This window comes from the organism of the source record quoted next, unplaced genomic scaffold (assembly GCF_019419815.1).
Source record: "Pyrus x bretschneideri cultivar Hongxiangsu unplaced genomic scaffold, Pyrus_bretschneideri_v1 Contig3, whole genome shotgun sequence".
Taxonomy (NCBI): domain Eukaryota; kingdom Viridiplantae; phylum Streptophyta; class Magnoliopsida; order Rosales; family Rosaceae; genus Pyrus; species Pyrus x bretschneideri.
Genome location: NW_025999612.1, coordinates 10,606,670 through 10,707,880, shown reverse-complemented (window position 1 = coordinate 10,707,880; position 101,211 = coordinate 10,606,670). Strand labels below are relative to the sequence as shown.

At 38.7% G+C, this 101,211-nt stretch overlaps 18 protein-coding genes, 1 non-coding gene and 1 pseudogene across 27 annotated transcripts; 13 read left to right on the top strand and 7 right to left on the bottom strand.

Annotated features, from left to right (window-relative positions):
- Window positions 1-1,960: 1,960 nt before the first annotated feature.
- LOC103958746 lies at window positions 1,961-4,400 on the top strand. The gene is made up of 6 exons (XM_009371056.3): window positions 1,961-2,119; window positions 2,204-2,303; window positions 2,857-3,205; window positions 3,344-3,818; window positions 3,903-3,958; window positions 4,065-4,400. The coding sequence occupies exons 1-6, from the start codon at window positions 2,083-2,085 to the stop codon at window positions 4,104-4,106; spliced, it is 1,059 nt and encodes a 352-aa protein (XP_009369331.2). The 5' UTR covers window positions 1,961-2,082; the 3' UTR covers window positions 4,107-4,400.
- Window positions 4,401-4,543: 143 nt separating this feature from the next.
- On the bottom strand, window positions 4,544-5,785 carry LOC103958818 (F-box protein SKIP23). Its single transcript, XM_009371139.2, is given in 2 exon segments — window positions 4,544-5,666; window positions 5,668-5,785. Coding segments are annotated over 2 exon segments (1,029 nt in total). The 5' UTR covers window positions 5,734-5,785; the 3' UTR covers window positions 4,544-4,703.
- Window positions 5,786-6,565: 780 nt separating this feature from the next.
- LOC103958747 (ubiquitin-conjugating enzyme E2 2) lies at window positions 6,566-8,933 on the bottom strand. Its single transcript, XM_009371057.3, has 6 exons — window positions 8,775-8,933; window positions 8,034-8,175; window positions 7,866-7,891; window positions 7,433-7,522; window positions 7,240-7,328; window positions 6,566-6,994 (listed from the first exon to the last, which is right to left on the bottom strand). The coding sequence occupies exons 2-6, from the start codon at window positions 8,156-8,158 to the stop codon at window positions 6,929-6,931; spliced, it is 396 nt and encodes a 131-aa protein (XP_009369332.2). The 5' UTR covers window positions 8,159-8,175; window positions 8,775-8,933; the 3' UTR covers window positions 6,566-6,928.
- A 2,031-nt stretch (window positions 8,934-10,964) lies between these two features.
- Window positions 10,965-14,847, bottom strand: LOC103958748 (WRKY transcription factor 72B). The gene is given in 7 exon segments (XM_009371059.3): window positions 10,965-12,097; window positions 12,100-12,231; window positions 12,347-12,460; window positions 12,571-13,137; window positions 13,264-13,347; window positions 14,090-14,170; window positions 14,588-14,847. Coding segments are annotated over 7 exon segments (2,058 nt in total). The 5' UTR covers window positions 14,717-14,847; the 3' UTR covers window positions 10,965-11,146.
- Window positions 14,848-23,468: 8,621 nt separating this feature from the next.
- Window positions 23,469-28,474, top strand: LOC103958753 (probable aldehyde dehydrogenase). The gene is made up of 16 exons (XM_009371070.3): window positions 23,469-23,759; window positions 24,422-24,501; window positions 24,766-24,869; window positions 24,962-25,029; window positions 25,215-25,272; window positions 25,377-25,490; window positions 25,702-25,785; window positions 25,902-26,006; window positions 26,147-26,260; window positions 26,419-26,550; window positions 26,647-26,736; window positions 26,851-26,940; window positions 27,015-27,224; window positions 27,619-27,729; window positions 28,023-28,102; window positions 28,185-28,474. The coding sequence occupies exons 1-16, from the start codon at window positions 23,674-23,676 to the stop codon at window positions 28,321-28,323; spliced, it is 1,665 nt and encodes a 554-aa protein (XP_009369345.2). The 5' UTR covers window positions 23,469-23,673; the 3' UTR covers window positions 28,324-28,474.
- Window positions 28,475-29,559: 1,085 nt separating this feature from the next.
- On the top strand, window positions 29,560-30,726 carry LOC125479716. The gene has a single exon (XM_048589440.1). The coding sequence runs from the start codon at window positions 29,560-29,562 to the stop codon at window positions 30,724-30,726; it is 1,167 nt and encodes a 388-aa protein (XP_048445397.1).
- A 127-nt stretch (window positions 30,727-30,853) lies between these two features.
- On the bottom strand, window positions 30,854-33,549 carry LOC103958751 (tRNase Z TRZ1). Its single transcript, XM_009371065.3, has 8 exons — window positions 33,291-33,549; window positions 32,338-32,500; window positions 32,177-32,247; window positions 31,963-32,058; window positions 31,727-31,840; window positions 31,557-31,625; window positions 31,362-31,436; window positions 30,854-31,286 (listed from the first exon to the last, which is right to left on the bottom strand). The coding sequence occupies exons 1-8, from the start codon at window positions 33,522-33,524 to the stop codon at window positions 31,212-31,214; spliced, it is 897 nt and encodes a 298-aa protein (XP_009369340.2). The 5' UTR covers window positions 33,525-33,549; the 3' UTR covers window positions 30,854-31,211.
- Window positions 33,550-35,076: 1,527 nt separating this feature from the next.
- On the top strand, window positions 35,077-41,506 carry LOC103958750 (YLP motif-containing protein 1). Of its 3 annotated transcripts, XM_009371063.3 has the most exons (13): window positions 35,077-36,005; window positions 36,126-36,303; window positions 36,602-36,714; window positions 36,835-36,936; window positions 37,503-37,572; window positions 38,140-38,195; window positions 38,967-39,017; window positions 39,127-39,231; window positions 39,638-39,682; window positions 40,166-40,271; window positions 40,358-40,563; window positions 40,764-40,850; window positions 41,159-41,506. In XM_009371063.3, exons 1-13 carry the CDS (start codon window positions 35,142-35,144, stop codon window positions 41,324-41,326), a joined length of 2,151 nt encoding a protein of 716 aa, XP_009369338.2. In that variant the 5' UTR covers window positions 35,077-35,141; the 3' UTR covers window positions 41,327-41,506. The 3 variants fall into 3 exon arrangements, with proteins under 3 accessions (XP_009369338.2, XP_048445348.1, XP_009369339.2); XM_048589391.1 differs by lacking the exon at window positions 36,126-36,303 and having other exon boundaries at window positions 35,077-35,964; XM_009371064.3 differs by lacking the exons at window positions 37,503-37,572; window positions 38,140-38,195.
- A 1,947-nt stretch (window positions 41,507-43,453) lies between these two features.
- On the top strand, window positions 43,454-47,773 carry LOC103958749 (isochorismate synthase 2, chloroplastic). The gene is made up of 15 exons (XM_009371061.3): window positions 43,454-43,647; window positions 43,850-44,038; window positions 44,475-44,719; window positions 45,037-45,154; window positions 45,256-45,372; window positions 45,467-45,610; window positions 45,787-45,861; window positions 45,956-46,024; window positions 46,129-46,247; window positions 46,428-46,485; window positions 46,620-46,730; window positions 46,861-46,945; window positions 47,090-47,187; window positions 47,282-47,374; window positions 47,478-47,773. The coding sequence occupies exons 1-15, from the start codon at window positions 43,534-43,536 to the stop codon at window positions 47,523-47,525; spliced, it is 1,683 nt and encodes a 560-aa protein (XP_009369336.2). The 5' UTR covers window positions 43,454-43,533; the 3' UTR covers window positions 47,526-47,773.
- A 433-nt stretch (window positions 47,774-48,206) lies between these two features.
- LOC103958754 (pectate lyase-like) lies at window positions 48,207-50,520 on the bottom strand. Its single transcript, XM_009371071.3, has 4 exons — window positions 50,049-50,520; window positions 49,255-49,909; window positions 48,917-49,159; window positions 48,207-48,835 (listed from the first exon to the last, which is right to left on the bottom strand). Exons 1-4 carry the CDS (start codon window positions 50,255-50,257, stop codon window positions 48,617-48,619), a joined length of 1,326 nt encoding a protein of 441 aa, XP_009369346.2. The 5' UTR covers window positions 50,258-50,520; the 3' UTR covers window positions 48,207-48,616.
- An 893-nt stretch (window positions 50,521-51,413) lies between these two features.
- Window positions 51,414-52,878, top strand: LOC103958755 (inactive protein RESTRICTED TEV MOVEMENT 2-like). Of its 2 annotated transcripts, XM_048589962.1 has the most exons (3): window positions 51,414-51,664; window positions 51,808-51,942; window positions 52,135-52,878. In XM_048589962.1, the coding sequence occupies exons 2-3, from the start codon at window positions 51,822-51,824 to the stop codon at window positions 52,707-52,709; spliced, it is 696 nt and encodes a 231-aa protein (XP_048445919.1). In that variant the 5' UTR covers window positions 51,414-51,664; window positions 51,808-51,821; the 3' UTR covers window positions 52,710-52,878. The 2 variants fall into 2 exon arrangements, with proteins under 2 accessions (XP_048445919.1, XP_009369347.2); XM_009371072.3 differs by lacking the exon at window positions 51,414-51,664 and having other exon boundaries at window positions 51,671-51,942; window positions 52,135-52,875.
- A 5,692-nt stretch (window positions 52,879-58,570) lies between these two features.
- On the top strand, window positions 58,571-62,392 carry LOC103958756 (protein QUIRKY). Its single transcript, XM_018650265.2, has one exon. The coding sequence runs from the start codon at window positions 58,712-58,714 to the stop codon at window positions 61,955-61,957; it is 3,246 nt and encodes a 1,081-aa protein (XP_018505781.2). The 5' UTR covers window positions 58,571-58,711; the 3' UTR covers window positions 61,958-62,392.
- A 2,526-nt stretch (window positions 62,393-64,918) lies between these two features.
- Window positions 64,919-65,616, top strand: LOC103958819 (annotated as a pseudogene).
- A 78-nt stretch (window positions 65,617-65,694) lies between these two features.
- On the bottom strand, window positions 65,695-68,978 carry LOC103958757 (hypersensitive-induced response protein-like protein 1). 6 transcript variants are annotated; one of them, XM_048589992.1, is made up of 7 exons: window positions 68,796-68,978; window positions 67,556-67,604; window positions 67,081-67,279; window positions 66,766-66,886; window positions 66,553-66,644; window positions 66,370-66,466; window positions 65,695-66,259 (listed from the first exon to the last, which is right to left on the bottom strand). In XM_048589992.1, the coding sequence occupies exons 3-7, from the start codon at window positions 67,267-67,269 to the stop codon at window positions 65,904-65,906; spliced, it is 855 nt and encodes a 284-aa protein (XP_048445949.1). In that variant the 5' UTR covers window positions 67,270-67,279; window positions 67,556-67,604; window positions 68,796-68,978; the 3' UTR covers window positions 65,695-65,903. The 6 variants fall into 6 exon arrangements, with proteins under 6 accessions (XP_048445949.1, XP_009369351.1, XP_009369350.1 ...); XM_009371076.3 differs by lacking the exon at window positions 67,556-67,604 and having other exon boundaries at window positions 67,081-67,288; XM_009371075.3 differs by lacking the exon at window positions 67,556-67,604 and having other exon boundaries at window positions 68,796-68,977.
- Window positions 68,979-70,222: 1,244 nt separating this feature from the next.
- Window positions 70,223-71,164, top strand: LOC103958759. The gene is made up of 2 exons (XM_048589644.1): window positions 70,223-70,452; window positions 70,603-71,164. Exons 1-2 carry the CDS (start codon window positions 70,291-70,293, stop codon window positions 71,044-71,046), a joined length of 606 nt encoding a protein of 201 aa, XP_048445601.1. The 5' UTR covers window positions 70,223-70,290; the 3' UTR covers window positions 71,047-71,164.
- Window positions 71,165-71,747: 583 nt separating this feature from the next.
- On the top strand, window positions 71,748-73,608 carry LOC103958820. Its single transcript, XM_048589438.1, has 3 exons — window positions 71,748-72,395; window positions 72,446-72,713; window positions 72,803-73,608. The coding sequence occupies exons 1-3, from the start codon at window positions 71,748-71,750 to the stop codon at window positions 73,606-73,608; spliced, it is 1,722 nt and encodes a 573-aa protein (XP_048445395.1).
- A 2,057-nt stretch (window positions 73,609-75,665) lies between these two features.
- Window positions 75,666-77,495, top strand: LOC103958821. The gene has a single exon (XM_009371141.2). It carries the CDS (start codon window positions 75,666-75,668, stop codon window positions 77,493-77,495), a length of 1,830 nt encoding a protein of 609 aa, XP_009369416.2.
- Window positions 77,496-78,337: 842 nt separating this feature from the next.
- On the top strand, window positions 78,338-80,110 carry LOC103958822. The gene has a single exon (XM_009371142.3). The coding sequence runs from the start codon at window positions 78,338-78,340 to the stop codon at window positions 80,108-80,110; it is 1,773 nt and encodes a 590-aa protein (XP_009369417.3).
- An 8,317-nt stretch (window positions 80,111-88,427) lies between these two features.
- On the top strand, window positions 88,428-90,720 carry LOC103958760 (homeobox-leucine zipper protein HAT5). The gene is made up of 3 exons (XM_009371078.3): window positions 88,428-88,958; window positions 89,541-89,935; window positions 90,030-90,720. The coding sequence occupies exons 1-3, from the start codon at window positions 88,823-88,825 to the stop codon at window positions 90,471-90,473; spliced, it is 975 nt and encodes a 324-aa protein (XP_009369353.2). The 5' UTR covers window positions 88,428-88,822; the 3' UTR covers window positions 90,474-90,720.
- Window positions 90,721-95,458: 4,738 nt separating this feature from the next.
- Window positions 95,459-98,096, bottom strand: LOC103958761. The gene is made up of 5 exons (XR_007260255.1): window positions 97,596-98,096; window positions 97,376-97,508; window positions 96,096-96,243; window positions 95,899-96,005; window positions 95,459-95,807 (listed from the first exon to the last, which is right to left on the bottom strand). It is a non-coding gene; the product is annotated as an uncharacterized LOC103958761 (transcript).
- Window positions 98,097-101,211: the final 3,115 nt, after the last annotated feature.

The following is a 101,211-nucleotide window of genomic DNA, read 5'->3' as shown; positions in this document are numbered from 1 at the left end:
TCGGTTATGTTCATCAAACTTGGTCTGCCCTTTGTTGGCAAGGCAACACCCCTTTCGTTGTGGTCACCAACAACGAGAAAATGAAAGTAAAAACTATAAAAATAGGAAAAATGATACCAAAAATCACTTTCACTTCCTATTATTTTCTCCTATCTTGTGTTGTACTTCTTTGTTGTACCAAGAAGAAATCTCAATTTGAAACATTCTTAAGATAAGTGGTTTCCGCACGTCAATTTTTTCAAATGTGTTCGTTCTTAATAGAGGTGTACTGAATAAGGAAAGAGCATATACAAATTATTTTCTTTGTTTATTATACAATTAAAAACATTTGCACGAACATTAACTCACACGAAACAATACGACATTAAAAGGTTTGGGCCAATTTGTAAACAAGTTGGGTCATATCGGATCACCTGTTAAGAACCTGATAAGATATCTTTTGCCAAATCTAGACATCACACATGAAAATTTCTAACATGACATGTTAAGCCAACACGAAACGACATAATTTGTTAACTAATCGGATTATTGTCGGATCACCTATTAAGAATCCGTTAAAATAACGAAAATAACACAAAAACGATACGAACATGATAAACACGACTTGTTTGCTCAGTTACACACTTAAAAAAAAAATACATTGAACTGTAGTATGAGAGAAATCATTTACATCTTTTTTTTTCTTTTTTTTCTATTTTTTTTGGGAAACATCATTTACATCTCATTGGTTTGTTGGAATGATAAAATACTTCGTGGCCTTGGGGTTGGTACTATTTACAATCTCATATTTCAACATACATGTGTAGGACATGTCATCTAACAACCGTACCATCAATTGAATGCTAACCTACTACAACGGTAAAGGTAAATGCCCTACCAAATCAAGTACAGTTCGGACCAACTTGTCAATCCAACCAACAAACATCATTAGTAATTACACTACACTACTAATGGCTTATTTAGAAGTACCTTTAAAATATCTAAAGCGTTTTTGGTAAAAAAAAATGTTTTTAGAATTAATTTTTAGTAAAAATGTAAGAATTTTAGAAAAACACTTGGAGTGCTTCCTGCAAAAAGCATATAACCGGTGCTTCTTGCAAAAAGTACTTCAAGTGCTTTTGAAACCCAAAAACATATTTTCTTAAAAATGTTTTCAGTCATTTTAAACGCACTTCCAAATAAACCTTAAGACAATTTGGCATGAGATAATATTTTGGAAACTAGAATTTCATATTCTTATCTGACGAAATTAATCACGAATAATGCGACACATGTTCTACTGTATTAAATTTCACAACACCTGAGTTCTACGGAGAGAGATTTTAGTGCGAGCTACGGGACATGTGCGTCATTACATCCATTTCGTGTTTGGCCCAATGGGCCGGAGAAGCTCGCCCATCATTGCTAACCAAGCCCATTAAAAACAAAGTCCGACCCAAAAGACAAAAGAAAACAACATTTTCTTCTTTTTTTTTTTTTTTTTTTTTTTTTTTTTTGACCGGGAGACAAAAGGAAAAAGCTGAAAAAACGACCTCCGTCTATCTCGTCAAAATTCTTAACCGCAAAAGCGGTTTCAACGGCTCAGGATTTGAAATTCAAAATTCGAACTTTTATCTTCTAAAAATATAATATCCGCGGGCCCCATGAGGCGCCAGCCGTTTAATTCATCATCGTAGACGTTAGCCATCCACGTGTTGACATCCGTTCCTAATCCCCTCCGCTCCATCGCAGCGTAACAAAATCTTCGAACATTGGGGAAAACAAAAGTCCCGCTGACTAAAATCTAGTGCTACCATAGAGGGTTTGACACGTGGAGAACGTTGGGGAGAGGAGCGCATCAGAACGCGAGTAGGCGAGATTCTGTCATCGAGGGGCGTGTGGCGGAATTTGAGTTTTGCGGTGTGGGGGTATTCCTACAGCTTTGCCGCCCAAACAATAACTCAAAAAAAAAAAAAAAAAAAAAAAAAAAGGAAAAAAGAAAAAGAGGGAAATTGAATATAAAAGCCAGTTTCTGAGACGTTGTTGCTTACAGAAGTGAAGGAAAAAAGAAGAAGAATTTAAGAATTCAATCGATTCGATCGGATGGAGGAACCCCAATCTGCTCAATCTGCCCAATCTGGTAAATTCATAATCTTTGTGGGTTTGTTTGGGAATTTTGTGAATTTTTTTTGTGAAATTTGGGTGTGGATTTCGGTTGTTTCAGGGAAGCTTCTTCGGTATGCGCTCCGTTCGGGGTCTAAAACGAAGGAGGAGAAACTGCCGGCTGCGGCCGTTGAACCCTCTAACAATTCTGCCACCAAGAGGTATGGTTTGATGATGGTGATGTGATAGGGCTGATGTTTTATATGATTTCACTTGCAATTAGAATCTGGTGATTGGAATGGTATCGATTACATGTTTCGAAGAGGCAGTAGGAAAAGCCATTTAATTTATCAGATTCGGGGTGAAAATTTAAACTTTGGGGAAATTGTAGGCATGTAAGATGTCCCAATTAACATAAATTGAACAATTTGATGGTGTATTAGCAAATGTTAATTGCTTTAGGGGAAAGATCGAACTTTTGTTGTGGAGAATTGTTGATACTGCTCGAGCAATGCTGAGTTTGTTCTGTGTTTTGCAATCTTTGGCAATCTATAACGGCTAAATTGCTGATGTGTTTTGTCACTTAAGAATAGAGTTACGAGTTGCGTTTTTTCAGGTTTTGGGGATTACACAAATGTTAAGCTACAGATTAGTCCCAATTCCCTTATGATTTTTCACCATGGTTGTTTATTCTATGCATAAGCAGAGTGGTTTTGAGCTTTGATGTGATTCGATAATTGGTTGAGGTTTATGTGGGATGTTTCTTTGTTTTAGGGGAAGGCCTGCATCAAATATGAGTAAAAGTGTGGGGGTTCTTGATCTCTCTGGCAAGGACAAGCCTGCCAAGCCGGCCAGAAGGCTCTCTGTTCCTTCCAAGCCGCCCACTACTCCAGCTCCGAAACTTGGTGGCAACATCACTCCAATTTCTGAGGCTAGATCAAGGAAGTCTGTGAGAAGTGAATCCCCTGCTTCTTCTGATGTCTCTAGACCGACAAGCCGGAAGAAGTTCAATGTTCTGGCCTCACCATCTTACTGGCTGCAGCAAATTAAGCTTTCTGAGGCTGCTGCCAAGCACTCGATTTCACTTGGGTTTTTCAAACTAGCCTTGGAGGCTGGATGTGAGGTACAACTTGTGTGTCCCATTATTTTCATTTCCCATTTCACACCTTTTGGGTTGAACATTTGACTGCTTATCCACTCTAAATTTTATGTGGTAGCGAGATTAACTGAATATGTTATCATTTTCTTCTAATTTTGTCAGTCTCTTCAACTGCGCCATGAGCTAAAATCTTACGTTGATCGCTACGAGCTTAGTGACCTTGAAGACCCTCTGAAGGAATTACTGGATAGCAAAACTGTTGTAATAAATGAGCAGGCTCAGGTTTCTGAAACCTGTTCTCAGGTGCTCGACGAGGGGAATCGATCTTCTGATGATGATGCCAAGAGCTGCTCTTCTACAATGGGAAGTGGGAAACTGAAACCCAAGTCATTGAACACTGAAGCTGCTCAAGTTTCTCCGGTGAAGGCCACAGCCAAGAAGGAGATTGCCCCGAAAAGCACTACTGCAGCCAGGACTAGGGCATCTTCAGCAAAGAGTTCTTCGAATTCAGGACCTATATGTGACAATGGTGCTCGCGTATCTACTGTTAAGAAACCCCAGAAGCCGAGTGTGCAAGATTCTAACAAAGTAAAGGACAGGAGGAAGAAGCAGGGGAATCAAACTGCTTGTGAACAAGGTTAGTCAGTCGAGTGTGTCCTATGCGTAATCATCTTTCCTTTACCTCTGTTGTGCATTATTTAATTGTTCAACGTTGCCGCAGACTCAGTTAACCCTACTCGTGCAGAAGAAGCACTTCAGGAGAACAAAGAAAATCAGGTGATTGTTTGTTACACTACGGTTTCGCATACTTAGTTAGCCTTGTTTGTTAAACTGCAATTTAATCTTGACTAACACTGACAGTATCTTAATCTGTCTGCTGTAGGATGCTCCCTCGACGGAAGCTATCAATGTGACTGAAGCGTAAACATACAGAAAACGCCGATGTCATCTCTTGTTCTTGTTGGGTTTGTCTTCATTTTATTCTCTGTGGGGATTTCCTGTGTAAAGGTTTCAGAGGCTCGAAGTTTTTCGGTGTACAAGTTAAACAATAGTATTCGTCTGCCGTTGGATTAAAACCGGGCTTCGTTTGGTTATTGTGATACAGTTTGCTGGTGATGTCTTGTGCTGAACCAAAGTATTTGTTGGTCAAGTCTGTACTATTTTGTGGCATAATCTTAATACTTTTTTAGGTTAGGCATTAGTTTGTGATTTCTGTTCATCCGAAGTACCTGTGATTTATGTTACAATTTATGTCATGGATTGAATTGCTAATGAGAACGTCACGATTCAAAAGAAAATAAGAAGCGATTTTAAGAAAATTAAATTGAAGTACAGAAGAAATAAAGTAAAGAAAAGCAAATGTTGTTACAAAATCGCGTCTTGATCTTCGATTACTATTTGAATCAACGTGGAATCATCCATAAAACAGAACATGAAAATTACATCAATCCCTTGAATTGTTGCTCTAAACAACATTCGTAATTGTACATTAAAGAGAAAAACATCCAAAGAAATACATGTTTCAAGCCATGTTAGGCATAAACTAGACCGGACGAGGCCAAACGTGCATGAATCCACTCAAATCACATCCGAGCGCCTCAAATTTTCCTTCTTCCATGCTAAAGATTCCGGAATCGGGGCCAACCATCAAGCTATCTTCCATGTCCAAACTATCGTCAGTGAAGTAGATGCAGTTAGGTTTTATCAGGCCCTTGAAATCTTGAGCTTTAATGGCAGTAGTGTGGTTATGCCCCACAAAAATCGTCCACTCCCCTAAGCCGTTGATGGCTTCCCATTCGCTTTCGAACTGTTCATACCTGTAAGCCTCAAAGTCATAAGTCTCATGGCCGTAACGAGGGTTGTCCTGCACAAACCTTATCAGCATCACGAGCTCTCCGCCAATGCCGACAAGATAAACTTTGCCACCTTTGAAGGTAAAAGGGGGAGCGATTTCATCAACGCTCGGCGAAAACCCGCCATCATCATCGAGATCGCATAAAACGAGCTTTCCAATCTCAGTAGTGGCAAGCAACTCCTCCCCATTAAACAAAATAATGTCTTCATAGTTATTCCCTGCATCGTGTAGCATTGTCCACGTCTTTTCCCTCGCTTTGTAACATATGAGCCTTCGCTTCTCTCCGAAAATCGCCAACACTTTGTAATCTAACGGACAGCGAGAAGGATCTGAGGATAGCACAGCTTTGTGAAGAACACGTGAAGGGTCTTGATCATAAAACGGAGAGGAGGAGAGCTCTGGGAGAGCGATTTGGGCGCGGTTGAGAGGGTTGAGGAGGGTGACCAACGACGTAGTTTCGTCGTGCAAGATTAGCCAACCGGGTGACAAGCCACATACAGTCTTTTCGAAAGCCTCGGGCAGTTCGAGACAGTGGACTTGGTGCGTGTAAAGGCTGAAGAAACACTTCAGGTGTTGGTTTTCGTACGCTTCAACGCCGTCACAAGCGTTGTGGTGGTGGTGGTGGTGACAGGTGGTGGTGAAGCATGAGCCATGGGAAGTAAAGAGGGAGAGGGTTGTGGGAAAGGTCGACCAACATGTTGGGTAGTGAATGAAGGTAATGGAAGTTCTGAATGATGATCGATCGAGCCTGAAGCCCTTATTTTTATGTAGTACTAGTTAGTGACCGCTCTATTAAGTTTTTGAGTACTTGTTTGGGAAGTTTACTAAGTAAACAGTAAAACTTAGGGCTTAAGTTTGGAAAGTCCGAAATATATTTTCTTTGTAATATTAAACTTAAGATAAAATACTTCAAACTCAATACTGTAGGAAGAAAAAAAGGGTCTTACATTCTTTGTAATGAGAGAACAACATGAAAAATACAACTGATAATCGACTTAGAGTAATTGGGTAGAAGAGATTTTTTAATAAAGCAAAAAATCCGACGTCAGATGTTAAAAGATATAACTTATATGAAATGGTTCAATGTCCTAACTGGATTGAAGCCTTGTGTATAAAATTCCACACTTATTGATTGCATGAGTGATTAAGTGGGGCGTTATTACCACTAAATGCTACAGTTTAGTGGTATTCCTCTTCACTTGTAAGTGAGAGGTTTTAGATTCGATTATCGCTATAGGCAAATTTGAATCACATTTTTGCTAGCCCATTATGAGGCTAAGTCCACACTCTTTCCTTAGTGTAGATAATATTGTTTGTTTATAAAGATTAAAAAAGAAAATAAGAAGTGAGGCGGTATCAATGCTATTAGAGGTGGACTGCAGCCCATGCCTTTGAAACTTTAACATTTTCTTCCAGTCTAGCCATTCATCTAAAAGTTTGAATCCCCTTCAAGAAGTTTAGATCAGTAGAATATTGCTTACACTATATTTTACATCCTTTAGGTTTAGAGTGATTTCCAACGTCGACAATGAAATTCAATTTTCTTGCATCTCACCATAGATTTTGATAAATACTGAACCAAGTTCATAACAAACCAATGCAAATTGATACACAACACTATTTTACATGAGCTTTACCAATGTCAACTGGCAAGACATATTCTTAAAAAAGACAAAGCAAATCCTAAGCGTCGTAATTCGGGATGAAAACCTTGAAAATACAGGATAAATGCTGATAAGTTTGCACAATGATTCTCACAGCAGCCATGCTACTCATAAGACCCCTTCGGACAAATTCGGGCAGTCCTACAAGCTCCCCCCTGACGGGGTTAGTCTGCTGTCCAACTCTGTTCCACAATTTCCCTCACTCTTCGGTTGTACTCACGCTTGTTCTCAGCTAAACATGCGAGCAGCTTCTGAATTTGCAGGAGAGTTTGGGTTGGGATCACATAGTAGTGACTGCAATAAACAAATACAAACAGTTAGGATCTTCTCAACGTATAAACCCGTGTTTACATGTGTAGGGTACTACTATAACCTTCTTCCTGAGACACTAAGGTGCAGAAACAAAATATTAACATCCAAAAGACGATCTCTTAAGCTATATATATGCTTCTTTTCACATGATTACCTGGTTACCTGCTTTGTAGATTCATAAATATAACCAAGGAAATAACAATGCTACACACACAATCAAACCATACCTGGATGGACGTGAGTATAGCTGCCACGTCATATATAGGACTCCACTGATTCTGTAAAATATCCAAACAAATACTCCCATCCGCATAAACTGACCAAATTTGAGAGAATATTGAAGTTATAAACCAGAGGAGAATTGTTTAACGAGTAACACGAAGTAAATGCTCATGTCAGGATATGTGTGCTCCAACTTACTATTTGGATGAAACATCCTAGAAACAAACCGGACTGTTGGTGGTTTGTTTGGATAATCCTCCGTAAACTGAAGAGTCAACTTAAACGTGCCTGTATAGCTCCAAGTAAAGTTCGTTAATGTATACATCAACATAGTTAAGCTTGTTTAACAGAAATATGCATACCATTGTCACATCAATGAGAAAAAAGGCACAACTACACAAACAATGGAGGAAATTATCTAATTAATTCATCAAGAAGAAAGCTTAAACTCTGAAAGAAGAAAAAAAAAAAAAAAACAGAAATTGTGATTCCACACTGTTAAACTAAAGAATAACGTAAAGTTCTGTACAGGATGTTTGTCTTCATTCCTGAATGTAAAACTGAGAAAAGAATATCCCACGTCTGAAACGCATTAACATAATCAAAAGCTTCAGTGCAAGAATTAACTGACCTCCATCCCAAGGAGTATCATCGGGACTGCAATCCAAACCAGACAAGAAACGAGAAATTGCTTATCCAACCGTACTTAAACATACCGGAAAAATGAAAAATTAATGTTGCAAAATAGAAGAGAAAACATCAGTAGATTTCTTTTATGCAAGGCATTTTTCCAACTTACCCAAATATAACAGCATTCCACAACATTATATTGTTATCCTGTGGCGCCCCACTAATCCCTGCAGGCGGGTCCTGTTGCAGCCTCTTGAAGTCTCTCATCAGCCTCTTCCTTGCAGGAGTCGACATCGCTAATTTGCTACCACCTATATATCATCAACCCCATTTAATAAACCGTATTTTAAGATTAACTATGCATTCAGCGGAAACCAATTTCATCTTTTTTCCCAATGCCTGCCAAAACATCAAAAACCACTTTTCTACACCAAATTGCACACAAAATATACTGGTGCAACTCAATTTGCCCAACGGAAACACATAATTACCAATACAAATACTTTAAACTACGACTTAGATAGCTTCAGCTGAGCTACATATAAACAAATTCAAAGATCAAGACTTGAAATCGAGCTCAAAAACTGGAAATTTCACTTCAATTAAGCAGCTTTTCAGATGTTTACTGCTTAAATATGCAAAATAACAAAAAAGAATCATCCTTTCTTCACTAATTGGACACTAACCGAAAACCCCTAATTCATATTATTCAGATTACAGATACACAGGGGACCAAATAGCTAACAAAGCTGGACAATTTGACCCCAGTCCAATACAAAAATTGATTCTTTCTGATTATACATGCGCTACCCTCCTACAATATCAAAAATTCCAAATTAAAATGGAAAACGAATTGAAACGACATAAAATTGAATACAACTTGGGGGAAATTTGGGGAAAATTATCTCACCTGGAGTTCCGAATCTCCAAGAGGTCCCGATCCGAGCAGGCTCAGAATTGGGTTGCTGAAGATGGTGATCAAGGAAGGGTTTTGGAGGTGGGTTTGATCAGATCGAAGCCGAAGCCATTAGGTTAGGGGGGAGAGGAACACAGAGTTCCCGTGAGAGAGAGAGAAGAGAGAGCGATGGAGTTTCGTTTTGTACTAGCTTTTATTACACCAAATATTTAATTTAATTCTCAAGTGAATAAGAATTCGGGAATTTTGTGGTGGGGTCGGTCTACTCAGCACTGTCCCCACCCCACCTGCTAGTTGGCCTTCTCTTTCTTTATCTGCTTTTCTCCTAAAATAGTGGAAGGGGAATATTTTCTCTACCTTTTCTTTTTCATTTTTATGGTTTCTATTTTTATGGGAGACGGCTAATAGCGTTTACTCTTGTATGTGAAGTTTCTGAGTTCGAACTTTAACGATAATATTGTTGTATTGTCAACCATTAATGTACATAAGATTTATTGGAGAAAAAAAAAAGATGTATTTTAACAATTTTGTTATCAACAATAACACTCGTATATGATTACAAGACCAACAATCAATCGTCGATCTGAATTACATTCATAATAAAGAAAGACAAGTATTAACAATTCATTGTCAAATATCACACTCGTACATAAACAACAATCCCACTAACGTGCATAAGATTCATAGAAAGACTTGTGTTTATACTTCGTTAACAACGATTATACTTTTTAATATATAATTACCACCTGTCAATACAGGTGAAATTCGTTGTGCGAAAAAAAAATATAAACAATCCATTACCGCTCCTTTTCAAAACCATGATTCATGTATGGTTTGATCTTTACAAATTATAATCACATTGTATTTGCCAGCTAAAATTTTCATCATCTCCTCTTGCTCCTTTATTGTCTCCTTAAAAGTTCATGAGGTAGCTGAAAAATGATGCAGATTCAGGCAAAGAACTTAAGGTGGCTTGGTTGGGTTTTAATTTAGTCGTTCGATCGCCTCTTTTCCATTTCGCGACTGCTTCATTTCTTGTAGCGGGGCAGAGCGTTTATATACATTTTTTTAATCAAGTTTTAGTAATATATCAGTCCCTCTTAAGGGAAGAGATTCTCCTGTCTGAAAAAAATAGGAATTAGTTGTGGCACTCATTTCATATCCAGTTTCAACGATCCGAACTTTTATTTTGCAAGTTTTAATTTATAGATCACCATGCAAAAATTCAATTCCACCTGAAACCATTTGCATATCTAATTATCACGATGAAATTTTATTGTTTCTTATAGAACAAATGGTTTGTTAATTTCTTCGATGTCTTAAATATTTTCGATTTGGCTAAAGGAGTCCGAATGAATGGATATTTTCTATTGATTATCTCACTCATTCTCTTTCTTACACTGACTTGTTAGCTATTTTGTTTGCAATTTACAATCTTCTTGGATTCCAGCTTTTTACTTTTCTTATAAAAAGCTTTGACCTACTATTTTGCAAGAATGATATATGAGGTGCAACTTGAAAAAATAGATAGTTTGGATCGTTAAAGTTCGATATGGTGTGATCCCAACAACTAATCCCTATTTTTTTATATAAAAAAAAAAATGGGGATCCCTTCTATATAGGAGGCCTTTCCCCTTCTTGCTTGCTAGGTGAATAAAGTTTATACATAATTTGACTATTAATCTCTAGGTTATTTTTACATTTGGAGATATGACACCAAAGTGTTAGAGATGTGTTTGGCACGTAAATAAATATAATACATAATTTGTTGTGAATAATGTGGATGACCCACATGAATAATTTGTTACTACTGATTCACATTATTTTCACTATTCGTTTGTGGAAAATTTGTAAAGTGAATAGTGTTCTTTGCTTATAAAATGAATGAGAGATGAAGAAGAGGTTCACGGAAGAGATTGTGAAAGAAGAAAGAGGAAGAGAGAAAAGAGAAGAAGAGGAAGAGAGAAAAGAGAGGAAGAGGAGAGGGGATAATAGAGAGAATTATTTTGTACTCTTATTATTCTAAATTATAATGGAAGCACTACCGCTACCCCGATGACGTACTCCAGTCACACTGACTGTAGAGGAACCTGATCTCGTAAGTTTTGTGTCATGTTTTATTTATTACACTGCACACACCGTCAATTTTACAACACAATTTAAAATGTAAAAGCTTATGTCAGCTAATCAAATCGTCAATCCTTTCCACGTCCAGGATTAAATACAATTTACAACCCTACCATCACCACTGCTATTTCTTAAATAACACAGACTAAAATACACAAAAAAAAAAACTCGGTTTAATTACCTTGTTTGAATCAATTAAATGTTTACAAATAATAAATATTTATTTTTCAATTCATAAACTATGAACTCTTGTGATCTCTAGTATCATCAGGAGATGCAGATGCACTCTTGGGGGCACTTGAAAATGGCAATGAAGGTGGCAGAAACATCAAGCTCCCCGGCTGCGAATTCGGCGGAGTTGTTTTGTTCAAATAGCTTGATGCACATCCAATACTACTACTGTTATTACCTATCTGTGATTGAAGGAATGGTGAAGAAGAAGATGTAGTAGTAGTAGTAGTAGTAGTAGTAGTACTTCCTGGAAAGTGGTCACTCCATTTGAATTTCTGAGCCAAACTGATACTACTGTCTCCACCACCTGCTTGATTAATATGACCTAGGGTTCCAGTAATGCCAGTGGTCCCAGCAGTACTGTTGCTGCCAATGATTGATGTGAGCACGGCTGCTAAGGCGGATTGAAAGCTAGGGTCAGATGTGATTGCCTTGGTGGCAGCTGCAATAGAGTCTGGTTGAAATTGATGAGGAACTTCTTGAGGAGGATTAGGGTGAGGGTTGATATTCTTCTGCATGTAATTTTGGTAGATGTTGTTTTGCATGGGCTGCTGCCTGATTCCAAGACTACTTAGTGGCGCACTTTGATTCTTGTTACAGATATTATATGGAGGTAAGTGGGTCCCATAGGAAGGGAGCCCATTATTACTCCAAGACATGTCGGTGCTGGACTCAGAATTTGATCCAAAGTTGAGGCTTGTGGGAGGGTAAAGTTGATGGGAAGAACTTGATGACGAAGAGAATTTGTTGAAATGGGAAATGGAATTGGATGTTGATGAAGGTTTTGAAGTGAGGTCTAAGATGATTGTTGGGACAGAAGATGAGAGTGAAGAGTTGGGTATGTAGAATCTGGATTTTGAGTTATCAGAAAGATAGAAATTATAACCATGAAGATCGTGCGCAGCGGTAGTACTGGTGGCGGTAGCTGATGGGTTCAAGCGGCCGGAGCTTGATGATGATGGCCGGATAATAGCATGGAAGCGGCTGCAGAGGTGGTGGAAGCCATTGCTGTGGCTGACATTGGAAGTGGGTGATTGTGATTTCCTTCATAGGTGGTAATTAAGATGGACATGTCCTCTGCACATCTTTGTACCTAAATTAATTGCAAATCAAGAAATTAGCATGCAATATATTTCTGGACACCATATAGTGAATGGCATGTGACAAGTGATGTGTCATCACCGACAGAGTTAGGTGCATGTGTTTACCTGTTTTCTTACTGGACACGAAGGTGCAATGGTGCAACGGTAGTAAGCACGAGGACATGGATTTCCTTTTGCAATTTTTTGCCCATATTTCCTCCATTGGCATCCATCATTCATCTGTGTCCAAGTAAAATTATACTTAGTAAATGAAATCTCATGACTACATTCGCAATCTTTAGTAAATTTCATTTTTGCATGCACGTATACATATGAACTATTAAACTAACCGTTGGGGTGTCACATCTAGTTCTCACTGAAACCCTAGCTTTCTTGGCTGGGCTCTGTTGCGCAACTTCATCTTCCATACCACTTGATCTCACTGTCTTGAGAACTTTTCTTGGTGGCCAAGTCTCACCAGCTTCTTCCTTGGGCACTTCTTCAAGGCTGCTTCCAGGGCTTGGATTGGCCAAGGGCACTTGATTAGTTGTAGCACTTGATTTAGGTGCTTCATATTTGCAGTCTAGCCCCAAAGACAAGCTTTCTCCATCTGACTCATTTTCTACTTTGCCTTGACTAGTGCTAGGGTTTTTATCATTCTTTTGATTCCATTTAGGTTTGCCAGAAAATGATCCGAGGCTGAGTGACACAAGCTCGGATTCCTCATCTTGATCATACTTCTTATTAGTACTTGGAATTGCAATGTCCTTGGACCTGTTTGCTTTTTGTTGAATGTCATATAACTGCATTTGAAGTGTCTGGTACTCCTCCGTTATCTGATCTAAGTACTTCTTCAGCCTTTGGTTTTCTTCTCGAACTTCACGCATTTCGGCTCTTGCAGATTCAAGCTGACAATCCTAAATGTTTGTCAATAAATTCAGAAAAATTAGTGCTCTAGCCTTTGATTTTCTTCATCTGTATATAAATATGCTAATAAACAAAGTGAACATATGCATGGAAGCCTAGGCTAGCTCTCGAAGTACCTGTTCCTTTATACTTGGTGAAGTAGATGCCACTGAATGATCAGGTTCCGCCGAGGACCCCTTTATATTACTTGTGGTTGATATCTGTTCAATTAAGTACCATACATAGTTATCAAAATTCACCGACGAGTGAAGAACTAATTAAATTAAATTGAAAGATTGAAGAATAATTAAACCTACGGTGTTAGCTACATGTTAAATTATAAGAGTCGGTAATGGTCAACCGAACACCGTTGTTTGGTTCTTTTTTTTTTTCGTTACATTAGAGAGTTTCGAACTCTAAATATAGCAACCACTAGGCTAACCCTAATAACTGCACCGTTGCTTGGTTCTTATTACGTGATCATTCCTAATCTTAATCAAAGGTTAATTTTATACTTAAAACAAAAGCATACGACTCTAGGCAGCTTATCTGTCATACAACTTCCCTGATTTCAAACCACTAGATTGGCAAAATAGTTCTGGTTTATGTACCGCCTGATTCCAATATTTCACTATCTTCGTTAAATAATGAAAGCAAATTGTGGATGTTGATTGATGGTGTATGTACCCTAATTTCAGGACCTCTAATAATGAAAATTCAAATATAATTAATGTAAATCCAATAACTTGGGGAGAAAAAAATCAAATCAGTGAGAGATATGGATTTAAATCCAATGGATGGTTAGAGATATTTATCTACGTTTTATTTACTTGAAATTAAAAGAACTAGAAAAAGGATAATAAAAGAAATCGTGCTCATTAACATTAAAATACGGTTGATTGCAAGAAGAGAAAAAAAGGGATAATATTTTCTTGATTGTTTGGGTGAACGAGATGGATTTACCTGCTTGCAACTCAAATCTTTTTGTTTAGGTGAAGATGATTTCACTTCATTATTCTCCTGGCATGGCCTTCCATTTCCAACCTGCAACATAGTAATTTTATCCACAGAAGTTCATATTAATAAAAGAATTAATTGTTAATTACACCTACATACAGTTCATGATAAATTAATCCTTTTAACTTAATTTTTTAGCAAAATATGAATTAGTTGTAATAGTTCCTTCAACGTACCCAACATACATAAAGTAAAATCAATAACAAATTAATATTGCCCGTGTAAAACCTTTATTATTGAACAAAACTAATACTAAAATATTTTCCTTTAATTTTGTTACGAAATATAAGATCAAAATATAGCTTGTAATCCTTCAAAAATTGCATCAATTAATATCTCAAATCACAAACTCAATCTCCATATATACAAGAATTTATTGAATTCTGATAGATTGGGAAAGAAAATAGGAATTTTAGATGCAATAATATTATTAATTTCACTTACTTTGAGAGCAATTTCTTCTTTGTGACCAGCTTCTTGCTCATCTGCAATACTACTAGATTCAAGAACTACTGTCTTCTCTTCACTTTCTGATCCTCCATGGCTATTAGACTTTCCCAAAGCAGCCTCCATAGGTTTTCTTCAGTTTTCTCTCCTTTTCCTATCCCTCTTTTGGCTAATTTGATATTCTTGGGGCCTCCTCCATCTTCCTCTTCTTATATAGACAGCATGCAGAATTTGACTCAACCCTTTAAAAGCTTGAAATTATTCAAACTCATATATTAGATGAGATAGCCTATATAATATTATTAATTAAGCTCTTAATTAGTTTATATGACCACGGCACACGAAATGTCAACTGCGCCCGTTCTCCAATTGCAGCAAAAGAAATACACACACCACAACAATATATTTACACTGAAAGATGAAAGATTTTGACTAAGCCATACAACAAGTTAGTCATAATTTAATATCAAACTTTCATTTGAGTTAAACCATGCAACGAGTCTATGCAACAAGATTGAAACTTAAAACCTCTTGCTTAAAAGTTATGATGAATATTACTAAATCATAATGCTAAATAGTATCACAACTTTGATTATAATCTTATTACCTTAAAAAAGAAGAAGAATTCAACGTCAACGTTTGAGATGACATGCCAGAAAGAAACAATACCTCGAAGGGCTTGAAGGCTTGCCGCCGCAAAACTCGGTCCCCGCCCAATTCTGCATCGTTGAAGTTTCATACTTGGCAAAAGTCACATGGGGATCGGTTCATCATGGTCAAACTTTAATTGGCTAGCTGGGGATTTACTTTCAGGGGTGGGGTATAGGGTTCTGTATCTACAGAGAAAAATTAAAATTTAGGTCAACGTGTTAATACAGGTATTATGGTCCAGTTCTAAAATTTTGCTTCTTGGATTCATTTGTCCATCAATTTGACCTTATTAACGTAAATACCATGATTCGTTCATGTTGGAATTGGTATTAGAATTAGGTGTAGCTCTCCAAGGTATACCAAAAATTATAGCAAGTCGTATGCGCGCTATATACGTTGAATAATTTTCATAAACGTAAATATATGACATTGTCTATGACAGTCTCGTATTTTAGTACTCCTACCTTATACTACTATATGGGACCATGTCTATACCTTAGATGAGTCAGTGTTTGTGCACAATTTTCAAACGACTAAATGAAACTAGGATTACTTTTCGGTGCGGTGTCATTTGACAAATCATGCTGCTAATTTATTTTGAATGACAACTACTAAAAGTTAGCAAATAAAATGGAAAATTTGGTGTTTCAAAACTTTGACAAATTATGGGATTTTTTTATTAGCTAATCCGTTGAAAGTTGAAACCCATTAAATTACTATATTTTCTATTAGCTAATTCTTTGAAAGTTGAAACCCATTAAATTACGGAGGTGGATTGTCTGCGCTCCCATTTTCATACTCTTCTCATCTCTTCTTGTTTGTGTGATCATGATTAAGCCACGTCAACATTTTATATTCCTATTACTTTTTGTTTTATTATTTCTATAAAAAATTAATATCAAAATGTTGACGTAGTTTAATCGTGATCACATATCACAGAAGAGCATGGAAATATTATGGAAATGGATGGATAGACAATCCACCTTGTTAAATTACTTAGCAAAGCAATACGAAGCATGACATGATGGCTCTTCAACCCAACTGTGCCCAAATTAAATATTCCATATCAAAATACAAGCAGTCCACTTGTAAGCGCAAGACTCGGCCATAAGCAGCCCTTATATCTAAATATACGAGAGGTTTTTCAATGTGATCGATACATATGTTATTAAATAAATAGTGGAATATGTATGTTAAAATGTTAATAACTTAAAATATAAAATTTTCTACCCATATGGTGTACTACTTGTGTTTCCATCACAACTAAAAATTTCTCCTAAACATATTATATGCGGTTTATATATCTATCTCTGTACGTATAAAATAATCTTGGGATCAAGAACGTTGACGTCTAATAATTTGTTTAGGCCTTAAACCAAGCTATATATCTATCTCTTCGTACCGACTTTGGAAATAATACAACTCTTTTTTTTTTTTTTTTTTTGTCAAAGGAGATAATAAAACTTGATATGCTTAAATATTACTTGAGTCGATCAGGATGAGAGTTTAATGTGTGCATTTGATCCAAGTGAAATTTGTTTGAGATAAAGACATTTATTTTAACATAGTATTGTGTTCAACTTTTTCTCTTTCACAATAATTAAGTATTGTGTTTAAGTTTTTCTCTCTTCCACAACATCGTTGGCTTCAAAAATTATTTTAAAAAAAATTAATCTCTCTATTATTACTATATTTAAACCTAATTTGTTACTAATTAAGTTATGAAACTCTTGATGATACCACAAAAATCACGCTTAATTTTCAATTAGATTGGTTAGACCACCTTTAAAGGTCCAAGTTTTTAGATAGAACTAGAAATAGAGCACGAAACACACCAAAAAAAAAAAAAAAAAAATCTGTTTATTCACTTAGGCTTTTCGTCAAACACTTGATCAGCGATATATCAAGAGAATTTGTTAAGTGTTGTTCATGCAACCTGTAGATATATGCATTAATAAGTATTACATCAAACACTTGGTATAAGGGGACCCGTACAAAACATTCGGAGGGTCATCAGAAGACCTTCGCATGTATATTTTCTAAACTTTGAATGGTCTTGGAATCATCTAGGTCCCAATGTGCATCCACCTCTGGTCTCTATACATGAATGGTACGGATGATCTTCCCTACTTTAGAATTGGTCATGCATATTAATAAACATCAGATCGATATATATATATTTGAGTTAACTTAGCTTTCAATTACCTGCTGCAGCTAGTTTAGTTTAGAATATTAACATCCCAATAGGTCAATGGCCTCTATACCTTATTCACGCTTCTAATTTGATCCGGGATAAGCATTATTTTAATTTAAATTTGGTTTCATTTAAAATTTTTAATATGTATTTTAGGCTATTAAGTTTCTATAAGATAATACATAATTAATTCAAGACAACTCCGTCACATCCCGGCCCGGGGGGGACCACTTCCCGGGCCCGTTCCACCACCGTAGCACTATATTGTCCGCTTTGGGCCCCGACCACGCCCTCACGGTTTTGTTCATGGGAACTCAGACGAGAACTTCCCAATGGGGCACCCATCCTGGGAGTGCTCTCGCAACTTCAGAGTTCCCATGGAACCCAAGCCAGTGAGTTTCCAAAAGGCCTCGTGCTAGGTATGGATGAGAATATACATATAAGGATCACTCTCCTGAGCGATGTGGGATGTCACAACTCAATTACAGTCATATATATATATATATATGCATCGAGAATTCATATTCAAGAAGTCTTCGCAATTTTTTGTTCGTTTTGGTGACCAAAGCCCCCTTACTTTGAAACTTCTGCTAGATTCTTGGCTGTATATTAAGATAAATACTAGTGGATTATTATATAAGCAGGGTCAACTATTGTGATCAAAGTATTACTTGGGATTTGGGTTTCTGTTTTACGCGCATTTCAAATAATTATTAATTGAAACCCTAATTAAAGGTGAGTTTATCATGCAATTGGATATTACTTTTTTCGTGTATGTTGGATTCAAACTTAAGATTTCTTTTAACACGGTGAAGAATTATTAGGGTTTAAAAGCTTGGAGCAAGTACTTAAGTAATTTTGCAAGTGGTTATTTACCACAGTGGTGGAAATGAGTTGAGTCATTGCATGACGGTGTGAGTTCGAAACCTGTCGTTAATTAGCTAATCTAACAAAAATCTATCGTTTGACCAAAAAAAAAAAAAAAAAAACCTAAGTAACTTTCATTCTGTTCAGATAACTTGAATTGATCCTCATTAATAAATATTTTTACCTTATTAACTTCATGAAAAATATTATTCAATTAATCGGTAAAGATGAAGAGCATAGGCAAAGATTAAATGGTATATTATAGCGGTACTGTTTATGCTAATCATGTAGATTATTATTGCCTTCAAACTAAATTAACATGCTTTATGTGGTATTTAATTAATCATGGTTGATTTTACTCGTTTTCGGATAATTAAAGACTCTAATTAGTCAACAAATTATTTAGATGACAGAGATATGAGTACATGAACCAACCAACCAAATAACTAAATAATAATGCATGCTTATATATGTTTATGGATCTTAATTATATATTATGTTTTCTATTAGAGTCAATTGTTCAAGAGCTTCTCACTCTATATTGTTTTGTTTAAAGTGGAATCTAGCAAGAAAAAAAAAAAGGATATAGAAGTAGGTGGTATAAGCTCTCAAATGTCAATGGGTGTCTCCGTATTCATTTTTTTAAAAAGGGTGGTATTATCCAAGCATCTTTTTTCTTTTTTTAATATTCTACACAACTTCTGTTAATTTTTGTGTCTTGTTTTTCTTCAATTTATTTGATTCAACGGTCAAAAAATTAAAAAAGGCAAGTGGAAGGTAAAAAGGTGTATGGATAGCATCACCATTTTTTAATATGAACATCATACAGGAAAGGGATCCTCTCCGGATGATGAGAAATGGATTCTCTTCACCTAATCCTTCTCATCAAACAATCCAGACTTTAAATTTGATCCAACTACTAAAATTATTATAACTTTTATAGTTAATCCTTGTTTGTAGTCATTGGATCAAATTTCAAAAGCCTGAATTGTTTAATGAGAATAATTAGATGGAAGAGATCAGGAGAAAATCCTTTTCCCATCATACATATTTACGCAAGACCCATCGATCCCATAATTTAAAGAACTATTTCTTTCTGCGTGGATAAAAAACGTTTCAATAAAAAATGTTCAAAAGGTTGATCGAACATCCGAGACTCGAAGAATAAACATGTCTCGCTGATAACATTTTCTCTTCAAGATCGATCATCCATACAGTTTGAAGGAAGTGCAAGGTTCCTTACCTTTCAAATATATGCAAGATTTACATTCTCAACACTTCTGCTTTTATGTGAAGTTTTTTGGGACTAACACATGGATAATACATATTCGGTGATGTAAATCATTGAACTCAACACGTTAGTTAACGTTTTATGATACTATGGAGAAAATTAATATTCTACTATAAAATCATTTGATAATATATGAGAAGCAGCTCAACTTTTTAAAAATACATGTGAAGTCTCTGTATTTCTTGATGTGAGCAATTCATGCTTAATTTCTTAGCGCTTGTATAATTATGGGGTGTCTTACACACCTTTTTAATTTTCGACCGTCAGATCGGATGAATTGAAGAAGATTAATGGACAGAAATTATCAAGACGTGTGTGAGAAGTAAAATAGGATGTGTGGATAATTAATCCGCTGATGGGCACATTTAAACTTTACATCACCATGGTACGTCTAGAAGCCGTCACCAAATATAAGAAGAAAAAGCCTTAAATGGAACCAACGAGGAAAAATGCTAAGACCGTCGATAGAGGTGACTGCGGACCATTGACCATGGCTTGAACCTTCATATGATGACTCGCAAGTTTCAAGGAACCTTCTATTGAACATATATTGCCACTTCAAAATTAGTACAAAATGTTAAGCCAACATAGGCACATAAATGCATTCCACGGACCAAATTGTTTTTCTTTTTAACCCATCCCAGGGCAAGACATATCACAAGCTTCTTGAGGACTTATCAAGGCGGTCTTAGTCCCTTTCATGATTTTTACTGGTCGCTTACCAAGATGGATTACCGGCAACAGAACTCGAACCTAAACCTTGGTCTAGCACAGAGAACAATCTTCATCAACTCAACCAACACTCGTTGGCAGAAAACATATCGTGTTATATGAGAACTACGTACTATAACAAATACACTTGCTAGAATATGAGTGAACATGCATTTATATCATATTATTCTAACATATGACATGATTATACCACGTAACCATGTTGTAGTCTCACAATTTTTATACTTACAGGGAATATCAAATGCCCAAAAACACGATAAAAATGACAAAAACTAAACAACAGCCTAGTTGGGTTCTCGAATATATTGAATGTTGAAGGTCAGGCATTGACTGATGGTCTCAAAGCTAGCATTTCGAAAGGCTTTCAAAACATGGATCTAAATTGGCACTGATGCTATTAATGGTGATTTGCTCTGCCCATTGGTCTCTTCGAACTTTGGTTTTGAATATTTAAAAGATGGCACGTCGCTTTTATCACTTTTTTTTTCCCCGCAAGGTGAACTTTGTTGTTGATGCACTTACTGTCACATCCCGGTTCGGGACGGATCTCTTTCCGGATCCGCTCCACCACCGTAACACGATATTATCTGCTTTGGGCTTACCATTCCCTCACTCACGAGCAACTTCCCAGTGGGTCACCCATCATGAGATTGCTCTAGCCCCCTTCTCGCTTAAATTCGGAGTTCCGATGAACTCCGAAGCCAGTGAGCTCCCAAAAGGCCTCGTGCTAGGTAGGGATGAGAATATACATTTAAGGATCACTCCCCTCGACGATGTGGGATGTCACACTTACTTTTATTGGGTAGTCTAGTCAATATTTCTAATTCAATTATTTTACTGTTGAGGCTCGTTTAGTGTGGATGTGGAATCTAATAGATTATCCCTGATATGGAGTCATAATTTTATAATAATGAGGTCATAATTTGACTAAAAAACTTCATTAGATTATTTCGTTGAGTTTCTAGTGAGTATCTGCCGAGTCATGATTTCTGTCAAGCCTTGTCGAGTTAGGCATTTTATCGAACATTGGTTACAGGCCATAGGCACTATGGGCCTAGTTCCCATATGGTCTCAATGTTAAAAGACTAAACAATAGAGGATGGGCCAGCCCAGAATAACAGTTCACAGCCCAAAATCATGCCCAAAAAGTGCTAAACCAACCAAACTTCATGCCCCACTGGCACTGCAATTTCCTGTGAACGCTTGATGATGATCAGACCATGAGTGTCCCTTGTTCATATTTCGTATCCTCCACATGCTAGTCCTCCCCATAACCTCGAAGTTTAAAATTACGATTTTGTGCTATTGGGACATGAAAAACCCAACAGAATCCTTTCGGGATTTTTTGATGAGGATCTCGAAGATTCGTGAATTATGTTCATTCATCGTAAATCGTGCGATCATTTTTTATCAATTATTATTTATTTTTATTTTTAAATAAAAAAATTTAGGGTAAAGTACAAAAAACTACCTCAACTATTGGTGTCACGATACTTTTATACATCATCTTTTAAAATTGACAATGTTATACCTCATCTTACAAATTTATGTCAATGTTAGACCTCCGTTAGTTTTTTCTGTTAAATGTTGACGTGGCTTAAGATGGGTTCCACTCCTTAGTCCAATTGAATTAAAAAATAATTAAATATATATTTTAATAATTAAATATTAAAAAAATTTAAAAAAAAAATTTATATTAAATTGTGGGATCGACCTCTCTTTCTCGCCTCTATCTCTTCTCTCTCTTTGGGCAACCATTCCCTCTCTCTGGGCAACCCTTCCCTCTCATCCCCTAACCTTCCCTCTCTCGTTTTCCCCAAACCCAGATCCTATCCTGCTCCCGTATGTTCTGCACCGATCACTACCATCACTCTCCATTTGACCTCCCCCGTCGCTTCAACCTCCTTCGCCACTCTCCCTTCGACCTCCCTCGCCACTCTCCCTTCGACCCATCCCCAAAATCCCATAAACCCTTCCCACCCATCCCCCCAACCTTCCTCCACCACCCTCTTTCTCTCATCTTTCTCTCTCTTCTCTCTCTCACACTCGCCTCTATCTCTCTAGGCAACCCTTCCCACCCATCCCCCCAACCTTTCCCCTCTGATTTTCCCTAACCCAAACACCCCAAACCCAGATCCCATGAGGAAGATCGATGCCTTCAAGCGTGAGCTTCCTCTCTAAATGTTCCTATTGAATGATGGTTCGTTTTTGTTTCCCCTGGAAAAAAAAAAAAAATTTAAGCTTTGATTTCAAGTACATATTTTCTTGGCTTTTCACAGCTGTTTGAAATATTTCGGGATATGGGTTTTGGATTTCTGATGATTTTGATTGATGGGTATCCAGAAATTATTTAATTTAATTCGATTTCAGAAATGGGTTTTTGGTGTCAATTGGTTTTGGATGATGGGTTTTGAGTGGCGATACTGATCGGCGTAGAGAAGACGGGAGCGGCAGGGGAGGTCGAAGCGGCAGATCAATGGCAGAAAAGTCAAAGAGGGAAAAAAAGGCCGTGGGGACGGCGATGGGGGACAACGATGGTGTAGAATGGAGATGAAAAAGAAAACAGAGAAGTGTCTGGAGATGGAGAAGACGCCTTTGGTTGTTTTGTTTGGGGATGTGACCGTCACCTCTGGTTGTTCTGTTTGGGGATGTCGCAGCGGCTGCGAGTGAGGTAAGGGTTTTAACACTGAAGACGTCACGCTGTAGGCTAAGGAGGAAGAGTTGGGTGGGGGTTTTGTTAAGCGCCATGGCGTCAATGTGGTGTAACTGTACGGAGAGAGAGTTTGGGGTTGTGGCGATGGCGGAAGAGGAGGATTGTCGAGCTGTTTGGTTACAGATTTAAATTTGGTTAGGGTGTTGAATTTGTAGGGGATAAAAATATTAAATAGAAATATTATTTAATTATTTATTACTTTTTTAATCCAGTTGGACTAAGGAATAGAGTCATCTTAAGCCATGTCAACATTTAACAGAAAAACTAACGGAGGTCTGACATTGACACAAACTCGTAAAATGAGGTATGATATTATCAATTTTAAAAGATGAGATATAAAAATATCGTAACACCAATAATTAATATATTTTTTGTACTTTATTCAAAAATTTAAAATGATTTCGGGAATGAATTCACTGATCCGTCTCGCAGGGATCCGGTGTAAAACTGAAGTGGCAGGTGGCAGCAGTCAGTAACAGATTGCGGTCATAAATCCAGGAACAGAAAACGCAAAGACTGCGGCGTGAGAGCGAGTCAGTGACAGCCTCAGCTCGACCTGTGACTTATCCATTTATATTTACAGTTACAGAGAGGACCCAAGAAATCAAATTTCGTTTACTTCTGCATCCGCCACCATGAACAGGATTCTGGTTTCAAGGCAACTCAGAGCCAGAGCCCCGCAAACAGCCTTGAGCTGGTTCACTTCACTCAACATCTCCAGGTGTGATTCTCTGTTTCCTGGATGAATTACTGGATTTTGCTTCCTGGTTTTTGTTGTAAATGTTTAAAAAATATTTGGGTTGGTGTTGCTTTGAGGATTATATACAATTTTGGATTTTGGGTTTTCTTGTTTTGTTGATATCTGCCTTTGTGGTTCAAAAAAGTCGCAATCTTTTGCTCTGTGTGATCGAATGTTTTGGTTTGTTTTTGGATGATGATGAACTTGATTTGTTTAGGCTGATTGATCGATGCCGATGATTTTTGTAGACTCGGATAACTGGAAATATGTGTGTTTTTTTAATCATCGTGGATGGTTTGTTTTGGTCTGCAGTTATGAAAATTTCCGTCCTTGTTTTGTGTTTAATTGGATCGATGTTCCCATGGCATCCACCTCTGTAAAATGTTTTGCATTTGGCTTTTAACTCAAAGACATACTGTACCTGTAAATTTGTGTAATTGTCGATGATAAGAGTGGAATATCTGTATCTGATGATGTTTCTGTAGTAGCATTTGTTACGATTGAACAAAAATGCTGGGGGATTGGTTTTAGGCGGCCATATTCCTGCCGTATAATTGAAGAATTTGACAATTTTTGTATGTCTTACTTGTAATGGCGTTTCTAGCGATAATCTTTACAGTTTCGGTTTCCCCATTTTATGGCAGATCTATTCATGGGGTACCCTTTGCAACCGTTGAAGTGGAAGAAATATCGGGTTCACAGCCTGCTGAAGTTCTCAACTTGGGTATGTTCACACATTTTAGCAGTATGTGTCATTTGCAGCTGAAATTGGTTCCCATGAAGTGCTTTGCACTCAGAACAGTCATTGGTCTTGGAGTTATAACTGAAGACTAAAAACTTGAACAATTTCCTTGCATCAACTTTTTTGATAGTATTTTCTTTGTTAACTTTTAATACAATGGTGTGTGGACCTCTCATTTAAACTGACTGGGAAAAAAAAAAATTAAGGATTGAAATCTATTAAAAAAGAAATGTTGTATTTTTTCAGTGCAGGGTAAATGGAAGAACACTAATAGATGGAACACAATTTTGGATCCTTTAAATGGGGAGCCATTCATTAGAGTTTGCGAAGTTGATGAAACTGGAATACAGGTATGCCTGCAGATTGTAGCGACCGCAACTATTTTTTTTGTTACGTATGACCGCAACAATTTTTTTTTTGAATTGTTGAACTGGTATTGCAGCCGTTTGTGGAGAGCTTGTCCAAGTGCCCGAAACATGGTCTTCACAATCCGTTCAAAGCACCAGAGAGGTTTGTGTTTATTATCATTCTGTTTCTTTATTCTCATTCATTTGTAGGCATCATGTGTTTCCTTGGATTTCACAAATAGATATCATATGAAGGCATATAATTTCATCAACTTTTCTGTTAGAGTTTGATAGTAATATTCTTTAAATTTTGAAAGAAAAATGAAATCGATAGTCAATTTTTTGCAGGTATCTTATGCTTGGGGACATATCTGCAAAGGCAGGTCACATGCTTTCCTTGCCGAAGGTAACAATTGTACAGCAGACAGTATTCTTGTTCTTTTACCTTTTTCCTGTATTTGAATTGAGACTTATGCAGTTCAACCTTCTGACATATATTATGGCTGTCAGGTTTCTGATTTCTTCACAAGATTAATACAAAGGGTTGCTCCAAAGAGTTACCATCAGGCTTCTGGTGAAGTTTATGTCACTCAAAAATTTCTTGAGAATTTCTCCAGCGATCAGGTACATTCAGCGCAGTTGACCTTTATGTTTTCGGTGTATATATGAAATGTTACTGTACTCGCATACCTTGTCCCACATGGTATAGGCGTAGAATAACATTTCATTTATGTACTCTCGGTTTAAGCACAGTACAATGCCACCGCTGTAATCAAATTCACATAAAATCCTCTTTCAAGTTTCGTTACTATCTTGGTTAACACATATGTGGCAGGTCCGCTTCCTTGCAAGATCTTTTGGGGTGCCTGGAAATCATCTTGGACAGCAAAGTCATGGTTTCCGTTGGCCTTATGGTCCTGTAAGCATCATCTCTGAACATACTTGGTTTTTTTGTTTGTACCCCCAAAACCTTAAGCTCTTAGAACAAATTTTGTTATTTTCATAATTGGATATGATAAACGATTCTTTTTGCAGGTTGCAATCATTACTCCCTTTAATTTTCCACTAGAAATTCCTGTACTTCAGTTGATGGGTGCACTTTATATGGGTAACAAACCAGTCCTCAAAGTTGATAGTAAGGTATGCTAGGCTAACATTCTGAGTCTAAATCAATTGTTTGATCAATTTGAAACCCTTTATAGTTAGCTTTTAGATACGTTTTTCTCTTTGCGATCTCTTCTCGTTATAATTTAACTGGTGAGCAAACATTTTTTTTGTAGGTAAGCATTGTTATGGAGCAAATGATGAGGCTGCTTCATTACTGTGGGCTACCGACAGAGGATGTTGACTTCATAAATTCTGATGGGCAGGCAATGAACAAGCTACTATTAGAGGTTGGTTCAATGTGCAAATAAATTATTTTGAAACTGTGCAATAATCTCTGGAAGAGACCTCTCATAGCTTTCATCCACATATTTGCGTTCCTAGAGGTTACACTACTAACTTATGACATGTCGATTGAATGAACATTTTACTTCTATTGTGTCAACAGGGAAATCCACGAATGACCCTTTTCACTGGTAGCTCAAGAGTGGCAGATAAGTTGGCTGGCGACCTGAAGGGTCGTGTTAAGTTGGAAGATGCAGGATTTGACTGGAAGATTTTAGGGCCTGACGTTCATGAGGTTCTTATGACAATTTTATTTTTCTAGAGTATACAACTCTTTCTTTGTAGAGTCACGTCCAGTATTGATTTATCCGTTTCCATTTCCATATCGCAGGAAGACTATGTTGCATGGGTCTGTGATCAGGATGCATATGCATGTAGTGGTCAGAAGTGCTCTGCACAATCGATGCTCTTCATCCATGAGGTAAGACTCTCGGTTTCAAACCTTCTGGAATCTGTAGTTCTTTGTTGAGAAATTTCAAGTTCAACGAAACTGTCAACATTTTTATTATCATTGATCTTTTATATATTTGTGCAGAACTGGTCTAAGACGTCACTTCTATCCAAAATGAAAGATCTGGCTGAGAGAAGGAATTTAGAAGATTTAACCATTGGCCCTGTCCTTACAGTACGTACATTACTTGTCCTGTTTTGTACCAACTTAACAGCCTATCTTTTTACATGCTTATGTTGCTGATGCAGTTCACGACCGAAGCCATGCTAGAACACAAGAATAAATTGCTTCAGATACCAGGTTCAAAGGTGCTCTTTGGGGGCGAACCTTTAACGAATCATTCCATTCCACCCGTATATGGTGCTATAGAACCTACGGCCATTTTTGTTCCACTTGAAGAAATACTGAAGGACAAGAACTATGAACTCGTAACAAGAGAAATTTTTGGGCCATTTCAGGTAACAAAGAAAAAGCATGCTACCAAAGTTCTTTCTTTTCCTCTCATATTTTTGTAATTTACCATATTCAATTTACTGTTTTGTCAAAGTTTGTGTGGCGAGGACTTGCGAGTTTCCTTAGAACTGCACATTGGTCTTTGTTATTCAAAAGATTTATAAAACTAGACAACTTGAAAGTTGGCTGGTGCTTGAGAGGACCACCGAGAGTAAACATTTGGGCTTCATATTTTGTGCTCCAATACTGAATCCAGGCTGAGGGGCGAGCAGAGAGCGCTCTCTATTTTTCATTTTTCCTTGTGCATCTTTTATCATTAATACTTTTTTCACATCTAGAAGGTAATTGCTACTGTGGGACAATTCTCACAGCTACTAACGTTAATTTGTTTGCTCCTAGATTGTTACCGACTATAAGAACGATCAACTCCCATTGGTATTGGATGCTCTAGAGAGGATGCATGCACATTTAACAGCTGCTGTCGTTTCAAACGATCCACTGTTTCTACAGGTAAGATTTGACCTTTGTCTCTTTATAATCACATATTGTTCTTAGTTTGAAATACATAATGAACATCATACAAGTTTACAACCCTGGCTTAAAGAAGTTTGTAAACATTAGTTATCGTATTCTTTAGAATGGGGTTAATACAAACTAATGAACCCTATGAGCGTAACATTTGAAACCCGCCTGGCCCTTGGAGCCGTTTCATGAAATCTTGTTAGTTCACTTCTAACTAAAAGGACGGATTCTGAATCAACTGCCCAGTTTCCATTTTCCTTATTCCGAACGTCTATTTGCAGGAAGTTATTGGGAACACGGTAAATGGAACTACTTATGCAGGACTGAGAGCAAGAACAACCGGAGCTCCACAGAATCACTGGTGAGTACAAAATCTCTTAAACTTTGAGTACTTCACTAAGATCTCCGAGCACTTATACATGTCAAGCAATGATTTGTGACAGGTTTGGACCAGCTGGAGACCCGAGGGGAGCTGGCATTGGGACCCCGGAAGCAATAAAGCTGGTGTGGTCTTGCCATAGAGAAATCATCTACGATGTTGGTCCACTGCCAAAGCAATGGCAAACTCCACCTTCCACCTGAGAGCGTCAATAGGACTCGAAGAGAAGAACGCGGCGCCTTCATAAGCATGTAATTGTAGGTTCAGTTACATCACTGATGTAGGACATAGCAGCTACCGCTGACCATTTCGACATTTTCTCTAGTTAGAAATAAAATGAAGGCGATTTTCTTCCAAGTCTTCTAGTTAGTTATTCTTCCTCTTGCCTTCTTTCCTTTCTGTTACATCTGCCTCATGGAGAAAGGGAGTGATACTTTATTCTGGTTGAGGATCATATGGGAATTGTTGAAATATTCAATCAGGAGTTTCCACAAAAAAAAAAAAAAAAAAAAAAAAAAAAAAAAATCAATCATGAGTCTCTTACAATTTATTAACAAAGTGAGAATCATGACCAATGTGGTATAAGCCGGTATATGGTGGACGTCTTGATAGGTTTAAGTGTTTTCTTAATTTTAAACACTTTGAATTAATATTGGCGGTAACCAGATGCTAGAGCCTTTAGATTGCTGGCTTTGTTGTGACAATAATTGAAAAAGTCTTTCCTGTTATAAATATGTAAAAGTTACAGAGATAACCTATAATAGTGACAGGAGCGAAGCAGGTGTAAAATATTACACTGTAACTATAACACAAGGGGATGACAAATAAAAGATGGAGGGATAGATAATGATTTTATTGATCTTTCCTTGTTCTCTGTAAATCTTGAAAGTATACAAAGCGCTCTATTTATAGAGCAACTCCAAACAAACGTATTAACTATGCATTGAAATTTACAGCACACACCTTTTGACAATACGATCCTCCTTCATTTCCCAAACCCATATCATTTTGTGTGGGCATTGAAAATCTACCAATATTTTCAATATCACTGTGGTCATTCATTAACCCACCAGTATTTTCAACATTTCCAAATTTACTATTATTTGTAATAAAAAAATAATTAACAAAAACTTTTGACCAAATAAAAAAAATAAAACGGGATATGGGCCCCACATCTGTATAGATCCATTGGATTTTAGGCCCAATAATAAAAAAATGGGCCCAAAATTAGCTAAAACCCTATTTCCTCTTTCGTCTCCGCGAACTAAAACCCTTCCTCAACCCTCTCTCTCTGCCCAACAAGAACTCAGCAGTCAGCGCCAGTAAATTTTTCCCAATCTCTGCACTTTCCGCCGCCTCCGCCGCCGCACTCGCCAAAGCTCCGCGCTTCTTCAGGTTCGCACGGCAGTCTGCTTTTCTTAATTTTAAATTTATCAACCATGTCGTTGCTCGAAATCATTGCCAGAGCCTCGGCCAAATCCCAAACCCAAGTCGCCCCATCAGATTACCCCATTGTTCTTGACCCTGAACCCATTTTTGATAATTTGAAACCCAAATTCGACGACCCAAATCCCTCGGCAGCGGCAATCCCATTCACCGGATGGAAAATCTCACAAACCGACTCCGAGCTCATCGATTCGGGAAAGAAGTTCTTCACCAAGCTCCAAAAGAAGCTCAAAAACCCAAACAGTTTCACCAAAGTTGAGTTCTTGGGAACCTTAAATTCATTTCTTGAGAACATTTGGGAGAAAAAGAGAGTTGGGGAATCGATTGGGGTCGATTCGTCGAATGATGGGTATGCCCGGGTTTTGATTGAGAAAGTTGGGAACTTGATGGGCAAGGATGTTGCTGGTTTGGTTTTGGAAGCCTGTGTGGTGTTGGAGATTTGGGATTTGGTGGGTGCTTTGATTGCAAATGGGGTTTTCCCCAATTCTTGTTATCAGCATTTGGTTCCGAAAATCGTGGAAAAGAGGAGGTCCGAGTTGGTTTGTCTTTGTGTTAAGCATGCTTCTGATCTCAGGTCGTCGGAGTTGCTGCTGATCTTGAAGTACTTTCTGGATCCGCCTAAAGACGGTTATGCTAGCTTTGTGGATGTGAGGAAGGAATGGGAGAGCCGGGCATTGGCCACGGTTGAGAAGGCGGGTGATCAGAGTCTCTCCGACAAGAAACTAAGAGTTGCAAAAGATGCTGCAGTTTTGCTCATGGTAGCGTATGATGGGTTCTCTTCTGCAGAACTCTGTCTGCATTATCTGTTGGCTTCGAAGAACCTTGACGAGGTGATGTTGTCTGCTGCGATTGGTAAGTTGAGTGGGAAGGAGATGAAGAGTTTGCTGCGGTATTTGGAAAAGTGGCTGAAGAAATATGAGAGGTTTCCTCAGGCATCAACAGCATCAGGTTTGAAGGCTTGTGATTGGGTTCCTAAACTCGAAGATGTTGTGAAATGTATGGGATTGGTGGTGGATGAGAATTACTCTGCATTAGTGTTGCATCCGGAGTTTCACGAAGAGCTGAGATCGATGAACGAACTGGTTGCTTCGGTGGCCTTGGAAGCAAGGTTCTGCTGTTCTGTGGCCAGTGTAGCTGGTAAATTGATGGCTGAAGTTTGAGTGCAGAACTCGCTTCCATTACTATGTTTTATTTTCTTCCTGAATTGCTTTCGTGAAATTGTAATTTTTTTTGCAGAAATTGCTGTAACTATAAAGTTCTAAATTTCGAATGTTCACAATTCATCTGTTTTACCCTTAAAACAATCTAAAATTAATATATAAGATCAATGAACTTGAGTATGGCTACAAATCAGCAATGGCTAGCCCAGCTCTTTAATTTTGATCAATAAGGGGAAGAGAAGCTACTGAAATACATGGGATTTATACAAGAGGAACACCCGATAAGCAAATAAAAACCCGAATAGGCTGGATTGCCTAACTATGTGTTCTTGTACTCATTTCTCGATCTTGTGTCAGCATACCACGATGCTGAAGATCCGCCTGCATCAGAGGTTTCTCGTGCCATATGCTTGTCTTCAGTGCAGACATTTAAGTTGCCAAAATTGATTTCATGAAAAGACCAAAGCAGCTGACTAGCTTTGCCATCAAATACCTTCTGTAAGTGCAAAAACTCGGCCTGCTAAAGGAGCAGGCAATGCTGACACAGCTTGTTCAATTTCCTGGTAAAACACAAGCATGAACGTCAATAGCTCAATGACAAAGATACAAAGCAGCTACGGAACTGACCATCATACCTGTACTGTGTATCGAGCGGAAAAGTGAATAAGAAGAATTGCTTTGTTTTCAAACTTCTCTGCATGACTAATTATCTGAAAGAAAGCCGTCCAGATATGACAAGATCAAACATTGGGGGAGCCTAGATAGATACAACGAAAATCATAGATTGACGAAGGCAGGCAGTAAAGAATCTAATGACTCTGGAGACGAACCTCAGATAGATGTATGTGTCCGTAGTCTCTGGCATGCTCCACTGTAACCGAGTCATCTACAAAGGTGCTCTGCATGAAAGACAGGAAAAAAGTATAGCACATTATACACTTAACCACTTATAATAGCCCCGCACCCCACACATGCTACGAACTTTAAGCGAGTGATTCACCTCCACAACAAGAATCTTTGCCTTCAGCACATCAATATTACTACTGTCTGTTATGAAGTCCGACATGGTATCTCCTGTAAAAGCAACTTGAGGTTCTGTAAAAGTGTTTGTAATCTGCAAATAAAAGAGAAATGCAATCAAGAGTGGAAAATCAATCGGTACTTGTCACGAAAAAAATGCAATCAATTTTAAAGGAGACTAAAAAGTAAAAGCAATCTAGGATTTTAAAGACACACCTCAACACCTGATGATTTCAAGTTTTTAATTTCATTCCCAGAAAGGCCAAGGTACTCCTGCTTAAGTTTTTGTTTTACGGAGTATACTACATAACCCTGTCATATATCATGCATAGCTAGTTAGTATTTCAATAAATCTCAACAAAAGCTATTGCTCAAAGTCTTAGTAGAATTTGAACGAGAAAGTGTTACAAATACACAATAAATGGGATACCTGACTCGGTATTCCATGGTAAGTCCTAAAGGCTTTTACAATGAGATCCCTTCTCATAAAGAATTCTTCTCCTGCAAACATAAAGTGCTTAAGATAAACAGGAAATCGATTCTGCAAGTAGAAGGCACAAGAAGAACAATTGTCATCTGATCAATGATTACCAACATCCAAGCCAATAAGGTTATGCTTCAGCTCCGACTGGTCCATTTTTCTGTGCACCTCAAAAAGTTGTTCCACGAGTTCTTTTATACACTTTGGTACAATTATCGTCGGGGGCTTCATACTGTATAACCCACGGGTTGCAACATACATGGGCAATCCTCCCTATCATATAGATATAAATCATGAGTAGAAGTGCAGTACCACTGACCATGGCCAGATATTATCACATTAATCAACAAAAATGGTCCATCCATAAATGATAAGGAAAATCAAATGATGCAAACATGAACCTTTTTTTAGACCTTTTTCTCTCTTTTCTTGCGTTTCTTGGGTTCTAAGCATAGTAACCAAGATATCCCTTCTTCAACCATTTAACAACGCAATGCCCTGTAACCATCAGAAATCTTCGGCTTTCTGCTCACGAATTTTCCCATACATGCTAGTTCTTCAAACATTTCCATTATATTTGACCCCGTATTTAAGATAGTTTAAGCTTATAAAGTTCCATTAAAGTCCTCAAATTATCATGTGTTTGTGCAGAAAAAAGTCGAAAAAACCATGAACAATCACGCAGTATATATTATTTAGCAGCATTACCAATCTCTCATTTACCAAACACTTAATACAAAATATATATATATATATATATACACACACACACATACATACTTGTATCGAATTGAAAACAACACCAAATCAACAAAGAAGCGCAAAATCATGTCACTTTGTATCATTCAAGTACTTCAATGACTAAAAGAAGTTAGTTTTCGATAGAAAAGCTAAAATCTTTCACCATCACAAGTACATAAAAGAAAATCCCAACACCAGCAAGTCAGTGGAAAACCAAAAATTCATCACTTATCATCCATCGAGTCGAAAAAATAAAACCCATCCATAAAAACAGGTAATTAGCAAAACCTATATAGCAAAACGAGCAGAAGGAAGCACATACAATGTGATCCATGTGGGCGTGGGAGATGAAGAGGAAGTCCTTCGAAATAGCACGCTGCGGGCAGCGACCAATATCAAAGGAAAGGTTGAGACTTGGGAAGATTATGCAGGTTTCATGGCCGCCAATGGACAAACCTTCAATTGGGTAACCTTCAATGGTCAATCCCCTGACTTTTTTGGAAGCTGGGTCGGGTTCTGAATTCGGTTTCGGGTCTTTGCTTCTACTTCCGGCCATTGACAAATTAACTAAGAAGAATCAGAAAGGAAGAATATGGGGGATTTTAAGAGGGTGAGGAGGCGAACGAAGTTTCCCTGTTCTCCTGGTGAATAGGGTGCAAGAAAAATGTTGGTCGACCACCGTCAGATTTAATCCAACGGTGGAGAATCTTGAACCACTGACCAATACAATCTTCGTGATAAGAGTGTAAGCAAGGCAAGTGATTAACTTGAGCACCATGCCGTTGATTTATTACTTGGACGGCTAATGATTAATATTTTACGTGGTCGTTATACCGTTGATTTATTTGATATACTTTAATGATTAAGATGTCAAATTCAAATGACTTTTGGTAGATATAAGACATTGAATAGAAGGCTTATTTTTAGCTACGTCTCCTGAAACTTAATTTTGATCTTACTTTACCTTTGTAACTTAAAAATCATCACTACTGTACTCTTTAAAACTCAAAATTCGTTTCACTTTGGCTTGTGGACTCTCTTTTATTCTTAAAACTTATAGGTCACCTCTAGAAACATATGTGGGGATCCAACACTCAATAAGACTACATCGCATATGCAATAAATTTGATTATAAATTGCCATTATGCGCTAATGTCTAACCATCAAAGAATATTAAGTTTAAAAGAAATTAAAAAAAAAAAGAAATTGATTAGCCTGGAGCACTCAAATCAAACTCACATAAGAAATTAACAGGTCTAAGTTAATGTAGAGCAAATTTTAAGTTTTATAAAGACAACTTTCAAGTTTTAGGAGTAAAATAGGGTCAAAATATGAGTTTCAGAGGGCAAAATAGAGCGAACTTTTGAATTTCAGGAAGTAAAGCGAGATTAAAATCGAGTTTCAAAAAATATAGCTAAAAATAAGTTTTTAAATTATGAAATTTCTATTGTAAATATACGTTATTTGTAAATGTGAGAATGAATACAAAGAAGGAAAGCAAGTATTATTCCAAAAAAAATGTCTCTCCTCAATCTGGGAAATTTCCATTGTAAATATACTTTATTTTGTTCTTATGTTTCCATTAAAAAGTCTCGCACGTTTTTGAGACCGAAACGGCGGGTGCATTGGAAAATTTTAAAAAAAATTAATCAAAATGATTTAAAAATTTTGAATATTAACCATGAGAACAAAATAAACAGTAAAATAAATAGTATCTGAATTAATTTTTTAATATAAAAATAAGATTTTTCTTTAAAGTAAAGATTTTTCGTAAAAGTTTCCAAAATTTTACCGCTTTGCCTCTCCCTCCTACAGTTCAACTGCAAGTCCGAAACAATTTTTCAGCTTTATATTTTTTTTTTTGTGGAATATTCAGGCCATGCTTCTCCTCTTCTCTTCTCCGTTGACCGATTCGAAACCATAGCGTCCCTCACAGTATCCGAAACCCTAATTTCAATTATTTCCCCACGTTCTGACGATCTTCAAATCAGAGCTCGTCATGGACCCTCAGCACCAACAATGGCGGCATAGGCCTCCAATCCCAGGTACCCTCTGCCCTATTTGCTCAGTTTCTCACTTCCCCTTTTGCCCTCCGCATCCGCCCTTCAATAAAAACCCGATCTTCCCTTACGATTCGGGTCACCCCTTCCAAAGACCCGGTTTTGACCCTTATATGGGTACTCAGAGCCCATTCGTGGGTAATCTGAATAGCGGGTTTGAAAATCCCAGGCCGTGGCAGAGAACCCCTAATTTTGACTTAGACACATATGGTAAATTTCCGTACAGAGAAGGTTTGGCGGCGCCGCCGCCGCCACCACCCCACTGTCCGCCACCAGGGCCGCTACCGTATGAATATGGTGGCAATGCGTACGTTAGTGAAGGTGATAGGAACTTTAAAAGGCCGAGGGTCGATGGTTCGGGTTTAAAGACGGAGTTTAACCCGAACAATGCGAGTCTTTCATCAGATAATGACCGCAGATTGAAGCTGATTCGTGATCACGGTGGGGTGGGATCAGTTTCTGATAGTAATACTGTCTCGAATAGCGGAACGAATAGGTATGCTGAAGAAAGTAAAGATTCTAGGCCTGTGAATGAATCACAGCATTCCCATGTGAATGCACCATACTATGATCATACCAATCAGCTACCACAACCCTACGGAATTCAGCAGCATTCTGTGAGACAATCACTTGGGCGGCAACTACCTGGAGCTGCTCAACAAGGCACCACTCCGAATACGAATGAAAACGGATGCTACTTTTCGACCCCTGCTAGTGGTAGATTTGTTTCTGAAAATGCAGGTCATCTGCGGGCTTCTCGATCATTCAGTGGGCAGCCTCCTCTTCCCACCACTCCACCACCTCCTCTTCCAATGGATCCGCCATCAAAATCGTCATCTTCATTGTTTCCAGTTTCCTTTGGTTCCTCACCAATGAGGTCTTCAGCCTATCCGCCATATCCTGAAGCCCACTCTCCGGCGCAGCCTTATTTTCATAGTAAGCCATTTTCACATGCTTCTACTGGCTATATTATGGAGGTATAGTTACTTCCTCGTGTGCTTTTATGGTTTATCTTGCATTGTAGTTTGCGTAGCATTATTCGATTAGGCTTCTCGGCTCCTAATGAAAACTTTTTTTTCCCTTTTGTAATTCCGAAGCAATCTCATGCTGCCCATCAAAACTCGTCAAAGCAGTATGTAGGAGAGGGATATCCATTTCCACGAAAGCAGTCATCTTTGGATAAGCCAAAAGTTATTGATGCCTCACACTTATTTAAGCAGCCACATAGAGTCTCTCGTCCAGATCATTTTGTGATAATCCTACGAGGCCTTCCAGGTACCAAAGTTTGTATTTGTAATATGTGCAGGTGGTATTTATTCATTTCTCAGAAGTGCCCATTGCTTTCCTTAAGTCCCTTCGACAATGCTAACTTTGGATCACTAGTCGGCTGCCAGTCTAATACAGAAGCAAATAATATTTAATTTAGTGCTTTATCAGCAGTCTAAAGCTACTTTCATACTTACCCCTTCAAAATTGAGCTGAAAACTACAGAACCCCCCATCCATCCCACTTACATTCGGAGTTTTTCACCTTTGACCATATTCTGGAAATCTTACAATGTATTTGATATCAGGTAGTGGAAAGAGCTACTTAGCAAAGATGTTGCGAGACTTAGAGGTTGAAAATGGTGGTGATGCTCCACGAGTCCATTCCATGGATGATTATTTTATGACAGAAGTAGAAAAGGTTTTTTTTTTTTCTTGTCTCTTTTTTGCCTCCTATTACTTTCTCAGAGCCGTCTTTAGTGTTCTCTGGGCACTTGAGAGAATTTTAACTGAAGTGTTATGTTTTTTTTTTGTCCTAAAGGTTGAGGAAATTGATGTTTCAAAATCTTCGAGTTCAGCTAGAGGCAAGAAGGGAGTGGTGAAGAAGGTGATGGAGTATTGTTATGAACCTGAAATGGAGGAGGTAATACAGTTCAAAATATTCAAAACTTAAAGAATTTAGTTTGACTTTAATGTCTCATGTTGAAATTCTTGGCCTTTTTCAGTTTTACAATTATGTTACTTGATTAAAATTTTCAAAGTTCATGCCTTTTGGGAGCTGTTATGTAAATTCTGTCGTGTCGGGCAAAATTAGCCCTGGGACTTTGTCTTGGTCACTGTTGTATAAAAAGGCTGCTATAGAATTTGATTCCACCACCTTCAAGTGATCAATATATATATTGGCACTTTCATTTGTTATTCCAGTAAATTACCACTTCAACTTTTGATAAGTTTAATCTCTCTGTGTGCAAATTGCAAATAGACAACTTTAGCATGTAGTTGTCTTAAATCCTTGTGGAATCTCTTTTGGTCAGGGGGTGGTTGGTAGATGTCGGTTATTTATTTACCTTGTGTCTTTTTTTCCTCTTAATTTCTTTTTGCAGCCAATTATGATTTTGACATGCCTAGGGATAGAATGATCAAAGACTTCCATATTTCCATTCATGTAAAAATGGCATCATTGTTGATGTTGTCATGTCTTTTCTCCAGGCTTATCGGTCGAGTATGCTAAAGGCATTTAAGAAGACCCTTGACGAGGGTGTTTTCACCTTCATAATTGGTATGCCTGCCCTTTTTTTTATTCTTGACCAAGGTCAGAAAACATCAAACGTTATATCTCTAATCGCCCCTCACCACCACCCCCCCCCCTTCTTTGCTAGCTATTTATAAAGGCTTGGAATTTCTGAGATTTCCAGATGGAATTACTTGCGAATTTCGTAAAATATGGTGAAAGTTTTTTGCTTCCACGATGTTTGGGCAGTGTGTACTTTGATTTCAGTAGCTCACACTGGTGCTAAGCGCCCAACTATGAGACTTGTCTCCCTTAAAACATGGATGCATAAATGACCTGCCTGAATTGTTGTTTAGATAGGATTTCAAACTTGTTTTTCATTATCTTAAAAAAAAAATTGTAGTCTTGAGGCATAAAATGATAAAAGTGATTTGAGGTTATTCTACCCGTACTGGTACAGGCATGCCAGTACCTTTAGTGAGCAAAATGATCTAGTTTGATTGTAGATTAAGTGATGATGCAGTGCCCATGCACTGCCTTCATTTTAACTAACTACAGATGCAGTGTTGTATGGAAATTGACCCTTTTGTTGGTGGTATGTGTGCTTCGTCTTAGTGGATGACCGCAATCTGCGGATAGCGGATTTTGCTCAGTTTTGGGCAATTGCAAAGGTATAACTTCATTTCTCTCTTTCTCACAACCTCTGCCATGTGTTCCGTAAGTGTCAACTATTTGTGTAATGCGTTCACCATTTTCATGAGAAACCAGGGTAGTGGCATCATGTTTCATAGACCTTGTCCAATGTAGCCCAGGCACTTTATTAGAGAGCTAACGAGAAGTTTACTAGTGTGCCAATATTCTAGATTAGCAATGCTGCAATCTGTAGTTTGTGATTTTATGTATTAGCTTTACATTTTCTTTAAGTAGGTAGATGGGGTATTTTGATGTCCTGTCTAAACAAGCATCAGTTCTTCAACCAATATTGTTTTGGGCTCTATAATCTATTTGATTATGTTCAAATACGGAGACTTTGTATAGACATGGGGTTAATTACATGTGGCTGTAGTTTGGACTTACAGAGGTTGGGTTTCTTATGTGCCTTACCTACTTACTAGGTTGTAAGGTGGGATTTAGGTATCAGCACTTCGGTTTTCATTTATTAGGTCTGGATATCAAGTTTAGTGGTGCTTTTTTTGTAAGTCTGCTACCCACGTAAGGAATCTGATCAATGCAGGCACCATGCACGAAATTTCGTGTAATTTTCCATCTGGAAGCAATTTTCCTCATTTTTACTAATATTTGTATGATTGGTTGTTTTTCTAATATTCAATGGGGGTTGAATTATGGCCCAAAAAGTCATAATAATGGTGGTTGATCATATAATACTGAGTTGTGGATTTTCTATTTTCTGCTTCACTCATTGTTCTTTGTTTTCTTTTCAGAGTTCGGGGTATGAAGTTTATATACTAGAAGCTCCATATAAGGATCCTGCGGTGAGTATCATATTTGTGTTTTATGATAATTCTCTTTCTTAAAAGCAAGGGTAACATTAGCCATAAAGTTGGAAAGGTTTTTTTTCATATATATTTTTGTTAATTTCAGGGTTGCGCAGCTAGGAATGTGCATGGCTTTACCCAAGATGACATACAGAAGATGGCTGGACAATGGGAGGAAGCTCCATCCCTATACTTGCAATTGGACGCCAAGGTTTGTTGTCATTTAAATTTACCTATCGCTTTAGGTTAGGATGGAGGAGTTCAAGGCAAACATCAGTTGTAACTTGTAGGTATAAACTGTTGAACATGGAGGTCGAGTTAATGCTTTTTCATTGATAAGTTGTAGGATGACCATTAGTTTTTTTGGCCAGAAAGTTAGGACGGCCATTAACTTGTGAATTTAAAAGAAACTATTTTCTTTTGGGCCCATGAGAGCTATACACCTCGACCTCCTTCCCATTTGGGGTCCTGAAACTACTCAAGGATTCAAATCCAGGACTTAATAGGGGGAGGTACCACTACAAGGGCCAGTGAAAGTAACACAAACCTGGGATTATGTGATCACTTATATTTGCTTTCGGGCTTTTGTTTGACATTGTGTATTGCTGGCTTGACAGTTATTATTCTATGGAGATGACTTGAAGGAAAGTGACATTCAAGAAGTAAGTTAAATCACATTTGACTCTTTTGCTTTTCTTTTATTTTGACAACAGTTCTCTGGTATCAGATATGCCTGAATTGCTAAGGCGAAAAGAAATGTGTATATATAGTGTACCAAGCAGATTACCACATTGTATTGATCATGTTGACCATTCTGTGAAGTCAATGATCAACAGCGCTGTGGTTGTCGTGCATTCACGTTGTGTGGGTGAAACACCCTGTGGATATGTATCGACTTGATTACTTACTCATTAGACAACTTAGAATTGTACCACCAATCATTGATTAAACTCCAATGGCTGGTCACAAAATCCCAATAGACTTTTTCTTTTGGTAGATAAATGTCAGTTGGATTTTAATCCAATGGCTAGTGAGTAAGTTACTGTGCTTGCTGGTGACTAGGAGATCATTACTGTATATTTTGGACCCAGATCTATTTTTATTTTGGTTTGATATGAATCCATTTTTCATATGAGATCTACCAGGTGGACATGGATACAGAAGATGCTGATAATGATGGTTCACCAGTGTTGGACGAAAGAAAGCCTGAAAAGATCATAGCACCCCCTGCTGAAGATGATGCTCAAAATGGTATTTTTGGCTTATAATTCTGTCGTGTTAGTAATTATGTGAGGGATGATTTGAGTTAATCAGGTTTTGTAAATCTTAACCTTTAGGCCCTTCAAACGGTGGGAAGAGCTTCGATGCTGAAGAAGACCATCCAACTGAGGAAGTGAAAGAACTAGGTAGGAGTAAATGGTCAGAGATATTAGCTGATGATGATACTGAAAAAGCTGATGGTGCGAAGGGTAAGTTTAATGCTCTTTCTGGATTGATTCAAGCTTATCGCAAGGAAGCAAAATCTGTATGCTGGAGTGACCAGGTATGTATTTTCTCGTTCTATCATTTGCTGATGTAAATGCTTAGTTGATATATATATTTTAGATCATGACTCGTTTTTATAGTTACTTTCAGTGCAATAATTGATCGATAACTTACCTTTAGAACAAAGGTATCACGTTATAGTGGTGTTTATGTATACATATCTCTTAGTCGTTGCAACCTTGCTCTTCCTTCCTCCAGGTTGGCTATACTGGGTTTTCAATAGCAGCAGCAAAGAAGGCGAATGTCTTGTCTTTGGTGATTGGACCAGGTTCTGGTTACAACTTGGTTAGTGTTACTTCGCTATCATAACACCACTACATTATGCCTTTCATGATATAAATTATAAAGTTGAAAACCTTGGACTCTGAATAGAAACTTTGTGTTCAAGAGTCGCATAGAAATTAGATGTAGCTTCGTCTTTGTTATTGTACTTTCTTTTCTGCCGGGCTAGTTGTTGAGATACAAGGTTTCCCCTTCGTTTACAGAAACAGTTCTTGTAGTATGCGTGTATGCACCATCTATGTGTTGGTATCTATTCCTTTATAGGTCCAGCAAGATGATCTCGTTAAGTTTTTTACTTCCAACACCTGCAGAAGTCCAACCCGTTACCCGAAGAAGAGAACTCTACTACCCATAGCAGCGGTGAATCGAAGAAGCAGAAAGCATTCCAAGAGCAACTTCGTGCAGAACGCGAATCTTTCAAAGCTGTTTTTGACAGGAGGCGGCAGCGGATTGGTGGACTTGGTTTGGGGGAAGAGTAGTTCTTACGAGTTAGGATTCTTCCCCTCAAAAAGTGTTGTTGGAATATCATTTTTTGTTTGTAGATGAATATAGCTGTGTTGTTTGTTGTGCATTGACACTTGAATGAGGTGGATAAAAAATCCCTCTGATTTTGTAGTCTTATTACTAGACCTGGCAAATAGATCATGTTTTTCGTGTCATACTCGTTATCTTAACAAGTTCTTACAGGTGACCCAATAATGACATGAATCATAAATGGATCATATCGTTTGGCGTCAAGTTAAGGGGGCATGCAATAATAGCCATGTCTAATGTATAAACCTTGCAAACTGATCGTGTTTGTGTCGTTTATGTGTCATACCTATTATCTTAACGGGTGATTTGACAATGATCTAATTTGTTAACCTATACTTAACGGGTGATCCAACAATGACTTGAATTGTTAACGAATTGACTTGAAACTTATTATTTTCGTGTTATTTTGTGTCAAGTTAATAAGTCATACAAAAAACTCACAGGCCTAAGGAGGCACAACTATTATCTACCCCCATCGTACGCTCTATTGTATGAATAACTGAGGTTGATAGTATGTAAATGAATCAGAAGAATAATCATATGTTTCTTAAAAAAAAAAAAAATCCTATATTTTTGGTTTTTTTTATTAGCACCTCACAGTATGTTGAATACACCCTTTGTTAAAATTTAATATTAAATGACTTGTATATCTAATATGTAATGACAATTTTGACCTTATAAGGTTTTTTTTTTTTTTTTTTTTTTTTTAAATCCAAATTACTTTTCACATGTATATCCCAAGTTTATTTATCTTCTTCAACTCACAAAACCACTCTCATCATCCATTGTAGAATTAATGAAACTACAAACACGTTAATTGGAAAAATTATTCTTGATGAATGAAACGTGAAATCAACATTTCGAAAACTTTACATGAGGTAAGGCTTCGTATTTTCATTGTTTTAGTGATTTTAGTCGCCAAAAAATTGGCAGTGAAATCACGGTATTGATTCTTTTGCAATCATTCAGTTTAATTGCAGTGAGACTAATGAGACGCTCCATTGATGATATGGGCAATACTTCTATTGATGTCCAAGTCAAATCTAATACACTTATATCCGAGAAAGATTTGGAGCTTCAGTTAGGTTTTTGGAGGAACGCATATTGAACACTTTCAAATTCATAAGATTTTGTAAAAAATTGAAAAGAAACAGCAAGAATCAATACCTTAGCATGATTAATTTTCTGCATGATTGCATATTATAAAAGCAGTATAAAAAATAATAATAAAAAATAAAAAATGAAAAATAAAAACTGCTGATAGAAAATATAAGGTATACAGTGAGAGTGTGAGGTGTGAATGTATTATAGGAAAGTAAATGTGGTGTATTAAGATAAGTTTTAATTAAAAAAAATGTGAGGTGTATTAAGTACGTGTGGTGTATTCAACAATATGTGGGGTTTCAATATAATAAGCCATATTTTTAAGGAAATATACACAAATGGAATTTGTTGCAAACTTTTCATCAAAATTGAAACCCGAAAATATTAAGATGTCAATAACCATACAAATGTGGGTTAGGTAAATACGTCATAAAAACATTGGGGTTTTTAATGCGCTAATAGTTTTTAAAACTAATTCTATTTGTATTTATTTTCAATCTTTATATATCGTATAAAAGAAAAGATTAGAATTTTAGCCGAATCATCTTTGTGGGAAATCAGATGATTAATCAATCGTGTTCATTCATCTTACATCGTGTGGTAACAAATCATTTTAAAATTAAATATAGACAATAACTAACAAAAACTGACCGCACAATGTATTATAAACGGACACGATTGATTGATCTTTCAGATTCTCATACAGAGAATCCGAAAGAGATCCTCGAAGGAGAAAGATTCTCTCCCCTCCTAATCTCTCTTCCTTTCACTCTCCTCCTATTTAAACAGTTACGGTTTAATCACGTTAACATCTTATGTTGATTTTTTTATATAGATAAGACAAAACACAGGGAAGATAAAATAATGAGAATATGAGGGAAGAATCCTCCTCCAATCCTCCAAAGGCACTTTTCTAGTCCCGAGACTAGATTAGAGACATGCTTTCACGTGTCACATTTCCCACCAAACATCTCTATAAAGCATTGGAGGAGAGCTCCATCACCAATCGGCAGCTGAGACCAAAGCTCTCTCTCCCCTCCCCCTTCTCATGGCCGCTGCTCAAGCAGCTGCAGCTGCTCGGCCATGTTTCATGGATCCCGAAGCAGCCGCCAAATGCAGCATCACAGTGTCCAGCAGGCAAACCATTCATTTCTCGCACCATGTAAACCTACCTCATTCCTTCTTTTTCCCTCAGATTCATATATGCGCCCTTAAGACGCTATCTTAAGTAAATAACGCACTGCCATGCGAGAAAGTTAAGACGCATTAGCAGTCCGTTGTTTGCTTGGGAGGCATCCCAGTGTAGATAAGTTCTCTCCTATGTATGACATGTCATCTAATATCCTTCTCCTTTGGGTGAACAGAGGCCTCAGTTGTGTACACTTTCCATGAATGGTTGCCATGGAGACTCTCACCTCCCTTTAGGCACCGTTGAAACGCGCTCGTTTCCGGCGGTTCCATCACCTTCATTGGCTCTGGACCGGCTCAGCTCCGCCATTTCGGAACTGAAATCAAACCCGCCTCCGTCTTCCTCCGGAATTATACGTCTCCAGGTAAGTTTAAAATGCTCAATGTCATTCAAACTCAATTCTTACTTGCTCCTGTTCGGTGTGATCTTCTCTCATCTGTTATTGCCTAGTAGGCCAAAAAATGCTTTGTTTTTAGAGCAATGGGATTGTGCCACGTGGCTGGGTAGCATTGGACGGCATGGGCTACATCCCTATCCCTTATGCTGCACTGCTTAGCACAATGCACATGATATCATATGACATAACGAATTGCCTTTGGTTGGAAAACAAAAAAACATACAGATTACAGTAACAAAAACTAAGTAGAAAATTTCTCTTGATCTCTGATCGTTAAAATATTCTTTCATGTTACAACGCGCCGTATGTAGACTAGTTATACCATGTGACTGTGTTTTAGTACCATGTAGTAATTAATCTTTTAACTCATGTACTAGTTATACCATGTGCATTGTGTTTTAAGGTGCCAATCCAGCAGCAAATTGAAGCAATCGACTGGCTTTACGCCCAAAACCAATTCCTTCCGCGCTGTTTCTTCTCCGGCAGATGCCAAACTGGTCATTTTTCTGATCTTTCCATTGATTACACTAACGGAAATGACCAGAATCAATCAAAACACAAGTTGGTCAGCGTTGCCGGAGTGGGGTCTGCAGTTTTCTTTCAGGATGTGCATCCCTTCTCGTACAGGCATTGGAAGTCCTTAAAGAGGTAAAACAAGAAAACATATTGCGACAAGTTCAGTGTCCTTCCATTTAACCTTCATATTTTTCTCTAACTGTAGCTGGAGCGGAATACATATGGACAACATATCAGTAACATATCGATAACATAGCAATTGTCATATTGATATCAACAATATAAACAACATATCAATAGTTGATATGTATTTATATATTGTTGAAATCGTTGCTGATATGGATACCGCCCCACTTACAATTGAGCGCGCGAGCCCCCCTATGAAGGGGAATGATTTTCAAAGTCGAATATATAAACTCAAGTCTAATTTTCTCATCTCTTGACTGAAGGTTCCTCTCTACAGAATGTCCACTTATTCGCGCTTATGGGGCAATCCGTTTCGATGCAAGAGCCAACATATCATCTGAATGGGAGGCATTTGGTTACTTTTATTTTATGGTTCCTCAGGTAGAACAATTATTTGCTTTCGTGCAGTTGTTTCAATCCATAAAACGTGTTTGAATTCTCGTAAGTATTTATGCCATCTGCTGCTAGATACTCAATGACAGGTTGAGTTTGATGAGCTTGAAGAAGGTTCAATGCTAGCAACAACCATTGCGTGGGACAATGCGCTTTCGTGGAATGTAGGACATGCAATTGATGCACTTAAAGCTACGATGCATCAGGTTCAGATAATCTGACCGAGTTAAATCTGCTTCGTGTAGTATTTATTGAAGATATTCATGTTTTATTTGTATATGAATTCTTTTGAATATGCAGATATCTTCCATTGTTTTAAAGCTTCGAAGACAAGTTCCTTCGACACTAATGTTACGGAATAATAACATCCCGTGCAAGACGTATTGGGATCTTGCTGTTAATAGAGCTTTGCAGAAAATAAGAAGCAACTCAGCGCTTATTAAGGTACTAGCAGCAGATAGTACACGCGCGTAACAGCAGAAAATAAGCGAAGGTGCGTCTCAATGCTGTTAATAGAGCTTTTCGGTGTGTCAAGCTTGTTTTCAGTACTGAGATGCACCTTTGCTTCATCTTTCTCTCTCCCTCCCTCATTAACGAATCATCTTGTGTTGGGAATTCAGGTGGTACTCGCGCGTAGCAGCAGAGTAATAACAGCTACTGATATTGATCCCCTAGCATGGCTAGCGTGCTTACAGGTATTTTTTTTTTTCTTCAAGCTATTAACCGGTGAATTTTCTCCGTAAAGTAATAAAAAGTTATGATTGCTACATCTGAGCTAAACTTCTTCAGGTTGAAGGTGAAAATGCTTATCAGTTTTGTCTTCAGCCGCCAAATGCACCAGCGTTTATTGGAAACACGGTAATTGTCTCGAAAAGAAAAAATTACACACTACAACCTATTTTATCTTCTATGATCGTCTTGAAAGTTGTTTGATTTTTGATTTTGATGATCCTTGTGAATAGCCAGAGCAACTGTTTCACAGAAAATGGCTAGGCATTACTAGCGAGGCTCTGGCTGGAACCCGAGCCAGAGGTGAATCGATGCCTGAAGATCTTGAAATAGAACTCGAGTTACTTTCCAGGTTTAACTCGACCTTTCTTATTCATTTTCGTGATGTTATACTTTAATCCCACTGCTTGGAATAGTCTTGCAAGTATCCAACCTCAGCGTCAAACGAGCATGGAATCCATGAGAATTTCTCTTACATCCATAATTTTAATAAGTTTCAACTAGTTAACAGCCAGTAACATTCTCTTTGCAGTCCGAAGGACCACCTTGAGTTTACCATTGTACGAGAAAGCATACAACGAAAACTAGAGGCAAGTTTACTTTTGGGTACTTTTATGTCTGAAATTTCGTTGTTGATTTCATTTAATGGGGAATAAATCAATGCAAATACTGAAATCTGTAAACTGAAAGTAAAAATCGCGGTACTTACTTTCCTGTTTTGCAGAATGTATGTGACAGTGTCCAAGTTGAACCAAAGAAAGCAATCCGTAAATTCCCTCGAGTCCAACATTTATACGCTAAATTGGCTGGCAGGTTAAGAAGTGAAGATGATGAGGTAACTACATTGCATTGTTTTACTTGTATTCTGCAATCCACTAGCTTTATTTCTGAAGGATATGTTCAATTTCCGCCCCATAGTCCGTGTCGAATTGAAGTTTTACGAGCTATCTGTGTCGATCTTTCAGTTTGACGTATTGTCTTCTCTTCACCCAAGTCCAGCAGTTTGTGGATTTCCAACAGAGGAGGCACGGCTTTTAATTGCGGAAACAGGTCCATCTTGCTACTACTTTGTTTTTGTTTTCTGTACGCCTATAATCCTTTGGCTCTATATACCCAATTCATCTAGCTGTTTTGGCTCAAATAGAAGATTTTCTTGAAGACTGAGATTTCTTTATATTCACAAAATTCTTTCAGAAGTATTCGACCGAGGGATGTATGCTGGGCCGGTTGGTTGGTTTGGAGGAGGGGAGAGTGAGTTTGCGGTTGGCATTAGGTCAGCATTAGTGGAAAAGGTAAACCAAGTGTATTATTTTGCATACACTCTTTTAGATAGGCATGTCTTCATTAGCACGCCGAACTCGTAGCACTGACCCTTCTGGATTCTAGGGTCTCGGCGCGATGATCTATGCTGGAACCGGCGTTGTGGAAGGAAGTAATGCATCGTTAGAATGGGATGAACTCGAACTCAAGATTTCTCAGGTGTGTGTTTACTTTCAAATTTGCATTAATGTGTATAAACAAGCATTGAGCATGAGAGTAGAGGCTTCAATAAAAGTTTTACATGTTTTGGTCAATGATGCAGTTCACCAAGTTGCTTAAACTTGAAGTGCCTCTAGAGATAAAAAGCTGATATACCGCGAGGACTATCAACCGAAAAAGGTCAGCGCAGTTCCGAAGTTCTCAGTCAGCATTCTTTGATGACGATATAATTTTTCGTTGGTTGCTTCCTTGGGTGATTTCCCCAATGGCGAGCGTAAAACAGATTTGATTTGTAAAAGTAAAGTAGAAAGTCGAATAACCTTTGGAGTCGGGTATTCTTTTCGCACTATATATTATGGATACAAAAATAATGAGAAAATTCAAATTCAATACTGTCAACTGATCGGAAATAGGATTTCATAAGTGAGAAGGTAAAATTCAGAATATGTCATTGTATCTTGGCCAATGTTTTAGAAGGCTCGCCTCAGGGCGCGCCTAGGCGTCCTGTGAGGCTGGGCTAAGGGTTGCCGCCTCTGTTTTGAGGGAGTGGGCGGCAGGCCGCCTAGGTGCGCCTCAAGGGGTTTTTTTTTTTTTTTTTTTTTTTTTTTTGTGTACTCCCAAACCCAAATTTTGGGTAGGATTTTAACTGCCTCATACATCTTCCTTGCACTATCATCAGTCTGCTTTTTTTTTCTGATTTTTATTTTTTTATATAATGGATGTGTATGCTGTCTACGTGCTTTGTTATGTGTGTGCTCATTGTGTTTTTCATCCTCTATTATATATATATAATATAATATATGTATTTATAATATATGTGTGACTCAGGGTGATTATTTATTAATAATTTTTTTTTAATGTAATATATATGTATGCTCAGTGTATATATTAAAAAATTTAAGTCCCGTGAAGGTTCGCCTCACGCCTAGGCTGGGCTATCCCTCAGATGCCTCGCCCACACCTCACGCTTTTAATACATTGATCTTGACTGGAAAGAACAGATTAAATCAACTGCAATCAGAAATTTACATTTCTGTGTATACACCTCAAGTTAATGTTTCCCAAATTCTATCATGTAATTTTCCCTTCTACCCCCAACCTCGATCGAACTTTATAAGAGGACAGTGTTTTCTTATTACTCTTCACTGTCTACTGCTACAAAAACCTCTGTGTTTTCAACAGGGTTCAGTTTGAGATTCATATATTTATATACATATTTGTTATGGTTGTTCAACATATACTCTAGCATGGCTTCCCTTTAATGCATTTAAGAGGACCTGCAAAGTGTGTGAGCTTCGCCACGAATGTCCCAGGCTTTGCCTGGATCATATCCGCCTCTGGGAGATTCCTGATTGGGCTACCAGATTCAACAAAGAATGCTCCATTCATCATAAGATCGTTCTCCGATCTCCAATTCCACGATTTCCACACATTCTCTGCTGCATATTCCCTCTTAGTCACCTAGATAACAAGAAGAACAGCATCGAAAATTAGTACTTGTGAGTAATTTTTTAAGAACAAGTACTACAACTACTGTTTTACCTCTTTACTCGCTTCATTTAACGGAGCAATGAAGCGGTTGCCCTGGCTAATTATGGTAGGATGTTGGCTGCCACCAATAGCGTACATAAGCCAATGCGTGTAGTCGTTGTTTACAACATGGAAAAACCCCCACCGGCACCTTGGCATACGCTGAGTTAACCCCTGACCGAAATGGTTGAAAGCAAGAGTTATCTGCATCACTTCATCCTGAGAGTTGCTATCACTTGAACCAAATAACATCACCTGCATCATGAATCAAAACGACACAAATTAGTCCATAAAATGCATTTTTTCACAAAGGATTGGTCTCGATTTGAATGTAATAGATGGATTTTTACATCATTGTGATTGGTGAAGTGACAATTGGATATGGTGATGGCTGTAGACCCCTGGATGGCATCAATGAGTCCATCCTCGCAATTTGACGCGGAGACATGGTCTATCCAAACGTTTGAGGCTCCATACATTGATATACCATCACCATCACTACGTGTGCGTTGTCCATAGTGATTCACCGAGTCCCTAATCATGCCACCATTTCCTGCCTTGTTATCGTGAATGTGGAGGTTATGGATGATCACATTCTTCACAAACTGTAGTGTAATTTGGCCACCGTCTTGAATGTGCACATTAGCACCTCGCGCGTCAATCGTCTTGTCACTCGTCACCATAAGCTCTTCGCTTAGCTTTATCTTCATGTCGTGAGCGAATATGATCCAGAGTGGCCCAGTTTGAATCACAGCGTGGCGTAGTGTCCCTGGTTTCGGGTTCACGAGGTCATTGTCGGAGTTATCTGTCACCACATATATTTCTCCAGCCTTGCCTCCTGTCGTCTTGTGCCCAAAGCCTTGGGCGCAATCAGCCAGCTTCTTGCGATTTGTTTCCCAGTTTGGATCGCATCTCCAGCAACGATCAATAGGGTTTGTAGCCAGGCATGGACCCTTGTACTTCTCTTTTAAGCTCCTTCGCGTATTGTTCATGCTATCGAAGGTGCTGCTTCCATTAGACAAAAGCTTGTAAACAAACATTTCGAAACCAAAAAATAAAGACGCTTTGCAAATCGTAGTACATGATGAAACAACATTGACTTTGGTTTAAAAAAAGCTTGTTTCTTGTGCAACAAGGGACTTACTTGTGGACTTCCTTATTGAAACTTCCAGTGACTTCTGCAGGATTTTTATTGTAGGCTTTGTTGGCGGCCTGCTTCGCTTCTTTAGCTCGACCTTGCCAGTGCTCGTCGAAAACCACAATGTTGGCTGTCACCGTTGCCGGAATTGTTATTATAACAATAAAAATACATAAAATAAACACATTTAGCTTGTAAGCAGCTTCCATTGCCATCTCTCCTCCCAAATTTTCACCTTAATTTTCACCAAAATTTATTAATTTTCATAAATTATGGGTGTGAAACCAGACCTACCAGACTGCTAGGGTTTGAAGTAATGGATTTAATTTTCAGGGCAGGGTAGGGCAAGTTTCCATGGCTAATTAGTTTTTTTGTGTATTTCAGAATTATAGTGGAGATGGTTATGCAGAACTAGATAAACTAAATGAAGCAAAGAAATGGGAATGAGACGTGGGGAGGGAAGAAAGGGGAGCCCCTCTCCCCTTTCAACGGTCGAAATTCTTATTTGCCTTCTAATTTCTTATGCTTATTGAATGAGCTTTAGTTATGTTGTCTTCCTTTTCTTTCCCTTCTAATTTTATACAATCTCTCTTGACCACTTCTCGAGAGTGTTACTAATAGTCAAGATCTAAAAAAGAAAATGGTATAAAATGTTGTCTAAAGTATATATATGCAACTTTATAAAACGAGGTAGAAACATACGTATTATACTAACTGATTACATTGTCGATCATATTTCTTTTAATTATCAAATTAACTTGTATACTATAAGTCTATAACGATATGAACAAATGTAGTAGAACTAATTTGATTGAACACTAGAATGAGGTAGCTATTTTTGAAGAATGTAAAATATTTCACTAAAAAATTTGATAGAATAAATTTTTTATTGAAAACCCGAATATGATAGGAATTAACTTAATATATGCATTAGTGATACATCTAATCCTCAAACTTGAATGTCCATGTAAAACACGTTACTATACGTGTTTTAAAAATGACTGAAAGCGCTTTAGAAAAAATATTTTTGGGTTTCAAAAGCACGTGAAGTGCTTTCTACAAGAAGAGCCAGTTATGTGCTTTTTGTAGAAAGCACTTCAAGTATTTTTCAAATATTCACTTGCATTTTTACTAATTAAGATTGATCCTAAAAATATTTTCACCAAAAACATTTTAAACCATTTTAAAAACACTTTTAAATGAGTCCTTAACTACGAGCCTAGGGCCATGTCTGAAGCATGCAGGTATCATTAACTTCGGTTTAATGGAAATCAAAATCTATCTTTCCGAATCAGATATATATGTAGAAAGATCTAAAAATTCTTAGGTCATTTCTAATATTAAAATTATAAACCGCCGCCGCAAAGACAGAAAGAGAGAGGTGTACGTAGTCTGGAGTTTGGACGCAATGAAAGCAAGGAATGCTGTCCTTTTTCCACATGTTGAAACCCCAACAAGCCACCACCCGAAACTTGACATGCAGTCCAGCCCACAGCACCCATCATGCATCATCCATGCAGAAATATTAAGTTTGGAATATCCAAGATCGAATGCCTGCCTCCATCTTCATTTCCCACAAGGAAAACCTGTTATTTTTTCTGACTTCTTCAGCTAGCTAATTGGTATCCTTCCCCTGTATAATCCTTGAGCTATTTCCATATCTATATACAAAGCATTACACTGATCATTTTAATTAAGACGCAAAGCAAGCTCTTAATTAAGTTGTTATAAAGTTCAGTTTGTATTAGTTGACCATTGATGGCAGATATCAGAGGATCAATGAGAGCTATGGGAGAGAGATTACTGCCATCGACACCCACACCCATGCGCGAAAAGATTGTTCCTTCCTCAGACTGGACAGAAGACTCCAATGGCCATTACCTTCTCGTTGATCTTCCAGGTACCGCAATATTACAGCATCTAATTGTTCTCTTAATGTTTTATTGTTTCATTTCTTTAAGAAAAGCATAATGCATGTGTGCATGCTCTAATATTCGACTCGTATAAAATAAACATATAATTATATCCTATAGAAATTAGCTATATGTGTTGACATAAATTTATGGTGCTTAACTATACAACTGTGTCTTAGATTTTAAAAAGGAGGAGGTCAGGCTTGGGGTGAATATCTCAGCTGGCCACATAACAATCAGCGGAGAAAGGCAAGTGAACGGAAAGAAAACCGAGTATTTTGAGCAGAATTTTACCCTTCCACCAAACTCAGATGTTGATAAGATCACCGGAAAATTTGACGGTGAGATTCTCTATGTCACTGTACCAACGGTGGCAACAGCGGTCGAAGAACAAAGGAAAGAACCTGAAACAGAGTATGAAAATGTCCAAGGCGGCGCCGCTGCTGTCACGGAACCTCCTCAAATAGAGAAGAATGAAAATGTGGAAGGCTTAAGACCCAAAAATGAAGGAGAGCATGGCTCAAACAAAGTTGATGGCATAAAGTACGGAGAGATAAGAAAATTATTAGGAGAAGGAAATAGGCACATATTCTTTTCAGCGGAGGATATAAGGAAATGGGAGGAGGAAGGAGGGAATATTATAAGGACTGCAATGGAGATGTTGAACAAAAACAAGGGGATAGTTATGACTGCTGTGGTTGCATTTTCATTAGGGATGCTAGTTTCTCGTAAGTTCCAATCAGCCGGAGAATGAGCTAATTAAGGCTAATTAAGCTGTGTGTTAACTGTTAATTACGTGTCATCACATCGTATGGTTGTTGATATAAATGTACAGAATAAAAATTTCAATCAATAAGTTAATCCTCAGCTATATTTCTACGAAAAAAGGTTTAATCTCGTTTGCGTTTTGTCTTGAAATATTTTGAGCGTGATGATCACATTGTCACATGGTGTTGTTAATCTTATTTCTTTTGCCCGACTTTGTTGTTGGATAGTAATATCCATTTGGGTGAGACTTGGGCTGGCCGGCTGTTATTGCTCGTCGAAATCCGCAATGTTGGCCGTCACCGTTGCCGGAATTGTTATTGGAAAAATAAAAAATACACAAAATAAACATAGCTTGTAATCAACTTCCATTGCCATCTCTCCTCTCAATTTCACCTTAATTTCCTTATTTCCCTTATCTTTTGTTCAAATTTTTTCTCAAAAGAATTTTTTTTTCCTATATTAACGGGTGTGAAACCAGACCTTCCAGACTGCTGGGGTTTGAAGTAATGGATTTAATTTTCAGGGCAGGGTAGGGCAAGTTTCCATGGCTAATTAGCTTCTTTGTGTATTTCAGAATTACAGTGGAAGAAAGAAAGAGAAAGGTATGCTTAATTAATTTTTTTCAAAACACGCTACTGTAACCAACTTAACTATGAGTGCCTAGGGCATGTCTGAAGCCTGCAAGAATGATTAACTTTTGTATAATGAAAATCAAAATCTATTTTTCCAAATCAGATATGTGTAGCAAGATCTACAAATTCTTAGGTCATTTCTAATGTTAAAATTATAGACCACCGCCGCAAAGACAGAAAGAGAGAGGTGTACGTACGTAGTCTGGAGTTTGGACGCAATGAAAGCAAGGAATGTTGAAACCCCAATAAGCCACCATCCGAAGCTTGACATGCAGTCCAACCCACAGCACGCATCATCATGTCATCATGCATCATCCAGGCAGAAAAATTAAGTTTGGAATAACCAAGATCGAATGCATGCCTGCCTCCATCTTCATTTCCCACAGAGAAAACCTCTTAAGGTTTTGATAAAATCATGACTTCTTCGGCTAGCTAATTGGCATCCTTCCTCTATATAATCGTTGATCTATTTCCTTATTTATATACAAAGCATTACGTTGATCATTTTAATTAAGACGCAAAAGCAAGCTCTTAATTACATTGTTTCTACAAGGTCCAGTTTGTATTAGTTGATGGTTGATGGATCAAGCTGGTATCAGAGTAATCAAATCTGGTATCAGAGCATTCCCACGCGAACACTGGTACAAAACGATTGTTCCTTCCTCAAAATGGACAGAGGACTCCAACAGCCATTGCCTTCTCGTTGATCTCCTAGGTACTGCAATATTACAGCATCTAATTGTTCTCTTAATGTTTTTATCATTTCATTGCTTTAAGATAAGCATAATGCATGTGATCGAGCACGCTCTAATATTCGACTCATATAAAATAGACATGACTAACGCAGGTCACGTGGTGTTACACTTTCATAATTTTATTGTAGAATTAGCTATATGTGTTGACGTAAATTTATGGTGCTTAATTATGTAACTGTGTCTTAGGTTTTAAAAGGAGTAGGATTTTTTTCCCTCTTTTTTTTTCCTCCCCTTCTATCCCCTTCTATTTAAACGGTCACGGTTAAGTCACGTCAACATCTTATATTAATTTTTTTTATAAAAGTAGAAAGACAAAATAGAGAATATAAGAGGAGGAGATAGAAAGAGGAGGAGAGAGAATCTTAATCCGTTTTAAAAAGGAGCCTCACTGTAGCATGTCTACTTTAACTGGCAAGATAATAATCAGCGGAATGAGGGAAGAGAACGAAACGACATCCGAGCATTTTCGGGAAGTTTTCACCCTTCCACCAAACTCAGATGCCGGTAAGTACACCGTAAAAGTTGTCAATGAGATTCTGTATGTCACCATATCAAAGGTGGCAGCAGCGGTCGAAGAACAAAAGAAAGAACCTGACATAAAGTATGAAAATGCCCGATGCAACGCCGCTGCTTCTGCAGAAATAATTAAGGAAATGGATTATACGGACTGCAGTGGAGATGTTGAACAAAAACAAGGGGATAGTTATGACTGCTGTGGTTGCATTTTCATTGGTGATGCTGGTTTATCGTAAGTTCCAATCAGCTGGAGAATGGGATGATTAAGGCTAATTAAGCCGTGTGTTAACTGTTAATTAAGTTACATCACATCGTATGATTATTGATATAAATGTACAGAATAAGAATTTGGATGAATAAGATACATCGTCAACTATAGCTTTGACATTAGTCGTTATAAATGGAAGACGGTTTGATCTCGTCGATTTTGTTGTTTCAGCTTCAGCCTTGCGACGGTACTCCTTCCAAAATCCTCAGTGGTTGAATAAGGTGCAACGACCAATGCTTGTGTCCGAAAATACTTTTGAGTGCACCGATCATACTGTGACGTGATGTTGCTAATTCTATTTCTTCTATCCGACATTGCCGCTGGACGGTAATATCCATTTGGGTGAGACTTGGGCTGGGCTGTTTGTGGCTGTGGACCTAGTTTCACAAACACTGTACAATAGGCCCAAAATGTGAGATTGGGCTTGTAAACCGCAGTTGCATAGATGAAAGATGAGAAGTGAAAGGAGGGAGAGGCAAAAAAGTAAGCTAAAAACAGAAGGGCATCAATTTAAAAACGACTTTATGATGTAAGTAGGCAGGCAGGATCGGATTCTTCGAGCAAGCAAACCCACTAATTGAAAAAGTCACAAAGACGACCACATCACCGTGATGCGGGATCGAGAAGCTTCTTTGAGATGCGCGCCCAAAAGATTTACTCACTCGTATTTATCCTCCTGAAGTCCTAAAGATATCTAGGACTAGGAGTCTATAGAGATTTTTCCATTTTGGCCAAACGCAAGTCATATGTTATTATATAAATTAAAAATATTTACTTTTAAGTGTTCATTTATTGATATAATAACATATGATGTGTGTGTGTTCTTGTTTCGAGCATATTAAAATCTTTATTTAGTATAGTGACATACGCACAAATATATAATTAGTAAGTATACCACCAGACCCAGTACACATTGCAAGCAGCTTAATTTCCTTCATCGTACAATTTCTATACCAAGTGACATGCTAGCGTAGTTTTGGTCTCCAAGTTAAAAGGTATGCCAAGTTAGAGCTAATGACCCCAAGAAATGCATCAGCGGGAGTTCAAACTCGGGTTGAGAGTTTTAAACTTTACATGCTTTTCACTAGACCAACTCCTTCGGCTTAACTAGTTAAATTTTTTTAATCAAAAGTAAAATTGAAAAGATTTTAAACACAAACAATAAAATCATATGTGAATACAAATTTATCACTCTTTTATTGTATGTTTAATGTACCCTCAAGTTGTCACTTTTTATTGAGCGTGTATATATAAAAACAGTAGTGGTGAGTAGGCTTGACAATTTCTTATATGATTCACCGACACGAAATGGTACGAAAATAACGAGTTTTAAGTTAACATGTTAACAAGTTAGGTCGTTATCGGGTAACCCATTAAGAGCCCCTTAACATGTCAGGTCGTTATGAGGTCACTCATTAAGAATTCGATTAGATATCGTTTTTCAGATTTAGGCATTAGGCACAACTATTTCTTACATGAGTCAGTAACCTGACACAACCCCGTAAACGAATTAGCTTGTTACTTAGTCACCTGATAAAACTCGTTAAGATAACAAATTTGGCATAACACGATCCGTTAAAATAATTAGTATTAAACAAAAATGATATGAGCATGACAAAAATGACTCTTTTGCCAGACCTAATGGTGAGTCCAGGTGCTTCCTTAACACACTTGGCCATACCACGTATAGATATATGGTAACATGGTATGGTCCGTATGGAATATGAGTTAGTTTTTGACAATGGAACGTCGTGTTCATATGTAGTAAGGAGAACAACACATAAAGATGTACTAAAAAGGGGATGCTTTGTGACCCGACTTTGTTTCAAAATGTTCTTGCTTTTCAGTAAAAGGATAGGCCCATTTTGGTTTTCGAATCATGTGCCTTCTCCACACTACTACTGCACCAGTACTACTATGGCATATATCCTATGTGAGGTACCATATCACCAATGTTCATGAGATCACCCACGCACCCAATATCGGATGCAGGATTTGAATTTTGAAGTGTCATAGTGTTAAAGTACAAGTTTTTTAGGCAAATAGTTTATTAACTAAGACATTTTGTCGAACATTTGATGAGTTTGTTGTCGTTAACCAAATCATAATGCGCACATATCAACAAATTTCTACATATGCTTAGCAAGTATTGTAACAAACATGCCAAACATTCAGAGAGTACTCGAAACTCAAAAGATTTTCACATGTATATTTTCCATACTTTGAGTATCTAGGAGACTATAACCACTTTGACCCTAATATACATCCGACCCTATCAATAGGCTCGAGTAATTTTTAATACAACCGCGACACTGTCATGCAACGTTGTTAATCTACATTATTATCGTTTACTCTTGCACTAAAAATATCATATATTAATAGATTCACGTCGTTCTCATGTTTTCTTTATTAAAATTGTGATGATCCCCAAATTCGTTTGGAGGGAATATATTTTTGATTGGCATGCAAGGCTGGTCTTAAATAAAAGCATACATTAAACAAATAGATTATAAAAATAAAAAAAATGAATTGTTATTAGCACTCAAAAATTCTTATTCTGCACTCCAAACTTTCTATATTTAAAAAGAAAAATACACTTGTAAGGAGTGTAAAATGATATTTTTAGAATGCCGCCAATAACACTTTCCTAAAAAAATAGAGGGGAAAACATGAACAAAAGAAGGATAGGGAGGGAGGGATGTGTAAATTATAGATAGCGAACCCAATAAAGAAGCAATTCCAAAAGTGAATTGAAAACCTTCGCGAGTGAGAATGGAATATAATCTATCGCCCCCACTCCAACCCAACCAAAAAAAAAATTCCCTTCTCTCCATGATTATTTACCCTTTGTGAAGGTAAAAAATTCTCACGTTGGTAAAAAAAAAAAAAAAAAAAAAAAAAAAGAAAGAAATGTAGCCATGTTATATAAGTTGTTGAGTTATTTCTTTTATTACCAATTGATTTTATGATAGAGTTTTAACTTTTTTCATAATATCAGAGCAAATTAGCCTATATGTGAAATCCAACGGGTAGACATTGGTAAAAAAAAAAAAAAAAAAATATATAGAAATGTTATATAAGTTGTTGAGCTATTTCTTATATTACAAATTGGTTTTATGATAGAACTTTAACTTTCTTGATACATTGCAAATTGACCTATGTGTAAAATCTAATGGTTGCCTGTACTCTACGTCACTTAATTTGTGTTGTTCACACGTTTAGCTCGAAAATTCGCCAGAAATCCTTATAATGACTTCTTCATGCTATGAGTCTATGAGAGTAGATTGGTCAACGTGGGAGTCTAAAGACCATACGTGCTCAACGTCACCCAATATATGTTGTTGCTATTTTGCGGAGTTTCATTTTTTTTTTTTTTTGAACTTTAACGAAAAATTCTTGGTATTGTTCATTTTAACAAAAAAATCACGTTTTTACACTAAAAATTCAATCCTGATACTATTTATTTTACCTTTTATTTTATTTTTATTGTTAAAACTCAAGATTTTCAATCTGTTTCCGTTAGTTTTCCGTTTTTTTTTTTTTCTCACATTCTAATTTATGGTGTGAAAAAAAATAATATTAAATACAAAGAGAAATAGTATGTTAAGTACAGAAAGAACCGTGCAAATTGCAAAAGTTAAAAAAAAGCGCAGGCACAGCTCAAAAGCAGAACCCCAAAAACCCATCAGTCACACGCACCGCTTCCCATTTCTCTCTCCCGCTATCAACGCCCAATTAACCAACTTTTCTGTCCCGAAACCTCCAAATTCCCCTTCGTTTTTTCAACACCAAAACTGACACCATCCACGATGAGACCATGACGGTGTCGTTTCAAGTCGTCCAAAACCATTCACCGCCACAACCATCCCAACAACCCCCACACCAACCCCAACAACCACCTCCGCAACAGCAGCAACAACCACCGCCACAACAGCAGCAGCAACCACCGCCACAGCCGCAACCACCATCCGAACCGCCGCAGCCGCCAAGTGTCGTCAGGAAGCTAATCGTCGAAGTCGTCGATGCACGTGACCTGCTCCCCAAGGATGGCCAGGGCAGCTCCAGCCCCTACGTCGTCGCCGACTTCGACGGCCAGCGGAAGCGGACCTCCACCAAGTTCAAGTCGCTCAACCCTGTCTGGAACGAGCCTCTCGAGTTCATCGTCTCCGACCCTGACCACATGGAATACGAAGAGCTCGAGATCGAGGTGCTCAACGACAAGCGTTTTGGGACTTCCAGTGGCAGCGCCCGTAAAAACCACTTCCTCGGGAGGGTAAAGCTGTACGGCACACAATTTTCGAAGCGTGGCGATGAGGGACTGGTGTATTTCCAGCTGGAGAAGAAGAGCGTGTTCAGCTGGATAAGAGGCGAGATTGGACTGAGGATTTATTACTACGACGAGATGGTTGAGGAATCGCCTCCGCCGCCAGAGGACCCTCCGCAGGAGAAGCCGAGATCTCAGCCTCCGGGGGTTGTGGTGGTCGAGGAGGGAAGGGTGTCTGGAGCCCATGGAATGCCGGTTGAGAACACAATCCACCACAAAGGCTCGCACTCGCCGCCAGTTGTGGTGATCGAGGAGTCGCCGCCGCCGATGGTTTATGTGCATTCTGAACCGCTGGTTCAGGAGATGTCGAATCACCAGCATCATCAGCATGAGGAGGTTCAATTTCAACCAGAGGTGAGGAAGATGGAGATGAACAGAGTCGGTTTGCCAGGTGAAAGAGTGAGAATCCAACGAAGGCCAAATGGAGACTACGCTCCGAAAGTGATTTCTGGAAAGTTCGGGGCGAAGGGTGCGGCGGAGAGGATTCACCCCTGCGATCTCGTGGAGCCGATGCAGTACTTGTTCATCAGAATCGTCAAGGCTCGAGGACTCGCTCCCAACGAGAATCCATACGTCAGGGTCCGTACGTCGGCCCAAGTCGTGAGGTCGAAGGTGGCGGTTCACAGGCAGTGTGAGCCGACCGACTCGCCCGAGTGGAACCAGGTGTTCGCGCTCGCACACAACCGGCCTGAATCAGCGGGTTCCGAGTTGCAGATCTCCATTCACGACTGGCCGTCCGAGCAGTTCTTAGGCGGCATTTGCTTTGACATGAGTGAGGTGCCGGTTCGTGACCCGCCCGATAGTCCTCTGGCTCCGCAGTGGTGGCGTCTAGACAGTAGCGCCGGAGATCAGCACCCCGGTCGAGTCTCCGGCGATATCCAGCTATCGGTTTGGTTCGGGACCCAAGCGGATGACGCGTTCCCGGAAGCGTGGAGCTCCGACGCTCCATTCGTGGCTCACACGCGCTCCAAAGTTTACCAATCGCCGAAGCTCTGGTATCTGAGGACGACGGTTATGGAAGTTCAGGATCTTCACATACCGTCAAATTTGCCTCCATTGACAGCTCCAGAGATTCGCGTCAAAGCTCAGCTCGGCTCCCAATCGGCGCGAACCCGGCGCGGCTCCATGAACAACCACTGTGCGTCGTTTCACTGGAACGAGGACCTCATCTTCGTCGCCGGCGAGCCGCTTGAGGACTCGCTGATTCTACTCGTGGAGGACCGCACAAACAAGGACGCCGCGCTCCTCGGCCACGTCCAAATTCCGGTGAGCTCGATCGAGCAGCGAATCGACGATCGCTACGTGGCGTCCAAGTGGCTCCCACTGGAATGCGGGGGCGGCGGAGGTGGGCCCTGCGTTAGCGGCGGAGATGGGTCCTACTGCGGGAGAATCCATCTGCGCCTTTGCCTGGAGGGTGGATATCACGTGCTGGACGAAGCGGCGCACGTGTGCAGCGATTTCAGGCCGACGGCTAAGCAGCTTTGGAAGCCGGCTGTCGGCATTTTGGAGCTGGGGATTCTCGGCGCGCGCGGCTTGCTTCCGATGAAGGCGAAATCCGGCGGGAAAGGCTCCACGGACGCTTACTGTGTGGCCAAGTACGGGAGAAAGTGGGTGCGGACCCGAACCGTGATGGACAGCTTTGACCCGAGGTGGAACGAGCAGTATACGTGGCAGGTTTATGACCCTTGCACTGTCCTCACCATCGGAGTGTTCGACAACTGGCGTATGTTTGCTGCCGCGGGGGAGGAAAAGCCAGACTACAGTATAGGAAAAGTACGAATACGTATATCTACGATGGAGAGCAACAAGGTGTATACGAATTCGTACCCGTTGCTGGTGCTGCTGAGAACCGGGTTGAAGAAAATGGGCGAGATCGAGCTGGCGGTCCGGTTTGCCTGCCCGTCGTTGCTGCCCGAGACGTGCGCGGTGTACGGCCAGCCATTGCTTCCCAGAATGCACTACCTCCGCCCGCTCGGGGTGGCTCAACAAGAGGCGCTACGTGGCGCCGCAACTCGCATGGTGGCTGCGTGGCTGGCGAGGTCCGAGCCGCCGTTGGGGCAGGAGGTGGTTCGGTACATGTTGGATGCGGATTCGCATGCGTGGAGCATGAGGAAGAGCAAGGCCAATTGGTTTCGGATCGTGGCGGTTCTTGCGTGGGTTGTCGGGTTAGCGAAATGGTTGGATAGTATCCGGAGATGGAGAAACCCGGTTACGACGGTTTTGGTCCACGTGTTGTATTTGGTTCTTGTTTGGTACCCGGATTTGATCGTCCCAACCGGGTTTTTATACGTTTTCTTAATCGGAGTTTGGTATTACCGATTCAGGCCCAAGTCACCAGCTGGTATGGATATCCGGCTTTCACAAGCGGATTCGGTCGACCCAGATGAGCTCGATGAGGAATTTGACACTATCCCAAGCTCAAGACCGTCCGATATCATCCGGGTCAGGTACGACCGGTTGCGAATGCTGGCGGCCCGGGTCCAAACCGTTTTGGGCGATTTTGCAACCCAAGGAGAGAGGGCCCAAGCATTGGTGAGTTGGAGGGACCCTAGAGCCACAAAATTGTTCATCGGAGTGTGCCTAGCAATCACTGTGGTTTTGTACGCGGTGCCACCAAAAATGGTTGCTGTGGCCTTGGGATTTTACTACCTGCGCCACCCCATGTTCCGAGCGCCGATGCCGCCGGTGGGCCTGAACTTCTTCCGACGGCTTCCGAGCTTGTCGGACCGGCTAATGTAGAGGGTGGAAGGAAGAAAATTACTAGACATATCATATATGTGAGAGCATTTTTTTAGGTGCCACGTTTTAGAGGGTGTGACAAATTACAAGGCAAAGCAACTGTGCAAAGTTCAAAAGTGGTCTTTTAAGGAGGGAAAAAAGGGATTTGTCCAAAAAAAAAAAAGAAAGGAGGGAAAGAAGCGAGAATTGGAGGGAAAAGTTCGAAAGCGGCAAAGTTTGTCTTAATTTGGTTGAATTGATTGACTGACTGATAAAATTTGATCGATATAAGAGAGAGGCAATGTTGGCGTGGGGAAGGACTTGGGATGATGTTCCGGAAAGTATGAACACGTCAATTAAATTGCCTTCTAACATGTAATTTCAATCGCAGCTGTTCATTTTTTATATTACTCGGTATTTTGTGTTATTGAGAAAAATTGATTAATTCTTCGTGGATATGTTTCTCCAATTGTACGACAATGTGTTTTTCACTACTTTTTTGTTTTTGTTTAGCAGCTTGTATTTTAAAATTTGTTCTGCATGTGGAGACGCTCGTGCATATTATAAAAGGCCAGTGTTAAAATTACTGGTCTATTTTTATTTTCTCTTGTTGAAGTATTGGAGTGTTTTCCGCTGAAATGATTGCTTGCTAGCCATTGGTAATTAGGCTTGGTGGTTTTGTTCCTTTGAAATTATTACAATGTATGAGAGGGCCAGAGTTGTAGGCTAAACGTTAAGGCTTGCTCCTCCTCCTCTCAGTCATCTTCAAAATTCACCACATTTTCGGTTTTGGTCGGAGGAAGCTCTCGGTTTTCAGCATTTGTTGTGTTTAGTATGAGAGAGACGACAGCGCTAGAAAAACATGACGGCTCTAAAAAGCAGAAAGGCAACGTTGAGAGGGAGGAGAACGAGGAGGAGAAACGCAAGGATGGAAAAGATGAAACAGAGTAGAAAAAGAGTGAAGACAAGTAGAACAAGGAAGGTAAAGGTGAGGAGGATAGAAATGGTGATCCTGAAAAGGAGGAGGAGGAAGAAAAAGAAGCCTCGAAGACAAAAGCTAGCTAGGTTTAGGCATTGGTGGCAAACAAACAAGGAACTTTGAAACTGTCTTTTGAGACTTTTTTGTAATAAGACTTGAAAATGCCTCAAATTTGTAACGGATTTTAGATTTTTTTATTTTTTTAATATGTGAAACAGTGTACACTATTTATTTATTTGTTGTTGTTGTTAAATGTACCATTGATTCAATTCCCATGTAACTAGAAATCCATATTTTGGAAAAGGGATTCTTTTCAGATCCCTTCCTCATAATCCATCAAATCAGGAAATTTGTGTTGTTGAAATTTGATCCAACGGCTAGAAACAGGGGCCCACTTTAAAAGTTATAATAACTTCAGCCGTTGAATCAAATTTCAATGCACAAATCTCCTGATTTGGTGGATTAAAAGAAAGGGATCATCAATCTCCTGATTTGGTGGATTAAGAGGAAGGGATCCGGAGAGGATCCCTTTCCCATATTTTGTAACATGCAGTTTTCTTGTAATATTCTTACTAGTTTGCTTTTGATATAGAGAGCTATTATTGACACTTCATAGCATCACAATATAAATGTGTTTATTTATTTTGTAAGAGAATAACGCATAATGATTAAGAACAGCTCCAGCCCTTTCCCAAAAAATGGAAAAACCAACTCCATCCCAATCCAAAAAGTCGGGCAATTAGTGGGCCCAGAGCTTTCGAATTGCCCAATCAGGCAATTCGTGCTCGATCCTGCGCCCGAGTGCCATCTGACATCATATTGATGTCATCATGACGTCTGCCATGTCAGAGGGTTTTTTGCGCTAGGCGCATGGAGTACAAGCGCAGGTGAGGGGCGCATTGGGGGACAAAAAAAGGGCTATGAGGCCCACAGCGTAGCGCACTTAACACAGGTGAAACAAGGGCTACGTGGCCCGTTTATATATGTTGGATTCGTAATGATAAAATATAATTTCTTAATTTTTTTAAATAAATTTTTAATATCAATTGTCCGGGAAATTTAGTTACTAGATAAAGATACACTTGGATAATTACTATTCATTATGCCTATTGCCCTAAGGGGTGGAACTGCAATAACAACGTTAATGAATTTCCACTCAAATATACCAAACTGGATTAGAGCCAATGTGGCTCAGCCCAAACGGTCCAGTGAGTCATCTAAGTTTTAACGATTTTCTAAGGCTAGTTTATTATATGCAATGTCGAATTTTGTAGTTTAAGTGGTTATGAGCGTTTTTCTTACACCCAGAATCTTTTAAACAAAACCGTAATGAGCTTGGTTTCAACTATTCTCCACCTCTTCCTTGCCTCTTTTGAAGTGCAACATCTTTGAATCATCAGAATTTCCACCCTTGTACGATCATAGTACTCTTATGTATTAATTTGTCATCAATGAGGAAACTTCCTCACTAAATCCACGTGCAAACGACAACAGCAAAGTCTTATCATATTACGTGGGATCGGTTGTATGAATCCTAAAATGTCCCTCTGCTCGGGTTTACACTAAATCCACATGCATCCCACATTATATAAGAACACATATTTCCACCCATTAATCCAGATATAAATAACCTTGATCTCAATTGCTTCAGCGGCAAGCAATGAGTAACTACGACATTGGCGAGTATGCCAGAGGTTAAATTTACTCGGCAGTCTGCACCTCCAGTTCTACCTTCTTCTCTTTGTCTCCCCTTTTCCTTTCCATCAATCCTTAACATTTTCTTGTAATCTTGATCAGATCTTCTCTGCAAGGACAATGTTCATGAACCGCTGATTCGGTTTGATTCAAAATAATTCAACTGGATTAGTGATATCTCATGCAAAGGTTAATCTGTCTAATGATCTATGATTTGCTTCTTCACAACATTACTTTTCTTTGAAGTATGCTGCAACTCTTTTTTTTTTTTGCGACGGTTTGATGGTTTCTGTGACTGTTGCAGTTGATCTGGTTGCTCCTGGACTCGGCACCCTATTCAGTTTTTTTATATACCAGATTGTGGCAGGGTAAGAACTTCCTGTCATTTTCCATCGGGAATTGTTATAAGCGCTTTGAAATAGTCATTATGCAGTGTTCATTGTGGCTAACAGGTGGCACTGCAATGCGAAAATGGTTTTGCTGCGGTTGCTGGAGGAATCGGGCTGATACGAAATCCCTTTAAGAGATATGATCCAGTTGCAAACTTTTCTGCTGCGATAGGAGGCAGTTCTCTGATCTCCATTGGAACCGACCTTGCCTTCCACATATCTGCAGGAACATTAGACAAGTTCAATGCCGGTTTCAGCTTCAATAGTGACTTTGTTTCTACTTCCTTGTCCCTGTGAGCAATCCTGTTGAGAACTTGGAAAAAATAAAATGTGTAGAAATATATATATATATATATATATATATATATAATGTGTAGAAATATATATATAGCTTCTCAATCAATGATACCGCCCTCGCCATTGGCGCCCAATACACATTCTTGCCGTCTACAGTGGCGAAGGCTCGAGTTAGCACACACGGCAATGTTGGCGTTCTTATACGGCAATGGTTACGGCAGAAGGTGTTTCTGTCTATGTCTGGAGAAGTGGATTTTATAGGCGTAAAGAGAAGTCCAAACTTTGGACTCTCTTTTGTGTTAGGCTCTAAAATAACCTAATTTGTAAGCAAATTTTGCTGGTGTTGCAAATTCAAATTACGATATGAAAATGAGTAAAAAATGTAACACATTTTTGTAAAGAAATTCATGCACTCGACAAATAAAAACGCTTTTAAGTCTGTCTGAAAAAGGCAAAACTGTACAAGATTCATGTTTACACGAATAATTATCTCATTGTATGAAACAACTAAACCACGAAAGGAAAACTATAAACAAATAAAGCACGTCGTAATGACCCAAAAGAAGTTCCTGCAGATGAGCGATAAAAAGCTTGTAGATGAAACCGACTACTGATGAGAACCCTGAAGAAGTCCATCACGAATCTGAGAAGCTACATCCCGTACAGCACCAGGTCCATGGGGAATAAACACGGCGGAGGATTTAGAGGCAGCGCCAATTTCCTTCATGGTGTCAAAATACTGAGTGACAAGGACCATGTCCATGACATCCTTTGCAGTTGTCCCTGGAACATTGACGGAGAACCCCAGCACACTGTCTCTCAAACCATCTACAATTGCTTGACGCTGGCGAGCTATACCCAGCCCAGAGAGATACTTTGACTCAGCCTCACCCTCAGCTCGTTTAATCTGCAAAATCTTCTCAGCCTCTGCCTTCTCATTAGTTGCCACTCTCATTCTCGCAGCTGAAAAATATAGAAAATATGGTAAAACAATTGAAACCAAACAGATCACATGTGCAGAACAATAAAATACGTTAAAGGATCTGCATAACCATTGATAATAAGACTCATACCAGCATTGATTTCATTCATTGCCCGTTTTACATGCTCATCTGGTTCTATGTCAACAATGAGCGTTTGCACAATCTCATAACCGTATGCAGACATAGCCTGCAACGCACGAAAAGCAACTTGGTTAAAAGTCGAGTTGTATTTAGACACCACAGTATTATATGAATTTTGCCTTGCTGCATTACTTTTTCGAGCTCATCTTCCACAGCTTTTGCAATTTCATTCTTCTGCTCAAAAGCAGCATCCAGATTCAGCTTTGGAACACTAGCTCTAATCACTGCGAGAAGGGAAAAGGCAAACTCAATCAACTACAAACGCTTCTGATTAAAAAACACTAAAATACATGTATCAAAAAGTCCATTATCTCTAATTTATTAAGAGGGATATTTAGTTTATACCATCGAAGACATAGGCCTGGATTTGAGACCTTGTGTTGGTGAGTTTGTAGAAAGCATCATCTGCTTTGTTTGCTAGAGCACGATATTGAATAGATGCAACGACATTAACAAATACGTTGTCCTGAAAAGTATATAAAACAATCATTCAAGTTTCACATATAAAGAAGTTGAATATAAGACATGCAATGAAATTGCAAATTCAGTTTCTTATCTGAAAACTTTGGAGAGTGTAAGCGTCCAATATTCAATTAAAAGAAATACAGAGGGCACAAGTGCTATGGATTAAGTCGTCTCCACTTATGAAAGTTGACACACCTTTGTCTTGGTCTCACAACGCACATCCAATTGCTGCAAACGAAGAGAGAGATGACCAGCAAGTTGATGCCCAAGAAACCAAGGCAGGCAATGACATCCTGGTTCAAGAACATCCACAAACTTTCCAAATCTTTCCCTTATAGCTACCGTGGATTGATCAACTTGAACACAACAGAATAGATTACCCATGTTCTCTCCGCTGTAGTACCTCCAAGAAAGATATACGTATACGAAGGTCATGTACATATATCAAAACTAAAGTTTAAAACACGGAGATTGATAGGTAGCCTTTTCATGGTTAATAAAATAACCCAAAAAAGCTACTTCATATTATAAGCAAGTTTTTCTTCTTAATTGTTATTCAAGTCTTTTGAAATTTCATACTTCACGATGCCTAATTGAACAAGCAGCAAAAGAACATATGATAAATCTTCGAAACTATATAGATCAGGAGTTCAAGACCCAGAGTCCATACCAAGAAACTGCCAACTCCAAATTTCAATTAATCTCTGTACATGAGTGAGCTACGAGAGAGAGATTTAGAATTCATATGTCAAGCAAAGGAGATAAAACAGAATCAAGGCATGATTGCAACATGGACATAATTCAAGTTGATCTTTCGTAACACTATCCTAAATTCCAATTTGTTAAAAAAAAGTTTTTTAGAAGCAAAACACATGTAAAAGTAGTAAGTACCGAGAACAAGAACACAGACACTCCCAAAACTATTTAGTCTCCTTTCTAGAGAGAGAGAGTAAGAGAGAGAGACTTACAGTTAGTATAAAAGAAGAGGAGGACAAGAGAGGCAGGGAAGAAGGAAGAAAGATAGGAAGAGTTGACCCAAACAAGGTAAGGTATATATAGACTCAACAATATAGACTTGAAAATCTCTTCAAAAAGGCTGCAGTCCAAAACCTTAGATGCAGTAAAGAAACACCAACAGCAACAACAAAGCCTTAACCCACTACTCGAGGTCTGTAGTAAAGAAAACTTAAAAAGTCAAAGAGTTAGATACCGATATTCGGCACTAGGTAGATAACACTTAATACTATGAGCTATAACAACTTCACACAATTAAATCCCAAACAAAACAAAAATTAAAACTTAAGAATTGCAAATCCCTACATAAAACAAACTAGTTGACTGCAAAACAAGCCTCAAAAACATCGTAAAAGGTGCTTCAATAGAAAGCATCGGCAGCAGTACATAGTATTCATCAAGATACAGCCAGGAGATAACTTATTATACAAAATCAAAGAACAAGAACAGACACACATACATCAAATGAATACAATTCCTCCCCTACAACATTCATCGCCACAGCTACCAGCTAACACTTTTGCCTTTTTAACCATGAAAACGACATTTGGGGTTCTGCTGCATTTGTTTCTTCATCATATTTTTTCGAGAAAGCGATATTTTAAACCACGAAGAGGGATATTCAAACTCAGCACAACGGGTGGACGCACCAACTAGCCTAACCCACATTTTCCATTTTCATTGGCTTCACACATACATACAAAAAAATCGAAAACTCATGTTGCAATTCAATAAAAAAACAAAATTTCGGGGAAAAAAACATAACTTTCCCGGGAAATTGTGGAGAGATTGTAAAAAGCGAGTAATATCGATACGAATTGCTTAACTAAACGAAAATTGAAAATCAACCCGTCATCTAAAATTGAGAATTGCAGAGAAAGAGATGCGAAAGGTACCTTCTTTGTTTGCAAATTTTAGCAAATTGCAGCTGACCCTTGGATGCTTGAAGACGAAGAAAGATAAGAACTGAGGTATTTAAAATTGAATAAAAAACGGGGAAAGTGATAAGCTTTGAAGCAATTTTTGCGGATATGTTACTTCAGCTGCAAAAGGGCCAATCAGCAAATTTTAAAGTTTTGTTTGTGCTGACTGGCTGATCGAATCTTCAATTTCTGATACAATTGTTTCGACGATTATATTGCCACGTAAACTTTCTTATTACAGTTCACAAATTGCCACGTAGCTTCCAACTAGATCGCCAATCCACAAGTGGGCCAGGAAAGTCTACGTTCTCATTGGTCCTGGTGAATCGTCTTTTCTTTTCTTAATGTTGAAGAATTCTTTTATGTTACGTAATATTTAATGCTATGAACATTTAATGGTCTAGATTAATTTGAAGTATTGCTTTTATTGTGGTTATGGTTCCGTGAATTCAAGTTATCCAATATTTGTCGCTTTTTATGCTACGTAGTATTGATGTAGAATTCCTTGACGTTAACATTTTCTATTTTATTCAAGAACATAAATAGGTTACACACAAAATAAGTGAAAAAAGATTTGAAATCATTGCAGGAGGGCTAGCGTCAAAGTGAAAATTAAGCATTCATGTGACCCTCCTTATCTGAATTAGAGACTCCCCACCCCATTTCCGGCTTTCCCTTCCCCCTAACTCCTCTAACTACTGACAAAAAGGCACTTTGTATTGGTTTCTAGTCACTATTATACTCTTTGTCCTTTTCTTTTTGAAACAAAAAATACTACACACATTAAGGGGTGGATTAACAAGTTAAGCTTCACAATGGGTTAGCAATAATATTGTTTAATTCGTCTTTGGTGATAATCGAATCTAAGACCTCTTATTTATAAGTGAAGAAAAATACCACTAAACAATATTACTAAAAGAGTTGTTCCCAAAATAAAAAGAGTAGAGGTCACTTAGTACTATAGTCAAGTGATATTCTTTTTAATTTGTAAGTGAAAATTCTTAAGTTTGATTCTTGTCAAATACGACCATAACCAAATTATTTGTGGCTAGCCCATTATAGATTTAACTCACTTGTCCATCCTTTAGTATAAATAATATCAATGTATTAATACAGATGAGTACAATATTCCTTGAAAGCAACATAAAATTTTCCAAAGGTGGGTTTTAATTGTTGTGGCCTAGTGTTGGGCTTTTAGTATCAAGAGTTTGATTCAAAAAATAGGCTGGAGTTTTGGTTCAGCCCAATTTTTCCCATCTAATTTAGAAAAAAAACATTTCTTGTAATTAATTGGAATTTGGAAAGATAAAGCTATCACCTTTCATCAATTTGATTGGCAGGGACACAGTGACGTTCGATAACCAGACACAAAAATCTCCTTCTTCTCTCTCTCTCTCTCTCTCTCTCTCTCTAACATCCCACGTGGCAAGCCACACACGGAGAGCCAGAGCTTCGATACACATCATCAATGGCGGTCAGTACTGCGGCATCTTCAGCTACCTGCAATCTCAACCACACCAGCAACTTCCTCTCCACCAAACCCCACTTCAGTTTCATTTCTGGTTCATCCCGCAACTTCCCCGCCAAATCAAGGCCCTCAACGATCGTTTCCATGGCGCCCCAAAAGAAGGTAGTTACGTCCACTCTTTATCTGTAACTTCTGTTTGGCTACCAAGAAAGTATATTTATACAAACTTACGAATACCCTTTTGATCTTTGGTTAATTAACATATACCCTTTTGTTTGTTTGCTGAGAGGATGTGAATTTTGTAATTTTCAGGTGAACAAGCTCGACGGCGGCTGGGAGAAGAAGTGGTACGGAGCGGGAATTTTCTACGAAGGTGCGGAGGAAGTGGAAGTCGATGTCTTCAAGAAGCTGGAGAAGCGGAAGGTCCTCAGCAACGTCGAGAAGGCGGGGCTTTTGTCCAAGGCGGAGCAGCTCGGGGTGACCCTGTCGTCGATTGAGAAATTGGGGCTGTTTTCGAAGGCGGAGGAACTCGGGCTGCTCAGCCTGCTCGAGAAGGTGGCTGGATTCTCCCCAGCCGCCTTGGCCTCGGCATCGCTGCCCATATTGGTGGCGGCTGTGGTGGCGGTCGTGGTTATACCGGATGACTCGACGGCCCTGGTGGCGGTGCAGGCTGTGGTGGCGGGCGTGCTTGGGGCTGGCGCTGCTGGATTGTTAGTTGGGTCAGTTGTCTTGGATGGCTTGCAAGAAGCTGATTAAGTTTTTCACTTTTTTTTAATTGTTTTTGTTTTTCAAATTTTCTCCTTTTGTAGGATAAAATTGAGAATTATGTCTGTGATATACTGAATTAGAGAATGAATCAATAACTGTTCTGAAATTGTTTGTTTCGCGTCGAGGAAAATTAATAACTCGTCACATGAGAGATTCAACGCACAAAATCATTAACGAAACTAGTAATGTTACGAGCAACACCACCACGAAACACGAACGAGAAACACAAGCCCAAAATGACAAATCTAGCACAAGTTATGAACTTCTTGTCAAAAAGATTAAAAAAAAAACCAGGTATGAAATTGACAAGGTTTGGATAGGAAATGACACAAGTTAAGTAGGATTCAGATTCTTTAAAACTCCCAGTTTATGAGAAATTCTAGTAAATCAATGAACTTTTTTTAGGAAACGATTAATGTCCAACAGAAGAAAAAGAGGAAAGGATTAATGACATATTTAATTATCTTTTACGCATAAGTAGTTCATAAAAAATAAGATATTGAAATCAAATGGGTGATACGCAGAGATATACATCCAAGGAAATTGCTTGGACTACAAGTAACAAAAATCTTCGGCGCCCACTTTAAAAAGGCAATATCAAGATTTCTTCTTCTCTTCATCTGCAATATCCATTTCAATTTTGATTCCATGAAAACTGGGCAACTGCAGCTCCTTTCTGTTCTGAAAGCATGCCAAGCTATGTGAGTAATCTCTCACAACTCACAAAATCGGCGGCTGCTCGGAAGCCTCTCGTCGGTCCTCCGGAGCTCAAACTACCGGTAACATCACAACTGTGGCTGCCACAACCCCAATTAGCACACCAACCCACCCCAAGCCCCTCCGCAAAGGAGGTCCGGTACTCCTTCGGTAACCCCTGCCACAATCTCTATTTCCACGTGGTAGGCAACGAACCTGAGAGCCATGAGTATCTGAACCAACTGCTCCCGGCGGCCTGGTCCCACAATCCCCTAACCACCCTTAAGATCATCGGTAACCTGCTAGACAACCACCACCTAACTGGAAAAGGCTACAACGAATTGTTTTACACGGCAGCGTTTTGGCTCTACCAGAACCACCCCAAAACCCTAGCGCACAACGTGGTGCCGATCGTTGGCTCTTTGGGGGCTTTTGAAAACATTCTTGAGGTTCTTTACGGCATTGTAGATGTCAAAGCCAAGAGCAAGAGGACATGGAGGGAACACGATTGCCATTTTGAGTACATAAACTTGATACAGGAGAAGGCAGGCGACATGGGGACTAAAAGATGTATCGCGATGGCTAGAAATGCTGTCGACATGTATGAGCGTGACCCCAATTATCAATTGTTACACGAGAGGGTTTCGATGTTTACGCTGAGTGCTTGAAATGTGATATCCAAAATTTGAAGGAATATGAGAAGCAGAAGCTGGATAATGACAATGATCCTAAGGACTCCAAGGTGTTGGAGTTAACCTCTGCAGCGAAATGGTGCCCTTCGGTTGATTCTTTCTTTGATCGCACCACTTTGATATGTGAGAGCATTGCAAAGAAGGTGTTCCCGCGAGAGGAATTCGTAGAAGGTGTTAGTGTTGAGGAGGAGGCAGATTATGTGTCCAGAGTCCGAGAGAGGCTGATGAGTGAAGTTTTGGAGCCCTTGAGGACAGCCATAGCGAAAGGCTATAAAGATAATACTCGAAGATGGCAAAGGTTAACCCTGAAGAGCAAGTTCGTGCAGACGGACTTTCCAAATGATTTTAATCCATAGTGTCAAGGTCAGCAATTGTCAAGTATTTGGAGGATGTCAAAGCTGGAGGCGAGTCGAAGATTGAAGCAGGTGCCATGCTTCCAGATGAGATCATAAGCAGTGTGCACGACCACAATTATGGGCAACTGGCTGAGCATCAGTGGAAGGCAATGGTAGAGGAGATCTTTTTAAAAGAGGGGAAGTGGAAAAGCTGCTTGGCTGTGTGTGACGTCTCCGGAAGGATGTGTGGTAACCCCATGAATGTGTCATTGGGTTTGGGACTGTTGGTGTCTGAACTGGGTGAAGAGCCATGGAAAGGAAAGGTCTTTACTTTTAGTCGAAACCCTCAACTACTTACCATACAAGGGGATGATCTTAAGTCCAGGTGCACGTTCATGAGGATGATGGACAACCAGGACTGGGATGGCGAAACTGATTTTCAGAAGGTGTTTGATTTGATTCTGAAAGTGGCTCTGAAAGAGAATTTGAAGCCAGAACAAATGATCAAGAGGGTGTATGTGTTCACCAGCGACCAAGATTTTGATGATGCTTCGGGAGGTAGCTGGAACACTGATTATGAGGCAATACAAAGAAAGTACAAGGAGAAAGGGTACGGAGATGTGGTGCCACGCATAGTGTTTTGGGATCTGAACGATGACGAGTACCCTATGGCACTTCCTGCAGAACAAGGGGTGGCCACATTGGTGGGCTACTCCAAGAAATTTTTCAAGTTCTTCTTGGACAATGATGGGGATATTGGGCCTGACCATGTCGTGGAAGCAGCCATCTCTGGCGAACGGTACCAAAATCTGGCTGTAGTGGACTAATGTTTGAAAGGAATTATTGCTCTTGTTTTCGAATTAGGGTTTGGTAACTCTTTTTGAGTGTTATTGGATCTACTCTTTGTTTTTTCATTTTTCGTTCATTTGTCCTTTGAGATTTTATGAAAAGAAAGCTTCAGTTGGCTTGTTTAATGGTTTGAGCATTTTATCTGGTTTAATTACTGCAAATTTTTTATTACTAATTGTGCAGGATTGCAGATATGTGTAGATATATGCATAGATATGAACAAAATGATTGTAAGTCGTTACATCGCGTGCAGTTTTAAACAAGTTGGACATCAGTTTTTGCTTGAACCTTGTATCTTCATTTCCCTTCAAATCTTCAGGCCCCGGTGATCGGTATTTGTAGCAGCACGGCCGTAAGAGACGGTGATTACTAAATTTGTGAGTTGTACTTGAATTTGTTTCCGAGAGGTACTGGGAACTATGTATTGTTCCGATACTGACTTGAATGTATGCAATAAGGCTCGGAAGTTTTCGGTTAAACATCTTTTCATTTTTCGTTTCTTGCTTGAGAAAGTTGGCTTCTTGTTGAGTTCTATTTCAAAGCTAGATGAGTTGTAAAGTAGAACAATCATTTTTCAGTGTAACACTGGTGCAGCCAAAAAAAATGCCAAGACAGTAGTGAAAAGTATGAAGGGTTTCTCCACAGGAGTTAGAAAAAAGTATGAAGACAAAACGCTTGGAAACAAAATAGAAGAAGAAGGCATAGTGAGTGAAGATAAGAAATTTATGTATCCAAAAATACGGTCACGTGGTGTTATTATGTACGAAAAATCAAAATAAGAGTGATCAATGTCTAATGTTATAGCGCACGGTCACTGTCTAATGTTATAGAGCTCATATTTGCAAGAACTATATATAACATCTCCAATCATGCTCTCTATTTTATGAGTTACCTAGAAAAATACAATCCCCCGATGTTGGTCTTCTAGTCATAGGACAATTTGCCCAATTTGAGTCACAAAAACTCCTTAATCTTAATTCACTTTTGGAGGAAAATAACAGCCCTTGTCCTGGACTATATCTCAAATATTAAAGAATCCGAAGTGCAGCATCCTAAGTGTAGTTTTCGTGGTTGATGCATGAATTGGCTTAGAATATTGACATCATATGCGATGTATGGTCTAGTAATTGTGAGAATTTCACCATGATCACTGTTGGTAAGTTTCAAAATTTGCTCCATGGGAAAATCAACGGGGTTTAGACCCAGTATCATTTGGTGGGCAAGATGAGATAAGTTTTTTCAATCAAACTGGACTTGTAATCCAGCCAATATTTGGTGAGAAAAATTGTAATATGGACTCGATTGACTACAAATCCGAAATAAGGAAAATATAATGGGTTATGTAACCCAACCACACACATGAGTTATGTAACCCATCCTTGTCAATCCAATCTTATCCCTAAGACTCAATCTCATCTAGCCCACCAAACGGGCATCATGCATCGTCCAATATATCGAGAGTGTATTTTCTTTGAGAAATCATAATGCCGCTCTTGATGGAGATTTTGTACGGAATGACCAAAATGATTGACGGTGGACAAATTCAAGGATCACTTCTATCGATTTCAAATCTCTAAAATCAAAATGAATAATTTTGCCAATCTCAGAAACTATTTTAACTAAAAAGTCATTCCATTAATCACCATGTCATCCACATTATAGCAGTAAAAGAGTCACCACGTACCCTCGTAAATAAACAGTAATCTGAGAGAGATTGCTTGTAGCCAAACTTTTTCTTTTGAATTATTCGAAACCAAAAAAACACTACTTTTTCTTTTTGAATTATTCGAAACCAAAAAATCATTTGAATTATGATGATATCCATCCTCATTGAAGTGATTGAATTTTTTTTTCAACAGGAAGATGTTCAGGGATTTTGTCCCAAAAAAGAAGATTTTGAAATTAGATGGGAATTGCTTGGACTCCAAGTAACAAAATCATTGGTGCATAAATAAATGCAGAGATAAATATAGGAAAAGGCTCTCATCAAGATATCTGTATATTCAATCCCCACTATTCACTTCAATTTGGTGCTATGACGACAGGGCAAGTGCAACTCATCTCCGTTCTCAAAGCATGCCCAAACTTTGCCGCCGCCGGTGGCAGCATTTCTCCATGCAAAAGTCCTACGACTCTTGTTGGTCCTCCAGAGCTCAAACTGCCAACTTCACCACCACTGCCGCCGCGACTTCATTCAGAATACCAACCGGCTTGGGCTCGCACCCCCTCAGCGTCCAAGAGCCGCTTCCTCTCCTTCGGTAACCCCTTCCTTGATATCTTTTTCCATGCCGTAGGAGACACTCCCACCATTCGTAAGTATCTGAAGCAACTGCTTCCATTCGCCTGGTCCCTGAATCCCCTAACCACCCTCAAGGTCATTTTTTCTCTACAAAGGAGCTGTTTCACTGCCAGATTGTTTCACACCGCGGCATTCTGGCTCCACCAGAACCACCCCAAAACCCTAGCAGAAAACGTGCCGGCTTTTGCTGAACCAGGAAAGTTTGAAGAACTTCTCGAGGTTCTGTACCGGAATGTAGATGTAAATGGCGAGGGGATGAGGAGAATGGTGAGGACTCGTGAGTACGAATACCATCTGGAATTGATACAGGAAAAAGTAGAGTGCGGCGGGCGTATTGGTAGTAATAAGAGAAAGGAGATGATGGACATGGCCAGGAAGGCTGTTGAGATGTACGAGCGCGACCCGAATTATCAATTATTACACGAGCGGGTTTCGGATCTTTATGCTGAATGCTTGAAGTCTGATATTCAAAATTTGAAAGAATATGAGAAGGAAAAGACGGCTGATGTCGTGGAGTTGAGGTTGACCACGGCGGCAAGGTGGTGCCCTTCCGTTGATTCCTACTACGATCGCGCCACTTTGCTCTGCGAGAGCATTGCGAGGAAAGTTTTCCTTCGGGAGAAAGGCTCACAAGGAGTTGGTGTTGAGGAGGAGGCTGATTATGGGTTTAGAGTCCGAGAGCAGTTGATGAATGAGGTTTTGGAGCCCTTGAGGAGGTTCATGAACCAATGCCTCTATGATGATGATGATTTTCCAAGAGAGAGGAGGTCCTATGCAGTTAAGAAGTACTGGATGGATGTCAAAGCCGGCAACTCCAAGATTGAGGGAAGCGCTATGCGTCCCGATGAGATCATATGTCATGCAAATAACCGCAACTTCGAGCAACTGGCTGACCCTCAGTGGAAGGCCATGGTGGAGGAGATCTATTTAAAGCAGGGCAAGTTGAAGAACTGCTTGGCTGTGTGTGACGTCTCAGGAAGGATGTGTGGGCACCCCATGAATGTGTCCTTAGGTTTGGGACTATTGGTGTCTGAACTGAGTGAGGAGCCATGGAAGGGAAAGGTCTTCACTTTTAGTCGAAACCCTCAGCTACTTACAATACAAGGCGATGATCTTAAGTCCAAGTGCGTGTTTATGAGGAGGATGGACAATCAAGACTGGCACGGTGACGTTGATTTTCAGAAGGTGTTTGATTTGATTCTCGAGGTGGCTTCGAATGAGAATTTGAAGCCAGAGCAAATGATCAGAAGGCTATATGTCTTCACCTGTTGTCAAGATTTTGATGATGCTTCGGCAAATAATTGGAAGACTGATTACAAGGCAATACAGAGAAAGTTTAAAGAGAAAGGGTACGGGGATGTGGTGCCACAGATAGTGTACTGGGATATGAATGGCGACGATCTTATCCCGTGGGTGCGCTATGCAGAACAAGGGGTGTCCAGGATGAGTGGCGACTGCAATGAATTTGTCCAGTTCCTTTTGGACAACGGGGTTTTTGGTCCCGACCATGTCATGGAAGCAGCCTTCTCTGGCAAACAATTTCAAAGCTTGGCTGTAGTCGATTGATTGTTTGTGTTGCTTTTTATTAGTGCAATTTATCATCTTTTTCGTTTTTCTTTTCTTGGGGAAGTTGTCTTCTCGTTGATTTATTTCTGGTATCGGTGTTAATTATAGAGAACTAAATGATGTTTTTGAGTTCTTTTAGGTTGTTCTGGTTACATATAAACAGATCAAATTTTTTCGTGCCACACAAGTTTTGTTTCAACGAGAATTGGGATGTTCCGCGGTATCAATCTTTTTTGGTACAGACATTGTTGAATTCATGAAAGCCGGAAGGCAGCGGAAAACCCCTTGTTTTTCTTGGGTTTAAAGGAGGAAACAGCTGCATACTTGTGTTTAGAGTTCAGTTGTATACAACATTTAATTAATCACCTAATTAGTGTTAATATGTATCAATCAATGTGACACTAATTAACCACTTTCCATAATCTAAATCCACAACTAAATAAAAGAAAATGCTATAATTCGTTGACCAATTGTGCCCTGATTTGGAGGATAACAGAACAAATCCAAGATTAAATATCAAAAAAAATAAAATAAAATAAAATAAAAAAAAGAGGAAAAAAAGGGATATGGAAGTTAAATAGCCGAGATGCAGAGTTTGATATGTGTTTGAACTCCGACGATTACTTGCACGCCAAGTAACAAATTTATTGGTGATCAAGTAATGTATTGGTATTATCTTAAATAACAGTCACATTTGTTCTCTCAGCCAAATTGATTGAAAGGAAGGAAAAAAAAAAAAATCAGACCACAAATTTGATTCAATGAAAACGGGGCAAGTGCAACTCATCTCTGTCCTCAAAGCATGTCTAGGCTCTGTGCGCAATGTCTCACATCTCACAAGAATGGTGGTTGCTCCGACACCTCTTGTCGGTCCTCCGGAGATCGTCAAACTACTGGTAACCTCACAACCGCCTCTGACACAACTCCATATAGCACAAAAAGCCGCTTCCAACGCCGCGGTGGCCAAGAAACCGGCCTCATTTGGTAACCCCTGCCTTGATCTCTATTTCCATGTGAAACCATACAGCTATGGGACAGCCTTTAAGCATCTGAACCGGTTGCTCCCGCTCGCTTGGTCCCATGATCCCCTGACCACCCTGAAGCTCATCTGTAACCTAGTAGAAGGAGGTTACGACTCCTCTGGAAAAGGTGAAGATGAGTTGTTTTACACGGCGGCGTTTTGGCTGTACCAAAACCACCCCAAAACCCTAGCATGCAACGTTGCGCCAATTGCCGATTCGTTTGGGAATTTTGAACACATTTTAGAGATGTTGCTCGGGATTGTAGACGGCGAAGATGAAAATGCCAAGAGGAGGAGGTTGAATAGGGGGAGCAGCTATAAAATCAAATTCGAGGACTTGGTTCAGAAAAAAATAGGCAAAAGAAAGAGTGAGCAGATTGCCAAGGCCAAGAAGGTGATTGAGATGTACAAGCGTGACCCCAACTTCCAGTTGTTGCACGAGCAGGTTTCGGATCTTTACGCTGAGCACTTGAAGTCTGATATTCAGAATTTGAAGATATACGAGCAGCAGCAGTTGGACAATGCTTATGATCCTACACAGTGGGAGTTGGAGTTAACCCCGGCTGCAAGGTGGTGCCCTTCTGTTGATTGCTTCTTCGATCGCGCCACTTTACTCTGCGAAAGCATTGCAAGGAAGGTTTTCCCGCGAGAGGAATGCATACAAGATGTTTCTGACCGGGAGGAGGAGGCTGATTACGCGTCCAGAGTCCAAGAGCGGCTGATGGATGAGGTTTTGACGCCGTTGAGGAAGTTCATGAACTCAGGCTATGATTTTCCAGCAGAAAGAAGGTCTGATGTGGTTAAAGAGTATATGAACGATGTCAATGATGCTGGCGAGTCTGAGATTGAGGCAGATGCTATGTTTCCACATGAGATCATACGCTATGTGAACTACCGCAATTTTGCGGAACTGGTTGACCCTCAGTGGAAGGCAATGGTGGAGGAAATATATGTAAAGCAGGGCAAGTTGAAGAACTGCTTGGCTGTGTGTGACGTCTCAGGAAGGATGGTTGGGCGCCCCATGAATGTGTCATTGGGTTTGGGACTTTTAGTGTCTGAACTCAGTGAAGAGCCATGGAAAGGAAAGGTCTTCACTTTTAGTCGAAACCCTCAGCTACTTTCGATACAAGGCGATGATCTTAAGTCCAAGTGCAGGTTTATGAGGAGGATGGACAATCAGGACTGGGACGGTGACACTAATTTTCTTAAGGTGTTTGATTTGATTCTGGAAGTGGCGGTGAATGCAAACTTGAAGCCAGATCAAATGATCAAGAAGTTGTATGTGTTCACTAGTGACCAAGACTTTGATGATGCTTGCGGCCATAGCTGGAGGACTGACTATGAGGCTATACAGAGAAAGTTCAAGGAGAAAGGGTACGGGGATGTGGTGCCACACGTAGTGTTTTGGGATCTAACCGGTGACGAGTATGTCCCTGTGGCGTGGTGTACACAACATGGGGTGACCGCTATGAGAGGGTACTCCAAGGATTTTGTCGAGTGCTTCTTGGACAATGACGGTGATGTTGGCCCCGACCAGGTCATGGAAGCTGTCATCTCCGATGAGCAGTTTCAAAATCTGGTTGTTGTGGACTGATCTTTACATGATTCGTTGTTCTCGTGTTTTGGTAATGGTTTAGGTAGTTCTGTTATTTGAAGTTTATTCGATTCACCACCCGATTGTCTATTGGATTTCCGTTTTGTGTTTGAGACTTCATGAAAAAAAAAAAAAAACTTGAATCGAATTATTTTACGACGTGATAATTGCATGTGGTCTGGTTTTCTGCACGTCTCTTAATTTACTAGTTGTGAAGGATATGAATAATCAGCAAGCCAATATCTATAGTATGAAAATTTCATATACATGAAACTCCAGCAGAAAAAGTAGTGATTTCAACGGTGGTAGAATTGTGTTGAGCCCTTTACATGACGGCGTGGATTCAAATCGAGTCGGTGGCTAATCTAACATTTAACCCAACAAAATCTATCGTTTGACAAAAAAAAATGTTTGTGCTTTTTAAATTGCCGAAAATGATTAATAATTAATTTGGTAATTAGAGGGTTTTGGTGATGATATTATCAGCAAGAAAAATTGCTAATGAGTTCGAAATTTATTTGATTACGGACCCAAAAATAAGATTTTGAAATTTAATCCTAGGACTTTCGCTGTTTGATCAAATTACTTGGTGCCCAACCCAAGTAAGCAGCTTCTGCACTAAAATAACATGCCCTCCTCAGTCTGTCAAGTTCAGTAATCAAATTCTCCAACAAATTCGTTGGAACTCTGTTAATTTTTTAGGGTTTGATTTTGATTTTCCTTCAAGTGATCTTCAGACCCCATTGATATTTATTCGAAGCGGCTCGCCCTATGAGATACTACAGAAATTTGATTCCACTTAAGACACATCAACCAGTAGAACCTCTCAAGGTGATAACGATTCAAATTGTTGACAACTAGCCACGGTGTGTGCCTATATACGCCCGTGACGCCGTTGACAATGGACGAGCAACGAGGTGAGGTAGTATTTGTTGAGGGTATGAATCTTACATTGGGAAAATCAGGGATCTTGCATGTGTTTATAAGTAATTGGGTTATTTCTCATATTATCAATTGATTTTATGATGGAACCTCAACTTTCTTGATGATATTAGAGCATGTTATCTTATGTGTGAAACCCAACAGTCACACGTACTCCACGTCACCCGACTTGTGTTATCCGCTGTCTAGAACTAATCCAAGGATCAATTCCTTATCTACTAATCATATTCTGAATTTCCCAATTCTGGAAAACCCTTGCTTTCTTAAGTAGAATTTAACAAGTCCATCCAAATTTCCCCAGCAAAGTTCATGTGATTTTTGTGTTATGGAGCTTTCAGTGCTGGACTGGTGTGGCCATATCATTCTATGTTGTTGCCCGGTAGCTTAGGTTTCCTTTCTGAGCCACTTGAATACCTGATCATGCAAAAGTGTGGCTATAATTTCTCTGAGATAAATTAGGTGCCTATTAGGGTTTCACAATTGGGTGTGGTCCTAGCAGTTCACTATTTTTTTTTTTTTTTTAACAAACGATATTATCTACACTACAGGCTGGTAGGCTTAGCCTCACATGGGCTAGCAATCATGTGGTTCAAATTCACCTTTAGCGAGAATCGAACTAAAACCACTCACTTATAAGTGAAGATGAATACTATTAAATCGTAGTACTAAGTGGTAGTAGTCCACTATTTAATTACTCCCATGCATTGCTATTGCCAGTACATCTAGGGCTTCCCTTGTTGGACTTGAAAAATGCATAATAGGCAAACTTTTTAGATTCAAAATAAATAGAACTATTTAATTTTCTTTAATAAAAACCTCGATGGTATATGGGATATCATTTTAAAATGGAAAAAAAAAAGCACTTAATCTGAGGACACAAACCTTACCTCTTAAAAATGAAAGATGGAAGGTTTTTTTTTTTTTTTTTTTTTTTTTTTTTTTTTTTAAATAAAAACACAGGTTAAATAACATTTCATCTTTATATATGCTCTTGCTTTTGGTGCAAGGCATAAGTATCTTCCACAAGTGTATATTTTCCATATGCCAATTTTCAGTAGATGATGATAGGAATCAGATTTGAGTGAGGTTTTGCTTTTGAATGGAAGTTACGACACATTCATTGTCTCAACATCACCATGAAGGGGTATAATCATCTGATTATTCTTAATTTTCATAGAATATATGTAGGTTTTCCTGGGTAGCGTTTCGTCAAGGAGAACATTAGTATATGCTAATCTGAATGACCTAACTAACTTAAGAATATTTTCGGCCTTTCAAAAGTTGTGGCTCATAATTATAACCAGGAATCCTGCGTTGTTTAGAGATTGAAATGTGGATAATTGTGGAATATGATTACGATTAATTCGTAAGCAGACAGTGTAATGCGATATGACTAATCTTACGTTCTATGCGGAAGAACGCTTGCAATATGCATGTACTATGTAGCTTTGCACACAGATAACTTGGAATTTATCAGCTGTATGTTATGGAGTTGTATTGCTAAAAAAATTTATTTGCCTAAACCAAGTGAAACAGCGTTCTAAAATTCATACAAATGACCCGACTTAGTGGTTGGATAAGGCTTAGTTGTTGTAAAGCTTATCTAGTTTTGACGACTTCAACTACTTAGTATGAAAGGGACAAAAAATTTCGAGAGCATTAACCTGCTGGTGTGGATCAAATCTCTGTTTCATATATGCCACAGAAAGTTAGATTTGCTATAATCTCCTTTTGTATTGCAAAATCCAAATCAACCAGAGTATTGTAAAGCAATGGAAAAGAGAGAATGCCTTTGAAAATTAAAGAATAACACAAAGATTCCTATCTCACAAAGATTGCTAAACCTAAAAGTAGACGTTAAGATTTCCTGCATATACTTCCAGTATTCTAGTATTTCTAATCACCTTCTAAACAAGAAGCATAGAAACCCCAGTTAAAAATTAACATTAGCAGCGACGATATCCAAAGTTTTGCGTCAGCTGTTTAAGGTCCCAAATGTTGCATGAAAAGAGAATGCAGTAGCCACAAACATTGGCCAAGAAAAACTCTTCCAGCTAGAACCACAAATTCTGCAGTGGTTTTTAAGCAAATGCCTTGTTTCATCTGAAGTTTTGTTAGGGCTTCTCTTCGACTTTCACCCGAGTGCACAGCAATAGACACGTGTACAATCAAGATGATGCCACCTGGCATCATATCAAGTTGCCCTAGCCAATAGAGACTGACCTAAATGGTGGGAATAATGCGAAATGGGTTCTGAGGGTGAGGTGAAAGAACTACTACAAGTAGCAACCAATAAGGCAGCAGACAGTTGTGGTGGTTTTAGTTTGCCCTTAAATAGAAGGGTTGAATGAAATACCAAAAATGCACATCGTATAGATGTCGGCCAACATGACAAGGTCGAGAAGAAATTCTGCATATTCCTTATGTTCTCCATTGAACATGTTCATCGAACATGTTCTTGTTCTTTGCTTTGATTTTGAAACAACATGAAACTGAAAACTACTCCAATCCACATAAGTTGGAGCTGCCACTTCCAATCTAGTTCGAACTTTTATTTTTTGCATAGTTGGTCAATTAATAGACGTGGGTTAGACTAGTTGGCCGAAATAGTGTGTCCGCTCTCTTGCATCTGAGCTTAAATTTCTCATCCCGTATATAAGAGTAGTTTAGAGTAAGTTGAGGTTGTTGAGCCATCAAGGGATTGCTTAGTGGACTTGCATTAGAATTGCTTATATGCTTGGAGAAAGCAGAAGAACCATATCACTTTCCACTTGTTGCAATTCTAAATGATAACCCAGAATTGGGTTCCTAAAGTAGAACTGGATTAAGAATCTAAGATTGGGGATTAGATCTTTTACAGTGTGGATATATGGGCTTTAGCTCATTTTGGATAACTCCGAAAACGCAAAACAAATTATGGGCTCATGTAACAAGTGTATAACAAATTATTGGGCTAAAGAATCACCCAGTTTTAGAAATTTTTGCTACGAAACAAATATCATTTTGTCGTCTTTGATGTACATTTATTTATGTCTCTTGATTCTTTTTTCACTTATTCAATTCTAAGTCTATTGTTAAGCAACGTTTTAAATAAACGATACTAAAGGATGGAAGAATCAGACACTAAATCTTGAAATTGCCTAGTTAATATCGAGATGGTCACCAACACGAAGGAAACCTAGCAACCACTTTGATTGGTAAGTGAAAAAAAAAAAATAATTAATAACATGTTTACTTACTTAAAATAATACTGAAATTTTAATTCCAACTTTCGTATTAAAACTCCTCTTATTCCTGATTTCACATATTTATAATCAAATTACAAAAATATATAACTCTCACATTGCAGTCTTCAATCTCCTCAATTCTTCCATCTCATATTCCTGACTTAACTTTCTCGATTCGCGAATCCCTCCATACAAATTACAAGGTTAAATTAAGGGAATATTTTCATTTGACTGTGCAAATAAGATAAGTATATTTGGGCACGTCACTGGAGTTTTGGCATATATAGTTAGCCGAGGACCTGAGGTTCATGCTGACAGGAGGCTGAGATAGCGAGACCAAGCAAATATAAAATCTGTACGGAGAGACATGACTGGCCCCACCTTACGTAGACGTGGCCCAATGGTGGCCCGCCATGTTCAATCGCGAGCCGCCCTGGTGGTTGAAGTGGCAATGAGTGGTCAGGGTCATAGAGACTCGGTTTCTGAGTCATCTGTTCGGACTCGCTCCTTCATGAATCCTGATGGCGACTGGTTCGACTCGATGCCTTTGTTTCTGTCCTCTCCCTCGTTTTCATCTTCCATTACCAGCACATTTACCATTATGCCCTCCCCTACACGTTCCACGCTCTCTTTTCCATCATTTTCTTGTGGAATATGTTTACAATATTTAGAATGTTGTTTGCACGTCTTGCTAAACAAAATAAAACAAAACTTTGTCCATATGATATGAACTGGTCTCCCTCCCCTATGATAGCTCGCTGTGATTTTTTTGAGATACATGCACATTTTTCTTTTACGATAATGTTAAGGAGATTATTTATTTAAATTATATTGTGTAAATTATTAGACGTGATTGTTGATGATTGAATTATTACTTAAGTCTTGATTAATGTACTTATTTATTATTAGTGATATATCATGTGATTGCAAATTTAATTTAAAAGGTTGGTCTACCTAGAATTATTCTTTTCTTTTATAAAGAATATGGTTGACACACCCCGACCAAGATCAGGGCGTGCTGGCCGTCACGTGGAAGTGACGTAGCCAAGTGCACAGTGCGGAAGCTAATAAAATAGTAATGTAAAAGTACGAATAAATAAAAACTAGCATACATAAGGTCAAAGTAATGAGTGCTAGCGTAAGTGAGACGATACGTTCAGAGCAATAAGTCTACAACAGTCCAAATTAAAATGATGCGACAGCAGTGCACCCGAAGGTGAACATACGTTGGTGCTCGTCTGTCAGAAATGCTGGAAAAGCCCTCTGGGAAACCACCAAATCAACTGAACCGCTAGAACCTGGAGGGGCGCAAAACAAAAGCGTGAGTGGGCAAAAACAAAGCTTTTCGAAAATCATTTCAAAAACAATATTCTAACCCCTCGCCGTAAAACCTGTATACTTCTCAGAAAATAAACATATGCACGTATATATATAGATATACCAATCATGCTCCATAATATGCCATGTCGGAACCTCAGAATAAAATGCAAGTGCTCAGGTATAATCACATCAAAGTATATATAGTCTGGCAGCCGGAGTCACCTAAAGTGACCTTTACGGCTGTATCTAGAGCTCAAATCTCAATCACTATATCTAAACTTGCCCACGAGTCGGAACCACCTAAAGTGGTCTGTACGACAGGCCTGGGTGTAATATATATAAACGCTCTAGTGCTACGATCACGTGAAGGCTGTGCGAATAATCGCGGGTCACTTACGAGTCGGAACCACCTAAAGTGGTCTGTACGACAAGACTGTGCACCTAACTTGGATCCAAGCTGAGCGTATGGTGCGGGAGGTGAACAACACGTGAAGGACTGTGCCCTACTCGGGGCGGGAGCACTAACACCGGGGGTGTAGGTTATGAGCTCTCTAAGCATCTCAAACCACTACTGAATATAAACGTGAATAACACTTACCTGGCACTTACCTGTGCATCCACAGCACCCAAATATGCATATGTACATGTATGCAATTAAAATGCACGTGATGATGCATAACAATAATAATATGGTGCATGGCATAAAACAATTAACCCTTTTTAAACAATTTCTGGGAAAAATATAAGTATATAGGTATATACGGAAAACCAAAAGCCCACTCACTGGTATGTGGAAGGGTCGTAGCCCCCCTGCCTCGAGTGACCACGCTCGTCCTCGGGATACGTTTCACCTATATGCGAAAATACTATAAAAACGTTAATTTTAAAGCACATAACCTTCCTTTCGTAATAACTTCTCATACATTGCTCAAAATGGACAATTGAATATACCAACGTGCTCTACACAACCTCAGGATCACACCCATATTTTTAGAAAAATTTTCCACCGCCGCACACGCCCCCCACGCAGGCACGTGCCTGGCACGCTGACGGCGTCAACTGACGCCGTTAGGAATATTCCGTCAGTTTTGACAGATTCCGTTAACGGCGTCAGGAATATTCCGTCAGAATTGACGGAATATTCCGTCACCTTCTCTGGCGAGACTCCAGCACCGTCGCCGGCGCCGGAAAACTAGAAAAATTTTAAACCTTGATATCTCGGTCATTTCTCGTCCAAATTTCACGATTTTTGCACCAAAATGACACTTAGGACTAGGAGAACATAAATATACTACTTTTAAGGGTTGAAAACCACTAGATTTTACCTGTCCAAATCTCCAAAATCCGGCCAACTCCACATCCAACGATCCCGACGTCCAAATTCACCAAATGAACCACTCCGAGACTCCTTGGGACCTCACCAAGCTACCTACAAGCTTCATTTTCCCAAAAACGTGAGGAATTACGTTCGCATGAATAGTACCCAAATCGGACCACTTCGAAACGACGTGAAAACGTTGTAGTTCTTACCTGAAAATGGTATGGTTAGACTCGTACGAGCCTCACGAGCATGGATATGGGTTTAGTTTCTTCGATCTGTAAAGGTTTGAGGGGTTTTGGGTGTGTGCCGTACGTTTATGGTGAATGGGAAGGGAGAGAGAGACACGGGACAGAGACAGGGAAATGGACAGAGGGATAGGGAAAGTGAGGGTGTGTGTGTGCGGCTCCACACATGCCAACAAAACCCAAAGCAACCGCAACACGAAAAGAAAACGCACTAGGGGCAATTTCATCTTTTCACACGTACATCTTCGATATTTTCGGGACGGACTGTCACAATGGTGCTTGCGGAAAACCTATTGGAAAAAACTTCGAGCGAAAGAACTAGAGTACCACAACCATACAACCATTAAGCTACGTCAAAGCTCAAAACATAACGAATTTCAGGCCAATATTCTTCATGGCACGTCTTGGATTTGATTTTTGACGTTGGTGAATCAAACAATGGTGGCTAGGGGGAGACTAAAATACCTTTGTGAGTCTTTCCAGCCCTCAAAATGTTAGATTGGTGTGGCGAACCCACCAGTTTGTCCTTTTTTTTATTAAAAAAAATCCTTATAAGCTACTTATCCAGTGATAGTGAATTAGATAAACGAATCATATATGATACGAACAATTTTTTTTACAACGTGTCATTGACTCATCCATTACAAATCATAATGTGTCACAACTTAATATTAAACTAACTACAAATATAATATTGTCTTTACATTTGTAAGTCAAACTTCACCTCTGTTTTAACAAAATGAAGACTATTGACGCTGGACCAAATAGTCATGTGCCTTTAGCACAAATTATTAATTTCTAACATTTTGATTTTATTTATAGGTTTCACAAGGTATTTTAACCCCATGGAATATTAGACAAATCAAATCATATACAACAAAACACAATAACTAGAGCCTCATTTTGTAATTCTAAAAGATTCTAAGACCAAGTACTTAGAACTGAAATCAAATATGAAAAGAGATGATTTTAGGGTTATGCATATATTGTTATAGAGAGATTTTTCAATGTGTTTGAAACACTTGTCAGTACGTAATATGTTATTATACAATTAAAATTTAAAAAAAAAAAATTTCCAATTACATAATGACATATGATGTATCATAATATATTCCGGTACAATTACAAAATAAGTACGCCATTGATGCTTTACAACGAAGGGCAGCATTGTAATCAAACCCCCACCTTTGTCCTCTAACCCCTTTGGGTTTTACTATATTTATCACCATCACGCTGCGCTTCGAGAAAGAAGAAGGAAACTCTCCTTCTCTCTCTCTCTCTCTCTCTCTCTCTCTCTCTCTCTCTCTGTGAAACTTCCAATTTACAGAGCTGCTTCTTCTCTGTCTTTCTCTCTCTCTCTCTGTGAAACTTCCAATTTACAGAGCTGCTTCTTCTCCACTGTTTCACCACTACCTCCAATTCATCGTCCCACAACTTCTCCTTCTTCTGAGTGATGGGTGTGTGCAGCCGCTGTTCCCACACTTCCCACATCACAGAAATCATCATCACCAGCTTCTTCCGCCACAAAGCGTGATTCTTTCTAAACCCTGAGCTTCGGATCACTTACCATCCAAAAAACCAAGCTGTGATGTTCGCTCGAGCAGCTTAATAATCACATAGTAAACAATACTAATTCGTCGGAGTGTTGACTGTAAACATGTCCGGCGGGAGGGTCTACGGCGGCGGAAGTTCGTCCGGCCTGAGTGCTTTGTTTCAGAACCAGAGGGGTTCTGAGCGTCTTGATTCTCTATTCCTTTCTGAGTCATCAAATTCTTCGTCTGCTTCTTTTCTCGGTACTATTTCACTCTCTTTGTATACTCTGTTTCTGATTTTTATTATTCGGGCTGATTTTTTTTTGGTAAAAAAAAAATTATTATTAAGGTGAGGGCAATGATTTGAAACTATTACACATGAAAGTTTTGAACCCAACACCCTAGCTAGGATATGTGACCACATATCTGGCTATTTCTCGATATATGCGTGTCATCCTTGATTTATCACTAATTTTTCAGTGTTTATGTTCTCCTTAAATATTTAGTCTTTTGGTATATATGGATATGTTGATATGTATATGTTGCTGCTTAACTTGTGTGTGAATTAAGTAAAAATTAAAATTTGCATATAGTCCAGGCCCCTGTTCATCTTTCTGGTTATAATTATGTTAATTATTTCGGAATTCGGAATCGTAGAATAATCAGCTGCCAAAACAAACACACACTTTGTGATCAGAACTGATCATGGAGTGAGTGTTTATGTTCGTTTTTAGATATAATCCATATGATTTGTAGAGGAAAATTGTGTGGTGAGATGCTGTTCATATGTGTGGTATTATTTTGGAAGATGGTATTCTAATTAACGAATAATATCTTGTTCAGGTTCAAGATCGATGGTGAGTTTCGAAGATGTTCGTGGAGGAAGTGGATCGAATAGGTCATTGTTCCGCCAGTATGAGCACGAAGATAACGGGGACGATGACTTGGATGAGTATCTCCATCAACCTGGGAAGAAGAGGCGGCTAACCGCTGATCAAGTCCAGTTTCTCGAAAAAAGCTTTGACGTGGAAAACAAACTGGAACCGGAGAGGAAAGTCCTGCTTGCAAAGGACCTTGGCTTGCAGCCTCGGCAGGTTGCGATATGGTTCCAGAACCGCCGCGCAAGGTGGAAGACAAAACAGCTTGAGAAGGATTATGAGGAGTTGCAAGCCAACTACAATAATCTCAAGGCTGATTGTGAAAGCCTTTCCAAGGAGAATGATAAACTAAAGGCCGAGGTAGCGATTGATATCTGTGATTCCCTGCCTTAATTTTTCCATTTGTAGTATTTTGCTTTCGAATTTGACATGATATGTCTGAATTGGTCGTCAGGTTACTGTCCTCTCAGACAAGCTGCATCTCAAAGAGAAAGAGGGGGGAAATTCAGAACTATCTGATACCAACAGATTATCTCAAGAACCGCCGCAGAAGCCAATTGCTGACACGGTCTCTGAAGGCGAAGTATCAAAAGTCTCAGCTGTGGCCTCCAAGCAGGAAGATCTTAGTTCAGGCAGGAGTGATATATTTGATTCAGACAGCTCACATTACACGGATGCAGTTCACTCTTCACTCTTGGAGCCTGGTGATTCTTCGTATGCTTTTGAACCTGAACAGTCTGACCTTTCCCAAGATGAAGAAGATAACTTTACCAAAAGCCTGCTGCCTCCATACATCTTCCCAAAGATTGAAGATGTTGATTACTCTGATACGCCTGCGAATTCATGTAATTACGCATTCCCGGTGGAAGATCACGCCTTTTGGTCCTGGTCTTACTAAGTTTCTTCTGGCAAATCCGAATCCCCGGGGTATTACCATCTTTGTTTAAAGTATGGCATAGAAGTGAAAATAAGTCCAAGCAAAACGGCGCACCCCGATCCCGATGTGGTGGTGGGAACAAGGTTTCAATAGATGGTGGTTTTTGCCCCGTTGTAATCTTGTTTTTCATGGGGCTCTTAATTAGTGCTTAATGGACCATTTTTGTATGGAATTTCATGTAAGTAAATAAAGTTCTCTTGTTAAGGAAGCTTGATGGGAAATTTCATACTTTTGTTTAAAAATGTCATGAAACGAGTTTTAAACGCGAGCCCTTGCTAGTTCCTCTTTATGCTTCTATCCCGATATCGCTTGCCGTTTCTTGGTACCGTTTCTTGCATACCAAGAAACTTTTCAAGCTTCAAATCAGTTGTGGAATGTTAAACCAAAAGAGGTGCAGATGATTGGCATGTAAGTAAACTCAATTGGACCCTTTGTACTAGTTCATCTTCCTATTTCATCGAGACATTGACTTCCAGAGCCAACTTATGTTCAATGGTGTTTTGCTATCTTGAGCTTTTTTTATATACGATTTCCACACATCCTGATCTGTATTATTGAAGTTCTGTGTATGTTTATATGTGTGTGTGTGTGTGTGTATTACGTACACAGAAATTTTCAGTTGACTTCCATATACCATTGCTAGCTACAATTAAAGTCCGGTTGCACAGATTTCTTGTGAAGCTGAGCGAAGCAAAGCATCCAAAGGTATTGCTTTTTCTTACTTTCATATTGTGGGGGTCAACTTCATGATGGTGTGTCATCCATTTTATTTTCTTTCTATTTGTTTTCTACTTTTTCTTTCCTTTGTATGGTGGAGGCCAAAAGATAAAGGCGAAAAACTTCAGTTGGGTTGCTCCATCACGTTTGTCTATTCGAGACACAAATAAAGAAAGCAAATCCTTCGTTAGTAGGGTTTACAAAAATGCGAGTCCTCTTATCTGTGTCTCTGAAGTAATGTAACAGGGTAACTCGACTGAAGTTTTTCTCTCACGCATAACTCCTGAAGTTGCTAACCCATAAAGTTGATAACTCTTCCTCCTTTCCATGTAATCAGTACTCTTGGTTTCGTTTTGGATTTAGATTCTTGGGAAAATGGCTACCAGAACTGGTGATATAAAATATGATTAGGTTAATGCTATGGAGATCATCTATTTGAATCATATTTGGTAAACTATATGGCTTGATTGTTGATGATTTGATTATTACTTAAGTAGTTGATTAACGTGTTTATTTTCTATTGGTGACATATCACATAATTTGCAATGTGACTAAAAAAATTAGTCTACCTAGCATTACTATTATGATTACCATATCAATTAGAAAGGATCCCGTTAAGTGAAAGGGAGGAACAATTTGACACACAAACCCATCAAATGATGTTCTTGCTCTTATCATGTTGAAAACTATGATCTTAGCCAAATTGCCAATAAGGTTAAGTTTGTTCGAGGAGCTTCTCTTGTGTGATTTCCTTTGCAAATTGGATCAAACTTTTCAAATTAGCGACGAGTGCATTGGTGCTGCCTTTCTTTGTTGGGAAGTTGGGAACTACAGCTTGTGCCACCAAAAATAGGTGTGCTCACTATCCACCAATTTACCCATTTTGCTCGGGCAAAGAAAGGGATTGGTTGAAGGACCACATGCATTTCAAATCAAGGTAGAACATTTTGACAAATGTTTTTTAGATACATTAAGGAGGCACATCAAATTTTCCTTTTGCGTTTGATAAATTTTTATGAGTAATGTGATCAATAAGGTGATCATTAGATGTGTGAAAATAAATTTATCTTGAACCTCAATAATACGAAATCTTATGCTTCTCACCCTTAGTCAAATGGAATCTCCTTCCTTGGCGGTGAAGAGAAGAACTCGTGTAGGAGCACTCAAACCACGTCATCTATTTGACAGTTTTTACAAAAACATGAGATCTCTTATATTTTAATCTCATCTAATTTTATTTTAATCATATCCAATGTGAGAACTGCCCTAATTCGTCGTAGAATGTGGTTGCTTCCTCTCATGGTTCTCCACTGTGTTGGGCAAAGTCGGGGAATCTTATAGTCTTTTGTATACGACCATTTCTCAGTTCATGATACAATTAGAAACTTGAAGAAGCATTATTTTGATAATCTTTGCAAAACATCTCTGTCACGCGTGCCACCAATTCACCATTGGCATTTGGCCCCCTCATTTAAAAAACAATTTAACATTACTTGAGTGATTTAACGGAGCACACAAGTCCTTTTACTATTCAAGAGTCAAATTCGAACTTAAGTTTTGTGAGAATATTTGCAAATTTATTTATTTATTTTTAAGTTCAAACATCAACCATTAAACTATATGATCTATAAAATATAATTTAAATAAATAATCTCTCCTGCATCACTTTTTAAAAATATTAAACATGCGGAATCGTCTGCATATGCAAAACAGTTTTCACACTGATGTTCTAGATGGCTAATCCAACTTCACAAATCCATCAGAACCCAAGGTTATGATCTAATTGTCAAACAATAATTTTCAAATGCAATAATAAAATGCATGTTAAATTTCAAAACACAGCTTAGCGTGGACTCTAACTTTGTTTACTTTCCGATTTTGTACACGTCTGTTTACTTGGGACAAATCCATGGGATTAACCAAGAGGTTTCATACACATTTTTTTTTAAATGGCAAATTTTTCCTATGGTTTTTGGAGTGTTCTCATCTTTTAATTTAAAGCTTGTGTTTGATAGAAAACTAATAGAAAATCAAAAGGTTTGTAGCTCAAGGTCTCTCATTAAATTATACAAATTAAATGCACAACTTTATGCATGCAAAATTTTGTAGGCTATAATATTATTGTAAGAAATGTTTCTTCACCTCACCTACCCCATCTAAAAAGAGAATATATACATAAGCATTGTGTGTGTGTGTGTGTGTGTGTGTATGTATATATAAGATGTTTTGCAAATTTTGGTTAGAAATTTGTTTTTTGTTCAAATAAAATTTTGGTTAGAATGAAAGGCCATTTAATCGGCATAAAGAGGACTTTAAAGTATAATGTGTTTGAGTCAACTCAAGATCTTCGATTTGAGACATTAATTTGTAAAATTAGTATGAATTCACAAAGAAAGCAAGGTAATCATTTCATCAAAAGTCGTATGCTACACAACTAAACAAAACGATAATTACACGAATTAAATAACCAACTTAAAAGATTACTTCTCTCATATTATATAAACTAAATTAGAATATCACTCGATGATAAAAACACAATTTAGAATTAAAAGTCATCTCTCGTTAACTCCGTCTCCCATTCATAGTTTCATACACACATAGAGCGGTTTTTTTTTTTCTTTCAACAATGCAACAAAAGCATACTTGGAGGAGAAGATTTTCTCACTTTTACATCCCATATCTTACGGCACTTACAAGATGGGCCATATATAACATGCCAAGTGTCCGTCGTTCTCGAATGTCGAGGCACTTTATTTGGAGATTTTTCACATACCCTCACAACCCTAGCTGCTAGGGTTTCGACGTGTGTTGGCCACGTGTACAGCTGCGATGCTCGGATCTCGTCGATTACATCACGATGGAAAACACCGTCCCCACCCTTCCCCCCGGGGAATCTTCCAGCTCGTTGGGCCACCACCCGACGTGGACGCCTTGCGCAAGATCGACGGCCCTGATTGGATGATTATCAGGTCAAAAGTTAGGCGGGCCCCACCACATGAGGTGTTCAAACAGTTTATTAATGCAATTTTTAGTAATAAAGCTTAGGCCACAGATAAGCATGGAGTGGAAGTGGGCCCGGTGGGGCCCAGAAAGCAGAGGGTATGCCGGTGGGAGAGCGAGTGGACGCATCTGTCCAGGTACCACGGTCTCCCATCAGTCCTTATGTCACCACGTGTAGGGTTGCTTTCTATGGGCCCACGGCCCATTTCTTCTTCTCCCTCCTCCTTATTTTATCTTCACGATCCTTTGCCTTTGTTTTTATTTTGTTTCTTCTTCATGGTCGACAAAGGATGTCATTTAAATTTAGTAAATTTGTTTGACATATAAATTGACCGGACAGAATCAACTAGGAATCTCACTTTTTAAATTCTAAGAATCCAGCAATTTAGACTACTCAAATTGAATCTGACGGTCATCATTAACTCATTATATTAGTCCATCTTACATAAACTAAAAGCATTTATATCTCTTTCACACAAATTAAGGGTTAGAAGTTCCTGATCTTTAGGTTCCGAATAGTAAGGTTTGGAGAAGGACCAAATGCATAGATTGACAAAGGAGAGCTATAAAGCTAGGGAGGGTTTTGATCCATTTTTATGCTTTCTCTTACTCAATCTTATACGTGTGTATAGAATACTGCAAAAAGTTGTACTCGATGAAAGTTTTTCGACCATTTTTATCATGTTTTAAGTAAGTTCATGGTTTTCAACATGAATTTTATTAAATATTAGGAGTGAATTTAATTCTTAACAAACAATTTTTTTACCTGTGTCAAATTGTATATAATTTGATAATTGTTGTGAATAGATTTCTTAATTAGGAATTTGTTTGTGCAAACGTAAAGAAGAATCCCAATACGATTTTGAGATTAAATCGTCATAGGTTTGTATTACTTGCAAGGAAAGAAAACTTATCATAATTAGTATACATAGAACATGACCAAAACGTAAGTAATCAATTCTGATACACCTGGACCCTTTTCTCTCTACCGTCCCTTCTCTCTCACCCACTTTTATGATTTGGAAAATTGGAAGTTGTTTGGCTTTTGTATATAATTAGATGATGATAGTTCTTGTTATCCTCCATTTTACCCCACAAATCAGTGATTCTGTTTGGGCAGAATTCTTTTGCGGTGCAAGAAAAAACTCATGAATTTATAAGCCCCCAACAAAATAAATATACTCTCAAGGAGTCATGGACCATGGCATATAGATATTTTCTCACATCAATTCAAGAACCAAGAACCATCAATGCACTACTTTTAAAAATTAGGACCACATCTAGGCGAGAACAATTTTAGATCACATTTTACAACCAAAATCTTGGGCAACAAGCTCCTTGGACTTAATTTCACGTGTACATTGGCAGATCCGGCGCTAGTCGAACCCAAAACTTGCTGACCTTTAGTTATACCCAAGCTTTCCTTTCTCATTTCTATGGTATTGGTGCATTTCCTCCAATATTGAACTTGAGATGAATGAATGTATGATGTATCCAACTATGTGAGTACCAAAGCATGTGTTTGCTTCCGGATGATCAAAATTTGAAGTTGTCCTTCAAGTATAAGACTATCTCTTGCTGCAGAAACATTGAGATAAAGAGTGAGATCAGCCATTGCATACTAGAAGTACTGAAATGTGTTTAGGGTTTAGTATATAACAGTACTTACAATCAAACAAAGAAGAAGGCATCCGGCGGCGCCGGGGAACAAAGCATACCAAAAACTCAGGTTATGGAACTTAGCTCCATCAATGAAGAGTATAGGCAAGCTTGCAGCTACAAATTGAACACAGAATGAGTCGTGCAACTTATTTTAGTAGCAGAAAAATGAGATTAATGAAAAATATAGCAGGAAGGAGGGATTACCAGGTGGATGTGTGGAGCGTGTGCAAATCATGAAGGCAACGGATGCAGCTAGGGCAAAGCTTCTAGCAAGCCATCCAGGGCCAAATGTGGAAAATGCAAGCACCCCAATGGCTGCACAACCTATTTGTGCCATGAACATATTGTACTTCTGCCAAAATCACAAGGGAGAATTAATGTGTTATTTCAATACACTATGCTTTTGATTATCTTAAATTGAAATGACCCCGTTTTACGAATAGCAAATTTGTTTAACTGTCAAATCTAAGTCGAGCACTTCTAACTCTATTGATCATTTTTCGACCAAGATGCACTTAAGTTCGACTATTTCATATGGTCGTCTAATATATGTTTAACCCTTTATCTGACCTAGGTATATAGGTATTTTCACATACTAAACGACTAAGCATAAAGAAGAGGGGGTATTTGAACAGAGGATATCAAATAAAATTAATTACTTGAGATACAAGTTTCTTTACAGAGTTGTAGAGTTTGCCAAACTCATATACAAAAACATCTATGACTAATTGACAGTTCCCCATTTACTTTTCAACATTTTCCTATATGAGTGGTCCAAATGTGACCAATACCCATATATAAATTTGGATCAAAATAAGGCCCAATTTGAAGAAAATCTGGACTTATTTTTGCTACATTCCATTTTCATCATATGAGGTCCATTACAAGTGGAGTTGTGCCAATTGTCTACATGTACACGTGTCTATCATTGACTCACTACTCAAACAAGGTAGTTTTTTTTTTTTTTTTTGGGAAACTAGGTGGTCTATTTTTTTGTTGTTCAAATGAACAAGGTAGTCTACTTAAAGGAGAACAAAAGCAACATATGGCTCACTTTTCTTCAAAACCTTTTCCGCGTTTTCAGTGATTCGAAGAAATTTTATTAATAAGAAAAAAAGAAATTATACTTGATCAGATGAGATATAAATCTTAGTTCTCATCAAAATAATAGATTATAAAAGAACAAAAAACACTCGTAAAAGAACAAAACCTAAGCAACTTATGGCTCACATTCACCAAATAGATTATAAAAGAATAAAAAGCACTTGTGGATAATTTAAGAAAGAAATTTGTATTTATGACTCATGCTACACTAACATTTCATAAGTTACGTAATGAGTATTATAAAGCTCAAAAATATAACTTTAATGTTATTATATCATTACATAACTCAGACGATGAGCTTTACCGGATCATAAATATATCATCAGTTATATGCAAGAATCTTTCATAATTTAAACTCAGAAAGTAGAACAAATTAATACCCGAGCACCAGGAGCAGCAGGAGTGGCAAAGAGGACTGCGGAAACAGCTCCTAATGGTGCAATTGTCATTGAAATTCCTTTGGTGCTAATATCTGATCCATCCTTCCCAATAACGCCATTGCTGCAAAAGCCCCTATTTTTCACCAAATGATCATCATTAATGCAGCTAAACACATGATTAATTGGTGTTATTATTTCTAATCTCTATGATTCTAATTACCTGCAGAAGGCCAGACAATATCACTGAGAGAAGGAGCAGCCGAACCCTTCTCAGGCCTCCAACTGTCCCAAAGTGGTGAAGCCAAATTGCTTGAAGCCACAATCCCATAATATTGATTTCTTCTTTTGATGTTTACTACGCTTCTGCTGTTGACTTGTTCTAAGCCAAAAAGTGCTTTTGCGGGAGGGGTAGAAGTGCTTTTGGGATGAAGAAGATGGGGATGAAAACTAGAAGCCCTCATCAGCTGCATGCCCATTATTTCTATTGGACGTTTCTCTCTCTTCAATTGCTGCAGAGATGGATATGAATATGGTTTTAATTTAGGAAGATGAAAAAAGTCAGAGAGACAGAGAGAGACAGAGAGATTTATATGTGACCGTTGGGAGTTGAGAAAATCAGATTTGCCAATTTACTGGTCTTTTGGTGAAGTCGAAAGGCCATTGGCTGGTTGGCAATTTGCCACACAACTGACAACTCCATATCTACAGATAACATTTCTAAGAAGAAGAAAAATGATAGATAATGTTTTCAGGGACTTAAAGAAAATGTGAAAGTATTCTCTTTCTTTTATAAAAAAAAACAAATAGTCGTTATTGGCACTTTAGAGCATCTTAGATGTCGAATCTTAAATATGTAAAGTTTTGCTTTTCATCTGATATATATTAAATTAAATTGTAATTTTATTCCACTAAATTATTATAATAATGTTTTAAAATAAAAAGTAATAATAAAATTAATAAAATGCATTAATAATCAATTAAAAAGATGTTTGAAGTTGTCGTTAAATTTTGGTAGCAAGTAATGATAAACAAAATATAGTTAGAGGGTTTATGTAATTGGAATATATGGCGGATTGTATACTAGATTCATTAAGTCATTTTGTCGTTGATTCATCTGGCTTCAGCCACGACTCGATGCTCTTGCACTGGTTGTAGAAATTCGTCATATCCACCACCAAGTCCTTGATCACAAACATGTGCGGCGCTATCTTCGTTAGGCAGGCCAGGCCGTTGCAGCCGTCGATGTTCATGGCTCAGGAGCCGCAGATCCCTTCCTGGCAAGATCGCCGGAAGGTGAGAGTCGGTTTCCATCTCGTTCTTGATCTTGAAGAAGGCAGATCCAGACGGCAATGACGGAGACGCAGTTCCTCTCCGCCGACCTCCCAATTTGCGGACGCAGAGAAATGGCAGAGGCAGAAATCAACCCGGTCACCATCTCTCTGTTGATTCCGTATCAACCCGGTCACCATTTTTGCGTTTCCGGGCTTCAACAACTGCGAACAGAGAGGGAGAGAAGATTTGCTCCTTCTTGGTTGGAATGGTAGTGTTCCTCGGAATCAAAACAGTCATCACACCTCCAGCGGTCTCCAAACCGAGAGACAGAGGAGTGACATCAAGAAGCAACAAATCCTGAACCTTCTCGTTACCCTCACCGCTCAGGATCGCAGCTTGCACAGAGGCACCATAAGCAACGGCCTCATCTGGGTTGATACTCTTGCAGAGCTCCTTTCCATTGAAGAAGTTGATTGGTTCTTGGTGGAGTTTCTTGGTTCTAGAATTATGGGGTTTCAGCAAAGTAAAGGTCTGTGCATTCTACCTGTTTGTTGATTTGTCTCAGTGAGAATTTCTTTATGTTTGATGAATTCCAAGGCCGATTGTCATCGTCAACTAGTTTGCTCGTCGGTTTCTTGAAGAATTGTTAATTGTGGAGGCTTAAAGATTTGGTTTTGGTTCAATTTCTGGTAGTCTGGTTGGTCTAGGAATGTTGATCTTACTTCCCTTGATAGTCTGGTATGCTCCATGCGTGTGAATTCTTGCATTCTGGTATGTACAATTTTGTGGTTGTTCCGATTGTGGTTTGTGTCAAAATTCAGAACTGTAATGTCTAAGAAGATTGTTCAGCAGCTAACTGAGGAGTGGTGCAGTATTTTCCTTATTACAGCCTATAATGTCGAGTCTAACCAACTCAATTGTTAGCATGAATCTACAGTAAGTCCGGTTATACGATGAAGTTTGATGAAGTTGTAAACGGTAAATCCCACGAAGGGTAATTCCGTGATGTAAGTAGGTAAATCCCACGAAGGGTAATCCTACATAGATGTTGATTTTCTGTTGTTGAAATTGTGAAGGCCAATGCCACTGTTAAGAGTAGTTGTATTTTGGTAAAATCCACAAAGGGCGATCCCGTGGTGCTATAGTTAAGGCCGATGCCACACTATAGTTTGTTATTTTTCTGTTTAAAGGCCGAAGCCAATGTTAAATGAAGTTGTTGACGGTAAATCCCACGAAGGGTAATCCCGCAAGAAGTTGTTATAACCGGCCTGAGGGTGTGTTACAATTTTATAAGAGGCTTTGTATGGAAATTCTTTGTGAAGATCCTGTGAGAGGCAGAGGAATGTTGGTTTTTTGGATGGAGAGATTGTATCTGCAATATGTTTGTTTGAAAGGATGATACAGGGTTCAGTTTGGTCGTCTTCTTCCACCAGTTCCACAAGGATGATACAGGGTTCAGTTTGTTTGAAAGGATGCACGTCACCAGTTTGCAGCAAATCCAAGGTTCCAAAAAGGGTCCAGTCACAGTGCCTTAGTGTCAACAAACTTCACTTGGATACTCCAAGTTTAGTTTGAGGGGGGGTAATAACTGATATAACAGAAATATAGTTAGAGGGATATTATTGTAATTGGAATATATGGCTATATAAGGGATTGTATAGCTAGTATTTCATTAAGTTCATTTTGTATACATTTCATCCATTCAATCAATACAATCTTTCTAGTTTTCTCTCTATCATCTTTCTTTTCCCTTGTACCAACTTATATTTTGCAATGTAGTTAACAGCAAGGATTATGACTGTCAATCCATGAAATGCCACATCAGATTTGAACTTTTTGTTGAAAAACATTGTTGCTACTTGCTGCCTTTTTTTACGATTAGTGTTGATTTGGACATTTTGATATCTATTTTTGGAATGCTCTTAAAATAAGAAAAGACAAAGATGCACTTCAAGCTCTTAAAAACCTCTTGCACTGTTCCAATTCCTTCATCCTTGATTGTAATTAATCAATAAAATACTTGTAACTCAATTAGTTAACAACATCTTTCCTTGTACTTGAGATCCATTGTTAGTGCTGAAGAGGAATATAACTAGACCATAGTACTAAGTGGCCAGATAAACTTATTTTAATATGGTAGTTTAATTCAATTAACCAATAAAGTAAAAGAACAAACTTAAAAATAATAAACTATTGAGGGGGCTAAAAAATAGTCCATTCAGTTAGAGATGATATATAAATATGGTTTGACATTATTCATTTAAAAATAATTTCTTGCAGGACTATAAATCTGGATGAGGCTAAACATAGCCCCTTCGAATAGAGATGGTCGTAGTGCTCTGCCCCTTGCCACCGGTTCCCCCGTTAGTACAAGTTGCAGAAAATTCAAATGATACATCAAATGCTCCATTATAAAATAAGAATAAATGCTATTGAAACAAAATTTGCAAACCAAATGATGTGTCACAAATAAAAAATAAGCACGTTAATCAATAATTAAATAATAATACAATCATCAACAACCACATCATTTTATTTACAAAATTTGATTTAAAATTTTGATT

Excerpts from the sequence above, each read along its gene's own strand:
- LOC103958746 (XM_009371056.3), top strand. The coding sequence starts at position 2,083 with ATGGAGGAACCCCAATCTGCTCAATCTGCCCAATCTG. Across the intron at positions 2,304-2,856 it reads AACAATTCTGCCACCAAGAG|GGGAAGGCCTGCATCAAATA; the intron begins GTATGGTTTGAT and ends TCTTTGTTTTAG. Across the intron at positions 3,819-3,902 it reads TCAAACTGCTTGTGAACAAG|ACTCAGTTAACCCTACTCGT; the intron begins GTTAGTCAGTCG and ends ACGTTGCCGCAG.
- LOC103958747 (XM_009371057.3), bottom strand. The coding sequence starts at position 8,158 with ATGTCGACTCCTGCAAGGAAGAGGCTGATGAGAGACTTCAAGAGGCTG. Across the intron at positions 7,892-8,033 it reads TGGAATGCTGTTATATTTGG|TCCCGATGATACTCCTTGGG; the intron begins GTAAGTTGGAAA and ends TTTGGATTGCAG. Across the intron at positions 6,995-7,239 it reads CTATACTCACGTCCATCCAG|TCACTACTATGTGATCCCAA; the intron begins GTATGGTTTGAT and ends TGTTTATTGCAG.
- LOC103958753 (XM_009371070.3), top strand. The coding sequence starts at position 23,674 with ATGAACAGGATTCTGGTTTCAAGGCAACTCAGAGCCAGAGCCCCGCAA. Across the intron at positions 25,491-25,701 it reads AGAATTTCTCCAGCGATCAG|GTCCGCTTCCTTGCAAGATC; the intron begins GTACATTCAGCG and ends CATATGTGGCAG. Across the intron at positions 28,103-28,184 it reads GGAGCTCCACAGAATCACTG|GTTTGGACCAGCTGGAGACC; the intron begins GTGAGTACAAAA and ends GATTTGTGACAG.
- LOC125479716 (XM_048589440.1), top strand. The coding sequence starts at position 29,560 with ATGTCGTTGCTCGAAATCATTGCCAGAGCCTCGGCCAAATCCCAAACC.
- LOC103958751 (XM_009371065.3), bottom strand. The coding sequence starts at position 33,524 with ATGGCCGGAAGTAGAAGCAAAGACCCGAAACCGAATTCAGAACCCGAC. Across the intron at positions 32,501-33,290 it reads ACGCCCACATGGATCACATT|GGAGGATTGCCCATGTATGT; the intron begins GTATGTGCTTCC and ends TCTATATGATAG. Across the intron at positions 31,626-31,726 it reads CAAAGATTCTTGTTGTGGAG|AGCACCTTTGTAGATGACTC; the intron begins GTGAATCACTCG and ends TCTTTCATGCAG.
- LOC103958750 (XM_009371063.3), top strand. The coding sequence starts at position 35,142 with ATGGGTACTCAGAGCCCATTCGTGGGTAATCTGAATAGCGGGTTTGAA. Across the intron at positions 37,573-38,139 it reads TGTTTTCACCTTCATAATTG|TGGATGACCGCAATCTGCGG; the intron begins GTATGCCTGCCC and ends GCTTCGTCTTAG. Across the intron at positions 39,018-39,126 it reads CTCCATATAAGGATCCTGCG|GGTTGCGCAGCTAGGAATGT; the intron begins GTGAGTATCATA and ends TGTTAATTTCAG.
- LOC103958749 (XM_009371061.3), top strand. The coding sequence starts at position 43,534 with ATGGCCGCTGCTCAAGCAGCTGCAGCTGCTCGGCCATGTTTCATGGAT. Across the intron at positions 45,862-45,955 it reads CATGGCTAGCGTGCTTACAG|GTTGAAGGTGAAAATGCTTA; the intron begins GTATTTTTTTTT and ends AAACTTCTTCAG. Across the intron at positions 46,486-46,619 it reads GCATACAACGAAAACTAGAG|AATGTATGTGACAGTGTCCA; the intron begins GCAAGTTTACTT and ends CCTGTTTTGCAG.
- LOC103958754 (XM_009371071.3), bottom strand. The coding sequence starts at position 50,257 with ATGGCAATGGAAGCTGCTTACAAGCTAAATGTGTTTATTTTATGTATT. Across the intron at positions 49,910-50,048 it reads TTCAATAAGGAAGTCCACAA|CACCTTCGATAGCATGAACA; the intron begins GTAAGTCCCTTG and ends TAATGGAAGCAG. Across the intron at positions 49,160-49,254 it reads ACTTCACCAATCACAATGAT|GTGATGTTATTTGGTTCAAG; the intron begins GTAAAAATCCAT and ends TTCATGATGCAG.
- LOC103958755 (XM_009371072.3), top strand. The coding sequence starts at position 51,801 with ATGGCAGATATCAGAGGATCAATGAGAGCTATGGGAGAGAGATTACTG. Across the intron at positions 51,943-52,134 it reads CCTTCTCGTTGATCTTCCAG|ATTTTAAAAAGGAGGAGGTC; the intron begins GTACCGCAATAT and ends ACTGTGTCTTAG.
- LOC103958756 (XM_018650265.2), top strand. The coding sequence starts at position 58,712 with ATGACGGTGTCGTTTCAAGTCGTCCAAAACCATTCACCGCCACAACCA.
- LOC103958757 (XM_048589992.1), bottom strand. The coding sequence starts at position 67,269 with ATGGGTAATCTATTCTGTTGTGTTCAAGTTGATCAATCCACGGTAGCT. Across the intron at positions 66,467-66,552 it reads TGGAAGATGAGCTCGAAAAA|GCTATGTCTGCATACGGTTA; the intron begins GTAATGCAGCAA and ends CGTGCGTTGCAG. Across the intron at positions 66,260-66,369 it reads AATGAATGAAATCAATGCTG|CTGCGAGAATGAGAGTGGCA; the intron begins GTATGAGTCTTA and ends TATATTTTTCAG.
- LOC103958759 (XM_048589644.1), top strand. The coding sequence starts at position 70,291 with ATGGCGGTCAGTACTGCGGCATCTTCAGCTACCTGCAATCTCAACCAC. Across the intron at positions 70,453-70,602 it reads CCATGGCGCCCCAAAAGAAG|GTGAACAAGCTCGACGGCGG; the intron begins GTAGTTACGTCC and ends TGTAATTTTCAG.
- LOC103958820 (XM_048589438.1), top strand. The coding sequence starts at position 71,748 with ATGCCAAGCTATGTGAGTAATCTCTCACAACTCACAAAATCGGCGGCT. Across the intron at positions 72,396-72,445 it reads ATCAATTGTTACACGAGAGG|GAATATGAGAAGCAGAAGCT; the intron begins GTTTCGATGTTT and ends CAAAATTTGAAG. Across the intron at positions 72,714-72,802 it reads GAGGACAGCCATAGCGAAAG|TGTCAAGGTCAGCAATTGTC; the intron begins GCTATAAAGATA and ends TTTAATCCATAG.
- LOC103958821 (XM_009371141.2), top strand. The coding sequence starts at position 75,666 with ATGACGACAGGGCAAGTGCAACTCATCTCCGTTCTCAAAGCATGCCCA.
- LOC103958822 (XM_009371142.3), top strand. The coding sequence starts at position 78,338 with ATGGTGGTTGCTCCGACACCTCTTGTCGGTCCTCCGGAGATCGTCAAA.
- LOC103958760 (XM_009371078.3), top strand. The coding sequence starts at position 88,823 with ATGTCCGGCGGGAGGGTCTACGGCGGCGGAAGTTCGTCCGGCCTGAGT. Across the intron at positions 88,959-89,540 it reads TTCGTCTGCTTCTTTTCTCG|GTTCAAGATCGATGGTGAGT; the intron begins GTACTATTTCAC and ends TATCTTGTTCAG. Across the intron at positions 89,936-90,029 it reads ATGATAAACTAAAGGCCGAG|GTTACTGTCCTCTCAGACAA; the intron begins GTAGCGATTGAT and ends ATTGGTCGTCAG.